Source organism: Solanum stenotomum, chromosome 12 (assembly GCF_019186545.1).
Source record: "Solanum stenotomum isolate F172 chromosome 12, ASM1918654v1, whole genome shotgun sequence".
Lineage (NCBI taxonomy): Eukaryota > Viridiplantae > Streptophyta > Magnoliopsida > Solanales > Solanaceae > Solanum > Solanum stenotomum.
This window is the reverse complement of record NC_064293.1, coordinates 30002190-30146368: the sequence shown is the minus strand read 5'-3', so window position 1 is coordinate 30146368 and position 144179 is coordinate 30002190. Positions and strand designations below refer to the sequence as shown.

At 33.0% G+C, this 144179-nt stretch overlaps 8 protein-coding genes across 18 annotated transcripts in view; 3 read left to right on the top strand and 5 right to left on the bottom strand.

Moving 5' to 3' along the window:
- Window positions 1-5054: 5054 nt before the first annotated feature.
- LOC125848186 (protein RGF1 INDUCIBLE TRANSCRIPTION FACTOR 1) lies at window positions 5055-8591 on the bottom strand. Its single transcript, XM_049528008.1, has 4 exons — window positions 8255-8591; window positions 6489-6563; window positions 6242-6382; window positions 5055-5695 (listed from the first exon to the last, which is right to left on the bottom strand). The coding sequence occupies exons 1-4, from the start codon at window positions 8429-8431 to the stop codon at window positions 5363-5365; spliced, it is 726 nt and encodes a 241-aa protein (XP_049383965.1). The 5' UTR covers window positions 8432-8591; the 3' UTR covers window positions 5055-5362.
- A 14389-nt stretch (window positions 8592-22980) lies between these two features.
- On the top strand, window positions 22981-32345 carry LOC125848160 (UDP-N-acetylglucosamine diphosphorylase 2-like). 2 transcript variants are annotated; one of them, XM_049527978.1, is made up of 16 exons: window positions 22981-23286; window positions 23504-23558; window positions 23748-23899; window positions 25185-25224; window positions 26149-26241; window positions 26313-26422; window positions 26535-26613; window positions 27514-27549; window positions 27721-27803; window positions 27908-27985; window positions 29179-29322; window positions 30530-30597; window positions 30965-31079; window positions 31181-31337; window positions 32003-32141; window positions 32204-32345. In XM_049527978.1, exons 1-15 carry the CDS (start codon window positions 23137-23139, stop codon window positions 32098-32100), a joined length of 1458 nt encoding a protein of 485 aa, XP_049383935.1. In that variant the 5' UTR covers window positions 22981-23136; the 3' UTR covers window positions 32101-32141; window positions 32204-32345. The 2 variants fall into 2 exon arrangements, with proteins under 2 accessions (XP_049383935.1, XP_049383933.1); XM_049527976.1 differs by having other exon boundaries at window positions 22983-23286; window positions 32003-32345.
- A 5554-nt stretch (window positions 32346-37899) lies between these two features.
- On the top strand, window positions 37900-40376 carry LOC125847306 (receptor-like protein EIX2). Its single transcript, XM_049526954.1, has 2 exons — window positions 37900-38898; window positions 39054-40376. The coding sequence occupies exons 1-2, from the start codon at window positions 37900-37902 to the stop codon at window positions 40374-40376; spliced, it is 2322 nt and encodes a 773-aa protein (XP_049382911.1).
- LOC125847783 (protein FAR-RED IMPAIRED RESPONSE 1) lies at window positions 39507-47698 on the bottom strand. 4 transcript variants are annotated; one of them, XM_049527474.1, is made up of 10 exons: window positions 47545-47698; window positions 44235-46549; window positions 43493-43561; window positions 43134-43202; window positions 42993-43049; window positions 42838-42906; window positions 42019-42084; window positions 41774-41913; window positions 41139-41302; window positions 39507-39667 (listed from the first exon to the last, which is right to left on the bottom strand). In XM_049527474.1, the coding sequence occupies exons 1-8, from the start codon at window positions 47678-47680 to the stop codon at window positions 41866-41868; spliced, it is 2829 nt and encodes a 942-aa protein (XP_049383431.1). In that variant the 5' UTR covers window positions 47681-47698; the 3' UTR covers window positions 39507-39667; window positions 41139-41302; window positions 41774-41865. The 4 variants fall into 4 exon arrangements, with proteins under 4 accessions (XP_049383431.1, XP_049383434.1, XP_049383432.1 ...); XM_049527477.1 differs by having other exon boundaries at window positions 44235-46586; window positions 47545-47607; XM_049527475.1 differs by lacking the exon at window positions 43134-43202.
- Window positions 47699-56510: 8812 nt separating this feature from the next.
- Window positions 56511-76584, bottom strand: LOC125849460 (protein CHROMATIN REMODELING 4). The gene is made up of 11 exons (XM_049529542.1): window positions 76268-76584; window positions 73941-74227; window positions 73437-73538; window positions 72481-73299; window positions 67435-67536; window positions 64508-67261; window positions 62636-62793; window positions 60400-60514; window positions 60040-60122; window positions 59165-59804; window positions 56511-58913 (listed from the first exon to the last, which is right to left on the bottom strand). The coding sequence occupies exons 2-11, from the start codon at window positions 74157-74159 to the stop codon at window positions 56877-56879; spliced, it is 7029 nt and encodes a 2342-aa protein (XP_049385499.1). The 5' UTR covers window positions 74160-74227; window positions 76268-76584; the 3' UTR covers window positions 56511-56876.
- Window positions 76585-85422: 8838 nt separating this feature from the next.
- Window positions 85423-93877, top strand: LOC125849567 (uncharacterized). Its single transcript, XM_049529668.1, has 9 exons — window positions 85423-85581; window positions 86351-89496; window positions 89617-89697; window positions 90394-90546; window positions 90989-91152; window positions 91263-91410; window positions 91723-91845; window positions 92735-92822; window positions 93535-93877. Exons 2-9 carry the CDS (start codon window positions 86581-86583, stop codon window positions 93735-93737), a joined length of 3876 nt encoding a protein of 1291 aa, XP_049385625.1. The 5' UTR covers window positions 85423-85581; window positions 86351-86580; the 3' UTR covers window positions 93738-93877.
- Window positions 93878-94955: 1078 nt separating this feature from the next.
- LOC125849568 (potassium transporter 11-like) lies at window positions 94956-104874 on the bottom strand. Of its 2 annotated transcripts, XM_049529669.1 has the most exons (8): window positions 104133-104874; window positions 103377-103602; window positions 101939-102184; window positions 100481-100531; window positions 100108-100368; window positions 99828-99999; window positions 96983-97233; window positions 94956-96050 (listed from the first exon to the last, which is right to left on the bottom strand). In XM_049529669.1, the coding sequence occupies exons 1-8, from the start codon at window positions 104259-104261 to the stop codon at window positions 95008-95010; spliced, it is 2379 nt and encodes a 792-aa protein (XP_049385626.1). In that variant the 5' UTR covers window positions 104262-104874; the 3' UTR covers window positions 94956-95007. The 2 variants fall into 2 exon arrangements, with proteins under 2 accessions (XP_049385626.1, XP_049385627.1); XM_049529670.1 differs by lacking the exons at window positions 103377-103602; window positions 104133-104874 and adding an exon at window positions 102872-102977.
- A 17649-nt stretch (window positions 104875-122523) lies between these two features.
- Window positions 122524-144179, bottom strand: part of LOC125849202 (ankyrin repeat-containing protein NPR4-like) — a 56487-nt gene continuing 34831 nt past the window's right edge. For all 6 annotated transcript variants that reach the window (XM_049529239.1, XM_049529236.1, XM_049529237.1 and 3 more), the window contains one exon: window positions 122524-123286. In XM_049529239.1, the coding sequence (XP_049385196.1) occupies window positions 122672-123286 (615 nt within the window). In that variant the 3' untranslated portion in view covers window positions 122524-122671. The remainder of the gene's footprint in view (window positions 123287-144179) is intronic.

The following is a 144179-nucleotide window of genomic DNA, read 5'->3' as shown; positions in this document are numbered from 1 at the left end:
AAAGAATTGCAAGGAGAGCCTAATAAATTACCTAATGTATTGCTAAAATCATTCCGGAAAGAACACAATCCAATACATAAAGAATGTTTTAACACAACAACTGTTCAATCTGGTTGTTTGGCACGATAGACAAAGTTATCTTATGATATTAATTATCTGATCATATACCTGTGATAACTAATATTCCAAACCAAACGCAACGTAAAATAATTCTACATTTTATCTTGAGATTATTATCCTTTATACCTCGTACCAAACGACCAGTACACATCTTGTTGTTTCAACTTGATCTTAATTGATAACTAAACACTTCAACACTTCCCTCTATGTTTCGTGAACATCAATGCTGATGTGACACATAAATTTTGAGGTGTTAGATAATCATTTTGTAAGTTAAAATGTTCAATTGGAGACGAGTTAAGATATCTAAATAAAATATACATATTCAAAGTTGAAATATTTACTTGTCAGCTAAAGATAAAATTGAATGTCTGTTTATATATTACTAATAATTATGAGTAGATTGAGTTCATAATTCTACTTGGCTAGATGTTAGATTTGTAAATATTGAAACGAAGTTATAGATTCTTAATCTCCAAAATAAAGAACAATTTGAATATCATGCCTCTCTTCTCTTTTTCCTACTCTCTTTGTTTCATATTAACTAAATTTATGAGACAATACACAATCATTAAAGAAAAATATTCAAAAGCATAATTTAAATTATACTTTTAACTATTATTCTTTGTGAAATCATTAATGCAATTTTACAAAATAGTACAATTTATTAAAAAAAGATAAATATAGAAAAAGAAAACTCAAACATCTCTGTCGAACTATTACGCTAGACAAAAGCTCAAGAGGGCTACATAAATGATGATGCACAATTGGTCATTACTCATAATGTTTTATTCAAAATTTAATTTGTACACGTGGAAAAAGCAAAGTATATTCGCTTTTCTATGGGTAGTATCAAATTAATTGTTTTCATTTGAACTACATTATGACTTAAATCTCCATCAATTAAATTCTGGACCCATTAATGATATATATAAGCATTAATAAAGAAAGGGTAATCATAAAGTTACCTTTGATTAGTACATTGGAATACTCATTGAAACCCATAATATGCCTTTCTGCAATCTGCATTATGTGTATGGCCAAGGTTATGGAGCTCATTACTTGGAGTCCCATTTACTATCTACTCCCTCCGTCCCATATTATAAGTCACATTTTCCATTTGCACTTGCATTAAGAAATAAGGTAATTTTACCCTTATGTCCTTATTTAATATTTACTTATGACAACTTTGTAATAAATGATGAAATGTTAGATTTCAAAAATATAAATGCATTTGGATGACTATTTAAATTTTAATTTTTGGAGCCAAAATTTTTCACCAATTGAGCCAAAAAAAAATTAAAAAATAATGTTTTTCCCACCTCAATTTTCCTATATATTTTGTGTAAAATGTTTTTTTTTATATTTTTATATATAAAGCAAACATGTTTTTTTATATTTTTATATATAAATTTTTAATTTTTCTTCAACAACCCCCACCCAACTTTTTTTTTCATTTTCCATTTGAAGAAATATCATTCAGTTCGAACCAAAATAAATTTGATTTGATTTGTTTTTTCCGTTATGATTATGTTTGAATTTCGATTATTCAATTGTGGATATAAATGGATACATAATTAGTTATATTTGAATGACAAAAAGCATAATTACTACTCCCTCTGTTCCAATTTATGTGACTTACTTTCCTTTTTAATCAGTTTTAGATAGAATGACACATTTCTATATTAAGTACTAACCGTTTAACTATAAAATATATATTTTACCCTTAATGAAATGATTTACAACCACATAAATTTCTATCACTCATTTTGAACCACAAATTTTAAAAGTCTTCATTTTTTTCTTAAACTTCATGCCGAGTCAAACTATCTCACATACAATAAGACGGAGGGAGTATAAAGAAAGAGAAGTAATGACGTCAAGTTTCTTGATTTTCTCTAAAAGAATTCAATTAACGTGATTGAAATAATTGACATTACTGTTGAAAAAATAACTATATATATTTGATGAGATTATCAGACACTCCTGATATCTTATAAAACCATAATGCAATATGCTAACAAGAATAAATTGCACATATAATATCTATATAAAAAAAATTGTAGTACTATTTAATATAATGCTAGTTGATTTCTTTAATTAATTACTCTTATTATATACTCCTAATTACTCTTATTATATACTCCAAGAATGGATAAAATGCATGTGTATTGTCCATGAAAATAATATAAAGCAAAGTACGCAGAATCTTAACTCTCCACACGACGTAAATGTAAAATAAAGAATTCATAAGATCTTTAGGTAAGATCATATGATCTCGTAAAATCACGAAGCAAGTAAGAGAGAATTTTATAAAATAAAGTGACTTATAATAGAACAAAATTTGCGTTATTAGTAATGATCTCTTGGAAATAAAATAAAGTACTATTCCCTCTGTCCCAATTTATGTAACTTACTTTTTTTTTTAGTCAGTAAAAAAAATAAAATTACACATTTCTATATTAAGTAATAATTTAACTATAAGATGTCTATTTTATCCTTAATGAAATGATTTAGAACCACACAAGTTTCTATCATTCATTTCTTTCTTAAATTCCGTGTCGAGTCAAACTACCTCACACAAAATGGGACGAAGGGAGTATAAAGTTTTACTGATGGCGAATTGCAATTAGCTTCGAAAAGAATATATAACTCTCTGCTAATCAAAAAAAATCTTGAAAGATAAAGTGAAGCGGAGGAACTATTCCATTCTTAATTAAATATTTCGGGTTCAATTTTTTATTATGAAGAAACTTTTGTTGGAAGTGTCACTCTCGAACGAGCTTGGTAGTGCACTGATTTCTTTTGGTAAGAAATATAAAAGAAAAAAGAACATTTTTGAATCACAAGGTTTTGAAACAAAAATATGTAAAATGTAATAAACTATATTTTAAATCTTCTACTATTATACATATTATGTGGATAATTAAAATTTAAAATACATTTAAAAATGAGCATTTTTTTAAAAAATGTATTATTCGCTTTGTCCTAGTTTATGTGACTTACTTTACTTTTTAGTCAGTTTAAAAAAGAATTACACATTTTTATATTAAGTAACAATTTAACTATAAAATGTATATTTTACCTTTAATGTAATGATTTACAGCCACACAAATTTCAATCGTTCATTTGGACCACAAGTTTTAAAAGTTTTCTTTTTTTAAAAAAAATTCTGTACCGAGTCAAACTACCTCACTTAAAAAGGGACGGACGAATTAAAAGAAAACGGGGTAAGTGGACAGATGTCAATTCCCTAGTGATGCCACTTATGTAGGCTAAGAAGCTTAGATTGGTGCAATAATTAGAGGAAAACATACGACAAACATTGAAAGAGAGGTCCTAATCACATGCTATACTCCACATGTTGGTTAATGTGTGATTTTCTATACACCAACTCTCTCAATAAATATTTTTTTTTCTAATGTTCGATATTTATATTTTTATATAGAAGTTTGACTAATTTAAATTTATAATATATAAAATTTTATTAGGGAAAATCTCTATCAAATTTCTTTATATATCTAAAACTTGAATCTCAGATCTTGATTAAAGAAAAAATAATTTCATCCATTGCACTAAATCTTCGATGGTAACTAACCATTTCACTCGTAAGTCATAACACCTTCCTATTTGTCACTTCCAAATGCCCTCCTAACTTTTTAAAAATCCTTTCTTATCCATTCTCATGACTTGGATGTTTATTGTTTCGATTAAGGCATGGTTTCACTAAATATAAAGTTTAGAATTTTCTTTAAAAAAGTTATAATTTAAAATAAATTTAGATCTTTATATGAATCATAAATTGTTTTTTTTGAAAATATCGTCCTATTTTTTACATAAACAACGACAATAATAAAAAATATGTTAGGTAAATCAAGACAGGTGGAGTGATAGTTAGAAATTGCTAGTTTTGTTAAATAGCTTTCTTCACATTATTTTCACAAATTCTGTAAAAAATAAAATCAGCTAATTTCTTATATTGGTCCATTTTTACCAACAAAAGATGATTTACAAGAGGTGAAAAAAATTACACGTCAAGTCCCATATAAGTCGTACTCTATTCATTTTAATTTATTCTGACATATTTTAATTTGATGCTGAGTTAAAAAAAAAAAATTGAATTTGTAGTCTTAAATTAACGACGATATACCAAATGCATTCAAATATTCTTTAATCTCATGATCTTAAACATGTCGTGTGAAAGTCGAAATTAGAAAATTGCAAAATTAAAAAATATATATTTTTTAAAAATTAATAAAAAAATAAGTCAAACAAGTTAAAACGGAACAAATATACGGAAAATTGAAAAGAAAGATGAGCCACACCATTTCTTTTTTCTTAATATAAAGTACTGTACGGGTGGAATGACATTTTCATTATAACGAGATGTGCCTTCTGCTTTTTGTCTTTTGGAGTAGTACACAATGCCTATAAAAATAACAGTCTGAAATAAAAGCTGGTAAAATAATTTTCAAAGTGTTGTTGTAATCTTTATTTTTATTTTTATTTGATATATTTTTTTTCATCAATATTTATATTGAAGCTCGAGATTAAATCCTCATTGACACCCAAGACTCTTAGTTTCACATATACACCTAGAGTAAATTAAAACTTTTTCTAACAAAGACAATTTTATATACAAATGAGAAAATCAAAATTTTTAATTAAGAATGAAAAAATAGTTACTATTCTACCTTGTAACTTGAAAATGAAAATCAATGAGGTGTTTTAATTAAGAATGAAAGAGTCAAACTATAAGAAGTTATTGCATACAATATCACCATACATTTTTGGAAGAGACTATTTTTGTAATTCAAACTCATGTCCTCTTAGTCAATAACAATAACTTTATCAGTTACACCAAGACTCTCTCGAAAATACGAAGAACAGTAAAAAATAAGTAAATACATGTGTAATTAATGCAAAATAAGAAATATTTAGAAGCTGATTATATTTATCTGTTCAAGTTCCATTGAACCAAAGTACAAAATTGGTGATAATTAGAGAGAGATTAAATATCTAATGGAAATTAAACCTCTCTAAACATCAACCTCTGGCTCACATGAATGGAATCATTTTTTTTTTGGTAATTAAACTCCAAAACCTAAAAGTGACACTAAAAACATCATAAAATTACAGTCACAATTCCAAAGAACTACTAATAATATTACAACAAGTACTAAATATTACTTAATTATTTTTTGAGAATATTTGATTAATTTTTTATTTTTTATTTTTATTTTCAAGAAAGAGGAGATCTTTGAGGGGCTCCTTTTCTCCTATTGCTTAATGAAAGCACAAGCCCTGGAAAAAAACCACTGTTTTTTTTCTTATTTTTAACCATACGTCCATCGTGTGAAATACCGGAATTGCCCATGACATTGTTTGAACAAGATGAACCTCTGCATTCTAATGGATCTTCTAAGATGGAGTTAGGAGTAATTTGGCTTTCTTCATCGATCAAATCGGAGGTGTCCACGTGGAGTCCTTCGAATTGTGAGAGTGCAAATTCAGAATCATCAAACCTATAGATGATGTTTGATAAATCTTCACCTTGATACACCATAAAATCAACCTGCATTATGTAATTCTTGAGTTTATAAGGGTAAAAATGTAATTTGCACACTAATTTTTGACATACTTAGCCACATTTATGACTAAATATTTGATAACAGTGGTAGATACAGAATTCTCACTCAACAGGTTTGAAACGTAAAAACGAACCCTAGACATTGGGGTGCATTTTAAATAACCTTAGACTGTTGAGCTAACATTTTGCATGTTGTTTAAGGTATTCAAAATTTATGTATGTACATGAACACATAAATTCTCATTCATATATGTAGTGTAATTTTTTATCAATAGGATTCAGATGAACACAGAAAATCTCATTCATATATATAGTGTAATTTTTTATCGATAGGATTCAGGTGAACACCCTCCCTGTTTGTTATAATACTACGTACTCCAACTCTCATTTTTTCATGTGATATTATAACTACTCTTAAAAAGTGTCAATATAACTGAATTCATTATATTTAAATTTTGAATCTGCCTCTAATTTTTTTTTCGTTTGGTTGGTGGAGGGGAGGGGGGGATAGAAAAGGAATAGAAGGTGGACCTTGCAAGAGAGGGAACAAAAGTTGAAGGGGTGTTGAAGAACTCTGTCACAAGTGAAACAAGAGTTGCCAGAAGCCTTGCATGACCTTGATTGTGCTCTTTGGTTCAAGAATATAACTTTGGCACTGTTTATTGTGTAAGGCTGTAAAACAAACAAGGAAATAACATATATTATTATAATTTTTTTAAATAAGATAATTAAATTCAACAAGTATATATTGTCATTAACAATAATAATAAAAAAATACCTGAATATAGGAACAATCAATGAGCTTCTCTAGGTCACCCAATCTTATAACATTTTGATATACATATCTTCTCACCTGTAATTATAATTAAATAGTTACCACCTATTATATCAAGTCATGTAGTAAGTTACTCTTGAAATTCTTTTACCTTTTCATATGTCTATTCATGTAAAATTGTGTTCTATAGTTGGAGATTCATCTGAATTCCTTCACTAGAGAATTACGTTGTATATACAAGATCGAAATTATTTTATATGTATTAAAGAAAAATAGAAAATTGAATTCTCTTTAACTTCTTCGTATGACGTAATATGGTGTTAAAAGTTCTTATTTAACTAAATTTAAGGAATATTACATCATTGACTATGTCGTTCTCCAACCTAAGTATATATATAAACTTGAAATTTAATAGGAAAAAGTAAGGTAGCCAAGTTTGAATTCAAGAGAAGTAAATGTGAATAAATTTAAGTGAAAGAGAAATGAGTATTGGAAAAAAAAAAAGAAGACAAAATAGAGTAATGAAATAAAAAAAGAAAATAATTAATTTTGAGAATTGGGTCAAAACAGTGTTTGAAAGCAACAGGTGCTTTGCAGGATGAAATTAGGTGTTAAAAGAAATGTTCTAAAATTGGAAAGCAAACAATTCCAAAAAGTGGAAACTATAGCCTTCCAAATACACTACTTCTAGTAATTGACTACACAATATACAAATTCAAGGCACATCAATCTTGGATATTGTAAGGAAACATTTACCAAAAATACAAAATTAAGGACGAACAAAATTTTGTAGTTAAACAGTAAAAATCTCATGCTAATTCTATTTAATTATGAATTAGCGATGAATTATGTGAAAATTTAATTAGCCACAGAAAACCTTGCGATAAATTTCACAGTTAACTTAATGTTTTCTAATAGTGATTGAAACATACTCAAGAATATTACTATGATTATAATTATGCTTCAATTCCAAATAAGTGAGAAAAACTACATGATTACTCAATATTTATGTGGCTTCATTTAAATTCATCAATTTAATAATTAAAAAGAAAATTACTTATTTAATTTCACAATTACTTTTTTTTTTTTTTTAAATACAGATATTTTTACACAAATTTTAGCCAGTCCCACACCTTCTCTCTCATACAACCTCCTATGAACAAAGTGAAGACAAGGAGAAATTTTTTAAATTTCACCTCAATTTTGTTGTTAGTTCCCAAATTCTATTTTTGAAAAATCAACTTTATTATTGTCGGATAATAAAATTAAAATTCAAGAAAATAGCAAAATTCGAAATCAAAAGAGTAAATAAAAAATTAAAACTTACTTACTCTAGTAAATAAAAGGAACCAAAACCTCAAAAGGGAACAAGAATTACTTGTTCAAGTTTTTTTTTTATTACTTGACAACTCGTAATAATTATTATCTCAAAAAAATATTTTATTTATTAAATATTTTTTAAAAAATGACTATATGAAATAATACTATAAATAAACCTTGTTTTACATACATAATTATGAGTACTACTTTAAAAATATAATTTCATTTCCATCTGTCCCAATTAATATAGTATAATTGAAATTTCAAGATTCAAACTTCTAAACTATAATTATGAATCGAACATAGAAGCTTTAACTATTTTAAAATAAATTTGAAAACTACGTTTTATACATCACAATATTTAATAATAAAAACTTAATTGAGTCTCGAAATTTCAACGGTACCACATAAATTGAGTCGGAGAATCAATAAAAGTGTATTAGAGGAACCTGTAGAAGAGGATGTGAGTGATGTTGTGGTAGGCAGTGAGGGCAAAAACTTTGACAACACTCTAAGCAAAAGATGTTTTTCTCATTTTTCCTTCTATTGTGATGAATTTCACATCCTCCAAAGAAATTCTCAGACATTAATCCTTGTAACCATGCAGGTTTCATCATCTCTTCCATCTTGATTTTCCTTCTTCTATTATTATATTTATATATGTTGAGAAAAAAGGTCTAAATTATGCGTGTAATATATAATAGAATTGTATATATATATAAGTAATAGAGAGAGGGGTGAATGAAGGAAGGGAAGTGGCTACCTTATGGGGGGTGATGGGGTTGGAGAGGTGTGGGTTTGATGGGATGGTCATGAGTACATATAAATGGCCTTTTTGGTTTTGCTACTCTTCTATTTATAAAAAAATAAATATATTGTTGCTTCCAAGAAAGCTTAATATATATATATATCGAATTCTTGGTCTGGTTTTGACTTGCTCAGAGTTTAAAGAAAAGAAAATAAGTATACTTTTGAATCTTGTAAGCGTTTAAATTAAAGATGTGAGAAATGTACTACTCCTCGTTTCAATTTGTTCGTATGATTTGATTTTGACCTGACATTAAGTTTAACAAAAAAAAAATAATTTTGTGTTCTTAAACTAAAAAAATGTGGGATATTTCAAAATATCATTTAATCATGTAAAGATCGTAAAAAAAAAGAATCATTTTAAAATAAATTAAAATGAAAAATATGACAAATAAAATTGAAATGGATTGATTATTTGTTTTGGAACTTAACTAATTTGAATTCAATTCATAATATAAAATTCTTAATGGCAAAAGTCTTGCACGTTTTTGTGCTAAAAACATATATACATCATATTGTGCTTCTAAACGTTCCTTATCTTATGTAACTTCATTTTCAATATGAGGTATCTAATAAATGATGAAAGAGTAATTATTAACACAAATTGGTATCTTAGAACAAAAAAATAAGTAGAAATATTATTACAAATTAAATTATATTAATGGTATAAAAATTAATTTCTATGTTTAGTATGTAACTCAATTTTTCAAGAGAATCTTGTCTTTTTACATTTTTTTTTTTGGTCAAGAGAGTAGATTTACACAAATAAACATTAGTATAAATAGATGAACAAAGAATATCATTTTGAAATACCAGTTTCTTTTAATAGGAGAGTTTATTAGTATAGAGTAACATAGTATAGGAATACAGGTATAGCATGATTTGTGAATATTTTATGAATTCGAATCGTAAAATTAATTATTAATATTTATATCAGATTAAACTATTTAACATTATCATGTATTTCCCTAAATCTTACGAAAACATGAAATACTTTTTTCATCAAATTACATTTTCAACCTCAAAACCATATTATATACTTAGGTCAAATCAATCTTTTATCTATAAGAGAACATGCTATATACATTGAATATTGAGAGAGAAGGTTGCAAAGGATTAGTGTCCCAACTTGTAGCATGACATGACTATCTAAAAGTTCAATTCTTTCTATATTATATTAATTTTATTGTTTTAATTAAGTAAACTTTAATTTTTAAAATGTTCAAAATAAAAAATAACACGAGTCTTGATAAGATTGGCTTGTGAGATTGGGGAAAGTGTTGCAAATTGTGGGAAGATGGGCCATTAACATGTGAGTACTTAATAAAACAAAGAAAAACACATGTAGTACTTTATCTTTACCCCACTCCACTCTCAATCAAAACATAAAAAGAAAAATAAAAAAATCATAATAATAATTTAAATATTCAATCTTTATATTTTTTTTATGAATTTAAGTAGTAATGTGCAATATACAATTAGTGTATAATCACTAAATATATAAGCATATACACTTATTATACAATAAATATATACCAGTAACATCACAAACTATTAAGGTTAGGTAGGGGAAATTTTATAGCCATATCAAGAAAACAAGATGAATCCTCTTAAATGGCAGCTTTTCATTTAATTGTATCGTTTACCTTCAAATGATTTTGGTATTTAATTTTTGCCCATTGACAATCGAATTTATGTCCAGCGAGGCATAAATTCTTCAAGGATGAGACATAACTTATGATATAATATGATGCCCAACAATCACTTTTTTTACATTGAAGATAAGAATTTAAAAGGAGATTTTTCGCATATAGTCACTCAAAAATAGCTAATTATGCTCCATAGCTATAGTTTGCTAATTACGATTGGTAGCTAGCTACATGTTATAGGGAGGAGAATGGCGAGCGAAGCGAGAGAGAGCAAAGAGAGGTGAATTGTGTGCCTCTCTGTGTGTATATATATATCAGTTAGATAATTTGTATAAAGAGAGAAAGACAAAAGAGAACTGGGCAGGGTAAGATTTGTATTTGTATAATTATTAGTGTATAGTGCGGAGAGATATGTATTTGTATTTATTATCTCGTCTCTCTCGCGTTATACAAGCACAAATTATACATTTGTGTTTGTATAAAGTGAGTGAGAGAGAGAGAGAGACTGGGCAGAGAGAGGAGAGAGGCAAAGGAGAGATGACTGAAAAAGAGGAGAGTGACGAGTGGATTCCAGAGAGAGGCGAGAGAGAATGTAATTATAGCTAGAAATAAGTTCTGAATTGTAATTAATGCAAACCGTAACTATTTTAGCTAATTAACTAGTACTCCAATTAAAAACCACTGCAAAATAGCGGGAGAAGTGCAAAGGCCCGAAGGTTTTATGGGAGCAGCCCATTTCTTGACAACCAGTCAACCCACCCTCTAAAGCCCAACAATCTTCTTTTAAAAAAAATTAAAATAAATAATCATTTCTCCATGCTTTTTGAGCAAAATTTAGTAGCTCAGTTAGTTGGCTACTTCAACTTTCACCTTGTCGGTGAGGGTCGATTCCCCATCTCATGATCCCCTAAAAAAATTGCATATTAAGGTGAAATTGCATTTATTTATTTTATTTTATTATTTTCATTAATTTTGCTTTTTTTGCCTTGACTAGATAATAAATTACAATATATATTTTTTAATGTAGAGTTGATAGATCTAACAAGTTTGTACCTACCTAGCTAAAAATATTTAAGTGAATTTGCATCTCATATTTATTCATTATCATACTAGTAGTTTTTTCCTTTATTTCAATTTTGTAATGCCATGTACAGGAGATTCAGCAAACCAACTTTACTAAGAGGGTTTAATGAAAAGTTTAATCATGTAAATGACGATATACTTTTGTTTATTTGCTCCAAATAACTCACAAAAAGTATAATTAAAAAAAGAACTCCAATTTATAATCATGACCAAGCATACCAATTCCACTTGAAAATAACAATTACATACTTTTTTTCAAATTTCATAATAAAATATAACGCTCACTTAATTAATATAATTTGACCAAAATTTTTATTATTTATCTGATTTGACCCTATTCTTTTCCTTATTTCAAAATAAATTACTTACCAAGATTTTTATTATTTATCTGATTTGACCCTATTCTTTTCCTTATTTCAAAATAAAATACTTTTCCACTTTTTACTTTTTCCTGTTTCTCAAAGTTTTCATCCCAACTCATATCTCTTATTCTCATTCTTTTTTTTTCCTCAATAAATCTTTCTTGCTTCTTTTTTTTCATCCTCATCTAGAATAATTTCTTTTCTAATTTTTAGTCGGCTCTCTTTTCTCTCACAAAATATTTTATATATTTTCATTTTGAATTAGATTTGAGTTAATTTTAAATTTTATTTTTTTGTAGTTTAATAGTTATTTATATTGGATGAACTTTCAATTGATTCTAAATATCAATAAAAGTTCAGAACTTAATATTGAAGTAATTTGGAGTAAAATGGAATTAAATTTTAGGAGAGGAGCAAAAAAGAAGATGAAACTTATTTTTATATATAGTGTAGAATATTGTATAATAGTGTATATGAAGTGTATAGACATCTTTTATAATATTATATAATATAAAGTTATATATATATATATATATATATATATATATAATATTGTGTATCGAATTTTTTAACATGGCTATAGAAAAATCATGAATTATATTGCTGAAAACTCAAAATTTTGACTATATAAATGCAATGTAATATTGTGAGCTGTGAATAATCATTTCAACATTAAAAACAACAAAATTTATACAACAAACATATAATAACGGATTCGAAATTTATTGAAATTTGAACACACCTTACAACCATTATTCATTATTTTCTCATTTCCTTTTTATATATTATAAAATTTTCTAGCATACTTTGTCTCATTTTAGCTTTTCCTCGAAATGATGACAAAGTTGTCCTTGTTAATACTATTAATTTGTATTTGATTTTTTTTATGTAACATATAGTATTAAACTTGTAAATCTCATTGAATAGTGAATACTACAACAAGTGCACAAATCTGCTTTTGAAGGACTCGAAACACCAAATTCCTGTCCTTTGGTTGTCTTTTAAAATTTTTGGAACTTGTGTAACTTAACATTAAAATTACTACATTTGAAACATTTGTAGGTGATCATTTTTGGCTAATTGCACTTATTGGTTTTGTCTAGTTCGATATGATTTGGGATCAGATAGAGTATTCATGTGAAAAAAATTATATTAAATAATAGTTAGTTATACTATTGTCAATTAGTAAATTTGCGTAAATTTATATGTATTTGAAAGTTTGTAATAGCATGTAATTGCAAATATTTATTTATAAAAAAGAACATGGAGATAACGATCTATTAGTGTGTCGACTCAGGATATTCTTATACCTTATTTATGAACTATAGTTTGCTTATTTGATAAGATTGTATACGTGTTGAAAAAGTTTATAGTTTCATAAATTGTGTGATTTTTATGTTTATGAAGAAGAAGAAAAAATACAACTTAAAAAATCCAAATTGTCTGTCCAAACAAAATTTCAACTTAAAATCAACATGATTTAACCATAGTTTCAAATCATATCAAAATGGTCCCTTAATATACAAGAAGTCTCAAATTTTAAATTTAAGATAAAATAGAATCTTACCTCCTTGTAAGGATAGGAATATTTAGTTGTAGAACGTAATTTTTTCTGCTTAAATCGAATTAAAAGAAAATAGATTAATTTAGTAACTTTCTTAACGATCAAAATTTGACCTCTTATTTTTATGAATTAAAGTAAGGAGAAGGTTAGGAACTGCTTGACGTTGCATATTAGAACTCATTAAAGCTTGATTCGATCATTATGTTTGATAAAATAAATGAATATCTTTACTCTAAATTCTAAAAGGGTGTTATCGTGTTATTAAGAAGATTGGGCCGAATTGTAAAAATGACTTGGGACTGGACTTCTGATTATAAAGGCCCAGTACACTACTCTGGCCCATAAAGTTCATAAAATTGCACGTTTTCTCTCTTAAAATGATTGATCTTTAGTTTTTACTCTTCAAATTGATTAGTCTCTAATTTATGTCCTTTAGCAATTGCGCTTATGCCCTTTAGAAATTTGAAGTCATCTCCGATAATAGCATATAGGATATTTATAATACGAAAAAATAAACTTATGTTACTTGAAAAAAGTTATTTGTTACGAGGGACACGAGATTAACTGATTATGGGTTTGGATAGACAACTCTTAAGCCCGACAACATAAATTGGATAGGCCAAACGTTAAAGCCTCTTAAATATTCCCAATTGTTTACAACAACACCCAATCCAAATTATCCAATCCAAATATATAAGCCCTAATTACTGGTCTACCCGTTTATACAACCAGTCATATAAAAACTCAAAAAACCTAATAACACCTATCTCTACCGGCCACATTTGCAGCATTTTCAAAGAGGGAGCTTGAGGAAGAAATCGAGTTCGGCTAAGATGAAAAAACAATCATCCTCCCAACGCAAGAACCAAGCGTTAGGCCATGAACAAGAGCCAAAATTATAAGTGCACAAATTGATTTTTTTTTTTTTTGTTCCAAGAACAATTCAATAGATGCTCAATTTGATTTTTCTTTTTTCAATTCTTCTTGAACGTAACTGTAGAATTCAAGGCCAAGGCCAAAGCTTTACAAACATAGAATCCCTAACAACATAATTGAATTTTTTATACTAGACATTGTAACCAGAAGTCTTTGAATTCAACATAGCGCTCTTCAATTCTTCTAGAAGACCTACAGAAGATAATCTGCAACTTTTCCGGCGACGATATGTCCAGCGATTTCATAGTTTGAGGGGACCCATTCAGTTTCACCCACACTGGAAATTTTCTCTCTCCACTTACACCTGATTTCATCAGTTTTGCCCACATCGAAAGTTTTCCCTCCACTTACGCCCGATTTCATTTCTGAAGAGATTTGTCAGAAGTTTTCCCTCCCGATTTGTCGGCATATTTCTGATGAGATTCATCAGAAGTTTTTCCTCCCGATTTGCCGCCAGATTTCTGATAAGATTCATCAGAAGGTTTCCCTCCCAATTTGCCGCCAGATTTCTAAAGAGATTCGTCAGAAGTTTTCCCTCCCGATTTGCCGTCAGATTTCTAAAGAGATTTATCAGCTCTTCCATCTTTCTCTGCGTATCCATTTTTAACTGCTTCAAATTTTCTATTACATTCTTGCTTTTTAATTCAATCTGCAATTCCGCGAACCACCACTCCACTGCCTAGGTCCTCTCCAAGGGTTTCTCTGTTCTTTTCGTAAATTGTGTGATTTTTATGTTTATGAAGAGGAAACATAAAAATTATACTTTTCGTAAATACTTTTCGTAACTGCACTTGTTAGTTGGTCTAGTTCGATAGGATTTGGGATCAGATCGAGTATCATGTGAAAAAAAAATATTAAATAATAGTTAGTTATATTATTGTTGATTAGTAAATTTATGTAAGTTTCATATGTATTTGAAAATTTATAATAACATGTAATTGTAAATATTTATTTATTAAAAAAGAACATGGACGTATATGATCTATTAATGTGTCGACTTTGGATATATTCTAATAAGTTTCTTTATGAACTATGATTTGGTCATTTGATAAGATTGTATGTGTGTTGAAAATGTTTTATAGTTTTCATAAATTGTGGAATTTTTATGTTTATGAACAAAAAAAATACAACTTAAAAAAATCAAATTGTCTGTCCAAACAAAATTTCAACTTACAATCAACATCATTTAACCATAATTTCAGATCATATCCAAATGGTCCCTTAATACACAACACGCCACAAATTTTGAATTTAAGATAAAATAGAATCTTACCTTTTTATAAGGATGTGAACATTTAGTTGTAGAAGGTGATTATTTTTCTACTTAAATTGAATTAGAAAAAATGCGTTAAGTCAATAACTTTGATAATAATAAAAAATTGACCTCCTATGTTTGTGAACTAAAGAAAGGAGGAGGTTAGGAACTACTTGACGTTGCATATTAAAATGTATAAATTATAGGAACCACATATTATAAGTATTAAATAGCATCCTATCCCTTCTAGTTTTCTATTTACAAAAAATCCCATAAAAATGATGTTTGCGGGATACATAGTGTTGTGCACGGGATATATTAGGTTTGATACATTCCACATAGTGGGATACATAGCGTTGTGCACGGGATACATTAGGTTTGATACATTCCACATAGCGGGATACATAGCGTTGTGCATGAGATACATGCGGGATATATAGTGTTATGCACGGGATACATAGCGTTTGATACATTCCACATAACGGGATGCATAACGTTGTGCATGGGATACATGCGGGATACATAGGTAAAATAAAGGATTTTTGAAAATTTTGAAATAAGTAGGGATAAATGGATATTAAGGTAAGTAAAGGAGTGTAGTTAAGTAATTTGTCCTATTAAAATTCATTAAAGCTTGATTCGTATTATTGCGTTCGATAAAAGGAATAAATGTCTTCTACTCTAAAATATTTGTTCAAATGAATGCACAGAGGGTGTTATCGAGAAGAAGATTGGGCCGAATTGTAAAAATGACTTGGGACTGGACTTTTGATTATAAAGGCCCAGTAAACACTACTCTGGCCCATTTGCATAAACTCTCTTGTTAGATCGGAGGACCAAATTCATAAAATTGCACGTTTTCTCCTTTATAATGATTGATCTTTAATTTTATTAAGTTCTTAAAAATTTGAAGTCATCTCCGATAATAACATGCGGGATATTATAATACAAAAATATACACTTATTCTGCTGGAAGAGAGTTATTTGTAATGATGGACATGAAATCGACTGATTATGAGTCTGAATAAACTAGTCTTAGGCCTGACAACACAAATTGAATAGACCAAATGTTTAAGCCTTTTAAATATTTCCAATTGTTTACAACAACACCCAATCTAAGAAAATAATAATTTCTCAAACCCAATTCATGAATTCAAAACTTCAAAATATTTCATTAACACAATTTTTTATTTTTATGTTATAGAAAGTTGAGTTTTATATATTCAATTACTGAGAAAATAAAACGTTTTAATCATTTAATACAATATCTTATTATGTAAATGTGTATTTAAATTCAAATATTTAAATTTTAATACACAACTTAATTTCATATGTGCAATCAAAATTAAATATTTTAATTTAATAGAAAACAAACGACGCCTAACACCTTCTCCTTGACAAATTGAACTTCCCAATTTGAAATATAGGACAATTCACTATAATTAGTCTTTTCTTTTAGGTTCAAAAGACTCCTAAAAAGTAATAGGGCGATTTCAAAACAAAATTAGATAAAATTATTATAGATGATTTGGTACACCTAGAAAATATTAATTAGGCGGCGATTACATTAAATAAAAAACTATTTTTAAAACTTGGGATAACTTCTCGCATAATTTTCCATATTTCTATTTTAAAAAATAAAAATATTACATGTAGTGTTATCTAAGACATATATTAAAATTTATTTTTTCTCTATTTTATTTTCCTTCATTTTTTTTTAATTCAGACAACAAAATCATCTTTAAATCCCAACATGTTAGTTGTAGTACCTTAAAAATCCATCGTAGGGAATGCTTCTCCTCGAATAGAATTCCAATCGTACTAATTTAAAATAGTCGAATTTTAATGCAGGTATCAGATGAGAAATAAAAAAAAGATTAAAAAAAAGTATAGAATTCTTGTCATATTTTTTTAATTTTTTCATTTGATGTTCGATATCCACATTCTATTAAAAAAAAAAGTAGATTCAAAACTCAAACATGAGACTTCCGTCCTATATAATTCCAATTACATATATGCAAACAACCAAACAAAGGTACTATAATTAAAAGTACAAATTAAATATGGTGGCCGACATCTTCAATCCTTCCTTAAGTACTAATCAATCAATCCACTTGAAATTTCAACAATTATTTAACTTGCTTATTTGTTAGAAGAATAAATAAAAGGTACCTATTGGCTATTAATCATTCATGAGAATAGACAAATTACTCATTAACTGATTCCTACATATCAATCAAGAGTTGTTAAGAATATTTCTACTTTAATTAAACACCATTTTTGTACTAAGTGGAATTGTACACTTATACTTCCAACATGGACAAAGAACTAGTGACGGAAGAAGTTCATTTGCTTAATAAAAATAAAATAAAATAAAATATATATATATTATAAACTCTCTATATTTTAATTCACGTGTCTTAATTTTATTTAAAAATATATCACTTTATATATTATAGTAAATCTTTAATCTAATATAATTATTAGACTTATAAACTGGTTATTTAAACTTTCGCTTTATTATTGTGAATTTGATTTTTTATATTGCAATACCCTCCTCCCCACCCTCTCCACATAAATGAATAATTTTGTCCTTTAAGATAATTTAATTTTCAAGCTTCTCTATTTTATAAAAAAAATGATGTAACTAATCAAATTAAGATCCATAAGTTAAAATTCATTTGGAGTTATATCTTTTTGAGTTTATGATACTACTCTTTCTGTCTTAAATTAATTATCTATTGTGATTTTTAAAATAAATATCTAAAATAATTTGTTATTTTAGAAATTTAAGATAAAATTATATTTTTGTTATTTTATTTGTAGTAGTAATTATTTTAAAGACTACAAACATCTCAACAAAGTAAAATATTCATTGAAAAAAATTGTATATTAAAACATAAAACGAAGGTGATCACTATAAAAATAATATAATCAAAGTTATATGATCAAGAATACACGTCTAATCTAACTCTTTTCATGTCCGTTTACTAGCGATTTGAATATTCAATTAGTTATCAAAAAAATAAATTTAACGAAATTAAATGATGTAAAAAGTAAATGAGTGAATCTATTTGAAAGCTTATGCCCTTTCTCCAAGAGTATCCTTATATGAATGTATTAAGCAAGACACAGGACAATCGTTTGAGATTTCGTGTACTTTTGTGGATGTATGTCCAATTCTTATGATGTCACGTGGCTCAATTACATTTTTTTTCCCAATATAGAGGATAAAGTAAATAAACGTTTTTTAAATTAATATTTTTTTAAGAGACGTGTAAAAGAAAAATTTGCGGAAAAAATAATAGAGTCGCGGAAACATTAATTTCTTAAAGGTTGCTCCAATCATCCAAACACATTGCATTTATTAATATGTCAGAACTATAAATTTCTACAGCTTGTGTCGGTACGATTCTTTAAGGGTCTATCTGTTTGAAATTTTAATAACATATCCGTTCATTTTTAATTGTCATAGTTTTTCTTTTTAGAGTCAAATTATAAAATTTTAACTAACATTTTACGATATATTTTTTGATCATATTAATATGCAAAAAGTTGAAATTTATAGTTCTTTTCATATAGTTTTTGATTATCTAAATTTTTTGTTTAAAATATCGAATTAATGTAATTTAATTTAACTTTAAAAATTAGTCAAATTGACTTTTAAAAAACGCAACATGACAAATAAAAATGAATAGAGGAAATATATATATATATATATATATATAATAGTTGATAGATTAAAATATTTTGTAAAGAAAACAACAACTTTTTAAATGAAAACATGAAAATAAATTTTACGAGTAACTAATATTTTACATTGATTGTGAGTTTGTGACTTTCTCTCTCTTCATTCAATCTCGTAAATCGTAGCCAATCACCACCACACAGTGGCGGAGCTAAGAATTTCACGAAGAGGGTCCAAAAATTAAATAACAAAAGCTTTTCTTAAAAAGGGGAAAAAAATTCACGAAGAGGGTCTAAAAATTAAACAACAAAAACTCTTTTTAAAAAGGAGAAAAAATTATTCCAAGTTAGATTTGAACAATCGAGCACAGGCTCATTAAATTAAAGATGTCTAAACACACATTCAAGCCATTTAAATCACTAGGCTATAACAATCTATTATGTTAAGGGTGTCCAAAATATGTTATTTAATCACTTTGTATATCATTTTACTTATATATGCGGTATTTTTTTCCGACGAAGGGTTGCATACATGTGCCTACGCCTCTGCCACCCCACCCCACCCCACCCAATCTCTCATTTTATTTATCCAAGTTATACACAAATACTTTGAATATCGATCTACATAACACAAAATGTTAAGTAAAATACACATTTATTTTTTATGAAAGCATTTTTCATGAAAAATATTTCTCTTTATTATATACTCTTTGTTTTCCGAGGTATGACAAAAAGATTACCATAATTTATAAATATTTAATAAATAATTGAATATAAAAGGTATATATATTTTTAAAAAATATACGTGTAAAGCTTACTAGTCTGTATTATTTTTTTTTTGTCAAGTTTTTGTAAAAACGTAATATTTTGGCAATTGGAATATTCTGTGTCGGTGCATATCAAATTCTCATTTATTTAAATGATGATAACGTAATTTATTATGAATTTAAATTAATAATTTTTTATGAATTAAAAAAATAAAACACAAAGTGGAATATGTTGGAATTATATTCCGTTTGTTATTTTATAATACTTTGCTTGAATTTCACTCTTATGTATATATGAGCGGTTGGGATATCAATATTCTTATTAGTTGCATAAATAAATATTATTATTATTTTCAACTAACAATTATCTTCAAGAAGTGATCGATCTCCTTTAAATAAAGAAATATATAGAGGAATAATGAAGCAACTTTAAATAATGTATAATATTTGGCTGTTACCATTGTGGTGGAGTCAAGAAATGGACACTCTTATCCTTAGGATTTTAATAATATATAGCAACATAAATTAGGATAACAAAGTTAAATATAACCAACAGACAACAACTATAACATCTGTCTTTCGCTCTAATTTTACAAGTAAAGTTAGTAGAAAATATGATATACACAATCTTATTTTTACTTGACTCATAGAAATAATTTTTTTATTTTCGTTAGACCATTAATTCAAATAAGTTAATTGCATATAACTCGTTTTTTTAACTTTAGATTTAAAATTATCTAAAAGTGAAATGTGTACTTTATTTTTTTTGTTGCTATTGGGACCATTTCTCATATGTTGCCAAACACTACTTCTAGTTCCCTAGACGATATATAGGAGTAGCTTATAGAAAGTATACAACAACAATTACATACAATGCATGTAATCACACACGAAGTGAGTTTAGAAAGGATAATGTGTATTGAGTATGAAATTTTATTTCTATTTTATAAAGATAAAAATGATATTTTGATAGATCTTTGATTTAAGTAAATCATACTAGAAATTATGTATATAAAAGCAAAAAAGTCATGTTAAAATGAGCAAATAATGTGGTAAATGTAGTAAAGGAAACAATGAGTAATATTAAAAGTCGAAGAATAAAATAGTTAACAATAATGAATAATACGGTAATTACAACAAATAATTTTTTTAGATAACACTACTACCTACTATAACTTTTTATGAAGTATATTATACAACTTAATAAAAAGACAGGCATCATTGTACAATAACTCTTTAATAAAATATTTATAGATTTATAAAAAAACATTTATTTCGCTTCATACAAAAACTAACTATCATGGCACGGTTGACTATTTTCAATGCGCTTTTTATTTGAAAAAAAAAAATTTCCACTGTGCTTTCTATTTGAAAAAAATGAAAAAAAGGCAAATAATACAAAAAACAAAAAAAACAGCATTAAGTATTAATTAATGTGATGAAAAGTATATAAGAATATTCTAATAGTAGCAAATAACATCAATGAACACGTGCACATACTTTATGGAGTCACGTGACTATGAATCAAATTATCTAAAGCAGATTAGGACATAATTTTTACAATTATCACTTTTTGGAAAATTATATTTAATTGTTTCAATAATTACCAAAAATTCTTATATCATAAAATATTCGTTTCCTCTCAATTATAGCATCCTAATAATGTATTAAATGATTACCTTGGATTTTGTTCGTATTATTATTTTTTAACATTTTTCTATTGGTGAGAAATACCTTTAGAATTATGTCTAGTTGTCTACTTTAATTTATTCATCATTTGTTTTAAATAAATGCAGAAATCAACACTCTAAAGAGTTTTTTTTTTCTTTTTCATTTTTCATTTCAATTTAAGAAATATAATTGATTAAATATAAAACAAAGTAATTTAAAATGGACTGATCAAATATAAAATGTTCAAAAAAAAAAAAATTAAAGTAAGAAATAGTTGCTACTTTATAGATTAGAAAATTTTGGCATTTTACGTTAAGAGTCAATAAAACATGCTTTATTTTTCTAGATAGGTGAGCTAATTTTTATTTTATTTTTAGGAAAAACATCACATAGAAATAGGAGAAAAAGTGATGGGGATATTATTGCCTGAAATTTAGTTAATAATTGATAAATAATGTAGTCGTATTTCATCAACTATTATGACTTTTGTTGGAAAATTAAAATTTGTGATGAACGAGATAAAAATTTATAAACTGTATTAAGGTTGATTTTAATTTAATAATAAAAAAATACAGTTTAATCCTAATGACTAAAGAACATATTTTGTTTGATTATAAAATGATACTGATGATTTAAATTATTTTTTTTGTCTTGATGATAAAATATCATTAATTATAATAACAAAGAAAAAATATTTAATTAGTAGAAGAACTTAGAAAACCAGAAATGTTAACAAAAATAATAATAAAAAAAAATGAAATACTAATAAAGGGGAAATGCTAAACTTCGTTTTCCTTCCAACTATTTATATTCTTTCTAATATCAAAATTATTTCATATTTATTTATATTATTAACGAAACTCTAACATAAAATAATGAATCATGTCTAAAGTTTTCCAAAAGATTTAAGTTTACCACTTCAACTTTTGATTATGATTAAAAAGTTACACTCAAGTTAGAGCTCCTACAAAAACAAGTATTTTTGGTAGCATTAGACAACAAATCATATAAAAGGTCTTTCATTTATTTAATATAAAATTATATTATATATATGCTATTGTTATCATAAATTCTTCAGAAGAAAAATTGATTAATTTGGTATAATTTACATGTAAATTTGATTTAAAAAATTGATCTAAATGGCGTCACACGCTGCCCCTTCTTTAATGAGAAGTCTCGCGTTCGACTCTAAAAAAATCCTTAATAGAAAGCGCTTTTTTTCAAATGAGATTTTACCTGACGCGAATTTGGAATAGTCAAACTTCAACGAGGTTGCAGTGAAAAACCAAAAAATAAAAAAAAATTGTGTTAAAGGGTAAATTAGTCATTTGACTTTCTCCATACAAACTCTAATTCTTGTCTTCCTCGTCACTGTTTTGCTCTCTCTCTGTATGAAATAACCACCCAACCGTCAGCAGAAATACAGCTCACAAGAGGGAAAAATTAGAAATCCAAATTAACATTCTCAATTCTATCTCTCACTCTTTGTATATAGATCTAGAGAGAGAAACTCAGAGATCTAGAGAGAGAGAAGAAGAAGAAGAAGAAGAATGAGGGAACCATCAATGGAGACTGTCCCAGTATCTCCTCCACCACAAGCTTTACTTGAAAGGCTCAAAGATTATGGTCAAGAAGATGCTTTTTCTCTATGGGATGAACTTTCTTCTGAAGAAAAAGATCTCCTTGTTAAGGATATTGAGGTTATTTTTCTTGTTTGTAGATCCCCATTGTTACCAATTTGGGCTTTTCTTCTCAAATTGCGTTTATTTGAAGTAAAAATTGTTTCTTTTAATTGGGTATTACTTCGTTTCTGTTTAGAATGTGAATTTCCTGATAAATTAGAATTTGGGTCTTATACTACTAGTCGATATTGTGAATTGCAGTGATGATTTTTAACATGGAAGTGTTCTATTGCAGAATATAGATCTCCCTCGGATTGATCGGATCATTCGGTGTTCATTTCATTCACAAGGTCGGTGCCAACAACACTTTTTAAAAAAATAATTCAAATGAGTGGAAACAGCCTCTTGCAGAAATGCGGCTTGTGGTTTGGTGTTTCCTGGACCCTGTGCATAGCAGGAGCTTTAGTGCACGGGATGCTCTTTAGAAAAAGATTGTTTTACCTTAAAAGCTTAGTATCTGAAAGTATTTGTTATTTCAGGACTCCCATCAGCAGCGATAGAGCCAGTGCCGGAAAGTTGTGTGTCAACTGTGGAGGAGAGGACAATGGAAGATAGAGAAAAGTGGTGGAAGATGGGCATGAAGGCCATTGCAGAAGGAAAATTGGGTGTGCTGCTTTTGTCTGGTGGCCAGGTAATGTTACTAAAGACTTAAGAACATTCTTGACTTTTAAGCATAGTTGTGCCTTTTTGCTTTTACTTGGTCCAGCTGAAAATGTTAAGATGTCAAAAATTTGGTGGCTGACTTAGAATGGATTAACCACTTTGGTATGATTTCTTATCATGTAGTTTTATGTGGTTCTGTGCTGCAACTATGGAACTCTTGACTTTAATCAAGGGAACCAAAAGTAGGCTATGTTAATGTTTATGCCTGAGTTGCTTTAAAAGATGTTTTCTTCAGTGAGATCTGGATCTCTGATAATCATTTCATGTGTAAAGTAAGATTAAAGTGTGTTAATATTTTCTTTTGATGAATAGGAAAAAGTGTATTAACATGATAGAGGTACTTACCAAGCAAGAATGGGGACACCATGTCCCATACAATGTGATTTTCCACTATCTACCTCATTATGATATAGGTTGTAAACTTGGCTATCAGTTATCACTCTACTCATTATGATATAGGCTGATAACTTAGTACATGTATCTGCTGGTGGTTATTACTCAACTTACCATTTAAGGATAAGAAATAATTATTGATCCTAAATATTTTATGATGTATTCGTAGCATACCTATAAGGATTGCCTCTGTTTTGCTGCCTCTTTAATTGATTGGTTGGTGCATTAATATTTTGAAAGTTTATCTGTCCTAATAGAAAAGAAAAAAAGTTACTGAATTCTGTAAAAAATATCATATTAATTATTAGTTTAAAAGTTTATTATATATTTATCTTAATATAAAATCATTTTTCAGACTGTCCTAAAAAGTATACTTGATTGTGTTCCTGTTAAAGGTTCAGATATTCTTAGTTTCTCAGTACTCTCAGGTTAATTAAAAAACTCAACTCCCCCCCCTCCTCTTTCTGAGGGTAGGCAAACATGATTTCCTTGTTATTGAAATGCAATTTCATTTTTTAACTGGAGCTCTAGTTTTCCTAATTTATTTGTTTATCCTTTGGCAAGACTAATTTGCATCATGATTGAGGAGAACGGTTATAGATCACCAACACTGGTCTAACAAGATCACCTTTTGGTCTGTATTAAGAACTCTTTTCCTTTTTCTTCCAAAAAATTATAGTAAAGGTATAATCTATTGGATCCTGTTCTATTTTCAAAGGGCTTGATATGCCATGGGATGATCTGTCCAAAAAACGTTTTGGATATGTGATTTACTTTGTTATTCCCATGTTATAATATAGGTGTTCTAAACTATTCTAAATTTTCTAGTCTAGATGTTGAAAATATGATTTTTTATGCAGGGGACTCGACTTGGTAGTTCAGACCCCAAAGGATGTTTCAGTGAGTAGTTTTTCTATTTATTTGACATCCTTATGAGTTGCCTAATTTTCTAATTCTTTTTAGAGATTTTTGTGGTTGTTCCCTCCAATCACACTCAAAGATGTAGTTTACAGGATGTACAATATTTGCTATAATACCTTATTCATAGTGATTACTTGTCAACAATATGTTCCCACAGTTGTTGACTCTTGGTTAATTCCGGTGATAGTTGGCTTTATAAACAAGTATTTCGTCTTAGTAACGTTTAAGAGGTCTATGGTCATCATCTATGCTGTATGAATTCCTGCTACATAACAGTTATTTCTCTTTGGCATTGTTCCTAGTATGTAAGCTAAACTATCAGCTTTTTGTGATAGCAAAAAAAAGAGCTAGGATATAAAAACTACGCTTATCAACCTAACATCCACATGCCTTGTCAAATATTATTAGATGAGATGGGATAGATAATTGTTGCGGAAGTATATCAAGGGTCACTTTTGAGTATTTAAAAATTGAACAAGGTAGAAAGTTAGGTAGTAATGTAATTGAGCACTGTCATTGCTATATCTGTTTCTGTCTGGCATTGTTTTGTACTGAGTGGCATGGTTCCACTCTTGGGAAAACTTGGAACGTATTTGAGGTTTGGTATATCTTAATACACAATCGACACTTAACAGGTAGAAGAACTTTCTGTGGTAGTTATCAGAAATTTGGAAATCACTGATTTAGCGAATACCAAAGAAGTCTTTTTTATCTATAATTAATAATATTTTTTCCAAATTAAAACCTAAAACTTTCTTTTTGGATGGATTAACATGCAGATGCTATATTACTTCCATCTTTTCTCTCTAAAAGGGGCGAGGGTGAGGAGGGATGGTGGGAAATAGAACTATGGGGAAATAAAGCTTCTACTTATGGATGTTCTTTTTACTTCTTTTGTACCAGATATTGGACTTCCATCTGGGAAATCACTTTTCCATCTTCAAGCTGAGAGAATTTTGTGTATTCAAAGATTAGCAGCTATAACTGCAAATGAGGGTGAGCTACTTGTTCAATGCCTTTGGGTGTTAGTTCACGTATCCACACTCTAAAATACAGTTAGTTTTCAGGTGCTGGCATTGTTCCTATACAGTGGTATATCATGACCAGTCCATTCACTGATGAAGCCACACGCAAATACTTTGAAAGTCATAAGTATTTTGGTCTTGAAGCAGATCAAGTAAGATTTCATTCGTTACCCTTTTTTCTCACTCATTTTTATGTAGTTTAATCTGAGAGTTTATTGGTTTTTGATCTTTTTTTCGCATTAAAGAGAACTTTTGTTAATGCAGGTTACCTTCTTCCAACAAGGTACCATACCTTGTGTTTCAAAGGATGGAAGGTTTATTATGGAGACCCCATACAGGGTAGGTGACTTCTCTCTTTAAATTTTTTTCTGTCAGATGATTTCACAAAGTCAGTCATCAAATCTCATGCATACCTTCAAGCTGCAATATAGTGAAAGCATTTTACAAGCATATGCAAGATATCTTGCTGCTACTAATGAACGTGTAATTGTTCAATAATTAAATTTACACAGGTGAAATAGTTTCTGTTTAAGCTCTCTATCCTAGAGTTGCATGTTCAGCTAGAGATGTCTCACTTTACCTTCTTTTTTTTCCGGGTATGAGTAGCAATGTTTCGCTTACTTTTTAACCTTATGGACAAAGCTTGCTAATGCTATCTGTCTTGAGTATTCAATAGCTTAACAATTTTTTGAAACTAATTTTTTTTTAAACTCTTACCATTTTGCATAGTATAACTTGAGATGCTTTGCTTATTTTCCAACCTTATGGACAAAGGTTTCCTGTTGGGAGCAGTCAACACTTCATCATTTGTAAAGTACTCCCTTTCATGTTTCCAAGTTTCTCAGTCTCTGTATTAAGGGTATTTCTTTCTCAGCTAACAAGGTCATAATGGGCCTTCTCTTGATTCTTTGCTTTGGTTGCGGTGGACATAGTAGTATCTCAACTCTCAAGTCTTGGATGCTTTTCAAATCTCATAATTGACATCTGAGCCGTTCTCTGTTAATTTTGTTTATCTTATGACTAAAATCTATCTATCCAACTAGGTGTTTCTAAGTTCAAAACAATTCATAGAAGAACTTACTAATAGGATTACTGAGAGATTATGCATTTTTTTGAGTTTTTCTTATATTAAGTTGACATTGGATGAACTATTTCAAATTTTAGTAGGTATGGTGTCATAAAATATGGATGAACTATCTAAAGTGTTAATAGGGTATTAAAGCTTTTTTGTTGAAGCAGGTAGCGAAGTCTCCGGATGGAAATGGTGGAGTTTATACAGGTACAGCTATACCTCACTTTTGTTTTCCTGATAAGGAGCTATACCTCACTTTAAGCATTTTTCTTTTAATGCAATAGAGTACTACTTGTGAACTTCGAGATTTGGACAGATGTTATTTGCTTGTAGTCTACCATATTGAAGTCAGTCAATTAACATTTAAATCTTTTCCAGCATTGAAATCTTCAAGATTATTGGAAGACATGAACTCGAGAGGCATTAAATTTGTGGATTGCTATGGAGTTGACAATGCTTTGGTAATTTGTGCTTTTCCTCCCACTTTTAATATTGTTTTCCCATAGAATGAAATTTCTAGTAATTTGTTCTGTTAAGATACATATTAATTGTTTTCTGGAAGCAGGTTCGAGTGGCAGATCCTACCTTTCTGGGTTATTTCATTGATAAAGGTGTGTCTGCTGCTGCAAAAGTTGTACGTAAGGTGAGTAATTTTGTTTTCATTTTTCTTTTTTTTTTTGGACGAAATAATCTATACTTCTCCTATCCAACTTTTTGTGCATTCATTTAGCATCTGAGAGGTAGGAAATAGTTGCAATATTTCCAGTCCAGTATCTGCTCAGGGTGCCAAATCAGATAATCCGTTTCTTTTGTTACCTTTTTAGAGTGTCTTTTTTTTGTGAACTGGAAGTCACTGATATAGTTGTTAGATAGGTTAAAAGATGTTCTTCTCAAGTAAAAATCTAACTGAGCAAAATGTAGTAGAGTTGTAATTTTTTAAAGATCGATTAAACTTGATGAGTTTTGTTTCTTCACTGAGACGGTTGTGTAGTTTTAATGGTCTCTGCAACCGTGTGACTCTTGCTAGCCCACAATGAATTAATGTATATCTCTGGTGAAGGTGACACCACATAGAGAGGAATAGTCGCCTCTGTTTTTGGATGAAGAAAATGCCAAGCTTCACTCTCATGTTCAGGGTTGTAGGATACTAACACCAGAAACTTTATATATACTATTTTCACATTCCTTGGGTCTATATTATTCTATAAAGCTGAAATATGCAAGAATGATGGTAATTCTTGCTAGATCAACAATATAAGCTTGGCATTTGATTACTTTGCCTTTGGTGTTAAGTTTAACTTGTTTGGTGTCTTGGTAAGGTTCTTCCTTCAATCCATTCTTTTCCAAACTAATGTTTGGATTTTACATTTCTGCTACGGTTACCCCTCTTCCATCAAATCCTGGAATACTTAGTTCTCACAAAATAAATGGACTATTATATGTACAGGAAGCCGACGCAATAACAAGCAGCAGAATATTAGGCCCATTGATCTATTAAAGAGAAAAATCTATCCAACAAGCTATGAATGATCAAGAAAAATAGTGTATTCAATGCTATTTTTCTAGTCCAAGAAAACTAAAGGGAAGTTTGGTGTTTCTGTGATGAAGCAGCAGCGGAGCTTAGATTGGACATGGAATACATTTATTTACCTGACTAGTCAACATAATCTTATTCTTTTTATTGACTTATCTAAAAAAAACTTTTAATACTTTTTGTGTAGAACATAGTGCATCACATTTTAGAGTTCTCATCAATCATCATAATATTTTAATAGAACACTTCAGAAAGAAGTTATAACGTATGCATGTATTGATTTTTATCCGCTCTGATTGTAGGCCTATCCACAAGAGAAGGTTGGTGTGTTTGTCCGTCGAGGTAAAGGTGGACCACTTGCTGTGGTTGAGTATAGTGAGTTGGATCCTTCACTCTCTAGTGCAGTAAACCAGGAAACAGGACGTCTTCGCTTTTGTTGGAGCAATGTAAACCTCTCACCTCTCCATTTCTCCTCTCTCTGTTCTTTCCTTAGATTTGTGTCTCTATTTCTTCCCCCATAAATAATTTAGTGGAACTCTACTAATAGTTTGCAGCACCAGGTTTTCTCATATATAGTCAGAAGCACTCTGTTGATTTGTGACGTAATATTTTTATCACGATGGAAATTGAATCTTGTGTATCCTTCTTGATTCACTTGTAGTAAATTTAGGCTGTTGCTTTCAATAGAAAACTATGTTATAAATCGCAGCCAAAACCTTGACCATTTTCCTTGAGAATTTTTAGTGAGAAAATGGTGGAGTTGCTATGAATATGAAAAGGACAAATATACCCCGAACTATCATAAATGGTATGCAAATACCCTCCGTTATACTTTTGGGACGGGACATTGGTGCCCTTGCCGTCCAAAAACTAGAGCATATATACCCTTTATAATAGCAGACATACACGTGTCACAATCCTATCCACTGGCCCGACATTTATTAAATATCAGATCGACGGACAAAATTGTGCCACGTGTCCCTATATAGTCTTCCGTTAGAGTGAAGGGCATATATGCTCTAGTTTTTGGACGGCAGGGGCATCAATGTCCTAAAAGTATGATGGAGGGTATCTACATACCATTTACGATAGTTCGGGGGTATATTTGTCCCTTTTCCCAAGTTATTATGATAATCACTTTACCATGCTAAAGAACATTTTGATAAGAAAAATATATCTCTTTATCTTTTATTGTAAGGGAACATTTCAGCATATACCTTCTTATTACTATAAACATGTGAGTGAGTTCTCTTAGTTGGTGAAATTCAGATTTGTATGCATTAAGTGTTTTTGCTGGAACGAGTATTTTTTATTGACAAGTTCAAAAAAAAGGAGGTCAGTTCAAGCAAAAAAAGAATGTTGTTGGAACTATGCTCTTACTCTTAGATGTGGCGTTTAAAGAAATAGAGAGAGGATTCAATATTTCTGATGAATGCTCTAAACTTGTTTTCGTTTTTTTGTTGTTATGTGGGACGAAAATCCAAACCCCACAATCCTTTTGATATCTGAAAAAATAGGTAAAGAATAGTTATCAAAAGAAAAAAAAAGGGTATCTAGTGGACCTCGTGAAGAGGAAAGCAAAGTTGTCTTGTATGCATCTATTTCTTCTTTAATAGATACCTTTTCTATTTACTCATGCATTTTACTTTTCAGGTCTGCTTACATATGTTTACTGTAGATTTCCTGAATCAAGTGGCAAATGGCCTTGAGAAAGACAGCATGTGAGCAATGCCTTTCTCCTTTGTATTTGTTCTGTTTGGTTGTCTAACAAATTGTAAAGTAATGGCTTTAATGGCTATTTGTTGGAATCAATCACATACCAATAGTAGAAGCATAAAGGCCGTAAATCGGTGGGGAAATCCCCAGAATAAGGCTATTATTTTCACACCTATAGATACTAATCCTTCATTTCAGCAACCCGACTATGCTCTATATGCGCCCTGCATAATTTGACTATTTTTCCAACTCTACTGCAACTTCCTCCTTCATTTGGACTCTGGGGAGTGGCTATGTTCTGCAAACATAGGTGGAGTTGACTATTATTGTTGGAATACCAGTCTAAAACAAGCTTTTACGACATGATTGCAGTTATCATCTTGCAGAGAAGAAAATCCCCTCAATTCATGGTCAAACAGTGGGATACAAACTGGAACAATTCATATTTGATGCTTTCCCTTATACACCTTCAACAACACTATTTGAGGTAATTGTCATTCTGTACTTGTCACAATACTTCCAAGTCTCCAATCGCAGCTAAATGCATATCTGTCTAATACCGGGGTTTGAAATGTTTTGTCTATATAGGTTGTTCGTGAAGAAGAATTTGCTCCAGTTAAAAATTCCAACGGGTCAAACTTTGACACTCCTGATAGTGCTAAATTGCTTGTTCTTCGTCTCCACACCCGTTGGGTGGTTGCAGCTGGAGGCTTCTTGACACATTCTGTGCCCTTATATGCCACAGGTAATTTGATGTTTGGGAAAGAAAATATTTTTGTGAAGTTCATATAATGCATGGTGCGAAGTAATGTTTAAAGGTTAATTACCATGAGGCCAGGGATGCTAAATAGTGAAAGCCAACTCTTTTAACTTTGCAAGAACACTAGGAGTTGTTTGGTACGATGGATAGGGAAATTTAATATCCATAGAGAACTCTGCATTACTTATATATATAAAAGAAAAACAATCTTACCAATATAATCTCTGCTTAACTAATCATGTACTGTTTGGTTTGTGATATTAAACTGAATAACTTTTGAGAATTTAACACCAGTTCCTAAATATTGTATAAACTAATACTGGTATAACCTATGTATTATTCTTTACCAGATAGAATACGAAATAAGAATATGTGTACTAGCAATACATGGATAACAGTATTTAAAACAAACACACCCTTTAAACTAAGTAATTCCTACATAACAATCCATGGAAAATTATTCATCGTATTACAATCCATGCATAACTATTCACTGCATACAAGTTCTTACATTATGATTTTAACTTAGCTAGACAGCAAAACCAACTCGTTTGTGACTGAGGTGTAGTTGTTGTTGGTGTAGACCGTGAACCTAACAAACCCGTAAGTGTTTCATAGTCTTCTCAAAGTTTGCGCGTTTAATTTTTCAGGTGTGGAAGTTTCACCTCTTTGTTCATATGCTGGTGAAAACCTGGAATCTATTTGCCGTGGAAGAACATTCCATGCACCATGTGAAATCTCATTTTAGTTTGGATTTGATTTCATTAAGTAAAGTCCTGAATTTTTTTTCTCCATTTTATACAGTCCCTTTGATCTGTTTCAATTTTTTCTTTGTAGTATTTTTTATTTTTTTTTCATTTTCACGAGGGTTGTCTTTTCATACTCTGCTGTAGACAATAGAATACTTTGTTTTGTACTACTAAATGAGTTGTATTTTATAGTAAAATGATGCAAATGTAATGATTTCAGTATGTATAATTTTCATTTTATGTATAACTCCTGAGTTAAGCTAAACACCTAATTGCAACTATCTATCATACCTAACTACAAATAGTCACAAGAGTTGGTATACAAATGTACACCTAATCAGCTCAAACAGAGTAATTGATTATAAGACAGAAATCTTAATAGTTAAGTTGGTTGGCCTAGCTAGTGATACAAACGTAGTGATTTTGTTTGTCGCCGTTAACAGATTAAAATCACTGTCCTATCAGCGATTTTGTCAAACTTTTTTTTTTCCAGAAAATCGTTGCCTGTGCAGCGTTTTTATAAAAAACAAATTTATTTTATTTTATTGGAAATTGCTGTCTTGAGAGCGAGTTTCGTTAATTTTTTTTTCTTTTTAAATAGCTGTTGTTGCAGCGTTATTATAAATTTTATAGATTTTTTTTTTAGANTACTTTGTTTTGTACTACTAAATGAGTTGTATTTTATAGTAAAATGATGCAAATGTAATGATTTCAGTATGTATAATTTTCATTTTATGTATAACTCCTGAGTTAAGCTAATTGCAACTATCTATCATACCTAACTACAAATAGTCACAAGAGTTGGTATACAAATGTACACCTAATCAGCTCAAACAGAGTAATTGATTATAAGAAAGAAATCTTAATAGTTAAGTTGGTTGGCCTAGCTAGTGATACAAACATAGCGATTTTGTTTGATGTCGTAATCACTGCCCTATCAGCGATTTTGTCCAACTTTTTTTTTTCCAGAAAATCGCTGCCAGTGCAGCGTTTTTATAAAAACAAATTTATTTTATTTTTTTGGAAATCGCTGCCTTGAGAGCGATTTTCGTTAATTTTTTTTTCTTTTTAAATAGCTGTTGTTGCAGTGTTATTATAAATTTTGTGGAATTTTTTTTTTTTTTAGAAATTGCTGCCTTGGCAGTGATTTTGGTGGAAATTTTTTTTCGTTTGATTTTTTAAAAAAAAAAAAATTTCTGTCAACTAGTCAACATCAACCAAAAAAAAAAATTCCACCAAAATCACTGCCAAGGCAGCGATTTTAATTTTATTAATAATTAGATGTTGACAGAATTTTTTTAAAAAAAAATCAAAAGAAATTTTTTTTCCACCAAAGCGATTTCTAAAAAATATCAAAAAAATTTCCACAAAATTTATAATAACTCTGCAACAGCAGCTATTTAAAAAAATAAAATAAAAAAAATTAATGAAAATCGCTGCCAAGGCAGTGATTTCCAAAAAAATAAATAATTTTTTTAAAAAAAAAAATCGCAAAAATGTCAATTTTTTTTTTCCCTTTAGGCTCCGGACTCGGAGAATTCTGCCTTTATTTTGACTATGACTATCTTAAGTTAGAAGAATTGTCCACTACATTCCTTTCGATAAGAGTTGCCGTGATCTTCAAGAATTTTCTTCTGATCTTTGAGATACAACCTGTGTTACTATGAATTAGGAGTTGAACTAACAAAAAAGTAATTCCGTTATAAAATAAAACAGCTGATTACAAAGAGTAATTTAGTAGCAGAATATTTTTTTGTATTGGTGTCATTCTCATATATATATAGGTGTGATATTCATGACATTAGTATGGATGACTCAAGGTAAGAATTGTAAAGCATTTGTTTTAGGCACCCAAAACTTTCAGGACTCAAAGTAAGAATTGTAAAGCATTTGTTTTAGGCATCCAAAACTTTCAGGTTCTAAAAATTTTTAATAGTGATTTTTATGATTTTAAATTTCACTTGAAATAATATTGAATATTATATAATTTTTCTTTTTTAAAAGAAAGAAATAAGAGTTATCTATTTTTTATCAGAAGTATTTTAGAATTTTGAATTAAACAACTCAAATATTTATATTAATAAATAAAAATATTTTTATCAACATCTACGCTAATGTATTGCAAACAAATGGATAACTTCTTATTATCTAGAATTAATTCTTATTTTATAAATAATAATAATATTACTATAGGAAGTTAAACGCTTAATGACTTTTAAGAATATTACATTAAAAACAAATAGTAAAAGACTAATGAGTGAGAGTTTATGTAATAATAGAGAGAAATGTGTTTATCAAATTAACAAGTGATATTTTAGGTGTGAAACTCACACTCTCAATAGTTTAGGTATGAAACTAAAAAAAAAAGGATAATTTAAATATGTTTTTATATTCACCCCTATAATTTTGACTTTGATATCAATAGCGAAACTTATTTGATGTATCTAATTTGTTCCTTCATTATTCAGTAATAGCGAATGATCATGTTTCTCTTACATTTTTATCTTAAAAGGTTCAAGACACTTTTTTTATACAATAATTTTATAACGTACACACAATATTTTTTTCTTTTTATATACATCTATTGTTAATTAATGCGATATACATCTGTAAAACATGTACGTACATTTAACTAGTTACTTAAAATATGATATATCTTTTAGTTATACACATTAATTTGAAGAGGCGGCAAATCTCATGCAAGTTTCAATCGATGTTGATATTTCCAATTAAAAGTGGAAGACATATCTTTATGTGATGTCTATGAGCGCACACATAAATTTTCTAAATTATGAGTAGCAAAAAATCTTTATTAAAAATATTTATCGTGTATTTAAATGTTTAATCAAAATAAATCATAATTCAATTAAAAATATAATAAATGGGCTCGACGAGTAAATTTAAGAGAAGGTCATTGTATTCAATCGAATAATAAAAAACCACAATAAACAATAATGAGAAAGTTATTCACAATTTTTCATATGGAAAAGAAAAGTTTAATTTTCACTTTATAATATTTTAAATATAGTCTTTAAAATTAATTTGATTTAGTTAACAAATTTATAGAAGAGGGTGATGAAGTGTGACAAGACCTAAATTAGAAAGTGTGATCGAACTCTCGACCCCAACCTAAACTCGACCAATTTCCTTGTTGATATATATTGGGGTTAGGTCTGAAATTAGTTCTTTGTTTCAGGGGTCAGGAACAGGTCTCGAGGTCAAGTCTTGAATTTCAAGTCTCATGGTTGAATCTCACGGTTAAAAAAAATATTTATGTGTCATTCTCCTCATTGGATGAAATAAAATCTCCATCTCAACTAGATTTCCCCCCATAATTTATCCGAGCCAAAAAGAATATACTTCTTCAAGTCCTCAATTATTTTATAAAAAAAATCTAACAATTTTTATATTTGTTGTAGCTTTTTTTTTATCCGGCTCCTCTCAATTTTTTTCTCTATTTTTCCCAAGTTATTACTTGGATTGAAGACACATGGCATAAGGAAAAATTAACAGTTAAGATTTAATCAATTACATTAAAAATTTAAATACAATATAAATAATTAATATATCATAAACAAATTAATAATATTATGATCATAATAATATTATCTTATTCATAATATATTATATTTTTTCTCTCTTTTCCTATTTTTATTGTTCCTACAGGCTACAATCTACAACATCTATATTTTTTTCTTCTTTTCAGTGAGTTGTTACAGAGATTATTAGTTAAAAAAATTAAATGATCATTTTTTTTAAAAGATAGACTTTGTTTAGGATTTATGATAATATGATATGTCCCTGTAATTGTGGCATGACTAACATTTTAAAAATATTTTAATTATCTAAAACAATTTTTTTTTGAAAAAATCTATAGAAAATAGAAATTACTAGATTTAAAAATATATATTTCTTGGATCTTGAAAAGATATATTGTTTTGATTTGGATAAATTATGGGAAAAAATTAATAGAGGTGGATTTTTAATTCATTCAATAAGAAAATGACACATAATAAGTATTTTTTTTTAAAAAAGAGGGTTGTTAGTTGGAAGGGTATAAGTGAGCCAAAAATGTGGATGGAAGGGTAATTTTAGACCAAAAAGAAGAGTAGAAGGGTATTTTAGACCAAAAGATAGATGGAGGGTATTTTTAAACCTTTTCCTGTAGTTCAAGGGTATTTTTGGCCCTTTTCCGTAAAATTTATTATTCTTACTAACATAAAATTTATTATTACTTTAAATTTGGTGAATATAAATGATAAAGTAGGAATTGATACGGTGAATATAAATAAGAATGGAGGAATTAATACTTTTTTGGTTTTTCATAATACAAAAACTTCTTTTTCGACTACATATGAAAATGTTTAAAGCAATCCAATATGAAAAAGGACAAAATTGGCGAAGTATGTTTGATAATCACTACTTCCAATATGTTTGATTTTAGCACAAAATTAACGCACTGAAAATGTGTAATTGCACACAAGTGAAACAAGACACGAACCATTATGATATTGACACACAAGTGAAAATTATCATAGCTTATACAATATTACATAATTATTTGTGAGATACTAAAAAAGTGATGAAATATTTATGGTTTATAAGCATGAAAATATAGTTGCGAAATTCTAACGTCAAGTGATGCATGGTTCGAAATTCAGTAAAAACAATTATTTTTCGTTTTGAAAATCTGTTGTGCTAAAGCACATAAAAGAGTTGCGAAAAAAAAGGAGGACAATCTAGCCAAGAGCAGTTATGTGACCATTTATAAAATTTACTTATAATATTCTATGGATTAAACATATATGCACATGTAAGGTGACTTTTCTTTTCTGTTTTTGTTTCCCATCCGAAGTCTGGGATGTATTGAAGCCTGACTAAATTCGAATCGCGCACTACAGTATATTCATTTGAGGGTGGCGCTCCCAACAAGAGAAGAGTTGACTCTGAAACCTCTGCTTTAAAGGTTACTTTCATCTTCACCATGTTTTAGTTTGATTCTCTTTCCATTAATAACTAATGAATTAATTTGACTTCCCAGCCCACCCCCACTACCTGTCCACACCCAAGTATTCACATATACATGAGTTGAAAGTTGAAAATAATATTTCAAACACGATTTGGACAAAAAAAAAAGTCTTCTTTTTATCCACTTGCATTTTGTAAATCAAAGAAATTGATGTATCTAACCTATATAATCTAATGTTTAGCGTGTGCCCATATCTAGAAGTCAATTTTGAGGTCTTGGCTTCTAACTGCCTACATTTTATTAAATCACTCTTTCATTCCATATTCCTTTTTTTTACTCCCTTCGACCTTATTTATATGTCATACTTTCTTTTTTATTCTGTCCAAGAAAAAATGAATTATTTATTTTATCATCATTGAGATGATTTATAACTACACAAATGATAATGACTTATTCTAATATCACAAGTTTAAAATATCTTCATTCCTTTCTTAAATTTCATTCCCAATCAAATATCGCTATATAAATTCAGACGAAAGGTATAGTAAATCTTTTCTCCATGGTCTTTCTGCTCGTGTCTTTTAATGTAAGTCAGCAATTTCTCCTTGTAAAGAATAAAGATCTCAACACAACTCAGCCTGATGGTCAAACTTTAAAACAAGCAAAGAGAAATGCATTCAAATTAGTAACAACTTGCACTTTCCAAGTCTAAAAAGCAGCCATCACATTTAACATTTATAATTTCAGAAGCCACCAAGAATTTGTCATCCAAATGTATGTATATATTATGCCATTTTTTGGCACATTCTTTTCTTATAATTTCACAAAAATGAGAGGGCTGTACTACATAGTACTTGTCCTGTTTACTATAAAGTTTTGTTCTTGCAGTGGAATTTGCAAAGAAAATGAGAAAACAGTTTTGCTAAGGTTAAAGAAAGAAGCAAATGATCCCACAAATGTACTATCTTCTTGGGTTGATAAAGAAGATTGTTATAACTGGGAAGGAGTTTTGTGCCACAATGTGACTGGTTCTGTCATTGAGCTATCGATTAACGGATGGGATTGGTCAGAACTTAAAGGCCTAAAGATTGATGATTTCCAGTGGTTGTCAAGTCTTGAAAATCTTGATAGTTTGGACATGTCTGGTGTGGATTTAAGTGAAGCAACAAACTGGACTGAGGTGATTAGCATGCTTCCTTCTTTGGTTAATCTTCGTTTTTCGAATTGTAGTCTTCATTCAATACCTCCTTTGTTTGATCATAACAGTTCTGTTCTTGAAAATCTTGATCTTTCTTTGAATAACTTTGGCTCTCCGATTCCTGGGTGGGTTTTCAGTTTTGGTAGTCTTGTTTCTCTTGAATTCACTGGTAGTAATTTCACTGGTTCATTTCCTGAGGGTCCTTTTGACTTGACTTCTTTCACAACATTGAGAGCTTCTAGCAACTCCTTTGGTTCTGTTTTGCCTCAATGGTTATTTGATCTCAGCAATCTTGAATATCTTGATTTGAGTTTTAGTGGTCTTGAGGGTCCAATACCAAATGGAGTTGGTGATTTTACCAAGCTTACATATCTTAGTCTTGCTTCCAATAATCTGAACTCCACTATCCCAAATTGGCTCTATGGATGCAAGAATCTTGAAACACTTATCATGAAGGATAACAGTCTTGAGGGAACAGTTTCAGACTCGATTTCAAATCTGACATCTCTAACTAGGATCGATATGTCTGAAAATTTTCTTTCTGGAAAGTTACCGAGTGTAATTGGAAAGCTATGGAAATTAGAAGATCTCGATCTCTCAGAAAATCGATTTGAAGGAGAAGTATATGAGGTTTTCAATACTATGAATGATTGTCCTCCGATAGGCTCAGGAAATTGTTCTTCTTTGAGGACCTTAAGACTAAATGACAACAAACTGATTGGAAATCTTCCAAAAAGTTTTGGGCAGCTTCCAAATCTACAATTCTGTTTCATGTCCAATAACAGGTTGGAAGGGGTGTTAACAGATTCCAAGCTAGTGACATAGTAATTGGCAGTTGGTGCTTAGGCCCTGACTTCCCTTTGTGGATCCAGACTCAACAATCAATCATGAATTTGGACATATCAAATGCTGGTATAGTAGGTGAGGTTCCAACTTGGTTCTGGAACTTATCGTCTCAAATTCGTTTCCTCAACATGTCTCACAACCAGCTCATTGGTGAGATTCCAACTTTCTCAATTTCTGATAGCTCCATGGGAAGTGGAGGTCCTTGGTTGATATACTTGAGTTCCAACAACTTCAGTGGTTTACTCCCACATATTCCAACCATGGTAACAGAGTTAGACCTTTCAGATAACACTTTCTTGGAAGGTTTAACAAGCTTCTTGTGTGATAAAAAGAATGAATCTTACATGTTGGAGATTCTACACCTTGGGGGAAATCGTTTCTCCGAAGAAATTCCTGATTGTTGGATGAATTGGCCAGAGTTGAGAGTTGTCAACTTGGGAGAGAATAAGCTTACCGGAGGAATCCCAAGATCCATTGGAGCTTTAAGCAATTTGAAATCTTTGGACTTGAAAAGAAACAAACTTTCTGGTCCATTGCCTTCATCCTTGAACAACTGCACAAGATTGTGGAAAATAGACATGAATGAGAATGAGTTAGATGGAAATTTACCACCTTGGTTTGGTACACTTTCAAAGCTGATAGTCCTTAGTCTTCGGTCTAATAAATTCGATGGTGAACTAGCTCCAAAACTTTGCAAGCTCAATGATCTTCAAATCTTGGATCTTGCCAACAACAATTTGTTTGGAGCTATACCTCGGTGTGTTAATAATTTTACAGCAATGGTGAATGGAAGGAAGGAAATTAGAGATGGAGACGACGAGATGGATTATTCTTATTATGTTGGAGTTTTCAGGGTAAGTGCAAGAGTAGCAACTAAGGGCAACATGTATCAGTATGATACCATTTTGTCATTGTTTACTAGCATGGATCTTTCTAACAATAATCTTTCTGGAAACATTCCTATGAGTCTTACAAGTCTTGTTGGATTGAGATCATTAAATTTCTCCCACAATCAGCTGACTAGTAGTATTCCAAGGGACATTGACAAGATGAAGGTATTAGAATCACTTGATATCTCAAATAATCAATTCTCTGGTGAAATACCACAAAGCATTTCGAGTTTGTCCTCTTTGAGCTACTTGAATGTTTCTCACAACAACTTATCAGGGCAGATTCCTGTGAGCACTCAACTTCAAAGCTTTAGCCCTTTTAGTTTTACTGGAAATAAACTGTGGGCTTCCACTCGTGGAGCGTTGCAGTAAAAATCCCAAGGTTGAAAATGAAGAAGAAGATGATAATGAAGTGGAATGGTTCTATGTTTCCATGGCAATAGGATTCATTGTGGCCTTTTGGGGTGTAAGTGCTCCTTTGCTTTTCATAAGACCATGGAGACATGCCTATTATAGATTTTTAGATAGAACATGGAAATCATGGCACACATAATTTGTAAAGATGTGACATTGAGGAGATCTCTATTCATGTATACTTGATGAAATTTGTTTATATCTCAGGAAATCCATCACCATTCAGTGTTCTTCGAATTAAGACATTTTTATATTTGTTGTCTCCATATATATGGGAAATTTGACAATTTTGTTTTGGCAAGGTTTGAGTTATGGAATGAACAAGGAAATTAACAGTTCCTTTTTGTTGTTCTTGTGGTGTTTTAAATGATTCTAAAGAAAATTCTTTAACTTCTCTCTTTTGAAATAATTGAGCAAACCTGCAAATTTAAGTGCTGAAGTTAACATGAAAAAGGGTAATCTTGTCCTTATACTAGAATTTCCATGGTATTTGTGTTATGTATTTGATTCTAAAATACAAGTAACATCTTCCTAACTGACTCATAATACATGGATATTTGACGTAATTTACTGCAAGTATTTTTATAACTTGATACAAAAATTTTGCTATTATACACACACATACTCCCTTCTGATCATACAAGCACTTTCAGAGATATAGGTTAGCTATCAAAGACACTTCATAAAGATAATAGATTACGGAGTCTAATGATGGCATACCAATAATCTAATGCCTGAAGTGTCTCACATTGTTGAAAACAAGCGAGACTCCATACTTGTTACAACACTCCACTCCACTGCAACCTTGTCCCTTGTGCTCCTTCCTAGCTCTACAATAACATTCACTCCGCTTTGACATGCCTCTTCAACAACGTCATTCCATGCTGATTTAATTCAGAAAAAAAAAATTGTTAAGGAGAAAAGAGCCTTTATCAGAAACCAAAAAAAAGATAGATCCATTTGTGAGTTAATTTCTCAAACGGTCACTAAACTAACAATTTTTATCTCAAAATGTCACTCAACTAATGATAATTATCTCAGGAAGTCACTCAACTACTGTTATTTCACCTACAAAGTCACTCAACTAATTCAAGCTATATTTTCGTAGACATCTCAAGACTCAAAGTAATCTCTACTTCCAAACCAGTAGTATTTAAATAGTGAAATTAGATCTGACCTAGTTTTACACTTCCAAACTTCCCAATGTTCCCATTCCCTCTTCCAATGTAAAAAGTACAAATATAAAAAATAGTATCTTCGCCCTCATTTTTTCCACACTTCACATTACATAATACATGTCCTTCACGTTTATCAAGTTATGGAAGCTACAAAAGACATCAGAATAATAATCGCACCTGTTGAAGTTCTGTGCACAAGGCAATGATCTCATGTATGTACAAACTACTAGATGGTAAAGTTGGTCAAGGAACTGCAGTGTGAGCTATTGTCAAGATAAATTCTTTGAGCATAAGTTCTCTGTATTGGCCACGGTAGACTGACGATAGAACCCAGAAAATGAAATTTAAATAAGTATAAAGGAACAAAATGGTGGTGAAACAACAAGAGAAGAACAAGGCAAAATGATCAAAAAGTATAGCACCTCTTGGAGACTGTCCTGAACCCCAAAAGAATTTTGAGCATCTGCAGGCCTAAAATACACTTGTCCCTACAAGATAGACGAATGATCAATCTAATATCAAGAGTAAATAGAACAGCAACAATTGGGAGTACACATTATTTAGTTGAAGGATACCCATCCATAGATGGAAGAAGGTTGCTCTTAAGGACTTGCACTAATCTGGCTTATGAATTTTTATTTAATTGTTTTTCTTTTTGGAAAATAATTTTGGAAAAAAGTCGTGTTCGGATTATCAATTTTGAGAAAAGATATTTTGCAAGACATTTGGATTAGAATGTTTTTCAAAACTAGAAAACTAAAAAGTACTCCATGAATTTCATAAACTGTGACTCGAAACCTAAAACACTTACCAAGACCAAGACAAACCCGAACAAAGATGTGGTCTTCTCTAAACATCAGACAGTCAACTAAAATTCATGGATAGAAAATAAACCATGGAATAAAGATTGTCACAAGAAGGCATAGCTATTATTGGGAAAACGGCTTGGATGCAAAATTTCCGGGATAACTGCAAAATGTGAACTAGAGAGTAGAAGATCACAGTGTGTATTTGGTTAGTCTTTGAGGAAACCTTGTTTGGCATGCGGTTGTGATTGGCTCACAATTTATTGTTTGATCTGATGTTAGTACACCAGAGAAACCATTTATCTTTTAGCCAAATGGCTTTGAATTTAGTTTCTGAAGAATTTTTCTAATCTATCTACCCAACTTCAGCAAAGCTACAGGAAATGATATCCTGACACACAACAAAAAACTTTTTACATAATGTATAGATAGTACCAGTCCATGCAATCTAGGTTGAGAGAGATATGGGCCATCTTCAATTGAAGCAAGTGTACTCAATTGTCCCTAAAAAAGAACAAAGACAACCGAATTAGTTTGAGACAAAACCAGAAATCATAGAACACATCAGTGATTGAAGTTAATTGAATCACCAGCCCCAGCATGTTTAAATGATTGGCATAGCCTTGGGTATTTGTATTCAATTGTCCCTGCAACATACTTTTCAGTTATTCTGAAATCATGCACTACATACACAGCACACAGATATACAAATTGTAAGTAGCATTACATACCACTCCTTGAATCATTTGGGGGCTGCTATAGTAGCCATCAGGAAATGGAATTCTGGAATATATGTGGCCCTAACATGTATCATAGAATTTGGATCACAAAACCAATGATTAATCGAATACTCCTATGTTCCAATTTATGTGACTCTCTTTCCTTTATAATTTGTTAAAAAAATGTCAATTTTCTATATTTGAAAAAAAAAGAACTATCTTTAAAATTCTCCATAAATATCATAGCTTGTTAAAACCAATCAAACACCACCACATAAAATGAAACGAAGGGAGTAGTAAGTATATTACAAGACACTTATTTTTCACCCCCGTGCCAAATAAGACAAAATTTACAAATAAAATCACCACACCATTGGCTGTATGGCTGAATGTGATCTGAAAGGATAATCCATAGTTGGTTCTCCGAGACCTAATTGTCCCTGCGACATACATGGAATGCATGAGATAAATCAGCCAACATTTCCGTCTTAGGTGTATGTATGCTTATGTAGTGCTATGATAAAAAAAACCATATGTTGCCATCTACTATCTATCCCTGCCATGGATAGTATCTTCTGCTCTGTATTTACCTAAAAGATACGTAAGAATGAACTAAATCAACACTTAGGGGTCATTTGGTAGGATGCATTAGAAAAAAATAGTGCATGCATTAGCTTTTGTATTATCATTATATTTTTGGTACAGTTTTTCAACCTATGTATAACTAATGCACACATTAGTTATTCACTCTATTTGGTATTATGTTGTGTATAACTAATACATGGCAGACCATGGTATTATCAACACAAAGGTTTTTAGTACATGCATAAGCGTGGTTAAAGACACAATTATTCCTCAAAACCTTTTTCTCATCCTTTTCACCGTGTTTGCGGAGGCTATTTTTCTAAACAAATAATTCTTTTTAGAAATTATGCTATACATGTTATTTTACTACACCAAACCAAATAATGCACAAGAAATAATCTCAACATAACTAATACCAAAATTACTTGTCAACATTACTAATACACCTTATTCAACACGATTCTATACACCCTACCAAACTACTCTTGAGTAACTTGCATAATGGAATTAGAAAGAGGATTAACTTACTTCCTTCTCTTTTCTTGCTATGTTCTTTCCGTTACTCTTACTTGGATTGTTACTATCTGTGAATACTTCAAGGTCATTAAGACCTTGATTTGGGAGAGAACACGGTTCTGATTCATTTAAATTTGCATCATTCACGGTCTCACATGTTCTCAGAAAATTTTCCAGAACACTAAATACAATGTTATAACTCTCTTGAGATAACGACCCTTCATCACCTAGCTCAAATACCCTTTGACATAGATCATTGTAGCGTTGAACCCTGGAATCAACCAAAGTTACTTGTCTCGTCTTCTCTCTACTCTTTGCACCTTTAGTCCAGCGTCTTAAAACATACTTAGAGGGGATGTTATGCACACCAGCCATCTGAAGAACTATCATCACGTGTCTACAAAGGAATCCATTGTACTCAAACAAATGACAAGAACATGAAGTATCAGACGTCCTCTCATTCCATACAACAATGAATTCTTGATTTACTTCAAAATCTTGGACTCTATATGTGTCATTTTCACCATCATCATTTTCCTTTTTAGGGTGGCAAGCAACCACTCCCAAAACCTCAACTTGGAATTTCTTGAATATCGTATGAGTGTATAAAGTTGACATCTGCTTTTCAAAAGGAGAGGGAGATTTCAGTCCTGGTTGTTCATATCTTGTCTCAAAATCAGCGTTTGCCTCTCCTTGACACTTCTCTTTCAGCAGTTTTTTATACTGGTCTAGAAACTCCTTCAATGTTGTCTTGCATAATATGCATTTATCAAGAAGAGAGCTAACACTTTCCGCTCGTTGCATCGTAGACATTCCTGCCAAGAAGATTTTATTCATGTATGTTGGTACCCACCTTAGCCGATCTTCATACAATGATTTAATCCACACGTCATTCCTCAAATCAAATCTATCAATCACCTTCCACCACCTCTTTTCAAACAATTCATTGGTCGCTGACCTCAATATACATTTATTGAATTTGGAGAGGAAACTTTCATGCTTCCTTATGACGTGACCAAGCTTCTCCTGGATCTTACTCAGTACGTGCCACAAACAAAAGCAATGGTGTGATTCTGGTAAAACCTCAGCAATAACTTCTTCCAGTGTTTTGCCTTGATCAGTTAGAATTACTTTTGGAACTTGTCCACCCAATGCCCTGAGCCATGCTCGCATCAACCAAATAAATGTTGACTTACTCTCATCTGCAATCAGCCCACATCCCAGCAATATGGACTGAAAATGATGATTGACGCCAATAAAAGGAACAAACTGCAGCTTATATTCGTTTGTTACATAGGTAGTGTCAAAAAGAACTACGTCACTGAAGTTACCACAGTCAAGCCTAGATTTCGCGTCAATCCAAAAGACATTTCTCAAGTGTTTCTCTTGATTCAAATCCAATGCATAAAAGAAATTTGGATTTTCATCTTGCATGCAAAGAAAATGCTCAAGAATAACTTGTGCGTCTCCCTCATCAAAAGCCAAAGATTGAGGACTACTATTTGTGCCACCATTCTTTTGCTTCTCAACTTTCTTCATAACACCAGAATGCCTAGAGGTCGAGGCATAAGTCTTTTTCGTCCTCCCGCGGATAGCATGAAATGCATCTGCATCATTCTTACCCAGATCAATGTTCCTGTCACCTGGAGGATAGCTGGTCCAATCCGGAAATATTTCATGGTTATGCTCTTGGACAAAAGTATGAATAACCCACCTTCCATCAGACCTTCTCTTTACATGCAAGCATGCCTTACAATCTGTTTTTGACCAAGACCTGTTTATTCTGCCTTTTTTTCTCTTCACAGGATTACTTCCTGCTGCATCAGCAGGTGGAACAGGTTCTGCACCAGAAGTAGAAGGTTCACGCTTGCTTCCATATCTACTGCAAACAAATTTTGCATCAATAAATTTTCCAGAAATTCTGGATCGACGGCTAGCCTTTATTATTGAGGAAAATCCAATGGACTTAGCATATTCTTTGTAATATGAAAAGGCATTCTCTTTCGAATCAAATTCCATACCATCATGAGGCTCCAAGTTCCTATAGCAATTCACAGCCAAAGAATCTGTGCTTGGCAGTACATTTGCACCATTAGATGTTCTTTCATTCCAACTAGTTCCTGCATTCTCTATTCCCAGGTAAACACTCTTAGAAGCAGTGACAGTAGCTCCATCTGTACCACAAAGTTCTCCTCTTGCACTTTCAATCCTTACACATGTATGCCGCCCACAGTTTTCTTTCTCGTGATGATCGCCTGATGGCAGCACAAGGTCCATAACCATTGAGGTAAAATGTGTTCCCCCAAACCAAGTACTCAATTTTGTGCCTGAAACATGTCCGTTCTTATTTGGCCATCATTATGGCTAGTAGAACAAAATTCTAGTCAAGTCATCCACAAATTATAAGTTTTCGTTTCTATTTGAGATAGAAAAGATTAATCCAATAAATACAGTCTCCTGAAACACATAAATCGTATCTTGTAAATTTGAAATTCTTTCTTTTATACTCATTAATGACCAACAATTGGATTTTTTAACTAAATAATGAGAACTAGCATTGTCAAAGCACAATCACAGAATTCCTTTGTATATAACATGTCACAGAAGCACATCACGTCTCTTCAAAAATATACAGAGAGGATTTTGTTATAGCTCCATATTGTTCATACTTGCTAGGCATTATTAAGTACTAATCTCTAGCACTAATTTTTTTTACCAAAAGACTCTTTGAGTTTGTCAACATAATTTTTAACTTATACTCCCTCCATCCCAATTTAAGTGTCTAAGATTGACTGGGCACGAAGATTAAGAAAAGGGTGATTTTCGAATCTTGTGGTCTTAATTTAAAAATGTTTGTAGTTCTCTAAATCTTGTGGTCTTAAACTTGACACTTAGGATGTTGAAATTGAAAAACTTACTAAATATAGAAATAAACATTCTTTTTGAAACAGATTAAAAAGGAAAGTACGACACTTAAATTGGTTCGGATGGAGTAATATATATTTCTTCGAAAAATATTTTCATCTCACCAACTAAACAGCAAAGAAAACATTTTTCCTTTAAAAAAATGACTTCATCATACCAAACATAACTTAACTCTCAATTTCAAATTTTCCAAATTGACATATCATAGATAACTACAAAAATCACCTATAACACATTCTCATATTCACACACATATATCAATTTATCAAGCACTTGAACATGTAAATGTAGAAATAAAAAATAGCCAAAAATTGAGAAAACTTTTCATATGAAAAAAAATAAAATACTCTACAAAGTTTGCATGTACAAATATATGTAAGGAAAAAGAGGAATTTACAGTGGCAGTAGAGAATTGTGATGATCACAGCTACTGAAAATTTGGGGGCGAGTATAGAGAGTATAGGTTTTGCTTGAAAATTCAAACAATTAGGGCTCCAAATTGGTGAATTGTACTCGCATTTTCTTCTTCCCATACTCGCGGTTCATTTGGGCTAACACTCCTCCGCATTTCGACCCGATGGGCCTACTCATGGAGTTTAGGCCCAAATTCACAGATCACAATTTGAGCCAAGAATTTGACAGGGTGTTTGCTAAAGACAAAGCAAATGAATTGATATAAGTTCAACTATATTAGATTACTACCGACGAGGGTTTAATGGAGCGGTAAGTATTTTTTTAATCTTAATTATAGGTCTTGGTAGGGGTGTGCAAAAACCGATTTAATCAATAAACCGAACCGAAAAAAACANTTCAAATCCCCCTAGGTACACGTGTACAAATATATATATATATATGTTATTTATATAATTATATACTGTGGTATGGTATTCAATATTTAGATATATTATTTCTAAATATCAAATACCATATTAAATGTCAAAAAAATTAAAATGTATACTGTATACCATATCATAGTACTAAAATCACGATATTAAAAATGTAGAACTAAGGGGAGAATTTAAAATAAACCTCGAACTTACAAGATTAATTAATTAAAATTTGTCCTGTTCCTTTATTTTTAATTTTATTTTCATTCTTATTGTATTGTTTGTGCAGTCTACAGATATCACGTTGTAGCACATGAGAGGAGGAGGATCCATCACTAGTGGACTATATATTTATCAGTCAAAAGAGTTACCTTTTGGTCAAAGCTTTTTGGGAATAAGATAATAAAAAAAATAATAATAATAATAAAAATTAAACAATTAATCTGAACATTTACCACAATACAAACACACCTTTTCATTCACGTTGACATGTATTTACTTATTATTTATTCCAAGGAAATGATCAATATATGATTATTTTCCCAAAGGAAAAGAAAAAAAGTTAAGTGACAAAATACCTCAAAATCTCTTCGGATTAAACTAGACATAAATTATTAGTTAGGTACTTAAACAAGCTAAACTTAGTCAATCTCCTGAGCTTGACGTCTTAACCTTTATTAATGCTAACATGACAAAGAGTGTGAATATCCTCTATTTTTAGACAAGTGGAAGTTAGTAAGAAAAAAGAAAATGAAAAATCAACTTACAGATCTGAATTAATTAGACCTCAAACATAATATTATTAACCTTTTTTAAAAAGAAATAATCATTCAGTGTTCGATGTTTACATTAGAGCATTGACTAAATCTAAATCGTGCATTTCGAAATCCTTCAGGGGCTAGTGCTCCCAACAAAATTTTCTTCATAAGAGTAAAACTGCCTCAACATTACACCAACTTATATTGGTTATCAACCTCTTTATTCACACACAAATTAAGAAAGAGGAAAGAACAATAATTAATCCTATAATTCATATCCATGTGGAGGTTAATTTTTTTTGGGAAAGCACCTATCTGTGAACTCCATGTGATGCCTCATAAGACACAGTTTCAAAACAGTCATCTTCAAAGCATTGACTTACGTTAATTTCTGTCTTCTTCAGACATTACAAGATATTCTCAGAGATATGCTACGTCCTATCTTGAAACTATTCAAAATGTTTTGACAACTTGGTGTATATATATATACAATTATTAACTAGAACTAGCTAGCTAGGGTTAATATTTTTAAAAAACTTCCCTAGTGTTAGGGGTGCCCATTACATAAACGTACTCATTAACTTGATCTTAACTACTCCCTCTGTCCCAATTTATGTGACACATTTCATTTTTCGAGAGTTAAACAGTTTAAGTTTGACCCAGAATTTGCTCATGGAATCTTCAATTTTTTTAAAATGAAATTTATATATTTGTAAACTACATTAAAAGTACTATAAGTCTCAATAATTGATAATTGAAAATATTAAAAAGATATATGAAAAAATTACGGTCAAAAATAAACTTGTTTGAATCTCGAAATCCGAAATATGTCATATAAATTGAGACAGAGGGAGTAATATTTATATTCACGAACTTTGCATCTGCACAAATGACACTTAAGTGATACAATTGAATATGTAGACACATGCGTTCTATGTGACAATATTCTACATGAAAATTTGTATTCTACATATGTATTATGTCATGTGGGACACGTGTCTGTTTGTTCAACTTTATACAAGTTTAAATACATACTTGTACATATTCATAATTGGAGGACATAAATATCAATTAAAGTAAAGTTAAAACACATATTTATGTATTATGTCCTTTAAGAAGATCAAAAGACTTTTGATTTTTGTTGTCTTAAATTAAAGATACATGGAATGTACTAAATACCCTTTAATTTTGTGGTGTTAAATAAATATATATATATATATCATATGGAAAGTTTGAATTAAAGAGTTGTTAAAAAAATAATTTGAGAGATATGTTTTTAAAAATGGACAAAAATAAAAGTATGATAAATAAATGGAAAACGGATAGTAATAAGGATTACAATAGCCTAGCTCCTTTTTTGTTTAATTACAAAACTCTATCTGAAATTACATAAACATGCAAGTGTCGCATAATTCCAATTATTTCTGTTAACCTTCTTATTTCAAATTTGGACTTTTTTGTGATCAAGCTTAAAAAAATTCTCCTTGTTTAAAAAATAATGTACATTAATTTTAAGCAAATAATAATTTGTTATTTCTGAAGAAATTAAATTAGAGTGGACTGCCAATAAAAAAAGAATCAAGATCTCTTAGGATTCCATTTTAAGAATCTTTTTTTATGTTTTTAATTAGACTGCCTATGCCTATGATTGACCTCTATAATGACTGACAAATCATATATCGTTTAATTTAGCTCTTTTTGACAGAAATTATATTGATCGAATATTAATAAATTAACAATATTAAAATTTTATTGACTCATCTTTTATCCTTTTATGATGATATTAATATATTCGAATGGTGACAGTTTGGAGATGTGTGATTTGCAAGTGGAAACTATTTAATTTCTTTTTTGCAATTGAATTTTTAGTTTAATAATTATTAAAACACTCTCAAACAAATGCAATTGAGATTTAAATCCAAAATATTTAAATAAAGATAAAAGATTACTTATCATTCACCCAATTACGATCCTTATTGAATATTATAATTATGTTATTGCTTGTTATTAATGTTTCCATTTTATCTTTTTTTTTAAGTTGGGTGTCTATTGAAAATAATTTTCTACTATATATTTTAAGGCTGTAAAAAAAACATCAGCTCTCAGTAGTCAAATAGTTACTGTATTTTGCTGACAAAGAAACAGTATTTGCTAGTACAATAATACTCATCGTATTACACAATTTGGTTCCTATCTTTTTTATTTTCTTTTTAGCTTTCAGGACAATGAAGAGGATATGATAAATCAAACCACTTTTGTGGTTATCTCCACTTGCTAATTATTAAATCATTTTTATTATCAGATATTACAAGTTTATAAGTTGAATTATATTTATATGAAAGTAAAATGAAAATGAGAAGCCGGGTAGATAGTCAAAGTGAAGTTCAAATTAACCTCTAATTAGTCAACATGATTTAGACTGAAACGAGGATATTGAGATGGATGCATGTATAAGTAGAAAAGATACGATTAAAAATAAAGATATTTAGAATAAGGTGAGAATAATTAACCTTTACGTACTAAAATAAAAATAACTTTTAACGATAATAAATATTGACATTAATAAAGAGTGTTAAAGTCTTTACCGACATTAGTTAAGTGCCATTAAAACCAATGTCACTAAAGACTTTAGAGACATATACAAAAAATGCTAATTGCCGCTAAAAATACATATTTAGCGATAATTAATAATTAATTGCCGCTAATGGTCATTTTTGATGTAGTGATGGTTAACAAGATGAAAATAATAAAACAGAGATAATTCAATTTGGATCCTCGAATATTTAAATAATACTATAGTATAAAAAACTTAAAATTCCTAACAGAAATTTCAAACGGTCAAATAACAATAAACAATCCCTAACTCACAACTGGCATTAATTAATTAAACAAATAACCAAAGTACAGCTTATTAACTATTTTCTTTTTCTTTTTTGGAAAAAATAATCTAACTCGAATAAATATGAACATGAGACTCTTGTGGTAAAAAAAAATGTTTTACCAAAGAGGAAAAAGCCAACAATCATGTGAATACAATAAAAATATGTTTGGCTCAGCATGCAGCCTTTTACTTTTCATCTTTTACTCTTCACCAACGTGGATGTGAGTGGACACCAATTGATCTCATCTGCTCAGATCAGTCAGACCCCCCCACCCCACTCATAAGCAGAGCTTGATGGGTTTGTGAGTATGGATGAACTCAGTAATTTTTTCGTAAACGATATATTCGAATTAAAAAATTAAATAATATATATATATATATATATATATAAAAAAAAAACTTGTAAACTCTCAACAATACTGATGGACACAACTCGGTAGTAAAGAAGGAGTCGTGAAAATGTTTTACATGCTAGAGTTGTGGGTTTGAATAATCCCACTATCCTAACATTTAAAATCTCAAATTCTTAATCCTAACTCCGCCTTTAAGTCTGCACTCCCCACCAAGGGCGGACCCACGTGGATTTCAGGGAGTTCAAATTACACGGTATATATAAGACAAATTTTATGTAATTTTGTAGATATATATATTTTGAACTCCCTCAATAACAAGGAGAGACTGATGGTGCAGCGCCAAGTCCCCCAAAAATTAAGCTTCATGTCACCAATTCAAATCCATGTGATAGTGTTTTATTTTTATTTTTTTAATTTTTAGTTCTGTTTTTCAATTTTTTTTACTTTGATTTTTATTTTAAAAAACGTGCTAAAAGTATGATTTTAAACCCAAAAGAATTCAAGAGTTTCATTTCTAAAGACTTATTTACACGTTTATACTTTTATTTTTTAAATTTTCTAAACAAAAATCTTGAGTCTGCCAGTGCTCCTCACCCATTCACCCACAAGTGGCGAGCATGCAATTTTTTTTCTCTAAATATACATGCATAATAATTAACATTTAATCTATATATACCATATAATATTTCAATGAAGAGTGTATCACACCATCCTTCACCTAAGGTGATTCTGCCCATTACTCCACCCCCACCACTAACGCCACTTAAAATTATGCTTTATTGTTTACATTCACATTATTATTATTATTTATTTTAAAAATAAATGTTTACAAATAAAACTAGTGTGGTTTTGTCAGTTATATAACTTTAGTTTTTAATTATATTTTCTTTAAAACTGTTAAGTATTCCTTAATCATTAGGATTCTCGTTACCAACTATGGTTTGGATGCATGAACTGTTCTTTCTCACCCTCCATATTCGTCGTTTAGTTAATAATCAGTAATTAAGTGAGAAAACTTTAGGTGCAAATATATTTCATGACTTGTTAGTTGTTATATATGTTATCCATAAAGTTTTATCATATTTAAATAACTTCTTCTTGATTATATTATTCTGGCTTTTGTTTGATCAAATTATATTGTTCTGAATAAAAATAGAATTTATCGAAAAATAACCTCTCAATCCTACAAAAGACGGATAAAGTCTTGTTATTGTTGTTAAATAACTTTTTCTTGATGATATGCCAATGTTATTAAATATTTTTTCTCCATTTATTCAAAATGTTCTATTTTCACATGAATTTTGATTTTAAATTCTTCAGATTACATTCCCCTCCAACAATCGAAACAATGTATGAATTCAAATTAGAGCAGTATTTTGTTTAAATTTAGTGAAAGGCCAATAAAATAGATGAAATTTATCGTGAAAATATTAAGATCAAAGGCACAAAATATATAGGAGTATATGTAATCAGGGCGGAGCTAGTCATTATGTGGGTTCGGCCAAATCTACTAGTTTTGGTTCAAATTATATATTTATAATTAAAAAGAATTCTTGAATATGTACAGAATATAAATTTAGAATCTAATAACTTTAAAAAACTAAAATCTCAAATTCATAAACTTTAAATTTTATTTGCACCTCTATATATAACTAATATTTGTATCGATAATGCCCACAGATTAGTCCGGATATTACTGTATTAAAGTAAAGTAATCTAGTGACTGATACTTTGAACAAAACTTCTCTCTTTTTATTTACACATACAGTGAACTTTTCTCTCTTTTTTGTTAATTTTAAACTCTTTCCAATCTCATCCTAACACTTGTCTTTACACTATATATTATAATATTAATGATGCATAGTACCAAACGTAATATTAAAAATACATTATACTAAGATTTAAATTATCATCGAGACTATCAACTACTATCTCCAACGAACCCTCATATCTTTATAAATTCAAAACCTAGGTAGGCCATTTTCTTTCATCTCTCTCAAATTAACCAAAAGTTGTCTCACTCACTTAGGTAATTCATTTTTTAATATAAGAAAAATGACACAAATGCAAGATCGTCAATGGTACTTGCCAAGATCGTCAATTACCACCAACACCATCACCAACACCACGACGCGAAGTTTTAGTACATCAACATCATGTTGTGGGCTAACAAGATTGTTGAGGAAGTTGAAGAAATGTAGTAATAAGATGTTGAAAACGAGTAGTACTACGTATAGTACTAGTCGTCAATCGTCGTTCCAATGTCGGTACGATCCACTTAGTTATGCGTTGAACTTTGATCATGTCTCTGATGATGAAGATTATTACAAGTTTTGTGCTTTTTCATCTAGATTTGTTGCTACCACTAAACCTCATGATTATCATTCTCAAACTTTGATTAATTAGTGGTCTTCCCACTAATTAATTGAGCTAGAAAAAAGGAAATTAAGTAAAAATATATGTGTATGATCATTTTCTTCTTAATTTTCATGATTATTAGTAGTTGGATGAAAATCATCTTGTATACGGTTTATTGATCGAGGATAACAAATCCCATGTTTTGGAGAAACAACTAAAACAAAATGGTAATTTGTTCCTTTTTATATGATTCTCTATTTCAATTTATGTGATAATATTTAACTGAATATAGAGTTTAGGAATAACAGAACCAGATCAATAACACAATGTAACCTAGCTAGTTAGTTGTCATTGATGTAAGAGAAGAATATTATATCATAAAGTCTCACGTTCAAATCTCAGCATATATATATTAACAAATGATATTAGGTGATTTCTTCTTATCTGTGTATTCTTGGTGGTAAGAGTTATTTGATAGTACTTGTGTTGATGGAAAGTAACATGTACTCGATGGAATATATAATCAAGATGCACATAAGTTGGCTCGAACACTAGCGATATAATTTATTATTTTTCGGAAAAGAATTATTGTCTAAAAGAATTAAAGTTACTTAATCACTACTTAGGTAAATAAGAAATCTCTTCATTAAACCAAAAACGATAGAAACAATGGCTAAGCAAAACTCAATTTGCTCATGACCTAGAAAATATAGCTAGGTAAAAAAAATATACTAATAGCGTCTGTATAAGCTATTAAACCTAAAACATAACAGTTTTTGTGTTGATGAGTGCACTGTCAATTACCGTTCGAATGTTTAAATGAAAGTTGACAAATAAATATGGGTAAAAGCTTGCCTTCTCTTCACTTTTTTAGACGTAAAAATATATTTTCTGCATTTTTAAAATTTATTATTCTGTCTTGGAGCATGAGGGATGGGGGGTGGCTACAAATATTTATAAAAAGTATGCATGTCGGTTTGTACAAATTTGTGTCACAAAGAAAATGTTTGGTGAGCATGTGGCAGTACCATGTGCTACCATTTCGAACATGATGTATAAAATTATTGTAAATTTTGTTAATGTACTATGTTTCTAAAGTCAAAATTAATCCGTTGGCCAATTGATCACTCGATGTTTGGAGTCCGCATTCGAGAATAATGCTTCTAATAGGATTTTTTTCCAAGTCTTGAAATCGAAATCTTTGATTAAGGGTGAAACAGTTTCACCACCGCACCACAACTCATGTTGGTTCTGCTCAAATATCTCATTAATTAAAGGATCAATGAGTTGTTTCTTCTTTCTTAGGAGATGGAGAAGAGGGGGTGCATTTTTTCAATTTCATTCCTTCTGTATAGTAAGCTTTTGAAGGGTAAAATGAAGAATTTTTTTTGGGTAAAAGTCAGCCTTTTTAAAAAATGATTTGACAAATTTAAATTGTTACAAGTATGAAAACGATACAAGGTATGACAATAGTTTAAAATTAGGAAGTTTCAAAAGTTTTGAAAATAGTATAAAGTTCAAGGTTTAAAAATATCAAAGTAGAAGAAAATGTCAAGTTTTCAAAACTCTTGAAGGGTGAAACGTATGAGGGAATATCGAAATATTAATTTGCAAAATATCAAGTAAAATAATACTCCATTTTTACTCATAAATCTTCAACTTCCCCAAACCCTCTTTTCCATCATGTAAAGTTCATGTACAATTACCAGAGTTTATCGAAAACAATTTCTCTCTATCTTTATAAGATAAGGTAAATCTCTGTAGGATTGCACTGGATATATTGTTGTTGTTAAACCCGTGTACAACAAACACTTTCAACTTCAAATACATTTTGTCCAAAAATTTATGTCACAAGAAAAGCTCACATCCTTCAGTAAGGTTATTCACTTCAATATTTGCTCTTAGCCGCATATACACTGAAATCCTAAAAAATAATTTTGTGCCTAAAATTACCTTTCCACTATATAAGCAAATATAGCCACAACATATCCACCTTCAAAATCAACAGCGATAAAGATAAGAGAATTGCATGAAACGCAACAACCTACCCAGTGTAGTTTCCTTTAGAGAGGGTAGGTGTACGTATACCTTACCCCTACATGCTACCTCAGAGTAGAGGTTGTTTCCGATAGACCCTCTGCTCAAGAAAACAGTTCAAAGCAGTCTAAGAAATGGAAGTACAAGAAACAACAGATAATAACAGAACATTACTGCAAAGTACATAAAATACATGCAAGCAAAGTTTTGCTTACATGAACCACAATTTTGACACTTAGGAAGTCCTAAATGCAATGCTGAACCCAGCTACTAAACAAGTCCTACAAGGTCAAAGCCTTCGACTCTAAGGACGACGAACAACATTATATGCTAACTTCTATGTTTTTCTTTCCTCTTACACAAGCTTTACATAGTAACTTGTCTAACCTGTACTGTATTTGCTACTTTAACTGCATCCTGCCCTACAAAAACTGAGAATAATGGAGGGTCAGAGGCTTTAGTTACACGTCAAGAGATGATTATGATTACAACAATTAGCTCCCCATAGGAAAGAGCTATGGTTCACGGTCATCCTCCTGATGATCAGAGACTGTCCCTTCAGATGATAATTCCTCTACATCTTCCTGTCTGGGTCGAGCAGAATCTGACTGTGTTTTGCTAGAATCCCTGCTATTAGTTTCAACCTTTTTCTCTGCCTGGAATGGACCCAATGTACTAGGAGCTGAGGTCTGATCTGTTTCCTGCTTTTCATGTGAATCTTGGGTGTCTGAAGAAGCAACCTGATCAACGGATTTGGGGAGAGGGACCATATTTCCAAGGAAACTTGAACTAGTAGCAATAGGTGGACCCGGTGAAACACAGGATGCAACCAATCGAAGCACTTCAGGTGAAGGAGACAATCCAGAGCTTGTCTTCATTAGAGGAAATGTACTAGTTGAAGGATTCACAATCACACTTGGAGGAAGCATATTAAGGTTAGCTTCATTCGAAGGAAGTCCTGAAGTTCTGGCCATCACTCTAGAAAGCAGAGGGAATGCTGGATCCTGCAGACTACTTGTTCCAGCCATAGTCTCACCATGTACGCTACTACCCTGGACATCAATAGTTCCTGCAAAATCTATTGGGAACTGCCTCATTACTTGCAATCCATGTTTCTTCTTCTTCTTCTTCTTTTTCAAGCTCAACCGTGGGTCCCTGGGTTGAGATGGAGGGGGAGAAGGAATAACAAATGGAGGGATGGAAGGATTCTCCTCCCCATATAGCATGCGAACTGATTGAGCAATTGCAGAGACAGTAGGTGGTAAATCAGGTTCAGGGAGTTTTACTGGAATATTCACTGCTTCACGAAGCCAATGTGGTAGCTTATTCTTCAGTGAACCACACTCAACCACTTCCTTGCCCTTTGATTGAGAAACTTTCTGACCTTTATCAAGTACAGGAAGTGATGGATAATTGCTAGATTCACCACCTCCCACATTGTTATGTGAATCATGTGAGATATTTAAAGACCTGTCAAGAAGGCTAGGCAAATTAACAAATCTGCTTGCACCATCATCATTCTCCTTTTGCAAGGCAAACCTGTTCTGGCAACCCAAACCAAGAGGACCCAAGCTACTGCTTCCCGACGAATTCAGCAGAAATGGTGACTCCGTAACAAAACTTGACGGAGCTCCTAGTCTATCCGATGGTCCCGCATTCAAATCTCGAGGAATGTTCACCCGGTACTTGTCAGCACTGGGAGTTGGAAGATGTGAGATATGTTTGCTGTTCAGACCAAGTCTCTCAGGAGGTTCCAAATGTGGAAAGCTGGAAGGCAGATCACGAAACCCTAGTTTCATGTCTGTTAGGTGGGTTGGTAAAAACTGTTCATTTAGTTTACAACCATGCAATGCTCGAGCCATCATTCCATCGGAAATGCCTGAGAATAAGCCTGATTTTCCCACTTTGGTAGGCTTGGATGGTTTTGGCGCAGGTAATGCTGGTCCATCCATGATCTTGAGCTGCTCTTCTTCCCACCTAATTGATAAATCCTCAGGAATTCTATACTTGGAAAATTTTAACTTTGTATCTCGCAGCATGGCATCCCAATTGCCCCTTCCATGTCTACGTACACCAATCCAGAGACAATCCAGTTCATCTTCAGACCAGACATCCAGTTTGTTTCTCCTTTTAAGTAGGTTGCCTGATCCTAACCCAGTTCTCAGCATAATGTTTTCAAGAACCTTCCAATGGTTTTCAGGAAATGATGATGATGAAGGTGCCATATGCCCCAACCCCTGTACAGGAGGCATCTCTTGTTCCTGCAGGTTAAACCTAGGTGCATCGTGAGGTGGAAATTTGAGATTGGGCAAAAAAGGCAATACAGGGTGCTCACGAACAGACCCATTCACATCTCTTGATCCCAAAGACAAGTTGGGAAACAACGCAGAGGGTGGACGTGGCATGTTCATAGCAGGAAATGGGTATCTTGGTAACAATGGCTTATCAAAAGGTTTGGGCAAAACTGTCCTGTCTTGAATATCATATGAAGTAGCACAAGAATTCTGTAAGTTACCAGCAGAACCTCTTTCTCGCATGACAGGTCGAGGATGCTGCAGAGAAGGCAACATTAGGAATTCACATAAGCATTACATTTAAAATGCAAGAAAACATGTTACTCTCCCTGTCCCAATTATTGTGACAAATTTTCCTTTTTAGTGACTTGTTTTATACTACCAACTTTCAAAAGTCTTTCTATCTTTACTTAAATTTCGTGCCAAGTCAAACAACATCACATAAATTGGGACAGAGGGAGTATAACAGAGAGAGAGAGAGAGAGAGAGAGAGAAGAAAGACAGCATACTGGATTGAATGGGAGATAAGAATCAGGTAAGCTATTCTTTGGAGGCTGTTGTGAAGGGTCCAGGGGAAGATCTGGGAATCTAAATCTCTGTGGGAAACCTTTAGCAACCATTTCAGTTGAAAGCTCAGGAGGAGGAGCAATAGTTGGGAACTCCAGTCCTAATCCATGCCTGTGTTGTCGAACGTTTGACCTCGACAAGTTCCTCTGGGGTGCCTCCACCTGATGGGCATTAGGAGCACATAGTCCCAGAATTGGTAAAAGCTGTTTATCCACGGATTTAATATAGCTCATATCTTGTGCATGATTACTTGACTGGGGAATATCTGCATGAGGATGGCCTCCTGATGGAAGATCTATGTTATCGTTCACTTTATGTTTCAGTTTTCCCAACCTTAAGGTTGAGTCGCCCATGTTTTTCTGTGTCTCGGATGATTTAAGACGGCTATTGTTTTCCAAGTTCATGGCCACGTGTTTCTCTTCACGGTGTTGTGATGGTACATTCATCAAATTCACATAATGAGCTTGTGGAGGAAGGAGGTGACAGAGAAACTCTCGTCCAGCTTGTTCTTCCATGGGTCCAGATGCTTCAATTGCATTTCTACGGGCTAGCCGTTCTTTCTGCTTAGCGCGAAGCTTAGCACTGCACCAAAAGATATTCAGATAAGTATTATCTTTCGAAGTTCATAATTTACAGATATAGCCAAGTTATTCAAACAATCCAGCCAAAATGATACAAAAATTCCAGTATCATGCATTCTACTCTTTTTTTCCCGCCATAAAGCAAATGTTATAAGATGAACCATCTCAATTCACTAAAGCAAATATGTTATCACTTAGACTTAGATGCTGATAAAAGCCAAAAGAGTATGACTCACTATTTTTCCTTTAATGCTCGTCCAGCTTGACTATACTCTCGCTCTGGTTCAGGCACAGGCACAGGCTCCCCTTCCACAGCATTCTACAGTGTCAGTCAATGGCCAAAATTAGTGATCTTAAACTATGTCCTAATTAGGAAACCAGAGTGACTGCCTCCTACGAAACAATCATCCATGTCAAATTCATTAGCTTCAAACCAACTAACATTATGCTTGTGGAATCACAATATTGTAGTTGAAATCAAAATTTTAAAGATTTAAAACACTGATCCCAAAAAATTGAGGGGAGGGTTGAAGAATTTATCAAAGAATAAAAAAAGAGGGAGGGGTGTAGAAATATAAATTACAATACGGAAGTACCTCTGTTAATGTTTCATTGGGGTGTGAAGCATATGCTTCCCTGTAAGAAATGGCTTTCCTTAGGCGCTTGCCTCGACCTAGCGCTGCTTCCTCCTCGCTTTGATACTTCTCCCATCTACGAACACGAGAACACCATGAAAGGAGGCAAAAGCCATAATGAAGGTATACCACCTCAAATGAAATCATTTATCATAGTTTTGAAAACTGTGTATTCTTAAGTATGTAAGATTGGCTCTTCATTTAGTTCACCAATCAATCAAGCGACTCCTGGGCATGAATCAGTCGGACAGGCATCAAAAGCAGCAATCATGTTACTGAGATTTTTGTGAAATTCACATATTTATTTTTCATTTCTTTGAGCCCAACATCTGTTATAAAAGGACCACCACTACCATCTGTCAAGTGCTGAAAACACTGCAAAGCTTTCTAGTACCCATGTCAAGCATATAAACAAAATATTAAATAAACTAAGACAGCGTAATCCTAATACTTCTTTCTGTGCTTTGCTTATCGTTTTCTCTCTCTCTCCAAGAAGAATCATTGGCAGAAAAAAAAAAAAGGAAAGAGACCTCCAGGAGCAAGTGAAGCCCTATTTAACTTGAAACTATCTCTGAATGTATAGAGAATGATTGTAAAAACTTTACCCCTACACCACTAAAACATCCATTGTATCAAATACAAACACTTGTTTATCTTCTACATTGTCTACCAGAAGCCAGTACGAGTGAATTGTACAAGAGTTGAATCCCGTACTTGTATTGTGACTGGGTGTGTCTCCACTGTTTCAAATCAGTATTATCTTACAATTGAACATGTGAAGTGAATAAAACTGGGAGTGTTGGTGGAAACGGTTGACCTTCCTAAAAAGGACTGAGCTTTGGGAACAAGAAAAATATATAGCAACATCAGAAGAAGTCTTTGAAACTGTTATCTTTTTTTCTTCTTAATCTGTTAATGTAGTAATTACTAATTAAAGAAGTCGAAGAGCTTCCCTTCGTTACTAGTAAAAACAGTTTGCTCATCGAAATTTTTTTGCAAGAATATACTAATTGATTGTGGCTGACAAAGAAGATAGCAGCCATCTCTTTGTATACTGTGAAGCAACTGCACGATTGTCACAGCTATTTATGGCTCTGGTGAAGTAGGTGATGCCCAGGACTATTATTGATATTTTGTGATGCTGGAACAATGGAGGTGCTGATTTAAGGTATAAGAGATAGTGAAGGGCTATACCAACATGCATATGGTGGACAGTATGGAGAGAAAGGAATGTTGTGTGTTTTGAAGACGAACACAATTCATTGTAGAAGATTAAGCTGGAATGTATCGTCTTGTACAGAATTATTTGTAGATGAAACCGAACCAATACTACAGTTTTTAGAGTTCTTGTAAGCAGAAAAGGACAACCTGAACTTAGTGGTCTTTTTATTAAATTGGCTACCAGCAAAGCCTTTGTGCTGACGAGTGATGAATGTACTCCTTTTCCACAAAAAGAAAATATACTTAATTCCAAGAATGTATACTGACAAACTATTTGATGTACAGTGAATGTTGGTTCTGCCTCTACTAGACTTTTTGCTCATTGTTACTTAATGCAAAGAAAACATATAATGTCAAGCCCTGGTAAGGTTCTTTGCTTTGCATCAAATTAAACCACATGCTCCACCACTATAAATATAACAACTACTACTACACCTCAAACAAGTCAGAAACTGCCTATGTCACTCCATTTATACCCATCTCAGACTAATATTATAGACGACACATTCTCAGGAGAAAAATCTCTTAACAAGAATGAAAGACTCCTAGCAAGTGTTGGACCTAAAGTAAATGAACTAACATGTCAAAAATGCAATCTCAACTAATTGGTACTGCCTATATAAATCTTTCCTTACATTCTGCCCTACTTTTTGCTAGGTTTGCATGGATTTTAAGAAATTGTAGGCCTTTCTAAACAACTTCCTAAACACAATAGAAAATGAAGCTAAGAAATAGTCCTTATCAATCCTTCAAGAAATTCATATGCTACCTATATTACACCTTTATTTGTCTTGATGTACCCATATTGAACAGGTGTGAAATTGGAATACGTCGTGCATATTCTTCAAAATACAGAAAAAAACTTCACCATAGCATTGAAACTTGCACACACCCGCATTGATTATATATGCATAGCTAAGCCCACATAATATGGTATACCATCAAACAAATATAAGTAAGGTTGCCAGAACAATACCTCACTCTTAGAAGCTTGTCCCACTCATTTTCTTCACTGCTACTAGCCAAGTTATCCTCTTTCTTCTCAACATTTTGTACACAAGTATCTTCACTTACCACCATATCTGATGCTATTCCAGCTTGCTCTTCTGCACCATCCTCATTCCATTCCAATGACTAGCAAAAGAGAGGAAAACACAACAGGTACAAAAAAAGATCAGCAAGACATTAAAATGATCTTATAATGATTGTTGTTCCTAAGATCTTGCATACAAGTTGCCAAAGAAACAAAAACTGCTTCCTTATTGAGTCAGAGAGCAGAATAAATACCGTAGAATTCTTTTTAAAAATAGCATCTTATGTTAAAGACAAATAGAATCATAACTCTGTAACTACTAGTTGAAGACAAGCAAGAGTGTCCATGAAAAGTGAAAAGCTTTAGATTCACGAAAATAGACCACCAATAAAAATCTCAACTTAAAAAGACGCAGAACCATAATAAACAGAAAGTGGAAGATTCATCATTTTCACATACACTTTGCTAAGAGTGCATGGACAGTCATTACATGCCATACCAGACAAAATATCAACTATGTCACACTAAATATTCAGCACAAGTCATAAGAAACTATTCATTATGTGCAGAGCATTATTAGAACAATTAAAGTGATTCTACTTTTTGAGCATGTAAATTTATCCAGTGAAAAGTTCACAGCATGCCATTCAAATCCAAACAAACTTGTAATGTTAACACCGCTAAAACATATACCACTCCAGTAGCTTTATCTTTTACTTGGAATCGATCTGACAAAATTTATTTGCTATAGCAGCCTTCATCTTCAAGAATATACAGAACAATAAAGAAACTTTAAGCTTGATAAGGGATGTAGAAAGAGTTCGGAAACACAGTTACTTTAGGGGGACTTAAGTTACAATAAATTCAGTATATTCTCCCTAGTAGGTTGAATCAGAGAAAACTTCTGAAGGATCATTAGAAGAACTCAACAAGGCATAATGCCATAAGAACACTAACTCCAACATTACTCCCACGCCATAAAAAAGGAGAGCTACGCTCACGACAAATACATAGCCTGTTTCAGAGATGGCAAATTACCAGTTGGAAGTTCCCAGAGAAATCTTCTACTTGCGATTGGTATGAAAGTTATAGTTCGGATTAACTTGATGTTGTTAAATTTTAGTAGCCAACTGTAGTTCAGTCATTTATTAGCTTTCCAGCAATGACAGCACAATATCTGGTTTAAGGTCGTTATATAAACGATTTAGCATTTTCCTTGTGTATTTCAATTACTTATATTGGAAACCAAGAACTAGTTTCCTTAGTTGAAAACTTAAGTCCCCCAAGTAAAATACAGTTACGTTGAATCTTCACCAAATTGCTGATATGAGAATTGTGCTATGACGTTTATGTTTTTTCACTTTCTCAACTCTGCTTCAACTATACCTAATTCCAGCTTCTTCTTTTTTTGTTAGGTTCAATTTCTGCTGCTGTTACAGTGATGAAAGAAAGTATTAGGCTATATTTCATTAACTCCCCTACCCCACCCCCACCACCTCAAATTATGATCTTGGACCCTCACACTTGCTGATATGAATTTTAATTGGAGTAACATGGTTAGTAAGGAATTATATAGCCAACCCCAACATGTTTAATGATGCCTAGTTCTTGGATCCTCACACTTGCTCAGTTACTTCACAACTTCCAACTGTCCTTAGGTGCTCACTATCTATCGTCACAGTTTGAGCTACAAATCAGACCCTAATTTGTCAGTCGTCCATTTCAGAATAATAGAGTTGAAAAACCATCCACTTCTACAAATCACTTTAAGAAATTTATGTCAATAAAGCAGATCTTTGGAAGAGCTGAGGTTACCTTCACTGAGCCAAGCATATCATTCTCCAGTTCTGCTTCATTGTTATCAGGTGATTCTGACTGAAGATTTGAACGGTCAAGCAATTTCATTATAGCATTTTCGTCCCACACAATCATAGTGCTTCCCTTGGTGCACTTGTCTTTATACACATCACCAAGGCTACCAGTCCTCTTGCGCTTATGCTCTACTTCAGGAACTGTCTCATCTTTATTGCTGGAGTTTTCAACAGCATCTTTCTCTGCCATGCTAGAGGAATCACTAAAAAGTTCTTCTGTTCCCCATCGAAGGATGTCCTCAACCTCCTTTTGGGACCCTGATTTGTTCACAAATAGCTGATCAAGCATCAACTTCCTCTTAGCAAGCTGAAGTATCCGTTCTTCAACACTGGCACGGACTACTAGCCGGTACACTAGAAGTCTCTTCGACTGTCCAATACGATGAGCCCGGTTCATTGCCTGGATATCTGCATGTGGATTGAAGTCAGAGTCATAGATAATAACAGTATCTGCAGTAGCCAAATTGATCCCCAGGCCACAAGAGCGTGTTGACAATAAGAAGACGAATCGGCTTTTGTCCTGATTAAACCGTGCTATTGCTGCTTGACGATCAGCCACAGCAACAGAGCCATCAACTCTCTCATATGTTTTTTGCCCAAATTCAATTGCCAAATAATCCTCCAGAATATCTAGAAGCTTAGTCATCTGTGAAAATATAAGGACTCTGTGACCTTCTTTATGCAAACTTTTGAGCATAGAGTGCAGAAGAGTCAGTTTACCAGAAGCCTTTATTCTCATTTCATGAAGAAATTCCACTGAACCAGATTCAGGCTCAGTTCCTGGTATAAGATAAGGATGGTTGCAAACTTTTCTTAACTGCATAACGATATTCAGCATTGATTGCTGTGCAATTCCTTTCCCGATGTTGCGAAGAAGCTGATAGTTCTTTGTAAGCATTGCACGGTAATATTCTGCCTGGATAGAAGATAACTCAACAGGAACCATTCGTTCAGTTTTAGGAGGAATATTTTGCATGGCATCTTTTTTCAGCCTGCGAAGCATATGCGGAGCGACAAGCTTTTTCAATTCTTCCACCTTTTCGGCTGTTGTAAGATCATTAAACTTCTCCTCAAATGACAATAGTGAAGGAAATGACGATGGCTGCAAAAAGTTTAGTAAGTTGTACATCTCGCCAATGTTGTTCTGAAGAGGAGTACCAGTCAATAGAACTCGATGCTGGAAAGAAAATGTGTTGAGCATGCTAAAGAGTTTACTACTAGAATTCTTAAGACGGTGTCCCTCATCAACGACAAGAACTTCCCATGGGATCCCACGCAGATAAGTGGAATCAACGAGAACCATTTCATATGTAGTCAAAAGAACATTGAACTTGTATGAAGTAGACCTCTTATTCAGGTCACTTTGATTCCTTGAATGCCATTCAAATTGACGAATCACAGCTCTTGCTTTAGCAGTCCCATGGTATTCTACAACATTTAGGTGTGGAGCCCATAACTGAAACTCTGCCATCCAATTTGGCATTGTGGACAGAGGAACCAAAACTAGAGAAGGAAGTGCAGCATTGAACTCGGTATACAATGATGATAAGAAAGCAGAAGCTGATATTGTCTTCCCAAGTCCCATCTCGTCGGCAAGAATAACATTTTTGGATTTATGCCAGCACTTGCGCAACCAATTTAAGGCTTCCATTTGATGTGGAAATAATGAGCCTCCCAGTTCTTTAGGCTGCTCTGTCAGAGTAACTATATCATTTTTATGGCGTTCTTTCCTCTTTCTCACCATATCATCCTTGGTAGCATTTCTAGCTAATGCTTGGGATTCAAACTGATTAAACTGATCAATCAAATGAGATGATTTTGCAATCACAGGTTCCTCTATTTTTTCCCAGGTACATTCATCATAAGGAAGACCTGTCCATCTCACAAACACTTCATCTGAACCACTCGTGCCAGGCCGAGTTGCAATAATTCGCTGAGGCAGCTTCCACTGTTCATCACAAATATTTATTGTTGCTGTCCCATACTTTGCCTTGTAGTTGTCCAGCTTTCTTTTTGCCAGAATTTTCAATTGAGACTCTGGGATCCAAGAGTTGTGAATATTTGATTTGCCAACCCACTTAACAAGATATTCATAGACAACATTTACGTTGTTGGAGGTTGATGGTTTAGCCAAGACAGTCTCCTCACTTTTCTTGAAAGAGGTGGTATCTGTTGTAATCATTTCATCTTTTCCCTTGGCAGTTCCAACTTCATGAGTCCCAGATGTGACATCATCCTTCGACTTGGCTTTGTCATTATATTTCTTTTCAGTGGAATCGTTGCTTTCTCCAGAAGTATTCTGCGTATTAGCCAGAGAATCATCAGCATTCACAGCAATGTCTTCTTCGTTGTTGTTGATTGCACCTTCAGATACTGAACCTTGAGAGTCTTCCTTTACTGTGCCAGTTCCTTCCTTGCATTCTATGCTACTTGATCTTCTGTACACATGCATTTCATCCTTGCTGGTATCATCCTTTGAGCTTTTTCCTTTATCGGGAATGTCCAAAGTTTCTTGAGAGCCACTGCCTGAATATTCTATACCAACCTCAACTACGGGCACATCACCGCTGGGTTTTCCATCATTTAATTCCTCTCTTGCTGAATCTATCAATGCTGGGTCATTTGCATTTATTCCAGGGATATCATGCAAACAACTAATATTATCATCTTGCACTCGACATGCCAGAACTCTATCAACCTGCAATTAAACATGTGTCAAAAGTAGGAAAACAGATTATCATCAATCTCCTTGGTTTCTCTGCCCTTTTAAGGAGAGTTTCAGAAATTACATTAAAGAGTGATAAAGGAACAGATGATTCTTATTATTAAATGATAATAATAAACCTATAAGTTGGTCCTTGGAACTAGTACCTGTTGAAGACTGGGACCATTATTATCATATATTAAAGGTTCAACAACTTTTCCAGCTTCACGTGACAGATCTGATGGCTGAGCACCCTCTTCAGAAACCAACTGCATTTGCCCAAAAACAGAAATAAAATCAACAAAAGAAACAATCCTTAAGTTGGTTTTTGCATATTACAATATCAATTAAATTAAAAAGAAAAATAGACTGCTCAGAAAATTGTTGTTTCCCTTCCTTTTCTCTTTTTCTTTTTTGGCCTTTCCAATTTAGTTCCTAATTCATATAATTCCCACGCCCTTCAAACAAACTATTTTTTTACAAGCTAGAGTAAAGCTGTTTTTATACCAAAAATAGAACTACTAGTATTAAGCAGGAATTCATAATGAAGTACAAAGCTTCATTTTTTCCCTCCTTGTTTAGAATAAGCACAAAGTTCTATTAAACTCAAATAGAAGCAAAACTGTACAACTGAAGAAATCAAGAACTGCTGCTGATAATTCCGTACGTATAGGGAGCTGAGATGCAGTAATTTTTCCATCAGGTTATTACTACTTCCTCTTTTGAAAAGGTTCTTTTTTCCAATATAGAAATTTGATCACATGCAAAAAGTGGACATGAACATTTACATCAAACAAACCCCAGAAGAAGCAAATATCTGTCACCATGTAGAAGAAATAAATAAAGCAAAGAATTTCACACTTTAAAAAGAATCAGCTAATCCACAATATAGAGAAATCGTTTCTGATTTTCTAATTTAAGAAACATGCCACATCATTGTATATACTAATGTCGACAAGCAACTTCTATTCTTTATTCGAAAGACTTCCCTTCCAGAAGAATAACATTAGACAATACTTCCTCGTCTGTTGTACAGATATTAATCTTGAGTCCTCACAAAACATTATCCAAAATCTGGATGATCATCTTAGGAAGTCCCGAAGTAGAACGCCATTTCCTCCAAACAATGAACCCATCCATCACTTAGGAATTTTGGCCCCACACTTTCTTACATGTTCAGAATCCCTTCATAGACTAGTCATCCTAAAAAGAGGAAAACTAATTTTGATTCTCAGTTCAAAGAGGAAAACCAAGAGGGGAAAATTTCAAAAAATTTCTTGTTACACAAATTGGTCTTTTTTTTCGTCTCATCAAACCCAATTCTTCGAGTGTTGGTAAATTCGTTTTCTTTCTACATTTTACCTCTAAAGGGTTGTTACTAGTAGGGTTTATACATAAATCCTACAGGATTCAGCCAAAGGTAGTAATTCGAGTGGAAAAAGGTAAAGAGAGAGATCTATAAAGAGGAGGGAAAATCCAAACTGAGAGAAACCTGTTTCTTTTGTATTTTCTTGAGATATCTTGAAGAGGTAAAGAAACTGAACTTGGAACTTGAAACGACAACAACTTAGCTGACGTGCTCAGAATAATTATAGTCCGACTTGATGCAATAGATGCCACCATAGTTGAGTGAAGGAGGACAAACTGAATGAATGTACAACTTGACGAAGATGAGGAGGACCAAGGTAGAGTTATTTTTCAAGTTAAAGTGATGTCTATGTTATGTACCATGATAATTGACAAAGAATCTGGCTATAAGTTAATTAGCACTTACATGGTTGAGAGATTGAGCTTATTTCACCCTACGTGCGGAAAGGAGTAAAGATAAATGAAAGGGTGTTATATTTTTAAAACTAAATGAAAGGGTGTTATTGTCGTTCAGTCTTGGAAGTTATGAGGATGAGGTTTGGTGTGATGGTGTTCTCATGTATAATTGTCATATCTTATTGGGAAAACCATGGTGTGCTAATAGTGGAGCATCATACAACATAGAAAAAAATAAATACTCTCTCAAGATGAATAGGGAGATATTTGTTCAAGCATCTTTGACTCCATATCAATTCGATAAGGATACCAAGGATAAGGATACCAAGAAAATTAGAGGGAGGATAGATGATGATGAGAGAGCAAAGATTGAGAGGAATACGGGAGTGCATGTTGGCATCCCAAGAGAGGCAAAAGGAGAGGTTGTGTTGTGTGAAGAGAATGGGATGTCAAGTGAGAAAAAGAGTGAGATCGAGATAAAAAAAAGAAGAGAGATGACTATGAGAGTAAAGAAGAGGGGTGGTCGTGATGTAGAGAAAGAAAAACAAGCAAGCTTGAGTGAGGTTATTTCTTATTCTAACTTTAACATATTCCTACTTCTTTTACAGTTTTGACTCTTTTGTAGGTACTCATGGGAAAGTTTGCATTGGAGATCCATCATTGGGTGAACTTAATCTAAGGTTGGCGAAACTACATGTCCCACGTATCAAGTGCATGTTGATGAGAAGGATAAAGGTAAAGAGAATTATTTTGGGCAGGTCCAAGGTAAAACTCATGACAAGAAGTCCAACAAGGCAGTTGTAATCTAGCACCAATGAGCAAGGAAAAACGAGGTGATGTTATTCTTTTGCTACATCAGACCAGGTATGGTATGTATAATTGGTTTATTCACCTTCTTGATATTCCTACAACACCTAAAGTTTTCCCGGAGGTAATGAACTACAGTCTTATTTCTTATGTTAGTGACTTTATTAATTTTAGGGATGATGATATTTTTCTCTTGAATAAGTCATCAAATGTAATCTCTAAAATCTGAAGGTTCACAACCCACATCATTAACCACTAAGTCACACCCTTCGGGGTAGAAATGGCAAGTATTACATAAAGTAGGGTTTATTGAAATGGTAAGTGTTACGTGGAGTGGAATTAATTGAAAAGATATAGGGATAAAGGCTTTTGTTTTTACAAAGTTCAGAGCAATCCATTATTGAGTTAACCACCTTGAATACCTCTGCACCAATGCCTTACGCCATCATACCTTCCCTCTCAATGTTTTGACAATTATACCACAAATCTTATGGTTTTATTACGCAATTTTTCCTTATTTGAGCCAAACACAGAAAGCATCCCCCCAAGGCCTTCCTTATCCAAGAAGTTAATTCTTTTGAGCATGCACCCAAAGCAGATAGCTCCCATATCTGCCTCAGTTATAAAAAGCTGATGGCAGGCCCAGAACAGCACAATCAATATCAAAGAACAAACACAAGCAGATTAATACTATCAATTAACTAGACAAGATGGTCAACATAATGGTTTGATCCCTCTATGGATATTAGCCTCCAGGCCCCACAATATTGAAGGCCTTATTACGTGACTACAGTCTCCTCTCCTGAAAGTAGGTTATCACAATATTTAAGCATTCATATCTTACCTAAAAAAAAAAAGGAGACAAAATAAACTGAGGACATCCCCACTATTGCATGCCTGTTTTGGGACATGAAGATTTAGATACTGAAATTAATACTCAAGCTAAATTCCTTTGAATATCTTTTTTCAATTTTAAATGAAAAGCATCTAAAAAATTTTAACACTAGACCAGATTCAGGAGAAATAAACTTTTGTAAAAAATTATATTACAATTTAAGACTCCATCTAATATTTAGAATTTTGCATTCGATTAACTAAATTTTATCATAATTTTGATGGAATGTGATTTAAGAATCTATGTTCAGACTAATTTTTGGTTTTTTGATAGACGGGTATTTGCACCTTTAAAAGAACAAGGGCCCAAAAACTATTTTATTCCTTTTAACAGATAAACTTTTGTTAAAATATTATTTTAGCATTTAAAATTGTCTAATATTTAGAATTTTGAATTCAATTAATTAAATTTTACCATATATCTACACTATAATAAAAAGAGAAATTTCTAACATGAAATGTTGATTTACTTTTCTACCTATTATTAAGTACATTTCATGTTGGATAAAATCATAATTATAATTAATTTGGTGATACTAAAATTCAGGATTTTGGATTTGAAAGTTGAGGACTGTCAAGCCTAACATCGGACTTAAAATTTCTGAAGATGGGATTGAATTTCTTTCTTTATTGAGTAAGCTAAATAGGATCGACAATCATCCTTTTCATATATTTACACATTATTCTTTAACTTTTATTACATAACTAAAAAATAATTTGTAAAATAATATTTGTGCATTTAAAAAAAAAAAGTCTACTCCATAGATAAGGTACACGTACGACATGCATGCAGTGAGACTGCTTAACGAAATTTTGTTCGCCCTTTTTCTCCTTTAAAATAGATTTCACATTGGATAGTCATTTACTTATTTTCCTCATATTTAGGACTTCTAAATCAACTAAAATTCTATTGATTATATCATTCCTTATTTTGACACCATATAAATAACTTTAAATTAATTTTAAAAATTCCTATTTTAAATTGAGGGTCTATCAAAAAAAGCCTCTCTACCTCCAAGGTAGGGGTACAGTTTGCGTACACTTTACCCTTCCCAAGATCCCACTATCTGGGATTACACAAGGTATATTGTTGTTAATGTTGCACCTCTTCAACATCATGGTAAAAGATTTACTTGTAGAAATGTTTAGCTTGGAAGAACTCACTCAAGGCTAACTTATGTTTTCTTTCCCCAACCAACAGATTGAAATTTTTTATCACTAAAGAAAAAACAACACTAAAATCTATCGAGCAAAACTGATGAAAAAGGTTTTGATCCATGTAATAGGTGTTTCATGTGCAACTTTGAAGTTGAGGATATTAGACATTTGTTCTTACGTTGCATTGTTGCCAGAAATCTATGGGACATGTTCCTAAATATTTATGGGCTATCGTGGTTTATGCCACGTAGCATGAAGGATGGCTTAATCAGCTGGTATAGTTGGAAGGGGCAAAAATCAAGAAGAAATATGTGGCAAACCATTCCTAGACTCCTAGTTGTATATTGTCAACATGGACATTACAGAAATCTGAGATATTTGAAGGAACCTCAGATTCATCCCTAGGAGCTAGATGTCTTATTAATTTGTGTAAATGTTATTATTGTGTAGGGACCAAGCCTCCTACTTTTGTAATACTACATCCTCTGCATGACTTCAATTACTAAGATATCCTACCTTATCAAAAAATGAAATCTACGAATCAAAAAAAAAACAGATTTGAGAAAGAATACAAAACATAGGGATTATACCTCATCTTTAAGTTGGGTTTCAACAGTATCTCTCCCATCCCTATTTGACGCAGACACTGAAGGCTGATGATTAACACGCTTACGCTTTTTTTGCAATTTGCTTGGCTTTGAACCAGACTTTTTAGTATTATCAGCAACTCGCTTTCCCTTGTCAGTCCTAGATTTGTTCTGACTGTCAATGTTGTAAAAATTAGGCTTCCTTTTCCTGTCTTTCCTAGAAGCGGCCTCCGAAACAGCTACAGGTTCACCAACTGGAGATCTATCACTAGAAGGCAAGTCAGGCTTCTTTTCTGAGGCTTTGTCATTTGTCTTTGAATCTGTCATATTCAAAAAGGGTGTTGCATCATTCATTGAAGAGCTCGGCTTCTCCAATGGAGTATCTGCAGAAGGCACCCCCTTCTCAGCTGTAGTATCTGAAGGAGGCACTTCCTTCTCCACTGGAGTATCTGCTGGAGGCACCTCCTTTTCTTTATCAACACCTATGTGCAATGAACTACCATCCGCAGCACCATCCCGGGAATGGTCACTTGGTTCAATGTCACAAGGAACATCATTGGAGAAATTACCCAGCTTCTCCATTTGACTGAGGTGTGATAAAGGAGTTCTTTCTTTTCCCGAGGATCTTTTCTTACCAGGAATGGAGCTTTCAAAAATCAGGGATACCTTGGAGATTCCCGATGGCTTATTTTCATTCTTTGCTTTTCCACCTGTAACTTTTGTCCTTGCCCGTTTCGAGACCATATCTAGAGGATTAACAGACTCGTGTGTATCGTTCTTCTGATAACATGTTGGACATTCCCACTTTCCAGTTGGTATACGCTATATAGGGAAAAAAAAATGTCAGTAACAAAAGTAAACTGGATAGGATAAATTGGAAAGGGAAACCCAAACTACAACATGAAAGGTTTAAATGAAAATCGTCAATCCAGTTTTAAATAAAGCAACTATCAGTATACCTTAAGAGGAGGATCCAGACACTGAATATGGTATGTACGCGGACAGCTTTCACAGCAAAGCAAATTTCCACCAAGATCACAAACAACACATTCATAATAGTACTGGATGAAAGCAGATGGAAACAAGAGTCAGAAGCATTTTGAAAAGGCAAATGTATAGAAGCGATAAAGGTCGTGGAAAATACGTAAATCACACAGTACGTAAATCACACAGCAAGGCAATAAATCTCAAATAGCTTTTTTGGTCAGACAATTCTGGCAAGTTGATAGCAAACCTAACAGCGAGAGCTTAGAGGTAACGTACTCATAAAGAATTAACCAAAAAGAGAAAAGCAAGGACAACCAAAAACTTTAAGAATACCAAACTAAAGATGCATGTTGGTCTCTTGATCAAGAAGTAAGGGAAATCTTCCTCCTAAACTACAGTTCAAGTCTTGTTTACCATGTAGTTTTACTGCCATAAATTGGAAAAGAAATAAAGAAAAACATAATGAATATACTAACCCCATCATTTCCTTTCTTCTTGCTAGAAGAACGACTTGAAGTGATTTCGTTTTTCACTCGACATTTGGGTGAGTCACTCGAGGGTAAATCCAAGGGTTTTGAAGCCTTTTCTTTGCCATTTGACACATCAGGACCAGATGGAAGTTTTCGACGCTTGCGTTTTAAGACCCAGTTTCTGTTAAGCATTTTACTGGACGGTGAACCGTTTTCTTTCATCATTGCATACAGGATTGTACATCTCAAGCCAGAAAATCAGGACCTTCAGGCATCAAACTGATCACATATGCCTGCAAAAGTTTGTTTCTAAGAGCATTAGACATGAACCTGAAGGGAAAAACTAGAACACCTTCCGGAAATAAAGGTAAAGAAAGAAGATTTGAGCATACTGCATGGACAGAAAACATAGTAGGCTATTCAAATAGGAAAAAACTTAAAATTTTAATCTACATTACAACATAGCTCCCTAACCTTCGATCTCGCTTCTACTTTTTCCCTTCGTTTTTTTTAGAGGCATCTTTGACGCTCTTAACTATAAAACAAATGGAAAAGCCACTTTCTTAGGATGAACACATCATAGTGTGCTGGAGATTTCTAATGCATTCACATAGATGACAACTTAGTTAGCTGATTAAATCTTCATTCACTGAACGAGTATCAAACATTGTTTTCGTTGTAGATGATCATTTTTTTTATGAACATGATACTAGCTTGTGAATACCTAGCGTTGCGTAATCGAGCATGTAATTGAGGATGCAAAGTAGAATGTTGAAACTAGATCCATGAAACTCATCATAATTAATGTGTAAGAAAGATGAAAGCTACAACAAAATTAAATGGTGGAAAAGAACACAAGAAATAATAACATTGGGAACACTAAACATGAATTGACCCTACAGAGACCAACACTGACCTAATAATTTCTAGAGAAACACTACAAATAAACCTTAAAACGAAGTTAGCATCAGCCAAAGGAAGATAATTGGCTAATCTAAAAATGAACACTAGGACTAAGTAGCAACGAGGTATACTTTTAATATAGTAGGATTGGTTTAGCAAAAAAATATGCATCCAAATAAACAGACATGAATACACTACCTTGACTAATTTAACAAAAAAGGTAAGCATCACTTCCAGAAATTTTCCAAACTAGGATAAAACGAGACAAGTAGCTGAAATCATAAATTGAAGATGCAGCTAGTGGATTATGAAAGTATAACTTCGTAGGTTCAACACGGTTCATGAATCAAGATTGAAGGTATATAAAGAAACCGAACTTAATTAATTAAAGGACAGTTTAGATTATCAGAAATGCAAGTACATCACTATTACTTGGAAAACACCAACTTCCACAACAATCTGTTTCACACCTATGATTTAAAGCACCAACTTCCACAACAACACAACAATCTATTTCACATATATATATGGGGAGATGATTTAAAACCAAGCCCTCAAACAGAATCTAATTAACAGGCTTACGCCATAGTAAGGCAGGTTAGGGGAAATTATACCATGTTCTTCACTTCCAACATAGATGTAGGCATTTCATTTAGAAATTTATATGGCACTAAAATCCGAGTTAAAATTCAACCAGATAAGGAAAATAACACAGTTGCATTTCATTTCCAACATAGATGTATGTGTTTCATTTAGAAATTTATAAGGCACTAAAACCTGAGCTAAAATTCAACCGGATAGGGAAAACAGCACAACTGCAATTAAAGAATCGCTAAAACCTAAATTAAGATTCAACCAGATAAGGAAAACAGCAACAATCACAATTAAAGAATCGCTAAAACCTAAATTAAACTTCAACCAGATAAGGACAATCACAATTAAAGAATCGTTAATTTCTATTTCAACAGACCTTAGAATCAAGTAGCAACTAGCAACGCTAATGCTCAGGTCAGTAGAGACTTACTAAAGCCATTCAAATAATTTTGATGAATACTGAAGCCATTCAAATAATCCAAGCCACATTTTTCCTCTTTATCAATCCAGCAGAACAAGCATGTGTTATACAGAAAACAAAACCATCACATGCATGCACAGCTGAATTAAACCGTCAATGATCATAACCCTTTCAAAACCCCTCTACCATTTCAATTAGCACCGCCAACACACAATTCAAATCACCTAAAGATCAAACCTTTACAACAAAATCAAGCTAAAACACACAACATTCCCACCAATCAAGCAACACCCACATCAAACTAAGCAACAAAACACACATAAATCAGCTCAAATTAAAAATTTAACATAAAAAACTTAGCAAGTCCCATTCTTTTTTCAAAATGACACCAACCCAGATAAAGATTAACACATACCTGCAGATCAAAACAGATAAAAATCCAATCTTTATATATATCTCAGCTGAATCAAGAACAACAAAGTAAGAAAAGGGTAAAAGGGGAGTAACCCAATTTAGGGTATGAGGTATACAAGAAAGAGAGAGAGAGAGAGAGAAAGCAAGCGGTAGAAGGCAGACAAAAGATATAAATAGAGAGAAAAGGTTTTAGAGAGAGAGAGAGAGAGTGCATCCAAATACGGATTCACCGGGGTTATAGGACTTTGGGGGTTACACATCACAACACACACAGCTCAACACAAACACCAAACACTGACATGGCAGGCCAAAGGAGGGGGGACGGGGGGTTAGGGGGGTCTGTTTCTTAGGGGGGGTGGGGTAGGTTTGTGGGAAGCGAGCCAAAGGACATTGCCACTGAGATGATGACACGTGGAGGTCTGAATGGTTGTCCCATTCTCTCTCTTCACACTTTTCATCACACTTCTCTTTGATTCTTGAATGAGAAGAATAGGAGACTGAGAAGAGAGATTAAACAGAATCTGTTGAACCATTCTTGTAATCTCATGTTTATATATGTTTCTGTCATTTCTCTCTCTACAAATTTTTTAATTCTAAATAAATAATATTATATTTTTCTTCAGATACTTTAAACTTACTTCCTTTTTCTTCTCTCTCTCTATATTTTTTCATTATAGCCCCCATCAAGTGTTCTCTGAGGCATTTGATGAAAACTTTTATTTTTCGCGACTTGACACGAAATTTAAGAAAAATATTTAAATTTTGTAATATTATAATACACTTTTAGTCTTGTGACTTTAGGTATGTCGAATAAAATATAAGACGAATAAATTAAAATAGAGAAAGTATTATTATTGTTGTTTTAGGAATAATCTAATCTAATTAAAAATTAGAGAAATATATCAACGGCCTTTTAAATTTGTCAATAAATTTATTAGATTTTCAAATGCAATATATGTTTTGATGTAGCAAGTAAATATATAAGAAAGCGAATACTTTCAATTCAAATTTTAGAAAAAAATTATATCAGTGTTTTCAAATGTTCATCATGTTGTCACATCCTTTAATTACATACGTTCATTTTATAATTGAAACACACCCAAGATTTTACGATTTATTGAGATTGATACGTATAATTAAAAATATAACATATTTTAAGTAGATAATTTAATTATGTAACTTTTCAAAAATTTGAACTGAAAGTATCTAACACATACACCTTATTACATATTCAAGTACTCAATCGACATATCCTAAGTTTGAATATTTAAATAAATTTTATTAATAAATTTAAGAGTTTGTTTATGTATTTCGCCTTTGAGAATATGTCCCTATTTATATATGATATTTGTAGTAGTACCTTTTTTCATATATTGAAAGTTACCTAACATATCATTACGGAGTTGGAGGAGCAATGTAGATAGATCCTTTTGTAAATCTATGATGGTGTTATTTATAGAAAATATACTTGCTTGAAAGTGACTGCACATTTTTCTTGTTTCTGCAATTTTGGGTTATTGGATTATTAAAAAATAAAAAAATATTTTTTTAATTTTCAAGTAAAAGTTCTTGCAATTGTTAATATCCTAATTAAAGATGTTTATACTATTACATTTATAGTTTTCACTGTAATAATTTATTTATATCATGCATAAATCATCATTCATTAACATAAGTAAAATAATTATCAATCTCATTAGTCTTAAACAATGTATACACTGTATTAGTAGTAGTAATTAGATATTAATGAAATTTTCTGTTGGTATTAAATATAACAAGACCACCATAAGGTAGTAAATGTACTTTAAAGCATCAACTAAACAAGAAAAATTGATTGTTCTTGAAAAATTAGTTATATTTGGATATGCACATAATAAATATGGTCATGTCCTTGAATATTATTTTGGCAAATAATAATAATTGTGTTTTGACTTGAATATGATTTATTTACTTGTATATTAAATGTTTATTTTTGAAAAAATCAGTCAAATATACGTTACATATCTTAAATGGGTTTTGTATTTGGATTTGCGCAAAGAAATGTGGTCATATTCTTGAACATATTTTGGCAAATAATATTAAGTGTTTTCGACGGAAATCAAATTTATTTACATGTATATTAAATGTTTGTTGACTTTGTTCTTATTTGAAATGAGTCAATTATACATAACATATTTAAATAATTTTTTTTAATATTTTGATATGCACATAGTAAATGTGGTCATGTCCTTGAATATTTTTTGGCAAATAAAAATAATTATTTTTAAATTTAATTTATTTATATGTATATTAAATATTTTTTTCCTTTTTAAAATGAGTCAACTATACGTTACATATCTTAAATTGAGTTTGTATTTTAGTAATATGGTCATTTACTTGAATATATTTTGGCAAATAATAATAAATGTTTTCAATTGAAATCAAATTTATTTACAAGTATATTAAATATTTCTTATTTGAAATGAATCAATTATACATTACATATCTAAAGAGCTTTTTTATATTTGGATATGTACAAAGTAAATGTAATGTCTTTGAACATTATTCGATAAATTAAAAAAAAAACTTTTTTAATAAAACTTGTTCAAATCTTATATAATGTTTATTTGAAGTTCAAAAACCCAAACAACATGTATTTTCGTTATTGTCTTTTGTGATATCATTAACTACTCACATTTTTGTTGATTTAGGAGTGGAAATATAAGTTGATTTTAAGTATAATATGATTAATAAAATATTTAACTGAAAATAACTAATGCAAAATTAATTAAGCTTTGAATAAATAATAATTTGATATCATTAGCTAACAAATTTGTGATTTGTTTGATTTAATAATGCTTAAAAGTATCGATCTTCTTTTTCACCTTTTTAAAAGAAAATGTTTTTAGTTGCATAGCAAATACAATAGAAATTAGTCAAATTTATAATGTGATTAATAAAAAATAAATATAATAAAATATCTAACTGCAAATAACCAGTGTAAAGTAAATTACAGTAAAACCTCTATAAATTAATACTCGATAAATTAATAATCTCTCTAAAGTAATATTTTCCTTCGTCCCGACTTGGGCCAATGGAAAAAATCACCAATTTCGATAAGATAATAAGATAATATATTTTCAGAAGACCCCTACATAAATATATGGTCTCATTAATATCATAAATTAATAATAATTCTTTAAAAGTACAAATATATCTAAGACAATTTACTGAAATATGATTCTATCGTGTTCTTTAAAATATATATATATATATATATATATATATATATATATATATATCTTGTTGAAGCTCATCTCTAACTTTTCTTATTGCATCCAAGAGCTCTAGTGTTGTCTTTTCGAACTGCATCATAAAATTGTAAAGAGTTCTAGATGTGATAAATGCTTTCTTACGCGTAACTGATTCCAAAGGTATAGTATCATCTTCAACTTCATCATCAACATTGCTTTTTCTGATGGTATCCACAATTCCTTCTAAGCTCTAGACCTCTGAATATGTATCACTTTCACCCGGATAATCCAACAGGTTATTGACATCCATTTTATTGTGATAAGCAAGATTATTAATCATGACCTCAAGTTCATGCATGGCGTTTTCACAAGTGGGTTCATTCAAATTCTTTGAGATTACATCCCCCAAACGAATTTTACAGTGTTGAAAACAATTTGCTATTGTCTCTTGCTAAACATTTGTTGTCCAAGCAGGGATTGCAAAATTGACAGCATCCAAAACATTAATCTACTGGATCAGTTTGTCCACTTCATAGCCTTCTAATATCCTACGATAAACTTGAAAGCTCTTATTATCACAACATCACAAGGTTCAATTTTGGATGTCATGTTGGGTGGCAAGAAAAATAATTCAACATCTTAATTTGTAGTCCTTCAATATTTCTATTATGAGCTAGACAATTATCTACCATAAGCAAAACTCGTCTACCATGCATTTTGTGGTCAAAACAACGAATATATTCATCAAAAAACACACTTGTCATCCATGCTCTTTTGTTTGCACGATAGTGACAATTCAATAAATATGATACATAAATTAGTAAGATACAATTATTTTGATGTATTCGTTGTACTTTATATATAATTTTTTTATGTGAAATCAATAAATATGATACATAAATTAGTAAGATATAATGATTTTGATATAATCAAAATTAACCTTCATTAAATCTCAAATCATTCTTTACATTAATAAATATTAATTTATCGATTAAATAATATTTTTATAAAATAATAAAATTTCATAATCCCACCTATATTAATTTATAGAAGTTTTACTGTATGTGTTGAATAACTAACGATTTGATAGCATTAAATNGGTCCTCATGAAAGTTTAGTATCGCAACAGCAAATCCGACCAAAGTTGGGGTATTTTTCAGACCCTTATCCCTTTAGTTTAACTCTAAAATTGTTTGATCTTCTTTGTTAGTTTTTTAAAGATTTTTTTAAAAAAACTTTATACATAGTAAATATAAATATGTTACAAGCTACTCAGATTTATTTACATGTATATGAATGATAATTGTTATTTGTAAGAGAGTCAACTATGTATTACATATCGTAAACAAGTATTTATATTTGAATATCCACATAATAAAAATGAGCACGATCTTATGTATTAGTTGGGCAACTAAAACTAATTATTCTTTTAATGAATATAAAATTAAATTTCAAATATTACAATTTTTATTTGAAATTTTGAAACTCAAACAACAAGTATCAAAATTTATTAACTATTTATAGCGTTGTTGATTGAATGTATATGTTGATTTAAGTATAATATGATTAATAAAAGAAATTTTTTCACCATTGATTAAGGGAAAATGCATAATTACCCCCCCAACCTATGCCCGAAAAGGGGTAGAAAATTATATATAAAATAAGTTCGGAGGGTAATAGGACCTTAGTAAAGATTAGGTGTGTCTCAGGGATTTCGAGCATAGGTTGGGGGTACTTATGCATTTTCCCATTGATTAAAGAAAATATGTACATAACTGTTTATTTGTATCAACACTTCATATGTTTACTTTGAATTCACTAATAGGAAAAGAGAAATGATCGGGAAAAAAATTTCACTTAGATATAAAGTAAAAAATGTATACTAATTAGTGTATAAAAGCACAATATGCAATTTTTTAAACTTTATTTTTCCTTATATGCACACAGTAAATGTGATCTTATTTTACATGTTACCTTGACAAATAAAGAGAACTCTTTTCTTAAACGGGAATAAATTTGTGTTAGATTAAAACTTATAGTTTTAATTGAGCTTAAAAAATTTGAACTAACATAGTTTTTTTTTCTTTTCATTTATCATCTTTTATGATGTTGTTGACTTCTTTGTCTTATATGATTTACAAGTCAATATATAAATTTGACATCAATAAATAATAAAACAAAAAATTATTTAATTTACCTCTTGAAATTATTTAATTGTTTTGCTACTTATTAAGGAAAATATTTTTTCATGTATTATAAAATGAGTGAACTATTTAATTTACCTTTTTGTTACCGTTTAAAAATTATTTTTAGATATATCGAAAATGTGTTATAAAATTAACCAAATCTAATTATATTATAATTTTATTCTTTTTGAAAGAGTTAATTATACTTGATGTTTTTTGTTCTTTCCAAAAATCCATATCAAGTGTGCAAGTTGAATATAGAACCACTAGACAATATAGAATTGCTAGACATATTATCATTGACCAGATCTTATGGAATTATATTTTAGAATTCAACTTTACCTATCACATTGATTATTCGAAATAGATTCTGAAATTCTAGTCCATCTACATTATCCTATCTAATTATTGGGGAATTTTTTTTTCTCATTTGTTATCTGACATATTTGGCAGAATCTGAAATAATCATAACAATATTATTGAGTTTATTTTCACTAATCATGTCATATCTCGTACCATAAAATTTACCTTCTCATTAAATTATTATCGTTTTAATAATATATTTTTACTAATATCCATATTCAGCGATCACAACACTTTAAACTTAATATTAATGGTTCCTTCAATAATATGGATAACTTACGAGGCATCAGAGGTGTCACTATGGATGATCTTGATAACTAGAAGATTGATTACTACAAAAAATATAAAGGAGTTAATCCAATATACACAAGAAATTCATATTACTTTTTAAATGTTTCTGCAATAAAAATTTCTTTCACATAGTTTATAACATATTTCTCATATCAGGTAGGTGTTAATTTGAAGGAACTAAGAAATTCGATAATCTATCATAAGTTCAAGAAAAAAAACATGGTGACATATGTTTTGACAAATTATGCAGGGATAAATAGTACTACTGAGAACTATATAACTCTTTTGAGCCCTTTCTCATGGAGTAGCACAAAAGTTTGATGGAAGAAAAGGAAGAACACATTACTATTAAACAAGTATCATTTTGCATTTGTAATAATCCTGGCTAGGTTCGAAAGCATCAATATCTCATATGCAATAGATAACTAAGCTATTATATATAAAAAAAAAAAAATTCACGAAAATAGTAATAATAGTTGAACACCATGAAAGTAAGGATAAATGAATTCGAAATGAAGGTCTGAATTAAAATGTTATGAGCAATAGTATAATACCCTATTATATACATGCTTTGAGTTAATACAAATATCCACGCTTATCACAGGTTAATATCAATACTTATATGGAATTCAATTATTCTTTTCCCTAACATGCTTATGAAAATTCTATAATTTTACTTTTAAATTATCAAACACGTATTGATTAATATTATATTTTAATTGTATCTATAAATATAGATAATTTTTTTTTATCAAGTTTGACACATAAATGTTTAATGTATACTCATTTATAAGTTAATCAGTATGTAATTGAATTGTTATCAAGTAATGAACAGTTTATTTACCAAAAAATACTATAAATTAATTTAAGAATTCGTGCCATTTGCAAGGGTTTGGTTTTCAATTTAATAATTTTAGTTTATGATTTTAAAAAAAAACTAAAATAGAAAACTCTATATGTAGTGATGTCTTTTATATTAAAAAAATGTATTGAATATCGTATGTATTCACTTTTAATCAGTGTAAATAGAGTGGAATTCGAATTTAAGATTGAACTTTGGCCTATGCAAATTTGAAAATGTATGAAAGTAAAATAATCAAATTACAATAGCTAATTATCATAAGTCGGGCAGATTAGTAGTATAAGAAATTTGAGTGTGATTTTTTTAAATTTTAATATCATTTACTTTTATTACTATGACTTTTACATCATATAATACGAGGAACAAATAATATATATTATCAATTTATATTGATTGTATGTATGCAATTCAACTAAGTTCATTATATACAATTTTTATACTTCATAATCAACGTTGCGATTTTTTTTTTAATATAACTTTATGATTTGTTCTCGATTTTTTTTCTCGAGTGCTCGTTTGATTTTAGCTTTTTTATTTTTTACGCAATTACAATTCTTGCTCTTAATATATATATTTTTCAAATTACTTTAAACTACTTGATTTTCTCAATTAATCTGCACAGTTTTGTTGTTGTCATGCTCATATTGTACTCGTTTAGCTATTAGGCTATGTGTTTTGTTTCTTGTTTAATGCTTTCGTAATGATTGAGAAATAATATTCACTCGTATTTTGATGAACTTATCACAAAGATATTGCGCAACTCATTGTTACAATGCAAGCATCTTGAATTTTCATAAGTTGACATCTTGGATGAGCTGAAAAGTGTTCAACATTATTAAGAATGAGCAGTTTATACAAAAGAGAAAATTTCAGATTTTTTGAAGCATACAAAATTGTACGAAAAAAGATATGGTAGATGTTAATTGAAATAATTTAGTGTGTTTACAACATTGCTGAATTAAAACATGTATTTATATTATGGCTAACCCTCCATGAAAATTTCAAAAGGCAAATTGCTCTTTCTGTCAAACTAGAGAGGAGAAAGATTGATCACTTCTTGTTTATGTATTCTTTCACGATAAGTATTTGGCAAAAAATTCTTAATTAAATTATAAATGGTATGTGATCTAAAAAATGGAGTTTAAATGCAAATAGTGAACCAACAAGTATGAAGATTGTGTATTATGAATTTTATCATAAAAACATGAGTTTCACCAATGATCTACGTCATCTGAACGGAAAGGAACATCAAAATATTTCAGAATGCTACTCATTCTGATACTCATGCTTATTTTCCCTCTTGCTACTGTTTTTATCTTACATAATGCTCATGTTTATTTTCCCTATAGTCATAATTTGTAGCCCATCATATCATCTACATAAAATAAGCATGTTGCTATTATTTTTATTCACATAATGCCATGTTTACTTTCTCGATCTTCATTGCGATACAAGTGATTTGTTATATATTATATAGAGAGAAGAATTAAAAACAAGTTCATAAACTTGACGCAAATTATTAGTTTCGTGCTCGAACTATTGACAGCCTTAAAAACACCCATCTACTTGACTAACTGAAGATAAATGCACCCCTGATACACTCTCGATATGCCACACGACATAACAAGTGGTCTCAAACTCTTGTAGGGTCACAAAATTCTTAATAAAAAGTCTAGAGAAGTGTTGAAAACACCCCTAAACTTGACGAGAATTTATGGGTGTATTTCACTAATGTTGCAAGATTGGGGGTTTATTTAGCTTTAGTTAATCAAGTAAATGAATGTTTTTAAGACTGTCAATTATTCAGGAATGAAACTAATAATTTACACCAAGTTTAGGGGTATTTTCGATACTTCTCTATTATAATAAAATATAAAATATGATTTTGACAAACGGATGAAATTATGTTCGGAGTTCAACTACCACAACAAAAAGTATTCATCTTTTTGTGGCAGAATTTAGACGGACTATTCCAAATTTTGAGTAAACAACTTGACTAAAGTGCAAGGTTTATAGAATTACAAGGACTTAACGTGTAATAAACGGTAGTTGCATTCGCGACGCGTGTGATGCTTCATATTTTTCCATTGACGAAATTACCCCTACGCAAAACTTTCGTAAACCAATAGAAACCATTGGGTGGGAATAAAACATGTCCAAAAGGTACAACATGTTAAGCTACAAAGTACAACCGTTTAAGACAGCATTAGGAAGCGAAAGGGCATTTCAATTCACAATCTTTGCAAACCCTCCATTGACTCTCAAGTGGTAGTGATGAAGAAAATCTCTCCCAAAATCTCCGCTGCTTCCCCGCCGGTACTCCGCCGTCGCTCCGTTCTTCTCCGGTGACCATTCGATGATACCGATGTTCAGATAACAAGTATGAACAATCTTATAAAGATGTGCTGTTTTTATGATTGATTTTTTGTCTTTATTGTTTGGGAGCTGAATTGTTCGTTTTTTGGTTTAGTCATGATATGTTCAGCGTTGATTGAGTAGTTTTTGGTTCTGGGTTTGGTTTGATTGGACTGGAAATTTAGGTTCTTTGAATTCCGTTCTGTGGTTGTTGATTGATGTTGTTGCTTTATTAGCTGGATCCTGAGCTTCGAACTTGATCTTAGCTCATGTGTACTAAGAATGATTTCAGATCTTTTGGCATAATATGAAATTAGTTAGGAGAACTGTTTTTGTACATTTACTAGTGTGAAAGATTTGAACTTTTTGGATTATCTGAAGTATTTGTATTATGATTTATAGATCAGTAGAAAATGTAGTGAACCTCTACTGCTAGAGAATCCAAAATTTTTGAACTTCGAAATTAGAATGGTACCGATGATGGGTTACAATTGGTGAGGATTCATAAAGACAACTCGAAATATCTTGTGGTTGTTGTTATTTTTGTATTTGTATCATGATTGGTGATTAATTGAATAGTCGTTGCGTTTCTGTTTAAGACGGCTGGTGATTATTTTTTCTAAGTTATCTTTACAGGCCAACATAATATGATTCCATTAATGTGGATCACTTAGGACTGTTGAAATCACTGCTTAACTATGTTTTACATTTCCTTGGACATGGATCATGTTAAGCCTTTTCTAACCTTTCTTGTTAAACATTCTCTGATGAAGCATTGCTTTCTGTGTTTGCAGCTTCTGTTTCTTTACCCAACTGCAAGATCACAGTATGCATGTAGAAGTTGTGTGAGTGTAGTGTAATAAGGAATCAGTTTTTTCCTTCTTTCATTACAAGGATCAGCTGTTAAAATGTGATCATGATACACTTGCAAAAAGTTCAGTAAGGGTGAATAAGTAAGAAATTAGTTATATCTCATTTCTCTTTGGAACAGTCCTTTTAGGCTGTGAATGTTGAGGATTGTCTAATGGATAGAAATGTTGGAAAAGGCATGATGGGACAGCAGAACTATGAACAAGGCCGCTATGGCTCCGTGGAGACTAGAAATGAGGTCATTGGTTCTACAAATCAGAGATTCTTCCAGGATCCATCCAGTTCTATTAATACTAACATAAGACCTCCTGATTCCACTGTACCTGTTGGAGCTAGGCCTGTAAATTATTCTATTCAGACTGGTGAGGAGTTTTCTTTGGAATTCATGCGGGGGGTTAACCCTAAGCAGCATCTCGTTCCACATGCATCTGGTGGGACTACTGGTGCAACTTCTTATATGGACCTGAAGGACATACTTGGAATATCTCATACAGGTTCTGAAAGCGGAGCAGATATCTCCATGATTGCCTCAATGGGAAAAGGTCGAGATCAAAATCATGAGAGATCTAGGACTTCTGCAAATGATGAGAAATCCTGCCACCAAGTTGCACAATCTGTGGCCAGAACCTCATCAAGAAATAACAACATCCGTGGGTATCAAAGTCATTTATCTTCTAGATCTAGCACATCAGGAAAGTTGAGGTTTCTCTGCAGTTTTGGCGGTAGAATTATGCCTCGTCCAAGTGATAGAAAACTTAGATATGTTGGAGGTGATACACATCTCACTCGGGTCAGTAAGGATATTTCTTATGACGAGCTTATGCAGAAGATGTTGACAATATATAGTAATGTGCATACAGTAAAATATCAGCTTCCTGGTGAGGATCTTGATGCATTGGTGTCAGTTTCTTGTGATGAGGATGTGCAGAATATGATAGAGGAATGCCATGTTCAAGAAGGTGATGGATCACACAAACTGCGAATTTTTCTCTTCTCTAACAGTGACTTGGATGATGCTCAAGCTGGTGTTGAGAATGTTGAGGGAGATCTAGAGATGCAGTATGTTGTTGCTGTCAATGGCATGGACTTCGGGTCTAGAAGAAACTCAATTGCTCTGGCAAGTGCTTCAGGAAATAATCTCGATGAGTTTCTTAGTTTAACAATTGGTCAGGAGAATGGTCGAGTTGCTACTGATGCTTCTCATCCAGTGGCTGGTGTGCCTCTAACTGGTCAATCTACTCATGTGATGGAGTCAAGTTCATTACATGCCTTTGACTCCAACCAACAAGGGTACCATGGTCAAACTATTCATCATGGCGGTGCTGAATGGAGACCTTTACCCCCTTCCATGCCTGTTGACAACTTCCAAAATTTAGATGCCAAAAACACTGGTTTGCTGCAGTATGGGCATGATCCTCATCCACCTAACTCCTCACAACTCGGAGATAACTTTGTTGTTAGTTCTAGCCACAGTTACCTGAATGGGGATGGAGGTTCAACTCACGAACAGCCATATAGAAGTTCACCTATGAACGGCCAAGAAGCACCAGCTGAAGTGGTAAAAATGAAAAGAGACACCTCTTTCCAGAAGAAAGTTGAACTTGCTAAAGATCAATCTCTGGAAAAGGAAGTGCTTAAGGAGGCAAAGATGAAAAGAGAAAACTCTGCACAGAAATTGAATGAGCCTGAGAAAATGCGGTCGGTGGAAACTGAAAAAGCTGTTTCCTTGAATTCACTTGTTAGTTCTGCTCCAAGTCACGTTTCCCAAGTTGAAGCATCAAATTCTGCTGCTACGGCAGTTCCTGGAAATTCTGTCGTGCCATCTAAAATTAATGAGAAGAGTCAGGAACAAGTGCAAGGCACAGTGTCTCTTGGATCTGTTCAAGAAGAAAAACCCGATGGATATAGTGAAGATAGCCACTTTTCGGCATCTGGTAGAACTTTGAACGCAGGCTATGGTGACTCTGAAGTATGCCCATATGACCTTAGCTACGAGCCACCTTCAATGCCTCCACGAGTTTTTTGTTCTGAACGTTTGCCCAGGGAACAGGCTGGCCTAAATCGGTTGTCCAAATCTGATGATTCCTCTGCTGCACAGTTCATAATGACCCACACACACTCTGAAGGCAGCCAGCAGATCCTGGAATCAGTTGATAAATTACATGATGTTGGGAGATTTATGCAGTCCGATAAGAATCTGTCTGCTAATCAACCTGTTACCGAAGAGAAAAAGGTTGAACATCAGCAGTCTATAGAGTTAGGTGACAATGCCAAGGGAGTTCATTCAAAAGTTGGTCAAGATGTTTCTGAAGCAAATCTTGAGAAGCCCGAACTGAAAGCAGCAACTTATGCCGATAAAGTGAAATCTGGACCTAATAATCCTATCACTAGCAATAATGTTCATGACGTATCTGCTTCCAAGCCAACAGAGCTTCATTGGGGTGATGCAGCTGCAAATAGACCAGAGGAAAATAAAGCTATGGGGCAAACACATCCTCTAGCTGAGAGAGACCCTCAAGTTGCAGCAGCAGCCACAGGGAAGCCATCTGCTACAAGTGGCTCTCCTGAGCATGGTGACATTCTTATTGACATTAATGACCACTATCCCCGAGAGTTCCTCTCTGATATTTTTTCCAAAGCTAAAATAATGGGTGATTCATCAGTGCCAGCTCTACTGCGTGCTGATGGAACTGGTTTGAGTTTAAATATGGAGAACCATGAACCAAAGCGCTGGTCTTATTTTCAAAAGTTTGTCCGAGATGATTATGTGAGAAAAGACGTGTCTCTGATAGACCAGGATCATCTTAGTCTCTCATCTTCTCGTGCAAATGTTGATGATGGAGCATCCATGGATTATGGTTATCCTCCTTTTAAGGGTGGTGGAGCTATGATAGACCATATGGACTCCCGAATGACTATTGAAGGTGATATTCAACATCCATCGCGCGATGATGTTGGACCATCCACCATGAATGTGCCTTCAGACTACAATCCTACTCAAACCACTGGCATCCAAAGCATGCAGTATGATGGTGCAATGCATTCAAAAATACCTGAATCCGATTATCAGGTATTCTTTTTGAATTGTTGAGACTTCTAGCAGTGTAATTATGCTTCAGGTGATATTGTTGTCTCTTATTTTCTGAACTCGTACAAATGTGATTAAAAAACCGTTTCATTGTACTTGAAGGATGAGAACCAAGAAGTTCAGGATACTGGTTTTCCACTCATCGATCTCTCTATGGGAGGTTTTGATCCAAACTCATTGCAGGTATTGTGGACTTGAGCCCTCGTAAGTATCATAGATCTGGCATATCTTGAAGTATGTATACTATTTTGATGGGTGAGTCTTAGGCGAATGAGTGATGCAGGCAACCAAAGGTAGCATAGGTCACAGCCAATAACAGTTCTTCATACCAAAAGTATGGGATAAATTCAAGTTCTGATTTTCTGCCTAAAAATCCTTATATGACAATAAGTTTGACATGAAGGCTAGAAATTTGTGGTTATTGATGGTTTGTTGAACTATGTTGGGAGCTCAACATATCTTCACTTCTCGAGTCCTATCTGCTACATTATTGCTTTGCTTGGGGAGGAGGGGGGTTTTGGTTGATATACATGGCTTGCTCCTTTGTATCTTGAACTTATGCATTTATTTAATGCAGAAATGAAGAGACTATTTGTAACTTGTTTCTTTAATTAGAGATGAGGGTTTTTTGCATTTATATGCATGACTTGCTCGGCATCTTCAGTTTATGCATTTGATGCAGATATTGATTTTGTTTTCTTACTTTTTCCAATCAAGAATTATTGAAATGGAATACATTTTTGAATTCATTGTTCCAGATTTCTGTTTGGTGAGTTGCATGTTCAACTAGATTACCCTTTTAGTTAAGCTGTAATAAGTACATGCAGCTGTAATTTGAGTCAGTTTTTGTACTCAACTTGTTTTTTTTATCCCTCACAGATTATCAAGAATGAAGATCTTGAGGAGTTGAGGGAATTAGGTTCTGGAACATTTGGAACTGTTTACCATGGAAAATGGAGAGGAACTGATGTTGCCATAAAGAGAATCAAGAAAAGTTGTTTCACAGGCCGCTCATCAGAGCAGGAGAGACTGGTGAGCGTCTTTGGATACATGTAATTATGTCTGCCACAATATAATCAATCAGTACTTGTTTTCCTGACTCATCAGCTTGAACTCCAACTTTGTAATTTATATGGCCAAAGTTGTATAAACATGTTTTCGCTTGCATTGTTATTTGTCATGCTGTATCTTTGTGTTGCTCTGCTTGCTGTTTCTGCTGTTCCATGAGACCGTGTACAAACTAACTTAAGGTTTACAAACTTACACATTGTTGCAAAATATATGTTGGACCATTTTAATCAATTTTATAGCAGTATAGAAGTAGATGTTGAGCAAATTTCATTGTAGTTCAGAAATCTAATTCTGTTTTGATTAAATTTAAACCTGTAGAAGTGTATTAGTTCATATATTTGTCATGCTTTGAGGTTTTTTTTATACTAGCATTTTTGTAATGGAATCAATGAACTATTTCCAGACTCTAGAGTTTTGGCGTGAAGCTGAAATTCTTTCAAAGCTTCATCATCCAAATGTGGTGGCATTTTATGGTGTAGTGCAAGATGGGCCAGGGGGAACTCTTGCAACATTAACAGAATTCATGGTGAATGGGTCTCTCAGACATGTTTTGCTTTGCAAGGATAGGTGTTATTTCAAACCTTTCAACCTTTATATTATTTCAATTTATATCTAGCTCTGCTTTGGTGTTTCCTTATGACAAAACTTCTTACTTTCTGCCTATTCTGACTTACCAGACACCTAGATCGCCGCAAGAAGCTCATAATTGCTATGGATGCTGCATTTGGAATGGAATATCTGCATTCAAAGAATATTGTACATTTTGATTTGAAATGTGACAATTTGCTTGTCAACTTAAAAGATCCTTCTCGACCCATCTGTAAGGTGTGTACAAGTATATAATGGTTTTAATTTAATATTTTAGAAGGAAAAAAAGGTCTGATGATTGTAATCACTAGCTGATATATTAGCATATCTAGGAGCACCTTTCTTTTTATTGATAATTCATGTAATGATCTTAAGAGTGCCTTTGAACTGCAAATACTTTCCTTCGCAACTTACTTTGTTATTCACTCATCATGATCATGAGTAACAAGTTTCTATTGACAGAAAATTCATTTCATCAAGAAATGAACAATAAAATGTTGTGTAGGATCAAGCAAAACTAAAAAACAAGATCATGTCAATTTATTGTAGGTTGGTGATTTTGGACTTTCAAAAATAAAGAGAAATACGTTGGTCACTGGTGGTGTTAGGGGAACCCTTCCATGGATGGCTCCCGAGTTATTGAATGGTAGCAGTAATAAGGTTTCTGAGAAGGTAAGCTTCCAGATTCTAATCTTTACATTGACATATCCAAATCTGATATGAATACATTTTTGTTTCTTTTTGTGGCATGGGGAATGGGAGAGCATATTTCGTGCTGATCAACCCAAATTTCTATTATTAAATTTTCATGCTAGTCCCCTTTTAATTTGTGATGGTAGTAAGTGCGTTGATGCTTCTCTCTATCTGTTTTCCAAACCTTCGAAATCATTTGGATGGCCTGTTCTCTGTCATTTTCTGTCTATTAAATTTCTGCAGTCAATAACTTCTCCTTTTGTTTTTCTATGCTCCCGCCAATTTCCTTACTGGTAATCTTTGTTTGGCAATCAAGTTGATAAGGACTTTAATGCATAGATCCATGTAAAGATATGACACCTAGGCCTAATTCAACCCCAAAAGCTAGCTCATGAGGGTAGGATTGCCCAAGGCCACATAAGGAGACCACCAGTCCATTTTCCAACCAATTTGGGACTTTTACCCACTCTAATACCCCCTTCACGCCCAGGCCCAACTGGAGCGTGGTCCGGGACCCCAAACGGGGATGGACCTAGCTCTGATACCATGTATAGTTATGGCACCTGGGCCTAACACAACCCCAAAAACTAGCTCATGAGGGGAGGATTGCCCAAGTCCATATAAGGAGATCACCCATCCATTCCCCAACTACTGTGAGACTTTTACCCACTCTAACAGTACAAGAGATCTGAGAATTTAAATCAACCAGTATGAATTATTTTCCTTGGTCAACAATATTTGTCGTTTTTGTGATATTTGCGGGTTCCTTAATTTTCTTTTTTTCCCCATAAAGGAAATAGGGTTATTAGGTGGTATATCATATGTATATGTATTTCATTGTCTGAGTGACATTATTGAAACTTTGCAGGTTGATGTTTTTTCCTTTGGGATTGTGCTCTGGGAAATTCTGACTGGCGAGGAACCCTATGCTAATATGCATTATGGAGCAATTATAGGTTTGCCTTACTCAATCCTCATTTTATCTTTGTCTCTTGCTGTTCTGTACTGTCATCTTCTTTTATTGCCTTCTTGACATGAAATAAAGCTGCTTTCAAAATTAAACGAGTGAGTGAGGAGTGTGAGTTCAATTAACAGCAAAAAGCAACAATAACCAATTTTTTTGACTGGAAGAAAAAACTGCATAAAAGTGTAATGCATAAAGTCAGGTATATTTAATATTCATCCCCAAACGACAGAATGGTCATTTTTATATTTAATTAAGAGAGGTTTAGTCTTTTCAAGGACCAACACGTTGAATGACATTGATGCGCTCAAGAGTCAGATGTCGATACTCTAGCTGAAAGGCACTTAGAAAAGCAATTTAATGAAGATAAATAGAAGCATAGCAAGTTTAATTGCTTCTAGTTTCTACTCTTCTCGAGTGCCACCAATCGTTTTGAAAGCCTTTTGGAATGTTGAGCGTGGCTGAACATACAGTAAAATCTGTAATGGAACACTTTTTGCTTCCCTTAGTCCCATCTCATCCATAGAATGCCAAAGGTGTTTCTCAGGGTAATTCTATCGGTCCTGCCATACTGAACTAGGATGCGTAGCAACTGTCAGAAAACCCTCACGTCGTTTATTTATTAATTAACATAGCCAGGAATTATGAGAGCTAGAGTTGGAGTTCAGGAACTCATGCCTCCTGATATCTCATGTTATATGCAGGTGGTATAGTCAACAACACCTTGAGACCACCTGTTCCGAGCTTCTGCGATCCTGAGTGGAGAATTCTTATGGAACAGTGCTGGGCTCCAGACCCTTCTGTTCGGCCATGCTTCACCGAAATTGCCAGACGTTTGCGTGCTATGTCTGCGGCATGCCCAACAAGACCACAAGCTCATCCACCTCAAAACCAACAGCCTAAGTAATCTGCATTCCTGCCTCGATATTCTACAAGAAGGATAATGAATATATCTGTATCATATTTAGTGGGGGAGAATTGCCTCCTTCAGGGTTTGAAATAACATTGTCGTTAAACTAATGATCGACAGAGTATATATATATATATATATATATTATTCCAGAAAAACATGAAAAAAAATCATGATATATTGCAACTTGTAAAGCATCATCATTTGTATCTAAAAGTGGAACTCTTTGGCCTACGGAAGAGACTGATGTTGGTTCTTGAGATTAAAAGAGTTCTCTTTTTTCCATTTTTTGTAAAGTAAAGCGAAGACGTTTATCCCACCAATTATTTGGGTTTTTGCTCTGTTGGAAATAAGAACATTCTATCCCAGAACAAAATTTCCTTATGATTGCCTAAATGCTTTATTTTCTTTGACAATCGCTTATCAAAGTTTTAGTATCATTAGAATGCTCACTTAATAGTCAGATGAGGTAAACAATATTTAGAAAAGATTCTATAAAAATATGCATTTTACGTATATGAAAAATATATTAGAAGTGATTGGTTTGATTCAGTTGTAGTTCACCCTTTCCTTTTTGTTTCAAGGGAGGAAACAAAGAAATTCAGAGAAGTGCAGTGGAAAGGTTGAAGGGAGGACCATCATAATTCATATGGCTTGGTCCACTCTTGGCTAAACGCTTTGGGAGGGACTATGTCGAAGTTATCACTTTTTCACTGACAGACTAGCAATTCAATAAATCACCTAGCATATAGAATAACGATCAAGAAGTCCATATTCCAGAGTGTGCACCAACAAGAGTAGGCTAGAAGGATTCCCCGAATAGCATTTATATATACATCAAACTAAACAAATTGTTATGTCAATTTTATATTATTTATATATTTAACACCAAATCATACCAAAAAAAGAAAAAGGATCATACTACTGCCATTGCAATTTGCAACTGCTAGTATTGCTATTGTTAGTGTAGTAGATTATTTTATTTCCTTTTCAGAAAGTATACATAAGTTTCATATCACATTTATGAAGATTACCAGGATGCTTCCTACAACTAGTGTCTATTACCCAATGATCACTTCTGCTCAATGCAATACATTAGCACTTGCAGCAAAGTTTCAAGATGGAAGTTACACACATGTTAATGTCAAAAAGATGTCATGCAGAACATCTATTAATCTCAGTAACCATTTTTGGTGTACTACAGATCTCATGATAGATAGATAATATCCTTTGATTTGATCATTCATTCATTTGTTGAAACAAAAAATTATACATAGAATATCTGTCCAACATTTAGTAGGCTCTCATGAGGGACATTGAAGATTACACTATTTTCCCTGCATATTTTCCTAAGAAACGCATATATATAGTCGATAGCAATTTTCTTGTAGAACCTAGAGTCCCTCCTTGCTCTAACCACAGTATTTCCAAGAATGTGTACAACCCCAGCATCTCTACAACGATTTAAGAATTCCATTTCATCCGCTTCTGCCTGGCTGCTCTCACGGCCTGATGATGTGACTGTGTTGTTCCCTTGAGTAGGAGATTTAACAGGAATTATTGAGTCCACTGTCGAACATGTGAAGTCATTATCTCTTGTAGTTGAGTTGCCATTACTTCGCAGTAGGTAACTCGCTGAATGCTGAGTTTGCTGCCCGTATAAGCTGTATTCATCGGAGTCAGAGCAACCTTCCATCATATTCTCCAGCCGGACAAACAGGAAGAGGTTATCAAATAGCTTTCTCTCGAACTCCTCATCTTTCTTATGGAGGTCTTTGTAACCATACCTTGCAACACAACGGAACATGTGAAAACTCTTGGGTCCTATGCGCTTCATGAGGAACCTCTCGTCTTCTGGAACAGTGTAAACTGGAAGATACTTCACACAGACAAATACTACAACTGAATGTACAGCTGGCAGATTTGTGATGAAGTGAGAAAAGATATGTGGCACTCCACTAGCTAGCTCGGTGTAGACAAGTCCTATTCCAGGGACACGTACAAGTCCTAAGCTGGGGCCAAGCCCAAGAATCCATGCCATTGATACCTTGCTGTGCATTTCAAATTCATAACGTTTCACAGTTCCGTAATGCCAGACATACATGATGACAAAAAAAGCTGCAGCAATCACAAGTGGAACCCAACCACCCTGATCAACCTTAAATAGCACCGCAGAGAAGTAGGTACATTCAACGACCAGAGATAAGAAGGTGAAGACAAGGACAAGAACCCAATGGCAGCGCCAAACTAATAACATTATTAAGGTCATGAGGAATGTCGTCACCAACATGACTATCACAACCGCCGTTCCTGTTCAAGAAAATGCTACATTAATATGTAAGTTTCACGTGAGGTGTTCCACATGGGGTTAATGTCAAATGCCGGACTCTGTTTCAGCCATCCTATTTAATTTTACGTGTTACATCTTCATTTAACAGGTCATTTTTATGCAAAACTAAGTCTACATATCTAAGTTGTTTTCTTTTAGGGTAGCAGTATCCTACCTTATCTCATCTCAGCTTCATTTTCTTTACAAGACAAAATTTGGGTAGGGTAGAGCTTGACGGGGATAAGAGAATAAGGCAGGGGGGTCTTTAAAATTCAGATGAGAAAAGAGTTGTACGGGAGAATCCATGCTATTTAAGAAGTATAGCAGCAACTCCCCAATCCTAACGAAGTAGTTTTTCCAGAATCCAATGAACAACTCTATGCTTATTAACCTTGCAGAGTATATATTATGTTTTACTTTTTGACAATTGAGATTTTGCTCGGATGGTAAGCACCCTCCAACCTTGAGGTTGTGGGTTCGAGTCACCAGGGAGCAAAAAGGGTGGGAGCTCCTAAGGAGCAGTAAGAAAATGTCTTTTACTAAGTTTAAAAGCCTAGACTCTCTAAATTGCTTCTCTGTAGTTCAAATTTTGGTTGACTTCGCCACTACTTTCTTCAATTATATCATCTTCAGTAGCATCACCATGAAACCCAATTTTGTATACTATCGGTTGATTTATCTATAATTAGGATAACAAGTATGTTCTCATGGCAGATCCCTGCTACAAAGTGATTGCTACTGAAAACTCCTCTCTAATCTCATCCTACTGTTCTCACACGTAAAGGTCCTTCTAACATATCCTTAAGCAGCAGTTTCAGAAACCACACAACCAGCCACATCACATTTATCTGTATTTTGCATCACGTAAAGTCAAACAAAATCAAGCAATATTATATTCAATACACATACTCACCATATGCGTTACCAATTTGGCTTTGATTTCTGAATCCAGCAGTCACAGCGATGCAAAGAACCATAAGGATCCAATTTATATCAGGAATGTATATCTGGCCGAGGAACTTCTTTGATGTATGTACTACCTTGACTCTTGGGAAACAGCCATGTGCCAGAGCTTGCTTGATTATTGAAAACGTAGCGGTGATTGTTGCTTGACTTGCAACGATAGCAGCTAATGTTGCAACAATAAAAACTGGCCAGTATATGCTATCTGCATTACCAAAGAGATGATCTGTCAAAGACATTACAACTTCACACTTTAGCTTTTGGTGTCAGCTTCACTAGTAACAGAATTTCCATTTTCTTTTAACCCTTGTTTTTCAAAAAAAGGGCAGCAAAATGCTCCCTTCTAAAGACTGTAAAAAACTAACGTATAAATCGGGTACCAGAGTATTCAGACAACTATCCTTAAACTTTGAGCAGTCATTGACGACAAAAATGGTAGTGTAGAATTTTTTTTTTTTTGAGAATGGTAAAGTTGTATTCATCAGCAATAAGGGTATGCTGGCAACCAAACAAAAGTAAAAAATAAAATTCAAAGGCCAAGTAGTCATGATTACAAAGAGCCTAGGAAATCTACTACTTGATCTACTTCATATATACCCTCCTCTTTACACCAAAAAAATAGAGTATTAATGCAGTTTTCTTTAACTTTCTGCATTGGGTTAGTAATATTCTTAAAGCACCTATTGTTTCTTTCCTTCAAATTGACCACCATATGCAAGATGGAACTAGATTCCACCATTTTTTCTGTGTTTTACTCCCCCCTCTTCTCATCCAACAGTTTAGTAGGTCAGCAGTATGCTCAGGCACCACCCAAGGATCTTGACCAATGCTCTGAAACATATACCATATCTGGGAAGTCACTCTACAATGAAGGAACAAATGATTGTTTGTTTCCTCCTTCTCATGGCAAAAGAAGCACCTAGAAAAAATGGTAGTGTAGAATTGAGGCATTATTACTGGAATAGAGCAGGTCCCAAGTGTCTGACACATCACTAGATAAAATGGATGGATTATAATATTGGAATGAGTTCTTTAGATCCATCAGCTCCACGGTCAGAAATGGCCATGGAATACATTCTGATGTTTGGTGTGGGAACTCAACTTGGAAAGACAAATTCTTCACAATCTATTTTTTATCACAACTAACAAGGAGGCTACAAGCAGATCTTCTCAGAAAAGATGGATGTCAAGTGTAATGAAATATCTTTCAGAATGCCCATCAACATATGAGTTGGAATGATCTCGATGTCTTTTCCCAGAAGATCTACAGTTATACTAGCTCTGGACAAGAAGACAACATTTGGTAAGGGTCATCATCAAAGAACTTCTCGGATAAGTTCTATTATGATTGTATTATTCACGGGGAAGGGGGTTCGAGGAAGGGACTCGAGGCCTATGTGGATACAAATATGGAAGACATGAGTACCCAAGAGAAAAGCTTTCTTCACCTAATTGTCACATGGAAGTGCTCTCCTAATGACAGGCAATATGAGAAGCAAGAGGATGATAATAGTTAGTTAGCACTGCTTCTGTAAGGGAAGTGGGTTAGATACAATCACACATTGCTTTACTGTATCTTAACTACAGAGTTACTATCCTAGGTGTATGCCATGTTTGATGTGGCCTGGGTGCTACCTAGAACTGTGGAAAATTACTGGTGAGTTGGAGATTGAGATATGAAGCAAGAGAAAATGTGTTGTGGAAAGTATCATGTTTCTGCATTTTTGGCTGAAAATGGGAGAAAGGAACAGAAGCGTTTTGAAGGAATTGGAAGTCCGATGGGGAGAGTAACTATCTCTTCTTTATTCCATCTGTACTTCTGATGTAGAAAGGATACTCCATGTTATACAGATCAGTGGGGTGGATTTCTTTGCAAGCTTAATCTACACTCAACATAAACCTTGATGAGACGTCAACAAAAGCACCTTGACTTATAAAAAGAATCTAGTTTCCATTACAGTGAAAACATGGAATAGAATCCACATGTTATACAGATTTGAATGGAATTTTTTGAAAGCTTAATCTACACACAATATAAGTCTTGATGTGACATCAACAAAAGCATTTATAAAGAGAATCTAGTATCCATTAGACCATTACAATGAAAACAACGAGTGCAATCTAACAAGTAAAACTAATTTTCAAAGGCAAAGTCTAGTGGAGCAGGAACACTGCAGTATCTTCAAGTATAACTCGAGCAAGGTGCATCTTTTGGGCCGAAGGGCACAGCACCTTAAGACTATTTTTGAAACTGGTAATGTTAAAAGAAAGGCACAGCACCTTAAGACTGCCTCTCTTAATTTATCATTTGTAGGAGAAAGGGTTTTTAGCTTCAGTAGTATTCAGTGCATGATTCAGTTTTGAAAGAGTATTCAGTGCATGATTCAAGAGTACTGCTTTCTGTAAAGGAATATTTTAGAGAAACTGGAAAATATTCATTGGATAAAATTTGATCTTGGGTTCTCCTTTTCTAAACCGGTTTACCAACACAGTCTTAACTTGCAACAAGTCCATTCTAGCTGTCTCACTTTGTGACCAGAGTCGACATACTTTTTCTTTACTTCTTCCAATTCACAAAGTATGCTCTAATGACAAAAGTTAGGTAAGTTAGGGACATATCAGGAAAAAAGTTTAGAAAACTAGGGACATGCAAACTGACAGCTGTCAATGAAAACATACTCTAAGCTCTATTGACATACAACTCATTAGCATTCACACTACTAATCGATTTTGACACCAACGTGGACCAAAACCAATAGATGTAACAACATATATTCAAGTTAAGAAAGCAAAACATGCCTGGAATAGAACGGTAGAATGCATCGACAACATGTTCCTTATTTTGCATGAGGTATGCTGCTTGCCCCATATATGTTAAAAGAAGGCAAGGGAAAACAATGACTGTGAAAGCAAGCTGTATTGCTGACACCGGAAAATGAGCAAGATCAGCAAAAAGTGCCTCTGTTCCTGAAGTAGTCAACAAGGAACTATCAGAATTCAAACGGTCATTCTTAACCATCTAAGAAGCTATTGAGATATGACAATTCGAAGAGATGTTTGTGAAGAGGATAAAACCTGTGATGCTGAGCATTATTCCTCCCAGGGATGTCCAACTGTCTTTCTTTCTCCTCCTAAAATATCTATATATGTACACAGGAGAAAAGGCCCTCACAACAGAGCTATCATATTTCCAGATGTTGAAGATGCCAATACCTCCTACTAAAAGAAACCAAAGCAGCACAACTGGAGCAAACAGCCAACCAACCCTGTCTGTGCCGTAGTGTTGTACGCTAAACAAACCAACTAATATAATGACAGCAACAATCACTACAACATCTGCATCAAAGGATGGATATTAAAGTCATGGAAAATGATTAAAACAGAAGCGGTTAAGAAGATGAATCAACAAAGGAAAAAAAGTGGTGTTAACAAATAAGTAGAATAGTACCATTACTCATCTTTGGATGGTCCACCTTGATCCCACCAGAAGCTGAAAGAACTGAGAATTTTTTTCCCAAATAAGTTCTTCATCATAAACTTAGAACATAAAAACTAATAGAAACATAAACCAAAATATAGAGTATAAATCTTCATAAGCTTTCTCATACTCTATCACACCAGAACTAAACCATTTTCCTTTTGACTAAAATATTTTATTATTGTTAGAGAACAGTATTGAAAACAAGCACCCCTGAACTTGGCATAATTATTAGTTTCATTCCCGAACTATTGACAACCTTAAAAACACCCCTCTACTTGACTAACTAAACTTAGATACACGCAAGTTTAGGGGTGTTTTCAATACTTCTCTCTCATTATTATAATTATAAAAAAAGTCTCTTTTTAGTAATTTCTAAATGCATAAATTTTATTTTTTAAAGAATTAAAAAGTGTATTCTGAATTGAGAACAAACACAAAATAGATTAATTTCATACTCTGAATCAAGTCATTCTTTTCTAAAGGACTTAAGTGCCTTGATCTCAGTTCTACGAAACACTTACTTCCGTTTCTAATTGTGGCATTGGCAGGAAACATATACAGAGAGTAGAGATACCATATAAAGTGGCATGCTTTACTTGGCTGGTAGTGAAAGAAGCTGCTCTAAACCAGGACAATCCGAGGAAAAGGGGTATATCAATTTGTTCAAGGTGCTACTTTTGTGGCCAAGAGGCCGAGACAATCAGCCATCCGTTCCTATATTGCAAAGTGACTAGTCATCTGTGGGACTTGTTCTCGACCTCAGGGATATTAGATGGGCAATGCCAGGATGAACAATTGACTTTCTATCATGTTGGAATGATGAAGGGGAAAAATACTACCAACAAAGCCAGATGGAATATTGTCCCAGCAGCTATTTGATGGACTGTCTGGAAGGATAGAAACTTCAGATGTTTTGAAGATACAGCTAGTACTATTCAGAAGATCAAGAAGAACTGCATTCTCCTTTTTTGTTTTTGGTGTGAAGCTAAATATATTGATGATCTAGATTCTATTCTACAGGTTTTAGATTCCTTGTAAGAAGAGCAAGGATTGTATCTTGGTTTTTGTTGTAAGCACCTTTTGGCTTCCAGCACAATCTTTGTGCTGAAGATTCATATGACATACTGGAATATGTTACTTCCTCAAAAAATTAAAATTGTGGCATTCAATCGGATTAAACTTTCTCTTTTGATCAGAATTACTAATGAACACTACCACCTTTAGTTATCCATCATAGGCTATACGAGGTGTTGTCTCTACTAGGTTGTGCATTTTTATCGAGGGTTAAGCTGGTCCTTGATGGATTTAGGTCATTCAGGTTGCAATCGTATCCTACCGATTGTAAATTTTTTCACCATAAACTAGAATAATGAACTTCTGTCAATCCAGTAGACGACAAGTAAAAGACAAGCTTCAAACAAGTACCTGATATAGCCGGAGTAAGAATTCCATCACCTATTACCGTGCAAGTGCCTATAACTACAAGAATAAGAAGCGAGTTCTTCCTGAACGGATATGCCTCCAACCATCTTTTTGTTTTTGCAGCAAATGAGTGCTCATGGAATGTGCTGCGACTGTAAGTTGTCAGCTCTTCATCTGTCCGGTGTTGGTTGGGAATTGTCTTTATCTTAGCATGGCGACATAACAAAGAATAAAGAGCAAAAGTCCCACCTGAAAAGACATAAAACTCAATTTTATCATCTTTAACTTTTTCATGCATTAATTAGAGAACATATCTTTCATATTGCTCTACAGTTGGGAGTTGATTTATGAAAAATGTAAAGCACATGAGAAAAAAGGAAATTAAGTTAACTAAATACCAATATCAAATGAATGCATGCAAAATGCAAAGTCCTTAAATGTAATGTAGAATGAGCTAAGTTCATTACCTTCATGATGTGTCTCTAACATTGTCAACATAAGAGCAATTAGTTTATTGCAGTAAATAATTAACTTCAATTGATAGGCAAAATGATCTTTAAATTCAACATATAGTAACTGCATCTCCATGTGAAATTAAGATATACTTAGCAAACAACTATATATCTTAACAGTATTATCCAACAAGCTTTTCTCAAATTGCAATACAATCTAAAATTTTCATTCACCCTTTAATCATTTCGACATTTTCAACTTCTCCAACTTCTTTGATCCTTGCCCTGTTCACTTTATTTTCTCTTTCTTCTGAAACAGCGGAGAAGTAGAGATTTTTAAGGGCGAGAAGAGAAGAAGTCTCTGTAAATGGAGATTTTTAAAAACAGACAATAACAAGGTCAAATCTTGCCCCAAAAAGTAAAACATGGTCATCATCGCAGCCTCTTTCGCACAATTACTCCAAAGGGGGGAAAAACAACAAACTCACGCATTGAGACCTACGGCTGAGCATATTTTCAATTTGTTTGTGTAATTCATAAACAAGGGCTGTTGGTTAAGTTGCATCCTTATATTTTCATCTCTATATCTCTATCTCTCACATAGACAGACACACAAACAAGCATACAAATCCTTTTGACTGCTTCAACCCAACTTCACTGCTGAACTGCTACGTCAGTTTAAGCCAGAATTGAAGGGTTCTCTCCAACTTGACCAGTCTTGAAACTGCATTAACTGGACAAGGGAGCAAAAAGACCCAACCTGTCCAGCCAATAAAAAGGTGCCTAATCAAGTTAAGCCAGTAACATCCTGTTTCAACAATGTCTTAGCAACATTTCTCTTGAAAGTTACATCTACCAGTGGAATAAACATTTCATACAGGAAAGCAGCTCAGTATGACGGCAAACAAAACTTAAAAACCATGAGACATGCATAATACAGAATCATCAACTAAATCAGATGAGTGACTTGAACTCCGGAACTAGCTTACCTTGACCATTGTCGTTTGCTCTACAAACTATGAAAACATATTTGAGGAGAGGGATAAGTGTGAGGGAATATATAATTAGTGAAAGTGCGCCAATGACATCCTCTGGATCATCAATTCCATGGGGAAATGTATTGTAGAACACATACAAAGGAGACGTCCCCAAGTCTCCATAAACCACTCCCAGACTCTGAAAAGCAAGCCGCAGAAGCAACAATGACGAGAAAGTCTGAATTAAGACAACTGAATCAGCACACTGGGAGAATGAGTGATCACAACAAAAAATGAACTCATAATTTACTCCATTCCGTAATCAACCAAATACTCACAATAATGGGATCATAAACACTCATAATAAGTAAAAACATGACTATAGAACATCTGTATACAGGTTACCAAATCAATATTTGTCAATTGCTCACCAATAAGACATCATCTACTTTTGAGTTCATAAACATGAAGTCAACAGGTTTTCAACATGAAAAATTATCTTCCCACACCCTACCCTCCACCGAGCCACCTACCCCCACCCAAAGGGCGACAAGGAGAAGAAAAACAGCCTTCCACATGACATGAATCGAGAAACATGCTAGGATCAAAAGAGTAATTCAACCAACATTAAGATGAATTAGAAGATACAATAGACTATTCAATTACATATAACAAATTAGTCCCCTGAATAAAAGAAAAACATTAAAGCAAGCAGAAAAGAGTAAAAGTGCATCAATCAAGTAAACTAGAAGAAAAGCTACATCTTACCTTTTCTCTATACATATTTCTTAGTCTTCCTGCCTCTTCATCCATAGGTTGATCAAGCTTTTGGTCTAAATCCCACATGCCTCCTTTAGTTTCACCACTGTCTTCATCAAGCCCCATCCCTGAAGCCATCTTTCAAGACAACTACGATTCAAGAAGATGCAAACCTAATAGACAACATTCAACCACCTAACCTTTCTAATCAACCTAAATGAACACTCAATTCAATTCAAAGAACTGATCAACTTCCAAAATGAGTTTACCAAAAAGTCAAAACTGGAAATGAAACAGTTCAAGAACACCAATCATATAAATTTTTCATGAGTGGGGACAGCTCGAAATCCAACTCCAATCAATAAAAGCCACATAAAATCAAGAAACCAATTCAGAAACCTCTTTTCCCAATTTAGCTAAATACCCAATTCTCCTTCTTTTCCCAAAAATGGTTCAAAATTCAATTTTGAACCCAAATAAATTCAACTATGAGGAAATGAGAAAACCCCCAATTCATGAACCGACAGATAAAAGATGAATTTACGTCTGCACAAAGAAAAGTCAGTTTTTTGGGGGGTCTTTTTTTTTTCCTTCTTTCTTTATGTTAGTTCCTGTGCATCCTGCGGCTTCAACAGGAACTCATCTCCTCATTTTCCCCCTATGTGCTATGTTCCTCTCCTGAGGAAGAAGAAATTACGAATCAAAACAGAAAATTCCATCGTTTTCATATGCTTCTTTGTCTCTCTCTTCTCTCTCAAGGTCCGATAGAAAGATGTCATATTTGTTCTGCTGGCGTGGCGGACAGAGAAAGAGAGAGAGGTCACCAACGTTTGGGGTGAAATTTTTTAATGCGAATTCAAATTTAATCAACTTAGATATATATATTAACACATATCACTTTGTTTGAATAATTATTATGTAGTATTATTTTATAATGTATCATATAATATTATATTATTTAAATGAATACAATGTTTGGATATATTATATCTTCTTGTTACATAATATCATATATTCATAATTTGAATGATAAACTCGTAAGAAAAGTATGATACATAGAGCTACGATAAAAAGACAAGATAAAAAATAAAATATGATTATTAAATAATAAATACAGATAAAATAAGAAGAAAATATATGATCACACAAATCGATTGTTATATAAAATTGGTTTTTTTTTTGTAGTTTACTAATAATAAATTTAAACGATATGATACAATAAAATTTGCGTAACAATCAAAACAAATATTGTATTTAAATATATAATACAATATAATGTGCAATTAACAGTAATCCAAACATTGCTAATGAGTAAGCACCTAAGTACGGATTGGCAAAAATATCAAATTTTTCTGTAATGGTCGTGTTTTTAACATAATTCAAATTATTCAGTATCTCGTATCTAGTATTTTATTTTTAAAGTTAAATTAATTATCTTTTCATACCGAATTATAATCGCCACGTATCAATCATCATTCGATAATTCATCAACCCTATATTTACTCCATATAATTTCACGAGCAAACCTTAACATCTATGAAGGAAAAATAGTTCTTGCTTATTAATCAATCAAATTAAAAGATTAAACTAAAGCAAAAAGGACAAACAAAAAGTTAAATAATATATTATCATCAGCAAAGCCACTAAATAGGTATTAAGAGGATGAATTTAGGCTTTAATACGATTTGAAAATGATTTGATCATATTATTTTTTTCCCTTTTAGTATAAAGCATAACTAAAAAGAAAAAAAATTAGGCCTACCAATATTGTGTAATTCATGTGATGTTAAAACCTACCATTTTTGTATTAACAAATTCATGTATTATTTAATTTGGTTCTTCATAATAAAAGAAAGATATAAGAAAAAGACACAAAATATTTTTTTAATAATTAATATACGTAGGTTCATATATTTGTGACAATATTTTAAAATTTAATATTTTTCCCTAATTATTGTAGCTTAAAGAGTGTTCACATGCTTGAGGACCCACAAAATTTGATGATGGAAATCCATATAGTTTGTAATTTTTTACATTAATTCTAGTTTTTTTTCCAAGTTTTAAAATAATGTTTACATGCATGACGTATTTTGTTTAATTAGTGTCTACTTTCATTGAATTTTCATATGATGATGTAACATAAATCTAATTTTTTTCTTAACCAATAATCTCTTCATTGATAAGATCAAAGATTTCACTCTTATCTGTCCAAAAATAGAAAAATAAAACTTTTGAATTTTCATTTTTTTTCTTTTCTCCATTAGGGTAGGTACAGGGAAGGGGGAAAGGGTGTTTTTTTTAATTTATATATATGTGTGTGTTTAACTTTCTGTAGATGCATGATTTCAATTTAATTGATTTGTTTCTAATCATTCGATGTCTGATACTCTTATAATTCATATAATTCGGATTCATGTAAGAAATAATCACTTTTAAAATTAAAGCTTTGAACATACTCCCTCCGTCCCTTTTTAGTTGTCCACTTTAAAAATGACACACAGATTAAGGCAACAATGATTAGCACAGTGAAGTTACAATTTTACCCTTATGACAACTTTTCACTTCAAAATTACAACCACTTATTTGAATTCAAGTGAAATAAATTGGAGGGAAACAACATACACTTTTACAATTTTCAAGAAGTGTAAATAAGGGTATAATAGGAAAAAAATTGTTGTCCTTTCTTGATTTGTCAAAATGGACAACTAAATAGGGACAACTAAAAAAGGAAATATGGACAAGTAAATAGGGACGGAGGGAGTATGTGAGTAGTGTGATAGTTTGAGCTATATCATTATTTGATGGTGATTGAATAGTAAGTGCAATTTTAGATATTCATGAGTCAACAATGATGTAAAGATAGAATTGAATTCTAATATATTACTTCCTACGTCCCATTTTATATGTCATTTCTTTCTATAAATAGTTGGTCCATAATACTTGTCATCTCATAAAATCAATGCATAAATTAGTATATTGTTCCTTTTTGTAACGACCGGGTTCCGTCGTTATAGAAATGCCAACAGAGGAAAAATTGGGGCCGAATTTTTTTTCGTAATACTTGAATTTTCTCAACCTTATCCAGATTTGGACGAAATCGGAGTCCTTGAGGTGTGGGAAAATCTGGTAACAATCAGGTGGAGTAATTATAGTTTTGATTGCATGAATGATTAGATAACTTGTTAAGGAATCCGTACGACTTTACGGAATTGAATTCGGGCGAGTAGAACTCCAGAATCGATCTTAGCGTGAGGGGTATTTTCTGATCATCGTGGGTTAGAGATGTGTAGGGAAAGGGGATTTTGGAATTTCTTCAGTTAACTCTCTGGTTCCGTTTGTGCCGCTTTGGCGGGAGTCTGGCCACTTTGGCGAAGCCGCTACAGCGGGACATGGGGCGCTGTGGCGAGTACGACGAGACTTAAAATTGTAGAAAAGGATGGATAGCTCACTGGTTGGAAAATGCCGCTCTGGCAGGACTTGATGTCGCTCTGGCGCCGCCGCTACAGCGGGATGATGGCCGCTGTGGCGGGCCAGACGCGACTTAATGTCGTTAATAAACTCCTAAACGACCTTATTTGACACTCTTCGACTTTTAGAGCTAAAGAACAACCCCCAGGCGATCTACTCATTTTTCACCATTCTTGAGGCTAAAAGTAAGCTTTTCACTCCCCAAATTCGTTTCTCGATCCGTAGAACGTAATAGAATGGGTGAATATTGATGGGGGGAAGGTTTTGTTATAGATCAGATGGTAGAAACAACCCTAGTATGGATGTTTGGGATCATGAGTTTGATCTAGGGTTCATAGAATTGTTATAGTTTCGGGTAATTAGCGATTGTTTGTTGATTTTCGTGTTATTGTGATTGTTTGTAACCAAGAACAAGCGGAACGAATTCGAAAAGGGATTGATCAAGTTTTTTAGGGTTTCAAGCTTGTTTCGAGGTAGGTGATGGTTGTGATTCTATGTTTGTGTGATGTATGCTTGTTCTTGCTTCATTATGATACTTGTGTATGTATGAATGTTGCAATGTTGACCACACTTGTTGTAGATGAGATAGATGAATATCATTGCCATGAAATCATAATGTAAATGTATGATCTTGATGATGTACTTGTGATTGTGATTGTGGTGTGTGAATGGGATCGGTTGCCACGTTCCGGCATAACTAACTTGAATCGATTGCCACGTTTCGACATAAAAATGGGATCGGTTGCCACGTTCCGGCATAAATATGAGATCGATTGCCACGTTCCGGTATGCTAACTGTTTGAGTTTGGATTCCGTGAGAGGACCAATGATTTGTGATAAATGCATATTGATAAGCATGTTGATAATATTGTAGATGTTGATATATATGCATATGATTATAATGTTGTTTGACTTGTTTATGTTGCACTAGTGGGATAGTCGCGTGATCCTACCAGTACACTGTGATTGTGTACTGATTCTGCACTTGCTCTTATTTTTGTTGAGTACAAGGCATCTTCACGCGACTACTGACATACCTCGCTTAGAAGATTAGTGATCGACGCTAGAAAATTCAAGGGTGAGTCAATTCTTCCAGGCTGCCATGGAATTCTTTTTCGTCTATGTCCATCATTTTCGGACTTAGATATTTGTTCTAGTTTGTTGATTAGTTTATTAGTTGGGGATTTATCCCTTCTTGTTTAGACTTGGATCATTGTTTAGATGTTTTGGTACATTGACTTTCAGGTTCTAGGTATTAAATTTCCGCATTTGTTAGTTAATTAACTTGCTTCCGTAACTTAATTGCCTTAGTATTGTTTTAGTTGCTTAGTTTGGTTGTAGTAGTGGTTTTCCCACCAGATGGTTAGTGTGGGTGCCAATCACGACGGTCTGGGTTGTAACACGTTTTTACCCTTGTGAGTTATTAGCATTGAAAACATACATTTGATCAACTTAGAAAAGTTAAGTAAATGATTCATGTTCATTGGTTAAATTAATTAATCAAAATAAATTACTTCCTCCGTCCCATTTTATATGTCATCCCTTTCTATAAATAGTTGATCCATAATACTTGTCATTTCATAAAACCAATGCATAAATTACCATATTATTTCTTTTTTACCCTTGTGAGTTATTAGCCTTGAAAATATACATTTGACCAACTTAGAAAAACTAAGTAAATGATTCATGTTCATTGGTTAAATTAATTAATCAAAATAAATTAATTCGTATTCATTGATTGAAAACTTGAGTTCCAAAAAAATTAAATAAGGGTAGAAAGGTAAAATTACATCATTTCTTAATGCAAATGCAAAGTAAAAAGGTGACATATAAAATGAGACGGAGGGAGTAATTCATATTCATTGATTGAAAACTTGAGTTCCAAAAAAATTAAATAAAGTTAGAAGGGTAAAATTACATAATTTCTTAATGCAAGTGCAAAGTAAAAATGTGACATATAAAATGGGACGGAGAGAGTACATATATACTCCTTTCTCTGTCGACTTTTAATTATCATGTTGCATTTTTTAAAAGTCAATTTGACTAATTTTCAAAGTTAAATTAGATTACATTAATTTGATATTTTAAATAAAATTTTTAAATATTCAAAAACTATACGAAAAGTTTTATAAATTCCATTATTTTTTTGCATATCAAAATGATGAAAAATTACATCCGAAAATTTTAGTCAAAATTATTATTGTTTGACTCTAAAAAAGAAAACTGCGACAATTAAAAGTGGACGGAGGTAGTATGTATGATGAAACTGAATATTTGTGCGGTCAATTTAGGATCAAATCATTGTATTAATTGTTATTAGAATCTATAATTGAATTAATTTAAAACTATTGGTGCAGTTATATCTAGATCCATTAATGAAATATCAATCAAGATTTTATTGAAAATTGATAGAATATGTACCAAAATCTGAGCACATTATATTATTGGAAGATCGTGGAAGTTTGACACTATGAATAATAAAGTCGAAAATAACATACAATTTCAAAGTTTTATTTCCCTGTTAAATGTTAATCAAGTAATAATGGATTTATAGATCTTGATACCGTGCATTGAATTAATTGTTATTTGTTTAACATAATATCATTGTCGATGTTGATCTAACAGTTCAATAAATGCCAAAAGCAGGCACATGATCTCTTGTCATTAAAAAAAATAAGGTCAGTCTTAGGCAATAAATAATTGGGAATAATGTACATAGATCATATAGAAGACTGGAGGGTGCGGAGTGATATGTATTCCTTTATCTTTAATCAAATGTTTTAAATTTGACTTTTTTGGTTATAAAATCGTCTTTGTTATGAAACACTTTTTCTCTCAATATGGGGCTTTCTGGCGTAAATTCAAATTTAGTCAAACTATAATATGAATTTCGGATATTAGGTGGGAAACTGAGCAGTAGGGCTAAAAGTATGTTGAATTAAAAATTACTAGGTCAACTATTTAACAAATAATTGAGAAGGTGAAACGACGTGGTTTTTGTTTCTTTATTTCTACTATTTGTTTTTCTTATAGAAGTAATATAAAAGGTTTACTTTTGTGCACAAATAACAAAAACAAAGTTATTGATTTGGCAAGTGTAGAATCAAAGATCACAGAAATAGCCTTAATTTGCCATTTTATCGCCATATATCTAAAAAATTAAACAATAAAATGAAAATTAGAATTTCAGAGTAAAATTTGGAAGAATTGATTTTGTAGGTGACTTATAAAATGTCTGTTTTTTTATAAAAAAAAATCATTATACAATAATAGATTCATATTTTTATACATAAGACACCTGGAAATTTTTTTCTATTAATTTTTTAAATGGCTAAGAGATCTTAATTCCTCATGAAATTTTGTGAATAATGTCACATGGGTAATTTAAACTTCAATGTTTTAAAAGGTGATGATCCGAGGTGATGCGTTTTACGCAACACAAGGTGAGGCGAAGCCTCGAAGCACGGAGCGTAAATTCTATGATGTATCTTTAATTTTATGATTTCATTTTATGAAAATCTATGAAGCGTACCATTAATACACCGTCAACCAAACATGATTTCTTCGGTCATCACCACCAACATCCCCGTCTACTTACATCGATCAATTCACCATTATAATCATTTTCATGATGCTAGTCATGACAATACGAATCATTTTCATCATCATAACTTTTACCATCACCACCACAAGTCATTAACACTATCCATTACCAATATCACTACTACTACGTACAAATCATCTCCACTATCACTAGTTAATATAAATTATTTTTTAAAACTATTAAATAAATTTTTTTATTTGAATTGTATATTTATTATGTTTATAAAAAACATAATTATGCATATTTTGATATTAAAAATAAATAATCTTAATCATTCAATGTTAAAATCTAATTATAACACCTTAATCTTTCATATACACGTTATATTCAGATTTAAATGTTTTAATTTTGACGAAAACAAATGTTAGAAGAAAAGCAAAACAGATCTATACCTCATATGCTAGAAGAGGATTATGATTATGACATTAAATTCAGTTCTGAACTTTCACAAGCGAAAATGCTTCCTAATAAATCAAAGAACAACTTTCACATATAGCAAACACAAAATTCATATTTGTATGCTATAGCAAAATTTGCATAATTGCGCTCCATAGCAAACATAAATATGTATATTTCGCTATATATGTACAAAAGAAAGCAGTTGTATAATCTGCTTTGGTATACATATACAAAAAGATCAATTGTATAAAGTGAGAGAGGCGAGTGAGCGAACGAAATCTGGGAGAGTGGCGAGCGAGATTTGGGAGAGGGGAACGAAAATATATGTATATATACAATTTTCTCTGGCTTTATACAAACACAAACGCATTTTATGCAATTTGCGTTTTTTGTATAAAGTGAGAGAGGCGAGTGAGAGAGCGAGATTTGGGAGAGTGGCGAGCGAGATATGGGAGAGGGGAGAGAGGAGAACGAAAATATATGTATATATACAATTTTCTCTCGCTTTATACAAACACAAACACACTTTATACACTTGCGTTTGTATAAAAAATGAGAGAGGCGAGGGAGAGAACGAGAGTGGCGAGCGAGATTCACCAGGAGAGAAGTGAAATAACAACAGTTTGCTATGAGATACAATTAAATCAAACTATATTTATAACATTTAATTTGAATTAATAATTTACTATTATATACAATTTTTCCTAAATCAAATCCGAAACATTTAGTTACGAACCCAAAACATATACATTCTCTTAATTTATATAACATATTTTACTTTTTTAATAGGAGTGTGCAAAAATTAATTTAACCAATAAATCGAATTAAAAAAAATAGTATTGGTTTATCGATATTAAATTATTAGATTAATGATTTTTGTAATTTTTTTAATTGAATTATTGATTTGATTTTATGATTTTGATTAATGGTTTAATCCATAACCTAATAAGATTATATTAAAATTACTAGTTTACTCCTACTTATATAACAACGACTTTAACATTTACTGACTCTATTTCCTAAATTTTAGTTTTACTTTCGACCATAGGCAACACAAACTAGCCTTTGTCTCTCTATCACAACACTTTCTCTCATCTCGAGCAAACTAGTATTACTTTCTCTCTTCTCAATTTTAGATTTGATTGTGACAAAGACAAATAATTAATGTCGTTTTCACAATTTATTGCATGCATGCTTTTAGAACGAATTCAAGCAATATTGTCTTAAACAAAAATGATCAACGTAGAATTTTGTGTTGTACTTTCATTTTTGCTACTATTTCTATTTTATTAATATCGTGTATAAATGATCGTATGAGCATTTTCTTATCAATTAAACTGAAGATCGAACCATTAAGGAAAAACTGATAAAATAAATATTTTATCAATTTAACATGTTCACAAACCAAAAATTGATTAAAAATAATTTAACTTTAAGTATTTTTATTTCATTCATAACGAGATGATTTGTAATCATACAAACATCTAAGATTTATCTTTATCAATTCTTGATCAACGATTAGACTTTCATGGAAAAAGAGACTTAAGTTTAAACGAAAAAATAAAATAAAATTAGTACCTAATGAAACAGTGCTACCTTGATTGGAGTAGAGGAAATGGTAACATATTTCAGTAAATTTTCTATGCAAAATATATAGAGTAATAGTCAAACAATAAAGAGAAATTAAATGTATACTATAGTATAATAATTACTAGTAGGAATAGTACTTGGCATACATTTATTTCACCAAAAAATGTAGGTTTAGTACAAAGGAATATCCAAAAAGGATCTAGATCCTTGTACAATTGTAGTATAGGATTTAGTAGTGTTTTTTTTTCTCCGTTGGATTTCATTTCTCAGATATTGCACAATTCATTTTAGGAATGACTTTTTTAACATGATATTTTTTCTATTTCTGAACTTAAACCTAAAACATCTAATTAATAATAAAAAGATCTCAACATTTCATCACAATTCAGATTAGTGTATTTAAGAGTGCTATTAATGTTGAAATGAATTGAAATAAGAGTAAGTAAATTTTGATTTGGTCTTTGCACGTTTACTTCGAATACAAACAAGAAAAATATATATAATTATTAATATATAAATATATAGGCCATTAGGGTTGACATTATTCTAAAGATTCGGACAAAATGAATCTTAGCATAAATTATATGCTCATGTTAGTGCTATGGAACATGATTTGTATTCTTAATAAAATACTCTTAGTTGAGTCTCTTCTTTTTTTAATTAGGAAGTAAGTGAGATTAATTTTAAATTAGTAGCCTTCCTTTATGGATTTTGTTATAAAGTACCTTAATTGATTGTGATTAGCACAAAGTTTTTAAGGTTGACCTTAGAAGCTATAGTGGAATATAATACTCATGCTACCTTTTGGTTGCTAATATAGTACTAATATTCCACGAACACCCAAAATAATTTTTATCGATAATTAATTAACGACAATAGCTTATTTGTTGTTAAATGTGTATTTTTAGTGGCCATTGACACATTTTGTAAATGTCTCTTATAGCGACATTGAATCTAATGACAATTAATTAATACTAGTAAAAACTTTAGCACTTTTTGTTAATGTCATATTTATTGCTGCTAAAAACTGTTTTTATGTTGTGTTCCTACGTTTGGAATCAATTAGAATTAGGATTAATTACTTGAGTGGATTCCTTTTAAAAAATAATTACTTATTTTAAACATACTCTTTAATTATTACCATTTATAACAACTTCTTTAATTTCTCTCTTTTCTCTGTCTCGCTCTTTCTCCCTTCCTTCCTTTCTTTCTTTCTTTTTTTTCTTTCTGTTATTCATTCTCCCTTCCTTTCTTTTTTGTTGCTCTTTCTCCCTTTCTTACTATTGCTCTTTTTCCTTTTTTTTTCATAGAGTAGTCAATGATTTTAGACTGAATAAAACTTGTATCAATAATTAATTAGACAAGTAATTTAATCGTAACAAATAAAGAGACATAAGAAACTGCAAAATGAATTAAACTTGAATTAAAAATGTATTACAAACATATTAAAGTTGAATTATTATAAGAGAATCAAACATGAATGCAAAATATAGCAAACAAAAGAGCATTCTTTGATCTGCATATAGATTGAAAAAAACTTGTATCAATAATGAATTAAACAAGTAATCCAATCGTAACAAATCAACCAATTAATTGCAAAATGAATTAAACTTGTATTTAAAAGTGTATTACACAAATATTAAAGTTGAGTTAGAAGAGAGAATTAAGCATGAATAAAAACATGTAACTAATGAAAGACCAGACATTGACCTATTTAGTAAATTAAACTTGTATCAATAATGAATTAAACAAGTATCCAATAGTAACAAATAAATCAAAAAACTGTAAAATGAATTAAATTTGCATTAAAATTGTATTACACAGTATTAAAGTTGAATAAGAAGAGAGAATTAAGAATGAATGGAAAACGTAACTAACGAAAGACAAGACAATGATCTCTAGAATTAATTAAACTTGCATCAATAATGAATTAAAGAAGTATCCAATAGTACCAAATAAATAAAAAAACTGCGAAATGAATTAAAATTGTATTAAATATTATTAAAGTTGAATTAAAAGAGAGAATTAAGAATGAATGAAAACGTAACTAACGAAAGACATGATAATGATCTATAAACTGAATTAAACTTATAAGTTATATCAATAATGAATTAAATAAGTATCCAATAGTAACAAATAAATCAAAAAACTTCAAAATGAATTAAATTTGAATTAAAATTGTATTACATAGTATTAAAGTTGAATTAGAAGAGAGAATTAAGAATGAATTGAAAACGTAACTAACGGAAGACAAGACAATGATCTATAAACTGAATTGAACACATATCATTATTCGTGAATAAAATATGTATTATATGTATCTTATAAATTATTTTGAATTATATAAGAAGATGATATATTCGAAATATGTATTATAAATATATTGTTCATGATTTTAATTCAATTATGAAATAGATCTAATTCAACTTTAATACAGTTGCAAGAAAATTCCAAACTCTTCGTCTTCTTCAAGTTTTAATTTGAAATTTCTCATAAAATCAATGCTAAAGTTAATGAATCTCCCTTAAATTAAGATATAAACTCCAAAATGTTATTTTCAATAATATGGAAGAACAACTTATACAAACGCATCACACTTTCGTAAAATTCAAATAATGAATTCAAAGCTTGAAGCTTTATAATGACCATCAATGGTGAACTCTTGTTTATATAATTTTAAAGATTTGAAATTCTATTTGAGAACATGATATTGTACAATTTTTTGATTTTTCTATTCTCTTCTCATCGTGTAATGGATAAAAATAGTGAAATATGGGCAAAAACTGATTTAAAAACAGTTATTTAAATGAAAATTAAAAAAAAAGGAGGAAGAGAAAGAATGACACAGAAAGAGACGACAAAGAAGAAGAAAAATAAAAAAAGAAGCGGAGGAAGAGAAAAAGGGTAGAGAAAGAGGCGAAGAAAGATAAACAGTACAATTTTTTACTTCTAAAAAATTGTTATATTTAGTTAGAAAAATTATATTGTCATAGATGGTAAATATTTTTTTAATATTGCATATTTATGTGATTTACCCGAATTAATTTACACCTATTTTGACACACATAAATTTGAGATACATGTGTCTGGTGAATAAAAAGTGGTACAAACAGGGTAGTTTTCTAAACTGATGTAAACACACGTATTTAGGACCTAAACTAAAATAGTGAAATTTGTATTGCTTACTCCAGAAAAAAAGTAAAGGTGTTACATTTCTCAGGTATATCACTCAAGCTACTAGCTCTGTTTTACAATTTAGTGTCGACGCAATTATCATGATGCATGATTTTTTCAGTAGGTCACACTTATATACATACAACTTTTTGCCTGCACAAAAACTTGTTAAAGCATGCACTTTAGAGCATATTATGAAGTAAATGTATCTTTTGCATGATGGAATGGAATTGCTTTTGCAATATGCAACATCACTAGACAAAGATAATACTAAAGAATTTCATAATAAATCAAATTTAGCACTTGAGAAAGAAATTCAATGTGTTAGTGAAAACTTACAAGATAACAAAAATACAAAATTATAATTGAAAATAAATATGAAGAAAATAAATCTCTTCAGGCTGATGCGCAGATATCTCGCTCTCTTTAAGGAGATTCAAGCCCACTACAACAAATGTTTTCATCGGTCCAACAGTAGTCCTTCTTGACTTGTCCCCTCCAGGATACAACAACCTAATCACAAAATATAACTCAACAACTCTGGACAAGAGTTGAGTCCAAAGCTCCACAAAAGAAACACATCCCTTCAACTAATAAGAACTCTCTTTTTTCACAAACTTTATGCACTCTATATTTTCTTGTTGTATTGTGTGTAACAAATCAAATGAAGACCACCACTATTTATACTAGAAGAAGTCTTTCTAGCTATGAATAGGAAGATAACGGTGTAGTAAATAGTGAAGATAATGATCTTAGGAATTACATAGGTTACAAGAATAATAGATGAGTAAAGAATGAAATAAAGTTGAGAGCAACAAATGCACTAACGTGCAGATGCCAACGTTCAGAAAGCAATATGCCTTATGCCTCTGGTCATTAATTGACCATGAGTAATTAGGCACAAATATCATACATTTCAGCAAAGACTTAGTGTGGCAGTGGCAATGTGAATATGTAACAATTTGTATAATATTAAAATGGTCACACCAACAATCCCCCACTCATTTAAATATTAGACAAGAGAGTACATCAGCTGAAAGTGACTACCATGCATAATGAAGGTGTGCTCTGCATTGAACTTCCACTTAGTGAAACAATAACTTTTACTCCAGAGTCGTAGTGGTCTTAGACTTGAACTATGATTATTTGAGGGAAATAAAATATCACAGTCCACACATAATAATCAAGGTGTTGACATGAGCTTTAAAGCCAGCATGTTATGGCCATATGCTATCCCGATTTCATGAGTGCTTTTGAGAATAAGCCCAATTCTCATAGGAAGCGACCTACTTCCACACATCACATAGGTGAAATCTGTCGAGAGTGCTCCTGTAAGCTTAACACTCCACCCATACGAGCTACAGATATTCATTAAGAGTTTTATTAACTCAACCTTCACAAACTACAGGAAGCAATGCACTCACATCATAGGGAGGAAAATAAAAAGATAGTGCATTTTTTCACAATAAATCATCATATGATTAGTTTTTCCCTTTGAACCTGGTTATAGGATCTCTAGTCTCCAGGTTGGGTTTCCTCATATATGACTCAAGGATTTGTAGGCTTCAATCCCATCCCCCTCGATGTGCTCCAGACCTTTTCTCTTGTTAAGGCCTTAGTAAGAGGATCTGCAAGATTATCACAAGATTTGACATAATCAACATTAATGGTACCATTTGTCAAATATGATCTTACATTACTGTGTTTCCTCCTTATAGGTCTAGATTTACCGTTGTAATAACGGTTTTGAACTCTAACAATCGCAGCAGGTGCTATCACAATGAATTAAAATAGGAGGAATTAGTTTTTCAAAATAAGGTATTTGAAATAATAAATCTTTTAACCAATTCGCTTCCTCGCTAGCTGAAGCTAAAACAATTAGTTCAGCTTCCATGGTAGAGTCAACAATTATAGTTTTGCTTTTTTGATCTCCAACAAATAGCACCACCACATAAAGTAAAGACATAACCAGTGGAAGAATATGAATCACCTGATAAAGTGTTTCAATCTGTATCACAAAACCCTTCAAGTACAGCAGGATATTTTTACAGAACAAACCATAATTTTTTGTTCCAATTAAATATCTCATAACTCTTGTTACATCATGCCAATATTCATTACTTGGCTTGCTTGTAAACCTGCCAAGTACTCCTACTACATATGCAATATCAGACCTTGTGCAATCAATCACATATCTCAAACTTTCGAATATGCTAGCATATTCCTTTGAATTTATTACATCATTTTCATTTTCAACAGTAAATAAGTGAACACTTGAATCAAAAGGAGTAGCAACATGCTTGCAATCAAGAAAGTTATATTTTTTCAAAATTTTCTCAACATAATCTGACTGGTCAAGAAAAATTCCATCACATGTTCTTGTTATTTTTATTCCAAGAATAACATTTGCCTCACCAAGATCTTTCATATCAAAATGGCTTCTAAGAATATTCTTAGCATCATCAATAACATTCATGTTAGAGCCAAAGATCAACAACTCATCAACATATAGGCAAATAATCACATGTGAATTATTCCAAGACTTATGATACATGCACTTATCACACTCATTTGTTTTAAAACCATTTTCAATCATGCAAGAATCAAACTTTTCATGCCATTGATTAGGTGCCTATTTCAAGCCATATAGGGATTTAGTAAGTTTATATACTTTGCTTTCTTGGCCTGCTTCAACAAAAGACTTGGGTTGATCCATATAAATTTCCTCATTTAGGTCTCCATTTAAAAAAGCAGTTTTTACATCCATTTGATGAATTTGCAAATCAAAAATTGTAGTCATAACAATTAAAAGTCTTATGGATGTAATTCTTGTTACCGGCGAAAAAATATCAAAAAATTCTAGGCCTTCTAGTTGTTTAAAACCTTTTGCAACTAGCCTAGCCTTGTATTTATCAATAGATTCATCCGGTTTCAACTTTTTTCTTAAGACCCATTTGCAACCAATAGTTTTACAACCCGGTGGTAAATCAACTAATTTCCAAGTTTTTTTAGAAATCAGTGATTCCATTTCATCATTTACAGCCTCTTTCCAAAATATAGAATCATGTGAACATAATGTTTCTTTCAAAGTGAGAGGGTCATCTCCAACATTAAACACATAAAAATCAGGACCAAAATCATTTCTACTCTAGTTCTTTTACTTCTTCTTAACTCAAAATCATCAATTTCTTTATTTTTTAAAGTTGAAGTACAAGAACTAGGTAGTGACAAAATATTTTGTTCTATCTTTTGACCCCCACTATTTTTAGAATCAAAATGAAACTTATTTTCATGAAAAATAGCATTACTTGATTCTATCACAATATTATCTTCAAGATTAAAAAATATATAGGCTGTACTATTTGAAACATAACCAAGAAAAGCACAAGTAGTAACTTTCTTACCCAATTTTGTAATCTTGGGATCCATTAGCCTCACAAAGGCTAGACAACCCAAACTCTTAGATATCCCAAACTTGGCTTGTAACCTTTCCATAATTCAAAAGGTGTCAATTTAGATTTTTTTATGAGGCACACAATTCAACACATAACAAGCAGTTAAAATAGCTCCACCCAAAAATTTAAAGGTGCATGTGACTCAATAAGCATGACATTAGTTAATTCAATCAAAGTTCTATTTTTCCTTTCCGCTACTCCATTAGATGAAGGAGAGTAAGGAGGAGTAGTTTCATAAATTATTTCCAATGATCTAACAAAAGAATTAAACTTATTTGACTCATATTCACGGCCTCTATCACTTCTAATTCTTTTTATTTTTCTTCCAAACTGATTTTCAACCTCATGGAGATAAGTTTTGAAATTTTCAAAAACATCACTTTTATTTTTCATCAAGTAAACATATGTAAACTTAGAAAAATCATCAATGAAAGTGATAAAATATCTATTACCTCCACGAGTTAAAATTCCACCAAGTTCACAAATATCAATATGAACTAATTCTAACAAATCAGTTTTTCTTTCAATGTAAAAATGAGGCATTTTAGTGATTTTGGCTTTACTACAAGCCTCACACTTTTCAAAATTCTTTTTAATCATTGGAATTAATCCTAAACTACTCATGATTCCAACATAACGATCATTAATATCACACAAACGAGCATGCCAAAAATTGGTAGAGGAAAGCATATAAACAGAAGTAGAAACTTTATTCATTTCAACATTCAGTTTAAACATTCCATCACAAGCATACCCCTTACCCACAAAAATACCTTTCTTCACCATTAGATATTGATCAGATTCAATAATTTGTTTAAAGCCTGCTTTATTAAGAAGAAAACTAGACATCAAATTTTTCCTCATAGAAGGAGTATAAAGTACATCTTTCAAAGTTAATACCCTTCCAGAAGTAAAACACAATTCGACATCTCCCTTTCCAAGCACTTGAGTAGTGTGACCATCACCAAGGATGATGGTTTTGGGCTCCTCAAAATGAGTATATTTCTTAAACCAGTCTTTGTCATAACAGACATGACGGTTTGCACCAGAATCAGCCCACCATCCATCAACATTCTCAACCATGTTTATGTCGGTAATCACCGCCACAAAAGGTTCTTCGGTAACGTTTGCTTGAGGGTTAGGACCACATTTCCGAAATCTGCAAAATCGATCAATATGCCCACTCTTGCCACAAACAAAGCATGGTCCCTTGTCTTGAACTTGTTGATTTTGTGCTTGAATATTTTCACCATTATTTTTCTTGAACTTTTTCTTCTTAGGCTTCAAAGAAGTATTTTTGTGAGTTTCAGGAGTAGCATTATTTGAAGTAATTAAATTTACCTTCATTGTGATGTTGCTCTCTTCTATTTGTAAAAGTGCATCTTGGCCCCTAGCCTCTTCTTCCATGCGGATTTTCATTATCAAGGTTTCAAGGGAGGTTTCCTTTTGTTTGTGGCGCATAGTTTTTTGAAATTCCTTCTAAGAAGGTGACAATTTATCTACTATGCCACAAACAATAAGGTTATCTCCAATTTTTACCTCCTCGGACCTTAGCTCTCCAACAATTATTATAAAGTCTTGAGCTTGGTCTACCACTAATTTGTTGTCCACCATTTGGAAACGAAAAAATCTACTAGCCGCATATTTTTTCGCTCCAGCCTCTTCGGTATCATACTTACTCTGCAACGCTTTCCAAATTTTCTTTGCACTAGAGTAAGTTCTATCATAATAATCATAAAAATTATCAAATAGACAATTAAGAATATAATACCGACACTTATAGAAATCACCATCATACTTTTCCACTCTCTCTAGATGAGAAATAGTTTCATCATCATTCATAGAGGTGATCTCTACTTTATTAGGATTCTTCTCAGTTAACACATAAGCAACATTGAGAAGACGTAAGTAGAAAAGTTCTTTACCCTTCCTTCTCTTAAAATGATTACCATTGAACCGAAATGACTTGTTAAGGTCTCCCATCTTGACATCAACGTTTTTTTTAATTGTAGCCATGATGAATCTCCTTAAAAATTGTTAGTGAAAACTTACAAGATAACAAAAATACAAGATTACAATTGAAAATAAATATGAAGAAAATAAATCTCTTCAGGCTGAGGCGCGGATATCTCGCTCTCTTTAAGGAGATTCAAGTCCATTGCAGCAAATGTTTTCACCGGTCTAGTAGTAGTCCTTCTTGACTTGTCCCCTCCAGGATACAACAGCCTAATCACAAAATATAACTCAACAACTCTGGACAAGAGTTGAGTCCAAAGCTCCACAAAAGAAACACCTCCCTTCAACTAATAAGAACTCTCCTTTTTCACAAAGCTTATGCACTCTATATTTTCTTGTTGTATTGTGTGTAACAAACCAAATGAAGACCACCACTATTTATACTAGAAGAAGTCTTCTTAGCAATGAATAGGAAGATAATGGTGTAGTAAATAATGAAGATAATGGTCTTAGGAGTTACATAGGTTACAAGAATAATGAAGGAGTAAAGAATGAAATAAAGTTGAGGGCAACAAATGCACTAACGTGCAGATGCCAACGTTCAGAAAGCAATATGCCTTATGCCTCTGGTCATTAATTGACCATGAGTAATTAGGCACAAATGTCATACATTTCAGCAAAGACTTAGTGTGGTAGTGGCAATGTGAATATGTAATAATTTGTATAATATTAAAATGGTCACACCAACACAGTGTGCTAAAACTATTAATTATTATCAATCACAAATAGCATTGATGGAGAAATTCACTCAAGTTTAATTTCATGCACAATTTTGCTCTGTATTTTACTGATGACAATAAGAAGATACGAAATCATTATGATCAGCAATGAAGGTTCTGTTGTCAATCGAGTTTGTGCTTTCCCGATCTAAAAAGAAACTTGGACCAATATGTCGATTTTGCCACATCAAACCATAGTTTGTACTGTAAACACCCAAATAAAGCCACAGGAACACCAGCACAAGCAACAATGATCTTTGGCTCCCAACCTATATGATTACTATAGACCAACATGAAGGTTGCTGCAAAAGCCAAGAGCATGCTAACTATCGAGGCAAACAACATTGTGAGTCCAAACAATATCTTGGCAGGCAATGACACAAGAAAATCATCTTCAGCATAGCGAGATGTCAGAATGGACAAGAACATACTGATGGAAATGATTGAGGTGAATAGTGCCACTGCATCTGATATGACGAAGACTCTAAATCCATACAATTTTAGCAATATTGGAATGCCATTATCACTGTTATTACCACCTGGCACAGTGAATCCAGCAGCAAAGACCATTGTGGCAATCAAAGTTGAAACAATCATACAAGAATTTGCTGTGTCTTTCATCCACATTTCCCCTTCTTTTAGTAATATCTTGTGTTCTTCCGTGAATAATTCTCTAGGGGTTTTTCCATCCTTGTTTGTCATCTTTTGGAGTGAACGCGGTACAAGTTTCTCCACTTCCTAGCCAATTATAGTAATTATCATTCCGCATCAGCAAAGAATTTTAAAAGCAATAAACAAAACGCTAAAAATTTATTCATACTTAATGACAGAGATTTGAAATGCAATAAGATGTGTTTCCAATTGTGAAATTTGTTAGAGTTTTTCCTCGATTTTCTTATCTTATTTGAAATTTATTTTTCTTTTTGAAGGAAAATCAAAGTATTACCATAAATGCTTTTACCTTTTATGAAAGGAAAATTTTCTTTCATATTTGGTTTATTCTTTTCTTAGAGGAAAAATTAGGAGATCTATAAATTGAAGACCCCTCTTCTCATACCAAGAACACAATAGTATCAACAATGTAGTCGTTTAGAGACTTTTGTTTATGAGGATATTTTCTCTCTACAATTTTAATGTTTTTATTAGTTTTTAATATGTAGGCCAATTGGTCAAATCATATAATAATATTTTGATTTTTAGTATAAGACTCTTTATTATCTGATTTATCAACCATATGATATGTAATTATAAGCTTCCACATGACGTCATAATCTCTTTCGAACCCAATTAGTAGTTTTAGGTAATATCGATCACTCACCTTGAACCACAATATCTCTCTTTGCATCTGAAGTGCTGCTCCGGAAACCTTAAGAAATGATGGGGGCATAATCTTCTCTTCAGCCTATTGGTTTAAACGATGATAATTAACCCAAACTTTTGATTACATAATATTTCATGTATCGTGAACATGTGTAGTTTAAAAAGAGAGATGGGAAATACCTTAACAGACTGTGTCGTCTTTGTTAAGTGTCTAATCTCTTGACTCAATTGTTGTAGTAAAACACTATTAGGATCATCAACATTACGAGGCACAGATTGGATAGTTTCCTCAGTTTTCTGTATATACACAGGCTCTCCTAACTTCCCAGCCAAATGCAGAAGGGTATTGTCATCATCATCAGCCATTAGAATAATTATGTTTTTCCTTCCTCGTATTTGGTGTATAAGACTGAAGATTTTTTCCTGTCGATACAAAACTGCAACATGGAGAATGGTACGCTTTTTATCGTCTTCTACGCTCATGATCTCAGGATAATCACGAATAACCAAAAGTAAAAACCCTAGATTTCCTGCTTTAGAAGCAGAATGGGCCATGTTTTTCTTGTTCACTAGTTGATATAGCTAGCTGTCATCTGTACTACTTGTATGACATTCCTTCCATAGCTCCTCAAGTAGTAGCTTAGCTTGTTTCTCAAGTACATATCTTTCCGGAAACAATTTTTGCACTATATATACATGCAGATGGAAACATTGATATTAATAATTAGTACTGTATTACATACATTTCCAGTCAAGTAATTAAAGTCTAATTAGTTAAGGGATCTTACATGAAATGGATTGCCTCCTGCCCATGGAAATCACGGTAATTAACTTTCTCCACACCGCGAATCTCTTCAAGTTTCCTCCTTGGTTACTGATCGCTAAAGACTTTTGAGATAACGTATGAAAAACATCAATTTGTCCTTCTAATATTTTAGTGGCAAATAATTTGCTGTCCTTTTTGAATATATTTAATGCTATCTCTGCCAGAAAAAAGATAGAATTAACATACCGATAAAAATACATATATATTGAAAAACAGCAATAATAATACAAATAGACAACATACTAGCTCGTTATGCATGTATGTATGTATGTATGTATCTGATCATGAGATACAAAAAATGGTTAATTTTTATTTTAATAGCTTACCATACATTTCATTCTGGATAGTGATGTTTAGAAGGTTTAATAAGAGTTCTTGTTGCTGTATCACATGAAGATCTGTGACCTCATAAAGGTATGATACCATAGCTTTATGCCCAAGTTCAGCTGCGTCAGTGATTGGTAAAGTTTTATCCTCAGAACGGATGTTTGGTAGATTCTTATTCTTTTCTCTCATTGCTTTAACAATTTCAACGTGCCCTGCCAATGCTGCAAAGTGAAATGCCGTAGTAGGACCTTTCTCCAAGTCACCTACTTCCATTAGTTTAATTAGCTCTCGCACAAATCTGGTACTTCTTTCAAATGCTGCAACGTGAAGTAATGTTTGAGTGCCTGCTCCAAATTGTAAATCAAGAAATGTTGGTTCCTTCTTTAGAATTGGTTCTGCAGTCTTCCAGTTATCTTTTACAGCAGCAACATAAAGTTTATGAAATGCATTTTTTTCCCCGTCATCTGCAAATTAAAATCTTGTTTAAATCAGTTATTTGCAAGTGTATGCCCCTGTTTATATATTCAAGTTTCAGCAATCGAACAATGCTAAGTGTTGGGATATATACTATTAATCATATGTTAAGATATAATATTTATTATAGAATAAATATTTGCTCAGTTTTAATAGATCATATATTTGTTTATGGTGCCTGTTTACTTATATAGTATATGATTTAGTGTGTAGAGTTTTAGCTTATACACAAAGGATTAAATCATCGGTTTTTACAAGTATAAAGTTTTTTGTTCACAATCTAGGATGGAAATTGGACATGCCATCGGTATGATTGTAGCACAAGATTATATGTAATTTATCTTGATTATTGGAACGGTATAGTTCCAACTTCTTGTGCTAGTGCATTTTGTATGTATTGAACGGGACCGAGTAGAGATAGTTGCTTTAGACTGACTGACAAAATCATATTCTCTAAACTATTAATTGTTTTTAAATTCTTAATCCTGATATAACTATTATGATCTGTATATATTAATTATCGTTTTGATTTATTAAAAGGTGAGATTCTGAGATGGGTCAATATGTCTGGTAGATTGGATGATAATAATATATATTGGTGAAATAATAAGTTAGTTGATGGAGTTCATGTCTCGTTATAGAGATTGATTGGTATGCCTTTTTTGAGAAACTGACAAATTTTCATCGTGTCAAACATTGCAAGTGAATTTATGAATCCGACACATGAAATAAGTTAGGTAGTGCTTTAAAAGAAATTAATCATTGAATTAAATTCGTCAGTAATTTAATTTATTGATTAGTATCTATAATCTTAGCATAGAAAATTAAATAAGTGTTTAATGGGGAATTTTGAAATATAAATAGAGGAGTGCAATTACGAATTTCTAGTGGAATGATTTGTAATTTATTATAGTAAGAATAATTCAAATTAATTATTTGGAATTATTTCCTTAATAGGAAGCCTCAGTAATTAATTATGTGGTCCCTACAATATCCATATTTAACTAGAACTCAGAATCTTTTTTCTAAGCGGAAAGGATGAAAATAGCGTTAGTTTTATTCAAGAGAAAACTAACGTGTGTTTTTCTGTTTTTTCCAAAAAAAAAGAGGTTTTCTACTCCTCTTTGGATTGGGAAGAAATCTCTATAAATAGGGATTCTCCTAACCTAGAAAAGAGATCGAAGGTTTTCTATTTGATGCTTGCCCATCCAAGTATTGAGAGAGCTCGGATGTGATTTAGGATCACTGTAGAAGACCATAGTTGTTGTCTATCTTGTGGATTCGCTTGAAGGTATCTGCTCACGCTTCAAGAGATATTTATCGAATTAAATTTCAGCAAATTTATGTATTCTAGTATATTATATGTGTTCTAACATAAACGGTATTGGTTATCTATTATTTTTGTAAGCAGTAAGATCCTGATATACTTCCGTTGTACATATAGTTTTCCAACATAAAGTACGTACAACATATATATGAAAATTCAGTGACATTTGCACTAAGTACTATAGCTACTACTATTAATGTTGTTGTATAAATCCATAAACCTTAAGACGTTTATGTGATCTATAGAGAGATAGTTGTGAACTTACGGTTGACAAGTTGATTTTCAACATCTTCTCCATCTCCAAATCCAAATTGTTCATTATCTTCACAATCCTGAAAAACTGGTTCAATTTCATGGGAAGGCTCGCTCTCCATTATTATGTCTTCGAATTGCACTGCTAACACAAACTAAATTAGGATACAGAAAACTCTTCATCTCCAATGATTCTCTCTATTTTTATTTATATCCCGTCTTAATAGACAAAAAGGGGAAAAAAAGTATGATTGTTCTTTGCTCGAAAACAATATGAAGAACTTATTCCATTCTCAATCACACCCAAGAATTTTGTTTTTCCTTTTTCTACAGAAAACTCAATCATTGCCACATTTCAACTTTGAAGTTAACCTCTCATTTGTTTTCGTTAAGATTATAAAAGTTTATCTTCAATATATGAAATTAAACACTAGTATTAAATTAAAAATTCAAGTTCCTGAAATTGATTATTCTCGTAACATAGAGCTAATTTTTGAACTATTTATAATCAAGTTTGTAGGAGAAAATAAAATAAAAGAACATTAAATAGAGTTTTTTTCCCTTCCGCCTTGAAATTCACTCGATTTATCCAAAACGAGCGACTCTACTTATTAGTAGTTAATGATGGTATCTCCTTTAATTATTTCCACCTCCAAACCCATCCACCCAAATATAAAAAGGAGAAATTAATATCTAATTACATAAACATTCCTACCATATATACTAATTCACTATATAGTTAAAAATAATTACATATTATCTCACTAATTAATAATTTTACACCAGATTTCAAGTCAAGTACACCACTCTTTCAAATTTCCCCCTTGCTCTCTCCCCTCTTTTTTCCTCTCTCCCTCTTTACTACCGTATACATTGTAAAATACACATACAGGCCACCCGAAGAAGGAGAGGCAAGTGAGATAGTGAGAAGCAAGAGTGAACATGTATATTTGATACCAGATACATTTTGAAATATTGATACAACGGGAGAGAGATGAGCGAGATAGGAGAGAGGTAAGCGAGACAGTCAATGTATTCCAGATACATGTGAATCACGCTTGGATACATTGTATCTAAAATAAATTCTACCAAATTTAGCACACATGTATCTGAGATACAAGTACCTGACGAAAAAAATGTGGTACCGAAAGTAATTTTTTAAACCGATGTAAACGCACATATTTAAAACCTAAACTAGTGGGATTTGTATTGTTTCCTCTAAAAAAAAATAGAGTAATGTATTATATTTCTCAGGTATATCACTCAAGCTCCTAATAATAAATTTAATGTTCTAGCACTAAAGTTAATGTTATAAACTCCGCGATGATCATAGAATACCTAGTTTTCTCTAGTTCTTATTTTATCGTACTTGTTAATTAGTAGAGACATGTTATCTCATTAGGAATAGTAAGGTAAGACCTAGTCCCTCTTGCTTGTACTTATCCATATTGATATCTTTTTATTTTTAATAAAAGACCGCTAGATGCTCTGTCTAGTGATAACTTTGATAAAAAAATAATAATACAAGGTTTCCTTCAGATTATTAGTATTTGGTTCATCCTACCTGACAAGTCACAAAGCAATATATTGCGTTTGAAGCGTATCTTAGGTTTAAAATTAAAAAACTCTAATTGCTTCATAACACTTGTATAGAATTGAGAAAAAGAACTTCAAGTCATAGAAAAGTTACACTAACCAATATAATAAAAATTAAATATTATAATGAAAAACCTTCAGAGCTATATATACACACTTCAAAGAAATTAAAGTATCTTGTATCTTATTACATTGACCTTCAAAATTTATCCCATTAGTATTCGTAAAGATAAAATGCACAACACATGTAAAGAGGGCAGATAAAGAAAGAATTAAATAATTTTAATCTCGAAGGGATGTGTTACTTGTTGCTAAATTTTCCCTCTTTGAATATAATATAATATATTTTGGGCAATAGAAAGGCTATAAACAAAGAAAATTAAAGAAGATGATTTGTTATAATAAAAATGGAAGTTTTAACATAAGAATTAATTGGAGAATTAGAGACGATGTGAAGATATATATTAGTGATGATGACACAACTAGAAGAATAACAGAGGAAATTAAAAACCAACATTACACGCTGAATATATAGCTCAAAAGAAAATGAATCTTCACCTTACCTTGAAATATTAGTTCATATAGAAAGAATTGTAGTTCAAACAATATAAAGAGATCAAATTGCACCTCCTTTAAATGTTCTGAACTAAGACTTGTCAATTGTCATCCAAAGAAAACAAGCAACTGTACTACTGGCTTACATCACAGCAGAGCCGGACTTTAAGAAAAAATTATGGTGGTTGAAAAAAATAATTAATTATATTTTGATTTTGTTGATTTACAAGTAATTTTAAATAACTATTTGTTTTTGTCCTAAAAATAATACAATTGATTTTAAATTACTTTAACTTTTCAACTTCTTGTTTTTTTTAACCATTATTTCAAATTATGCTATTTTTTTTTCTTTAAATAATTTTAAAAGTATAAAATTTAGCTTAATTCATCATACTCCTAACATTTGATATTATTTTTCTATCCTATATTAACTATCTAAATTACTAAAAATAATTATTAAAAGTATTTATCAATTAACAAAATTAAACTATCATTTTTTTTCATTGCCCTAGCAATTATTCTTTTTGAAAGTATAAAAATATGACTTGGTCAATATATTATGAATTTATGGATTAATCCAAACTTAATATGGATTTATCAATAAAATTTCACTGTCTACAATTCTCCGATAAGAAAATATAACAGAAAGACCATCCGTAATCTTGACAAGTAATTACATAAGTTTTGTTTCAATTTTCATGTAATCCAAAATCGAAAATCATCCATAAACTCCTACATACATACATACTCTCTCAATTTATATGATATAATTTTATTCTAGAAATTCAAGCTATGTGAAATTTAATTAATATTTTCATTTTTTTTTATTATATTAACATGATAAGAATTGCAACTTAAAGTGTTTGTTCAAAAATATAACTTTCTCACTAAGTTGCAATTCAACCTAAAATATTATTAGTTGCAATTCTTATCATGTTAATATAATAAAAAAATATTTTATAGCTTGAATTTCGAAAACAAAAAATATTAAATTAATAGAGAGAATAAAATGAAAAAAATAATTAATTATATTTTGATTTTGTTGATTTACAAGTAATTTGAAATGACTATTTATTTTTGTCCTAAAGATAATATAATTGATTTTGTATGAGGTTAAGAGCAAAAATCTTAATTTTACTTTTTTTAAATACGTAACTGTAACATCTCGCACCAAGAAACGACTATAAAGAGTTTAAAATATGAAAAGATTGATTTTTAGAAAGAATAAGGAAATCTGGAAATTTTGTTTAAGTTAAGAAAATGAGTTTTGGCCATTTTCAAACGGCCATAACTCCTAGCTCAGAAAGAGTTAGGAGCAGCTCTTGATATGTTTGGAAAGCCCTTGGAGAGATCTTGGCAACGCCGCTAATATTGCACTATTTTGACATCGTATGAGTGAGATATGACTTTTGGAAGTTGGGCTTTTGGATTGAGGAAAGGCTCAATCCGGATTTAGGGAAGGGCAAAGTAGTCTTTTCTCTAATTAATTTCCTAATTCGTTTTAGGGATTAATTGGGGTAACACAGGACTTTATTCAGTTTAAAATAAATTAGAATTTACGCTAGGGCTTGGAGAGGAGAAGAAAGAAGAGAAAAGAGGAGAGAAATCAAGAAATCGCCAAGAACGTTTAAGCTTTGCGAGTGGAATTCGTCGGGGGTGATCCCTATTAAGGTATGTGAGATCTTTCTGTGTCGGGTTAGTTCACCCACACACCAACTTGTTTCAATCCTTTGGTTTGGAGTTGTTTACATGTTGAAAACTGAGGTTCTTGAAGAACAAATTGTAGAATTCTTGTTGGTTGAATTGTTAATGCTTGGGGGTTTATTTGATTCATGTTTCCGGGTTGTTTTTCGAGTTAGATTGGTTGTATATTTAGGGTACAATTGATCCTAAGTGTTTGGGGAAAGAACTAGGGAAGATTGGAGAGTTTAGAGATGAAAAACGAAGAAGAAAATCGGGGATTTTCTGGGCAAGGGCTTTGTCATGCCCCGAGCCTACACCCTAGGCGGGACCGGCACTCGGAGACCATTGTTGGCCCTAAGCGAACCCTTGGCCTGACTTTCTTAACTCAGCGGAAACCTAACTCAACAGAATAACTTCATGCAAAGCAAAGTCATAAGACAACTTAACTAATACAAATCTGGACAAAAAGGCACCTCGGGTCTCAAAATAGAATATTTACATATATACATAGATAAGAGACTCAAAACTAACTGACTGACTATCTATGAAGCCTCTAAAATACCGAGATGGATGTTGGGACAAACCCCGCAACATCCTAATAGAAACAAACTAAGTACGCAAAATAATTGAGTCCTCCGGAATGCAAGGAGGCTCACCACTGACTCTGGAGTGCTCAGCTGGATCAACGACATGCAAGATGCTGATCCGGGGTACCTGTATCTGCATCGTTATAAGATGCAGGCCAACTGACATCAGCAGATGAAATGCACGAGTATGCGAGCCAGAAAGCTAAACCACAACTTAAGCTTGAAAAGAGTACAAGAGAACACTTACCTTGGCTCTGTTCGACTCATGAATAACCGAACTTAATATATAAAGCAATAAGACACATGCAATATATAAAGCTTGTAAAACTCTTAAAACATGACGTAAAAATCATATTTATAATATCATGAAAATACCATGCTTCCTATCAAAGTGATCTACTTGTGCAATGTATGAATGAAGTTCCATACCGCCATCCACACTAAGCAGAACTATTTGAGGAACCAAGCTTTTTCTACTGTGAGAGCTTCTCTAATCGATAAACCACCACTATTAAACTTAGTGGTGATACAACGTTTTACCTCACGTTGCCCGAGGACCATCCTATACCTTGCCGTGATATAAGAAGCTAATGATACAACGTTTTACCTCACGTTGCCTAAGGACCATCCTATACCTGGCCGTGGTATAGGAACCTATCTTTACCAAGTGGATCCATTAGCTTAACTTTACGGATTCATCTAAAAAGTATGACCCGTTAACTCCCATGTTGGCGCATGGTTCTTATGGAGAGTTGAGTTTATATGAACTCGTATCCCCAATTCGGTGCTCAAGACTACTCCCAAAAATACTTAGCTCGTAAGTGTTTTAAACACATCTTCCTTTGGTTTGAGAAAATTGCTCAAAATCTAGCCCAAACGCTCTCTTGGAAATCGATGTTCCTTTCTTACTCAAATGTAAAAAACATTTAGAAACCTTTTTGGGAAATACATAGTTCCCTAATAACTTTCGAGAAATGGACTCGACTTTATGCTCTTGACTTGACTTAAAACTTAAGACTCTTCACTTGGCTTGAACTCTATATTCTTTACTCGATTTGAAACTTGAACCTTAAAACGAAGGTAAAACATTTAATAACCACTCTTGAAAAGCTTTAGAGACTTGCTTGAACTTACTTTTAAACCTTGCTTGACTTGACTCTAACTTCACCTTAACTTCGTTCCTAACTTGCCTTGAATTGAATTACGGATTCAAGGTATATGATCACATGTTTATGGATGAATTTGGGATGTCTAAATGTACCTTAGAGTGTTGGAAACAACTAGGAAACATAGGTATAATACCTAGGAACATGTATGAGAAAGCATGGAAAGAATGGGGGAACATGATGTCCTTGGCGCTCTGCAAGGCACGGAGCGCCAGCCCTTGAAGCTCAGAAGGCACCTGCTGGCGCTCTGAGAGGCACGCCGCCCCAAGGGCTGGACTTCAGAGTCCCCTTTGGGGCGCGTTGCCAGGCGCGACGCGCCAGGCCCTTCCCCAGAAAACCCGACTTTTCTCCCTCTTTTCTTCAACTCTAAACCACCCTAGCTTCAAAGTTTCCAATCCCAAACACTAAGGATCATAAAATCCCTCAACATACAAGAGATTCAACTCAAACAGACAACCAAATCATGTCCCACAACCAACAATAACTTCAACAACACAATCAACAACATCAACAACACAACCCAACAACTTCAACAACATATCCTATCTTTCTCAATAATAATGAGTTTGGTGTGTGGGGGAAAGGATCAACCCACACTAAAGACTCACATACCTTGATAGGGATCACACCCGACGATATCACGACGATCTTTGGCGGAAACTTGTTGATCTCCTCTTTCTTCTTCTCTTCTTTACTCAAGGACCCTAACTCTTTCTCTTTTAAAATGAGACAAAATGATCCAAAGATCAGCCTAACACAACAATATAACCCCAAAGGAAATGGTTAGGGAAAAGATCTAAATGCCCTTAAAATTTCCGGACGGATTCCCTGCCAACTGCCCAACTTTCAAAGGGCATAACTCACTCATACAAACTCAGAATCGAGCAAACTCGGTGGCGTTGGAAAGATCATTCCACAAGCTTCGCAATCATAACTGGAACTATTCCTAACTCATCCTGAGATAGGAGTTATGACCGCTCAAAGTTGGCCAAAAACTCACTGATTTCCACACTTAGCCAAATTTCCAGATTTTTTCAATTTTATTCCAAAAATGACTATTTCCGATTTTTAAGCCTCTTCATAGTTATTTCAACTTACCGGATGTTACAATATCTCCCCCTTGGGAACATTCATCCTCGAATGAGGTTACTCTTAGAAGGCTAATGGTGTACCATCAAACTCAAACACCCAACAAGCAACTAGGCAAACGCAACAACAACAACAACATGCTCATGATAATTAAAAGAGCACTAAGGAGGAAATTAATACCTTAATCTGCATTTCCTCCGAATTCAAAGAGATGTGAATATCTCTTCTTCATGTCCTCTTCGGTTTCCCAAGTAGCTTCCTCAACAAATCGGTTCCTCCATAGGACCTTGACTGAGGCTACATCTTTCGTTCTCAACCTACGAACTTGACGATCAAAAATCTGAACTGGAACCTCCTCATAAGATAAGTTATCCTTGATCCTAATACTTTCAGTCGGCAGGATCAATGAATGATCGCCTATGCACTTCTTCAACATAGAGATGTGAAATACTGGATGAACCGCTTCTAGTTCCTGTGGTAACTCCAACTCATAAGCAACATTGCCAATTCTCTTGGCTATGCGGTAAGGTCCAATATATCGGGGACTAAGTTTCCCCTTCTTACCAAACCTCATAACCCCTTTCATGGGCGAAACTTTTAAATACACCCAATCATCTACTTCAAATTCTAACGCCCTTCTCCTAACATCAGTGTAGGATTTCTGACGACTCTGTGCCGTTTTCAATCTCTCTTGAATCATTTTCACCTTCTCTATAGCTTGGTGAACTAAATTTGGTCCTATCAACTGTGCTTCACCAACTTCAAACCATCCTATAGGAGATTTACATCTTCTCCCATAAAGAGCTTCATATGGAGCCATCTGGATGCTAAAGTGATAACTGTTATTGTAGGCAAACTCAATGAGAGGTAGGTGATCGTCCCAATTACCTTTGAAATCGATCACACAAGCCTTCAACATATCTTCTAGAGTCTGGATAGTGCGTTCTGCTTGCCCATCAGTCTGAGGATGAAAGGCAGTACTTAAGTTCACCTTTGAACCCAAGCCTTTCTGAAAAGATTTCCAGTACTGTGTAGTGAACTGTGCACCTCTATCTAAAATAATAGAGATTGGAACTATATGAAGTCTCACTATCTCTTGAACATATAACTTGGCATAATCTTCTGTTGTATTGGTAGTCTTTACCGGTAGAAAATGAGCTGACTTTGTCATTCAGTCGACAATCACCCAAATGGAATCATGCTGTCTGCAAGACCTTGGCAACCCTGTGATGAAATCCATGTTGGTCATCTCCCACTTCCATTCTGAAAGTTCTATCCTCTGAGCTAAACCAACGGGCCTTTGGTGTTCAACTTTCACTTGTTGGCAATTTGGACACTTAGCAACAAACTCTGCAATGTTTTTCTTCATGCCATTCCACCAATAAACTTCTCTCAAGTCACGATACATCTTCGTGGAACCCGGATGAATGGAATATCTGGAGCTATGAGTTTCTTCCATAATTCTTTCTTGGAGTCCATCTACCATAGGTACGCACAATCTACCTTGATACCTCAAAACACCATCTTCCCCTTGTTCAAAAGCTAATACTCTTTGCTTTTGAACATTTGCTTTCAACTCAAGCAAAATGGTATCTTGATCTTGCTTCTCTTTCACTTCTGACACTAGTGATGACTCGGCCCCATTCGCCACCGCTATTCCTCTTTATGCGAAATCTATAAGTCTGACTCCCATGCATGCCAGTTTGTGCACATCTTTCGCTAACTCTCTCTTTCCTTCTTCAATATGGGCGGTGCTACCCATTGACAACCTGCTCAAAGAATCAGCAACAACATTAGCCTTACCTGGGTGATAAAGAATACTCAGGTCATAGTCCTTGAGTAATTCTAACCACCTCCTCTGTCTGAGATTAAGCTCCTTCTGAGTAAGCACATATTGAAAGCTCTTGTGATCAGTGAATATATCAACATGCACACCATACAAGTAATGACGCCATATCTTCAAAGCGAACACTACAACAACCAACTCTAAGTCATGGGTTGGGTAGTTCTTCTCATGAACTTTCAACTGCCTGGAGGCATAAGCTACTACCTTGCCATTCTGCATTAAAACACAACCCAAACCAATTCTAGATGCATCACAATACACCACAAAACCTTGAGTACCTTCTGGTAGCGTCAAAATTGGAGCTGTAATCAGTCTCTTTTTCAATTCCTGAAAGCTTTTCTCACAAGCTTCAGACCATTGAAATTTCACTGTCTTCTGAGTCAACTTGGTCAAAGGAGATGCAATAGTCAAGAACCCCTCAACAAACCTTTTATAATAGCCAGCCAAACTAAGAAACTCCTAATTTCAGTTGGAGATGTGGGTTTAGGCCAATTCTGCATTGCCTCAATTTTTTGAGTATCAACTTTAATTCCATCACCGGACATAATGTGGCCTAGGAACGCCACTGACTTGAGCCAAAACTCACACTTAGAGAACTTAGCATACAACTCCTTGTCCTTCAAAGTTTGAAGAACTGTTCTGAGATGACTAACATGATCTTCTCCATTCTTTGAATAGACTAGTATGTCATCAATGAAGACGATAACAAACATATCTAAATAAGGTTTAAAGACTCGATTCATCAAGTCCATGAAAGTTGCCGGTGCATTTGTCAAACCAAATGACATGACTAAAAACTCATAATGACCGTACCGGGTCCTGAAAGTTGTCTTTGGAATATCACACTCCTTTACTCTTAAATGATGATAGCCTGATCTGAGGTCAATCTTTGAAAAGCAGGTGGCACCCTGAAGCTGATCAAAAAGATCATCAATCCTCGGAAGAGGGTACTTGTTCTTGATGGTGACCTTATTCAACTGGCGATAATCTATACACATCCTAAGGGAACCATCTTTCTTTCTCACAAACAAAACCGGAGCACCCCAAGGTGAGACACTCGGTCGAATGAAACCCTTTTCTAGGAGATCTTTCGACTGCTCTTTCAACTCTGCTGGTGCCATTCTATATGGCAGAATAGAAATAGGACGAGTATCTGGAATGAGATCTATGCCAAAATCTATTTCTCTCTCAGGAGGAATTCCGGGTAGATCATCAGGAAAAACTTTTGGAAACTCTCTTACTATAGGAACTGACTGGAAAGGAGGTATCTTAACACTAGAGTCACTAAGTCGGACTAAGTGATAGATACAACCCTTTGAAATTAACTTTCTTGCCTTAATGTACGAAATGAAACGACCCTTAGGCACTGTTGAACTACTACACCACTCTAAGACTGGCTCACTCGGAAACTGAAACTTGACCGCTCGAGTTCTATAATATATCGATGCATAACAAACATGAAGCCAATCCATACCTAGAATGACATCGAAATCTACCATGTCTAACTCAACCAAATCAGCCATGGTGCTCTTGTGATTGATAGAAACAGGACAATCACGATAAACTCTTTCCACTAGAATAGACTCCCCAATAGGTGTAGAAACACAAAAGGGTTCACAAAGTCTTTCAGGAAGAACATCAAACTTGTTTGCAACATAAGGAGTTACAAAAGATAAACTTACTCCTAGGTCTAGCAAAGCATATACATCAAAAGCAAAGACTTTGATCATACCAGTGACAACATTCGGAGAATTCTCTTGCTCATTGCGACTGGTGCTTGCATAAAGGCGCTTTGTTCCTTCGTCGGTACTAGAAGTAGCTCTTCTAGGTGCCGTCCTGTCTGGGGGAGCAACTGAAGAAGATATGGCCCTACTGCCCAGATTTCCACTACCTTGCTTATTCTTAGGGCACTCCCTCATGAAGTGACCCTCTTGTCCACACTTAAGGCAACCTGTCTGGCCCTGACGACACTTCCCTGGATGGATTTTACCACACCTAGCACATACAGGAAACAAACTACCTCCTTGTGCCACACTACCCAAAGACTGAATTGGTCTAGCCTTGAAGTCCTTCGAATTCTGGTCATTAAGTTCACCTTTGTATCTGGGTGCAGGTGCTCTAGCAAGTGATGGAGCAGGTCCCTTTTGCCTTTGTTGAAAGGAGGAACGGTTTGAATTACCCTTCTGCTGCCCGGACTCATTACCTGACTTCGTTCTCTTATTTCTGAACTCTTCCCTGTCCCTCAGCTTCTCTTTCTCAACCTGTTGCACATAGACCATAAACCTAGAGTTGTCCATGTCTCCAATAAACATTGCAGCCCTACCTTCCTTACTTGACAACCGAGACAGCCCAGCAACAAATAAACTCATTCTATTTCTCATGTCCGCCACCATCTCCGGAGCATAGCGGGATAGCTGTGTGAACTTCAGACTGTACTCATGAACACTCAAAGACTCCTGCTTAAGTGTAAGGAACTCACATACCTTGGCCTCTCTCAATTCTCGAGGAAAGAAATTCCCCAAGAAAGCTTCCTCAAAAGAGGCCCAACTCGCAGATGGTGCATTATCAGCTTTGCCCTCTTTCCACTGGTCGAACCAAGTTCTAGCAACATCCTTCAATTGATATGCAGTTAGTTCAACTCGTTCAGTGTTCGACACATGCATCACATCAAAAATGTTCTTTAACTCCTCAACGAAGTTTTCTGGATCTTCGGTAGTGCTCGAACCCATGTAACTCGGAGGATTCATCCCCAAGAACTCACGAATCCTAGAAGTGTCAGCTCCTTCCTGTCGAGCTTCTCTTTGCTGACCAATCTGATTAGCTACAGCTTGACTCAACATCCTAATTGCCTCTCTGAACTCGGCGTTAGAAACTTCCCCTTGATCTTGCACTCCCGGGGAATAAGGTAACTCTTGCTTATCCACATAACGTCTAAGAAGATGCCCTCTGCCAACACTTCGTGGAGGCATGCCTATCTGAAAACACGCGCAAGCACAGAATTAGAAAGAAACTCTTTAGAGATAAACTCTAATGCACGAGATGAGTGTGAAAGAAATGAGAAATCTTTCTAAATGTTGTAGCCTCCCAATTATAGATGTGGCGCGCTTCACACCGATAACTAGGACTCTACAGACGCGGCTTCATACACTCCCTAGGACTCTTGAACTCTGTCCTCTGATACCAAGTTTGTCACGCCCCGAGCCTACACCCTGGGTGGGACCGACACTCGGAGACCATTGCTGGCCCTAAGCGAACCCTTGGCCTGGCTTTCTTAACTCAGCGGAAACCTAACTCAACAGAATAACTTAATGCAAAGCAAAGTCATAAGACAGCTTAACTAATACAAATCTGGACAAAACGGCACCTCGGGTCTCAAAATAGAATATTTACACATATACATAGATAAGATACTCAAAATTAACTGACTGACTGTCTATGAAGCCTTTAAAATACCGAGATGGATGTTGGGACAAACCCCGCAACATCCTAATAGAAACAAACTAAGTACGCAAAATAATTGAGTCCTCCGAAATGCAAGGAGGCTCACTACTGACTCTGGAGTGCTCAGCTGGATCAACGACGTGTAGGATGCTAATCCGGGGTACATGTATCTGCATCATCATAAGATGCAGGCCAACTGGCATCAGTACATGGAATGTACGAGTATGCGAGCCGAAAAACTAAACCACAACTTAAGCTTGAAAAGAGTACAAAAGAACACTTACCATGGCTCTGTTCGACTCACGAATAACCAAACTCAATATATAAAGCAATAAGACACATGCAATATATAAAACCTGTAAAACTCTTGAAAAATGACGTAAAAATCATATTTATAATATTATGAAAATACCATGCTTTCTATCAAAGTCTACTTGTGCAATGTATGAATGATGTCCCATACCCCCATCCACACTAAACAGAACTATTCAAGGAACCAAGCTTTTTCTACTGTGGGAACTTCTATAACCGACAAACCACCACTATTAAACTTAGTGGTGATACAACGTTTTACCTCACGTTGCCCGAGGACCATCCTATACCTTGCCGTGATATAGGAAGCTAATGATACACATTTTACTTCACGTTGCCTAAGGACCATCCTATACCTGGCCGTGGTATAGGAAGCTATCTTTACAAAGTGGATCCACTAGCTTAACTTTACGGATTCATCTAAAAAGTATGACCCGTTAACTCCCATGTTGGCACATGGTTCTTATAGAGAGTTGAGTTTATATGAACTCGTATCCCCAATTTGGTGCTCAAGACTACTCCCAAAAATACTTAGCTCGTAAGTGTTTTAAACACATCTTCCTTTGGTTTGAGAAAATTGCTCAAAATTTAGCCCAAAGGCTCTCTTGGAAATCAATGTTCCTTTCTTACTCAAATGTAAAAAAACATTTAGAAACCTCTTTGGGAAATACATAGTTCCCTAATAACTTTCGAGAAATGGACTCGACTTTATGCTCTTGACTTGACTTGAAACTTGAGACTCTTCACTTGGCTTGAACTCTATATTCTTTACTCGATTTGAAACTTGAACCTTAAAACAAAGGTAAAACGTTTAATAACGACTCTGGAAAAGCTTTAGAGACTTGCTTGAACTTACTTTTAAACCTTGCTTGACTTGACTCTAACTTCACCTTAACTTCGATCCTAACTTGCCTTGAATTGAATTACGGATTCAAGGTATATGATCACATGTTTATGGATGAATTCGGGATGTCTAAATGTACCTTAGAGTGTTGGAAACAACTAGGAAGTATAGGTATAATACCTAGGAACATGCATGAGTAAGCATGGAAAGAATGGGGGAACATGACGTCTTTGGCGCTCTGCAAGGCGCGGAGCGCCAGCCCTTGAAGTTCAGAAGGCACTTGCTGGCACTCTGAGAGACACGCCGCCCCAAGGGTTGGACTTCAGAAAACCTGGCTTTTCTCCCTTTTTTCTTCAACTCTAAACCACCCTAGCTTCAAAGGTTCCAATCCCAAACACTAAGGATCATAAAATCCCTCAACATACAAGAGGTTCAACTCAAACACACAACCAAATCATGTCCCACAACCAACAATAACTTCAACAACACAATCAACAACTTCAACAACACAACCCAACAACTTCAACAATATATCCAATCTTTCTCAATAATAATGAGTTTGGTGTATGGGGGAAAGGATCAACCCATACTAATGACTCACATACCTTGATAGGGATCACCCCCGACGATATCACGACGATCTTTGGCGGAAACTTGTTGATCTTCTCTTTCTTCTCTTCTTCTTCTCCTTCTTCTCGTTCTTCTTGTCTTCTTTACTCAAGAACCCTAGCTCTTTCTCTTTTAAAATGGGAAAAAATGATACAAAGATCAGCCTAACACAACAATATAACCCCAAAGGAAATGGTTAGGGAAAAGACCAAAATGCCCTTAAAATTTCCGGACGGATTCCCTGCCAACTACCCAACTTTCAAAGGGCATAACTCCCTCATACGAACTCGGAATCGAGCAAACTCGGTGGCGTTGGAAAGATCATTCCACAAGCTTCGCAATCATAACTGGAACTACTCCTAACTCATCCTGAGATAGGAGTTATGACCGCTCAAAGTTGGCCAAAAACTCACTGATTTCCACACTTAGCCAAATTTCCAGATTTTTTCAATTTTATTCCAAAAATGACTATTTCCGATTTTTAAGCCTCTTCATAGTTATTTCAACTTACCGGATGTTACAATATCTCCCCCTTGGGAACATTCATCCTCGAATGAGGTTACTCTTAGAAGGCTAATGGTGTACCAAAGAAATTTAAAAGAATGTTTTCACATTTAAACAAAATTGGAAATTGAGATTTCCAAAGAGCCTTCGGGCTAGTTTTCAGAAAAGAGAAATCACTTTCTAAATGAAACAAAAAGGGAAACTTTGATTTCCAAGATAGCCTTTGACCTAAGTTTTTGAGCACTAATCTCAAATCACAGATGAAATATGTATTAAAAAAACATAAGAGCCAGTACATTTTTTGGAGTATTATTGTGCACCGAATTGGGGGAACGTTCAAATAACCCACAGCCCCTATAGAACCATGTAGCCATCATGGGTAGAAGAGGTTCATACTTTTAGATGAATCATTTTCAAATTAGACTAGTGGATCCATTAGGTAGTTCAGGTTCTATACCTTTGGCTAGGTATATGATGCTCAGGCAGTGTGAGGTTGATCACTGTATCATCACCATAGCTCTTATGTGATGGTTGTCGGTTAGAGAAACTCCCACAACAGTTATTGTATTTCTATATACATCAGTTCATTTGTATTACTACATCTATCTCAGATTTATTGTATCTTTGCATACACACAGAGTTTGTAGCATGTTTTAAACAACTTTTCTATATATTGTACTTCTTTTAAATTCCTTTATATTGAAATGAGTTAGTCAGGTTGAGTTGAGTGAGCCAGGTATGTTGTTCAGTTTCTTTCAGATTCTTTCTAGCCTATGTGTGGTTTAGTATTCCAATTCGCATACTCGTACATTCAATGTACTGATGCCAGTTGGCCTGCATCTTATTATGATGCAGATGTAGGTAATCAGGATCAGTATCCAACACCTCGTTGATCCAGTTGAGCAGCTCAGAGTCAGTGGTGAGCCTCCTTGCATTTCGGAGGGCTCTTTTATTCGCTTTCAGTCTTTCATTTATTAGAATGTTGTGGGGTTTGTCCCAACATCCATCTCAGTATTTTAGAGGCTTCATAGACAGTCAGATAGTTATTAGTTCGGATGTCTTTCTTTATCTTTCGGATGCTATTTAAGACTTAAGTGCCATTTTGGCCAACTTATTATTCTTTAAGTTATTATTTGAGGCTGTTTCATTGAGTTAAGTCTTCCGCTGAGTTAAGTAAGCCAGGCCAAGGGTTCGCTTGGTGCCAGAAATGGTCTGCGAGTGCCAGCCACGCCCGGGGTGTAGTCTCGGGGCGTGACAAAGTTGGTATCAGATCACAGAGTTCAAGAGTCCTAGGGAGTCTATGAAGCCGTGTTTGTAGGGTGCTAGTTATCGGTGTGAAGCGCGCCACATTTATAATTAAGAGGCTACAACATTTAGGAAATCCTTCACTTCTTTTATATCCATCTCATACATTAGAGTTTATCTCTAAAAGTTTCCCTTTAATTCGTGCTTGTGCGTGTTTCAGATAATTATCCCTCCACGAATAGCAGTCAGAGGTCGTCCAGCTAGGAGAAATGTCGAGGAACAAGAGTTACCCAAAGCACATGAAGTGAAACATCAAAGGGAAGTTACCAATGTGGAGTTTCGTGAGTCTATAATGATGCTCAGTCAAGTTGTGACTAATCAAGCTGGGCAGCAAAGAGGAGCTGGACAAGAAAAGGCTGAAACTTCTAGGATTCGTGAGTTCTTGAGGATGAACCCTCCAAGTTTCACTGGTTCGAACACTACTGAGGATTCGGAGAACTTCATTAAGGAGTTGAAGGTATTTGAGGTGATGCATGTTGCTGATATTGCGAGAGTTGATGTAGCTGCATATCAGATGAAGAATGTTGCTAGGACCTGGTTTGATCAGTGGAAAGGAGGTAGAGCTGATTATGCACCACCTGCGAGTTGGGCATGTTTTGAAGAGGCTTTTTTGGGGCGTTTCTTTCCCCAGGAATTGAAAAAAGCCAAGGTACGTGAGTTCCTCACACTTAAGCAAGATTCTTTGAGTGGGCATGATTATGAGCTGAATTTCACCCAACTATCTCGCTATGCTCTTAAAATGGTTGCTGACATGAGGGGTAGGATGAGTTTGTTGGTTGCTGGTTTGGGCCGTCTATCAAGCAAAGAGGGTTAGGCAACAATGCTTATTGGGGACATGGACATCTCGAGGTTGATGGTCTGTGTGCAGCAGGTAGAGGAAGAGAAGCTGAGGGATAGAGAGGAGTTCAAGAACGAGAGATCTTAGACAGGGAATGAGTCCGGGCAGCAGAAGAATAATGCAAACCGATCGTCTTTCCAACAAAAACAGAAGGGACTTGCTCCATTATCTGCTAGTGCACCTCTACCTAAGAACAAAAAGGAGTACTATGGTCAAAATTCCAGAGTTAAACATATCTATTCACAGGGTAGTGTGGCGCAAAGAGGTAGTAAGCCTCCTGCCTGCGCCAAGTATGGTAGGAACCATTCAGGTATTTGTCGTGAAGGCTCCACTGATTGTTTCAAGTGTGGTCAGAGTGGACATTTCATACGAGAGTGCCCACAGAATAGGCAGGGTAACGGGGGCAATAGAGCCCAGTCTTCTTCAGTTGCTCCACCAGACAGGGCTGCACCTAGAGGAGCTACTTCTGGTACTGGCAGAGGAACAAACCGTCTTTATGCAATCACAAGTCGCCAAGAGCAAGAGAACTCTCTAGATGTTGTCACTGGTATGATCAAAGTCTTTACTTTTGATGTTTATGCTTTTCTGGACCCAGCAGCAAGTTTGTCTTTTGTAACTCCTTATGTTGCAAATAATTTTGAAATTCTTCTTGAGAAACTTAGTGAACCATTCAGTGTTTCCACACCTGTTGGTGAGTCTATTATAACAGAGAGAGTCTATCGTGATTGTC

Coding starts and splice junctions, on each gene's coding strand:
- LOC125848186 (XM_049528008.1), bottom strand. CDS start 8,431: ATGGAAGAGATGATGAAACCTGCATGGTTACAAGGATTAATGTCTGAG. Junction 6,383..6,488: donor TTGATTGTTCCTATATTCAG/GTATTTTTTTAT, acceptor TTTGTTTTACAG/CCTTACACAATAAACAGTGC. Junction 5,696..6,241: donor TTTGTTCCCTCTCTTGCAAG/GTCCACCTTCTA, acceptor TACATAATGCAG/GTTGATTTTATGGTGTATCA.
- LOC125848160 (XM_049527978.1), top strand. CDS start 23,137: ATGAGGGAACCATCAATGGAGACTGTCCCAGTATCTCCTCCACCACAA. Junction 23,287..23,503: donor TCCTTGTTAAGGATATTGAG/GTTATTTTTCTT, acceptor GTTCTATTGCAG/AATATAGATCTCCCTCGGAT. Junction 27,550..27,720: donor AAATGGTGGAGTTTATACAG/GTACAGCTATAC, acceptor AATCTTTTCCAG/CATTGAAATCTTCAAGATTA.
- LOC125847306 (XM_049526954.1), top strand. CDS start 37,900: ATGAGAGGGCTGTACTACATAGTACTTGTCCTGTTTACTATAAAGTTT. Junction 38,899..39,053: donor TTGAAGGAGAAGTATATGAG/GTTTTCAATACT, acceptor GTCCAATAACAG/GTTGGAAGGGGTGTTAACAG.
- LOC125847783 (XM_049527474.1), bottom strand. CDS start 47,680: ATGGGAAGAAGAAAATGCGAGTACAATTCACCAATTTGGAGCCCTAAT. Junction 46,550..47,544: donor CACAATTCTCTACTGCCACT/GTAAATTCCTCT, acceptor GACATGTTTCAG/GCACAAAATTGAGTACTTGG. Junction 41,914..42,018: donor TTCAGGACAGTCTCCAAGAG/GTGCTATACTTT, acceptor TTCTATCGTCAG/TCTACCGTGGCCAATACAGA.
- LOC125849460 (XM_049529542.1), bottom strand. CDS start 74,159: ATGATGAAAGAAAACGGTTCACCGTCCAGTAAAATGCTTAACAGAAAC. Junction 73,539..73,940: donor AGAAGAAAGGAAATGATGGG/GTTAGTATATTC, acceptor GCTTTCATCCAG/TACTATTATGAATGTGTTGT. Junction 67,537..72,480: donor AAACCCAACTTAAAGATGAG/GTATAATCCCTA, acceptor GGGCAAATGCAG/TTGGTTTCTGAAGAGGGTGC.
- LOC125849567 (XM_049529668.1), top strand. CDS start 86,581: ATGGATAGAAATGTTGGAAAAGGCATGATGGGACAGCAGAACTATGAA. Junction 91,411..91,722: donor CTTCTCGACCCATCTGTAAG/GTGTGTACAAGT, acceptor AATTTATTGTAG/GTTGGTGATTTTGGACTTTC. Junction 92,823..93,534: donor GCATTATGGAGCAATTATAG/GTTTGCCTTACT, acceptor TGTTATATGCAG/GTGGTATAGTCAACAACACC.
- LOC125849568 (XM_049529669.1), bottom strand. CDS start 104,261: ATGGCTTCAGGGATGGGGCTTGATGAAGACAGTGGTGAAACTAAAGGA. Junction 97,234..99,827: donor TACCGTTCTATTCCAGGCAT/GTTTTGCTTTCT, acceptor TAATGCAGATAG/CATATACTGGCCAGTTTTTA. Junction 96,051..96,982: donor CCAAATTGGTAACGCATATG/GTGAGTATGTGT, acceptor TTTCTTGAACAG/GAACGGCGGTTGTGATAGTC.